At 42.2% G+C, this 130,098-nt stretch overlaps 5 protein-coding genes and 1 long non-coding RNA gene across 7 annotated transcripts; 2 read left to right on the top strand and 4 right to left on the bottom strand.

Moving 5' to 3' along the window:
* Window positions 1-12,535: 12,535 nt before the first annotated feature.
* ACOT6 (acyl-CoA thioesterase 6) lies at window positions 12,536-19,181 on the bottom strand. 2 transcript variants are annotated; one of them, XM_057542919.1, is made up of 3 exons: window positions 18,518-19,181; window positions 16,353-16,555; window positions 12,536-14,526 (listed from the first exon to the last, which is right to left on the bottom strand). In XM_057542919.1, the coding sequence occupies exons 1-3, from the start codon at window positions 18,972-18,974 to the stop codon at window positions 13,921-13,923; spliced, it is 1,266 nt and encodes a 421-aa protein (XP_057398902.1). In that variant the 5' UTR covers window positions 18,975-19,181; the 3' UTR covers window positions 12,536-13,920. The 2 variants fall into 2 exon arrangements, with proteins under 2 accessions (XP_057398902.1, XP_057398903.1); XM_057542920.1 differs by having other exon boundaries at window positions 16,353-16,437; window positions 18,518-19,074.
* LOC103005652 (uncharacterized) lies at window positions 19,103-36,404 on the top strand. The gene is made up of 4 exons (XR_451203.2): window positions 19,103-19,190; window positions 32,719-32,841; window positions 33,922-34,089; window positions 34,166-36,404. It is a non-coding gene; the product is annotated as an uncharacterized LOC103005652 (long non-coding RNA).
* ACOT4 (acyl-CoA thioesterase 4) lies at window positions 36,399-40,109 on the bottom strand. Its single transcript, XM_007184560.2, has 3 exons — window positions 39,653-40,109; window positions 38,590-38,792; window positions 36,399-37,810 (listed from the first exon to the last, which is right to left on the bottom strand). Exons 1-3 carry the CDS (start codon window positions 40,107-40,109, stop codon window positions 37,220-37,222), a joined length of 1,251 nt encoding a protein of 416 aa, XP_007184622.2. The 3' UTR covers window positions 36,399-37,219.
* Window positions 40,110-61,140: 21,031 nt separating this feature from the next.
* On the bottom strand, window positions 61,141-84,336 carry LOC103004901 (acyl-coenzyme A thioesterase 1). The gene is made up of 3 exons (XM_007184425.2): window positions 83,289-84,336; window positions 66,172-66,374; window positions 61,141-63,675 (listed from the first exon to the last, which is right to left on the bottom strand). The coding sequence occupies exons 1-3, from the start codon at window positions 83,872-83,874 to the stop codon at window positions 63,070-63,072; spliced, it is 1,395 nt and encodes a 464-aa protein (XP_007184487.2). The 5' UTR covers window positions 83,875-84,336; the 3' UTR covers window positions 61,141-63,069.
* On the top strand, window positions 79,089-129,088 carry HEATR4 (HEAT repeat containing 4). Its single transcript, XM_007184427.3, is given in 18 exon segments — window positions 79,089-80,202; window positions 94,061-94,811; window positions 94,814-95,009; window positions 95,951-96,141; window positions 97,169-97,309; window positions 98,614-98,817; window positions 100,167-100,310; window positions 104,762-104,941; window positions 105,821-105,981; window positions 106,624-106,728; window positions 109,162-109,280; window positions 109,984-110,164; window positions 110,730-110,799; window positions 111,660-111,849; window positions 112,533-112,611; window positions 113,707-113,866; window positions 115,282-115,340; window positions 128,854-129,088. Coding segments are annotated over 18 exon segments (3,240 nt in total). The 5' UTR covers window positions 79,089-80,040; the 3' UTR covers window positions 129,001-129,088.
* Window positions 114,987-117,461, bottom strand: RIOX1 (ribosomal oxygenase 1). The gene has a single exon (XM_057542918.1). The coding sequence runs from the start codon at window positions 117,400-117,402 to the stop codon at window positions 115,459-115,461; it is 1,944 nt and encodes a 647-aa protein (XP_057398901.1). The 5' UTR covers window positions 117,403-117,461; the 3' UTR covers window positions 114,987-115,458.
* Window positions 129,089-130,098: the final 1,010 nt, after the last annotated feature.

Here is a 130,098-nt window from a genome sequence, read left to right as displayed (position 1 = left end):
TTATTGTTGTGGTTGAAATAGACAAATAGACTATTTTGAAGCTGTAAATGTACAAATGGTTTTATATTTTCCCCCCATGAGAAAATCACTGGGAAATGGAAAAAATTATGAAAATTAGCACCAAAAAAATGGAAAGTGTTTTGGTTTGAAGTGTAAGTCCTGGTAAATCTAAGTAAATAGTTCTGCAGACTTTGAGTTATGAAAATATAATACCTCATTTAAAAAAAATCCAGCTTTAAAAGGCCCTTTGACTTCTCAACAAACTTAAGAAACAGAGTGACCAAAATCTGTAATTATAGAAGGTTTAAACTATTTTAAAGGTCTAACAAAGGTGTAACATAAAGTGAACAGTATGTGTGGAAAGGTAGTAAAATGTCAAACTAATAGTCCCCCTAACATTGGTATGTTATTTCTCTCTCAACACCTCTACCAGGGCTTCCCTGGTGGCGCAGTGGTTGAGAATCCGCCTACCAATGCAGGGGACACAGGTTCGAGCCCTGGTCCGGGAAGATCCCACATGCCGTGGAGCAACTAAACCCTTGAGCCACAACTACTGAGCCTGCACTCTAGAGCCCACGAGCCACAACTACTGAAGCCCGCGTGCCTAGAGCCGGTGCTCCTCAACAAGACAAGCCACCGCAATGAGAAGCCCAAGCACCGCAATGAAGAGTAGCCCCCACTCGCCACAACTAGAGAAAAGCCTGCATGCAGCAACAAAGACCCAACAAAGCCAAAAATAAATTAATTAATTAATTAAAAAAAAAACCCTACTGGAGATTATGTTACTCATTCACCACTCCAAGAGAGGAATTTCCCAGCCAATTGCTAGTATTTTTCTGATATATACCTCTGTGTTATTCCAATTAAAAGTGCTAGATAAATCTATATAAGTACAGAAGAAGAGGCAAGAACATGAGGATAGAAACCAAACTAAGAGGCCTAAAATTCCTGTGCCAGAGGCCATTTCTAAGTTCTCAAATCTAGAAACAAGTTAGGCACATCTAGCTACCAAAATGTAATCTAGGGTGTACATATTAAGGTAGTGATCTTTACAAGGTGGTTTTCTTAACATTATATATCTCAGCATATCTTGAACTGCTCTTTTTGAAATCAGATAAATCTCAAGCATTTCTAGATTCAAGATTAATTCCAGAAAGCCTAAAGCAAACCATGAAAAAGACATAATGTACAGACCCTCAAATCATTCCAGCAATAGAGTTTTCCAACCATCAGCTTCAAAATACTAACCTGCTTATCACATTAAAATAACTCAGAATTTTGTTTATTTTGTTTCAATTCATTAATTTAATCCCCAGTATGAAAATTTGCTAGGACCTTATAGGCTATTTCAAAAAAATCCTACCCACTCGCCCCCAAACCCCAGCCACGAAAATGTTAAATCTCTCATTTAAAAGATTCTTAGGGAGTTCCGCGGTGGCCTAAGTGGTTAGGATTCAGTGCTGTCACTGTCGTGGCCTGGGTTTGACCCCTCGTTGGGGAACTGAGATCCCGCAAGCTGCAAGGCACAGCCAAAATACTAAAAAAAGAAAAGAAAAAAAATAAATAAAAGATTAGTTAGTTGTTCCTGAGGATCCTGAGGATGAGAGTAGGGGATAAGCCAGACTGGGCTTTTAAAAACCCAATTATTTCACTCATTGATTCACTCATTCAGCCTGTGTTTATAAAGGTCAGAGTTAGAGCTCAAAGAGTTGACTGCACCCTGATTTTAGCATCACCTAGCTGTGTGATTTGGTTAAAACACTTTGGTCCTTGGTTTCCTCATTTATATTATAAAGAAGCTGTTCTTTGATCTATGAAATGAGCAACACAACAGTTTTCTCATCATGGTGGAGGTCTCCAAGGTATTAGAATATGTCAGATAACAACAAAAAGGTCATCTTTATCTTAACATGAAGGCAGTGTAAAAGAGTGAGCAATATATAGTGTGCCTTCAGTCACTTTGGGGCTTGGACAGATACCAATGACAGATAAGGTTTGTATCCACTACTCTCGCCATTTTTTAACAAGAATTGATAATGAGAAAAGTTAACACAAAGCTCTGCCTAGCAGAGGTAGGCAAACAACCATGTAATGCTAGAAACTGTACAGCAATTTTAGGCTTAGCAAGAGCAAACTTGCAAAGTGTATGCTCTCGAGGAATAGCTTCTGCAGCACTAGGAGTTAGGATGGGCAGCTGGCAGAAGAGAGGTATGCAAGCAGATTAAATTAAAATCCCGGCCACCGCTTAGGGGAATGAATGTCCCACCTGATGTCTAGGAGACAAAATAAAGGAATTAAGACACTCATGTGCGATTGGTTCAAGATGGCGGAGTAGAAGGACGTGCTCTCACTCCCTCTTGTGAGAGCACTGGAATCACAACTAACTGCTGAACAATCATTGACAGGAAGACACTGGAACGCACCAAAAAAGATACCCCACATCCAAATACAAAGGAGAAGCCACAATGAGATGGTAGGAGGGGCGCAATCACAATAATATCAAATCCCATAACTGCTGGGTGGGTGACTCACAAACTGGAGAACACTTATACCACAGAAGTCCACCCACTGGAGTGAAGTTTCTGAGCCCCACATCAGGCTTCCCAACCTGGGGTTCTGGCAACGGGACGGGGAATTCCTAGAGAATCCGACTTTGAAGGCTAGCGGGATTTGATTACAGGACTTTGACAGGACTGGAGGAAACAGAGACTCCACTCTTGGAGGGCACACACAAAGTAGTGTGTGCATCAGAACCCAGGAGAAGGAGCAGTGACCCCATAGGAGACTGAACCAGACCTACCTGCAAGTGTTGGAGGGTCTCCTGAAGAGGTGGGGGGTGGCTGTGTCTCACCGTGTGGACAAGCACACTGGCAGCAGAAGTTCTGGGAAGTACTCCTTGGCGTGAGCCATTAGCCCCATCAAAGAGCCTGGGTAGGCTCCAGTGTTGGGTCGCCTCAGGCCAAACAACCAACAGGGAGGGAACCCAGCCCCACCCATCAACAGTCCAGTGGATTAAAGTTTTACTGAGCTCTGCCCACCAGAGCAACAGCCAGCTCTACCCACCACCAGTCCCTCCCATCAGGAAACTTGCACAAGCCTTTTAGATAGCCTAATCCACCAGAGGGCAGACAGCAGAAGCAAGACGAACTACAGTCCTGCAGCCTGTGGAACAAAAACCACATTCACAGAAAGATAGACAAGATGAAAAGGCAGAGGGCTATGTACCAGATGAAGGAACAAGATAAAACCCCAGAAAAAGAACTAAATGAAGTGGAGATAGGCAACCTTCCAGAAAAAGAATTCAGACGAATGACAGTGAAGATGATCCAGGACCTCAGAAAAAGAATGGAGGCAAAGACTGAGAAGATGCAAGAAATGTTTAATGAAGACCTAGAAGAATTAAAGAACAAACAGAGATGAACAATCCAACAACTGAAACGAAAAATACACTAGAAGGAATCAACAGCAGAATAACTGAGGCAGAAGAACGGATAAGTGACCTGGAAGACAGAATGATGGAATTCACTGCTGTGGAACAGAATAAAGAAAAAAGAATGAAAAGAAATGAAGACAGCCTAAGAGACCTCTGGGACAACATTAAACACAACAACATTCGCATTATAGGGGTCCTAGAAGGAGAAGAGAAAGAGAAAGGACCCGTGAAAATATTTAAAGAGATTATAGTCGAAAACTTCCCTAACATGGGAAAGGAAATAGCCACCCAAGTCCAGGAAGTACAGAGAGTCCCATACAGGATAAACCCAAGGAGAAACACACCAAGACACATAGTAATCAAACCGGCAAAAAGTAAAGACAAAGAAAAATTATTGAAAGCAGCAAGGGAAAAATGACAAATAACATACAAGGGAACACGCATAAGGTTAACAGCTGATTTCTCAGCAGAAAATCTACAAGCCAGAAGGGAGTGGCAGGACATATTTAAAGTGATGAAAGGGAAGAACCTACAACCAAGATTACTCTACCCCACAAGGATCTCATTCAGACTTGATGGAGAAATCAAAAGCTTTACAGACAAGCAAAAGCTAAGAGAATTCAGCACCACCAAACCAGCTCTACAACAAATGCTAAAGGAACTTCTCTAAGTGGGAAACACAAGAGAAGAAAAGGACCTACAAAAACACACCCCAAACAATTAAGAAAATGGTCATAGGAACCTACATATGGATAATTACCTTAAACGTGAATGGATTAAATGCTCCAACCAAAAGACACAGGTGTGCTGAATGGATACAAAAACAACAACCATGTATATGCTGCCTACAAAAGACCCACTTCAGGGGCTTCCCTGGTGGCGCAGTGGTTGAGAATCTGCCTGCCAATGCAGGGGACACGGGTTCGAGCCCTGGTCTGGGAAGATCCCACATGCCGCGGAGCAACTAGGCCCGTGAGCCACAATTGCTGAGCCTGCGCGTCTGGAGCCTGTGCTCCGCAACAAGAGAGGCCGCAATGGTGAGAGGCCCGCGCAGCGCGATGAAGAATGGCCCCCACTTGCCGCAACTGGAGAAAGCCCTCACACAGAAACGAAGACCCAACACAGCCATAAATAAATAAATAAATAAATAAATAAAATATATTAAAAAAAAAAAGAAAAAAAAAAAAAAGACCCACTTCAGACCTAGGGACACATACAGACTGAAAGTGAGGGGATGGAAAAAGATATTTCATGCAAATGGAAATCAAAAGAAAGCTGGAGTAGCAATACTCATATCAGATAAAATAGACTTTAAAATAAAGAATGTTACAAGAGACAAGGAAGGATACTACATAATGATCAAGGGATCAATCCAAGAAGAAGATATAACAATTATAAATATATATGCACCCAACACAGGAGCACCTCAATACATAAGGCAACTGCTAACAGCTCTAAAAGAGGAAATCGACAGTAACACAATCATATTGGGGGACTTTAACACCTCACTCACACCAATGGACAGATCATCCAAACAGAAAATCAATAAAGAAACATAAGCTTTAAATGACACAATAGACCAGACAGATTTAATTGATATTTATAGGACATTCCATCCAAAAACAGCAGATTACACTTTCTTCTCAAGTGCACATGGAACATTCTCCAGGATAGATCACATCTTGGGTCACAAATCAAGCCCCAGTAAATTTAAGTAAGAAAATTGAAATCATATAAAGCATCTTTTCTTACCAGAACTCTATGAGATTAGAAATCAATTACAGGGAAAAAAACATAAAAAACACAAACACATGGAGGCTAAACAATATGTTACTAAATAACCAAGAGATCACTGAAGAAATCAAAGAGGAAATCAAAAAATACCTAGAGACAAATGACAATGAAAACACAATGATCAAAAACCTATGGAATGCAGCAAAAGCAGCTCTAAGAGGGAAGTTTATAGCAACCTCAAGAAACAAGAAAAATCACAAATAAACAATCTAACCTTACACCTAAAGGAACTAGAGAAAGAAGAACAAACAAAACCCAAAGTTAGCAGAAGGAAAGAAATCATCAAGATCAGAGCAGAAATAAATGAAATAGAAACAAAGAAAACAATAGCAAAGATCAATAAAACTAAAAGCTGGTTTTTTGAGAAGATAACCAAAACTGATAAACCATTAACCAGAGTCATCAAGAAAAACAGGGAGAACACTCAAATCAATAAAATTAGAAATGAAAAAGGAGAAGTTACAACAGACACCGCAGAAATACAAAGCATCCTGAGAGACTACTACAAGCAACTCTATGCCAATAAAATGGACAACCTGGAAGAAATGGACAAATTCTTAGAAAGGTATAACCTTCCAAGACTGAACCAGGAAGAAATAGAAAATATGAACAGGCCAATCACAAGTAATGAAATTGAAACTGTGATTAAAAACCTTCCAACAAACAAAAGTCCAGGACCAGATGGCTTCACAGGTAAATTCTATCAAACATTTAGAGAAGAGCTAACACCCATCCTTCTCAAACTCTTCCAAAAAATTGCAAAGGAAGGAATACTCCCAATCTCATTCTATGAGGCCACCATCACCCTGATACCAATACCAGACAAAGACACTGCAAAAAAAGAAAATTACAGACCAATATCATTGATGAATATAGATGCAAAAATCCTCAACAAAATACTAGCAAACAGAATCCAACAACACATTAAAAGGATCATACACCATGATCAAGTGGGATTTATCCCAGGGATATAAGAATTCTTCAATATACGCAAATCAACCAATGTGATACACCATATTAACAAATTGAAGGAGAAAAACCATATGATCATCTCAATAGATGCAGAAAAAGCTTTTGACAAAATTCAACACCCATTTATGATAAAAACTCTCCAGAAAGTGGGCACAGAGGGAACCTACCTCAACATAATAAAGGCCATATACAACAAACCCACAGCAAACATCATTCTCAATGGTGAAAAACTGAAAGCATTTCCTCTAAGATCAGGAACAAGACAAGGTTGTCCACTCTCACCACTATTATTCAACATAGTTTTGGAAGTCCTAGCCACAGCAATCAGAGAAGAAAGAGAAATAAAAGGAATACAAATTGGAAAAGAAGAAGCAAAACTATCACTGTTTGCAGATGACATGATACTGTACATAGAGAATCCCAAAGATGCCACCAGAAAACTACTAGAGCTAATCAATGAATTTGGTAAAGTTGCAGGTTACAAAATTAATGCACAGAAATCTCTTGCATTCCTATACACTAATGATGAAAAATCTGAAAGAGAAATTAAGGAAACACTCCCATTTACCATTGCAACAAAAAGAATAAAATACCTAGGAATAAACCTACCTAGGGAGACAGAAGACCTGTATGCAGAAAACTATAAGACACTGATGAAAGAAATTAAAGATGACACAAATAGATGGAGAGATATACCATGTTCTTGGATTGGAAGAATCAATATTGTGAAAATGACTATACTACCCAAAGCAATCTACAGATTCAATGCAATCCCTATCAAATTACCAATAGCATTTTTTAAAGAACTAGAACCAAAAAATCTTAAAATTTGTATGGAGACACAAAAGACCCCAAATAGTCAAAGCAGTCTTGAGGGGAAAAAACGGAGCTGGAGGAATCAGAGTCCCTGACTTCAGACTATACTACAAAGCTACAGTAATCAAGACAATATGGTACTGGCACAAAAACAGAAATATAGATCAATGGAACAGGATAGAAAGCCCAGAGACAAACCCACGCACATATGGTCACCTTATCTTTGATAAAGGAGGCAAGAATATACAATGGAGAAAAGACAGTCTCTTCAATAAGTGGTGCTGGGAAAACTGGACAGCTGCATGTAAAAGAATGAAATTAGAACACTCCCTAACACCAGACACAAAAATAAACTCAAAATGGATTCGAGACCTAAATGTAAGACCGGACACTATAAAACTCTTATAGGAAGACATAGGAAGAACACTCTTTGACATATATCACAGCAAGATCTTTTTTGATCCACCTCCTAGAGTAATGGAAAACAAATGGGAACTAATGAAACTTAAAACCTTTTGCAAAGCAAAGGAAACTACAAACAAGACGAAAATACAACTCTCAGAATGGGAGAAAATATTTCCAAACGAATCAATGGACAAAGGATTAATCTCCAAAATATATAAACAGCTCATGTAGCTCAATATTAAAAAAACAAACAACCTAATCCAAAAATGGGCAGAAGACCTAAATAGACATTTTCCAAAGAAGACATACAGATGGCCAAGAAGCACATGAAAAGCTGCTCAACATCACTAATTATTACAGAAATGCAAATCAAAACTACAATGAGGTATCACCTCACACCAGTTAGAATGGGCATCATCAGAAAATCTACAAACAACAAATGCTGGAGAGGGTGTGGAGAAAAGGGAACCTTCTTGCACTGTTGGTGGGAATGTAAATTGATACAGCCACTATGGAGAACAGTATGGAGGTTCCTTAAAAAACTAAAAATAGAATTACCTTATGACCCGGCAATCCCACTACTGGGCATATAGCCAGAGAAAACCACAGTTCAAAAAGACACATGCACCCCAATGTTCATTGCAGCACTATTTACAATAGCCAGATCATGGAAGCAATCTAAATGCCCATCGACAGACGAATGGCTAAAGAAGATGTGGTACATATATACAATGGAATATTACTCAGCCATAAAAAGTAATGAAATTGGGTCATTTGTAGAGACGTGGATGAATCTAGAGACTGTCATACAGAGTGAAGTAAGTCATAAAGAGAAAAACAAATATCGTATATAAATGCATATATGTGGAACCTAGAAAAATGGTATAGATGAACCGGTTTGCAGGGCAGAAACTGAGACACAGATGTAGGGAACAAACATATGGACACCAAGGGGGTAAAGAGGCATGGGGTGGGTGTGGGGGGTGGTGTGATGAATTGGGAGATTGGGATTGACATATATATAGTAATATGTATAAAATGGATAACTAATAAGAACTTGCTGTATAAAAAAATAAATAAAATAAAATTCAAAAAAAATAGTATCTTATTGAATAACATAACTGGCACTTCAGAGAAATAACTCTCATGTGATAGAAAACCATGCAAAACTTCACCAGATTATTGAAATACAAGTGCCTATGAAAAGCTAATTTTCTTTAAAATACTGTGTCTTTTTAGGGGGAAATGCTTCCAGAATAAACGATATCATGTGTTTAAAAAAAAAAAAAAAAAAGACACTCGCGTTATTCTCAGACGACAAATTAACTAGCAAAGCAAGCCAGTTTCTTAAGTCCAGTCCCTAAATCCACTGCAAGGCCCTCTGCATAAAAGGCCTCACGCACCAGGGGGCAGCAGGAAGCCGCGCAGGCGGCCAGCTCGCTGCCGAGCTCAGCGCGGAGAGAACAGTGCTGCACCTGGGCGGAGGCGGGCGCCGGGCTCAGCTGCACCGCCAGCCGACATGGCGCGTGGTGGACGGTCACCTCCACTTTGAGGGGGTTTTCATCACTCTCCTCGGCATCCTGCGGAGGAGGCATCCTCCGAGCCGGCCGGCGTTAGGCTCCACAGGAGCCCCATGGGCTCCACACCCCTGAAGTCACCGCCCAGAGCTCGGAGATCGGTCCCTGGCCGGGTCCAACACCTCCCGCCCCACTGCCGTCCGCCTCATTGTCGGCAGGCGAGAGGAAGAGGCGGCCTCGATCACTGACCTCCAAAGGGCCCCGCTCCCTGGGGCCTAAGCCTTCCACTTTAATACCCAGGAGATTATTGGTTAGTCCAGTTTTGGGCTTGACGGCCAGGGTCGCAGCCTTTTGGGAGGAAAGGGATGATGTGGACACAGACTTCCGAAGCTGGACGGGAGTCCCGGGAGTTCGGAGCACGGCCTGGGCCGCCAGTCACTGGGTGCGGGGATCTTCGCGGCTTTGAGCGCAGGCACACAGACGTGGCTTGGGTGCAAGGGGAACCGGGCTCAGTAGGCGGGGCGGGGCCGGGAGGAGCAGGGGCGGGGCCGGCCGGAGTGCAGCAGGAGGGGCGGGGCCTGGAGGGGCGGGGCCCGACGGGGAGAAAGCAGGCCGGGGCGCAAGAGGACCTGGGCTGGTTCCTGGGGAGTCACTCAGTAAAGAGCTGCAAAAAGGGGCGACTTAGGAGGGCCCGGGGTCGGTTGTGCTTTTGGAGATCCCGAAGTGGGACCGTCCGGAAGAGACAGGAGCTTATCCCTAGCCTACCCTTCGACATGTCGAGAATGAGAAATTACTGAGAAATTAATGATTTCTGACAGAAAATGCCTCCGGTTGCCTTCTCTAAAATCCCTCTCTGGCCATCAGGGGACACTGTTCCCTAAACTTAGTTGGAGGCTACATGTACTAGGCTCCCGCCAAATTCCTTTTCTTGCTTGAGGTTATTTTTGCCTGGATTAATAAAGACTGTTAAAAAAGAAAAAAAGAAAAAAAGACTGTCGAGATTAAAGTTTACGATGAGGCAGAGTACAGATGTATACACTGTGGAAATAATCTATATTGTCCTGTGGCCTGGCATAATTATTAAAAATGAATATTTTTACATGCAGGGAAAAAAACTTACATTATATGACATTTATGGTTTGTTTGTTTTTTTAAAGAAAAAGGCGTAGAACTCACAAAATAAAACCGTCCATGTATACAAAATGGTTCTGGAAGGCTACACTTCAAGTTGGTAACAGTAAATACCTCTGGGAGAAGACTGCAATTGAGTAATGAGTTAAGAGGTTTTTAAATTTTATCTGTATTACTTGAATCTTTTACAATGAAGACTGTACTTATATAAGTAATTTAAAATTTGTTTTCCAGTATAGAATTCTATCTTAAAATGTACATGTAAAATGAGGTTAATTAACCCAGGTAAAACCATTCTATTAAACTGCTGTGTCAAGTAAGATGTGTGGATATGTAATCTTGAATTCCCTTTGGAACAATCTTATTTTCAGGTATATATCTTATCGCTCTTACCCCATAAATAAGATTGTAATTATCATGTATTCTGATTTATGGATGGGAAATATTTGCCACTGAAAGCACATGGTTACTGGACCAAAAACCTTGTCTCTTTGAAAAGTACTTGTTTAAAGTCTGTCTTTGGAGAATACATGGCCGACTCCCAGTTTTAGAAAACAACTCAAGGAATTTTTTTTTTTAAATAAATTTATTTATTTATTTATGGCTGCGTTGGGTCTTCGTTGCTGCACGAGCACTTTCTCTAGTTGCGGCAAGCCGGGGCTATTCTTCGTTGCGGTGTGGGGGCTTCTCATCGCAGTGGCTTCTCTTGTTGCGGAGCATGGGCTCTAGGCACACGGGCTTCAGTAGTTGCAGCACGTGGGCTCACTAGTTGTGGCTCACGGGCTTAGTTGCTCCGTGGCATGTGGGATCTTCCTGGACCAGGGCTTGAACCCGTGTCTCCTGCACTGGCAGGCGGATTCTTAACCACTGCGCCACCAGGAAAGTCCCTAACTCAAATAATTTTGACTTCTGCCCCCCACATCCATCATTATAGTGGCCATGAATATTGGACTTTGTGCATCTCTGCATGTACCACCTGAAAAAACAGAATGCTTTCCACAAGCTTTTATCTTCCCAGTGTGCAAAGACCATTTAAAATGAATGTACACAATAGCTTAACCATGATACTCTGAAAGAATTAAGAAGTGTTTGTGGTTTTCAGTTTGCTGAAATTTGTAACAGGTTTATACAAATATTTCTTAAAGGATCAGTGGCTGACAAAAACATGTATCAATATTTGCTTTCAAAATGGTTCATTGGCCTTTCTCACCCTGATGGAAGTACTTTCAAGGGTATTAGGCGTACAAACAAAAGCAGAACAATGGGCTGAATTTGGTTATATTTTCTGATTTGTTTTTTGTTGCTGTTGTTGTTTTTAAGTGTCTCCAATTAAGTTTCTTTTAGGCTTCAACTTCTTTGAGCCACTAAGCATCAAGGAAAAATTACTGTCATTGAAAAACAAAAATCAATATGTTAAAAAATGGCTCCTTACTTCTTATTATTTTAAGTCTGAACTCTCCATCTCCCTCTCATGGGTGGGTCAAATAGTGGGCAGCGGGGGGAGCGCTGGTCACACCCCTGCGTCTGTGATGCCTGTGGCAAAAAGACTCTGCTGGAATAGGTCTCTGTGGGTGAGGAGAGCTCAATAAAATGGTGGTTTCCAAAATAAATATGTAAATCTGAACTCTCCAATTTGGCTTATGGAGCCTCCATTATGGGACCCTAACTTACCCTTGACTTTCCAGTTAAGTGATCCTCATCAGTCAGCTCTGCACTATTTGAGCTTATCTCCTCAGGTTGGAAGGCTGTAGAGCCAAATGGTCAATGAAGGCCATGGACTTCGGAGTTGGACTGGCCCAGTTCTCCCATCAACCAGATATATTTCTTAACCCTCCTGGCTCTCAATTTCCTCATCTGAAATAATAAGAGCTAATATTTGAGAGTTTAAATATGTTACGTGCTTTACTTGGATGACCTAATTTAATCACAACAGCCCAATTAAGTAGTTTCTATTATTATCACTATAATTATGCCCACTTTATAGATGAGGAGATCGAGGCTTAGAGAGGTTCATAACTTACCCAAGGTCACACAGTAAGCGATGGAGCCTGGGATTTATATCTACTGTAGAGGCAACCTTGAGGGTACTACCCTTTACATCATTTAACGTTTCTTAGTACGACAGCCTTTGGGAGAAACTGATTTCTAAGCTTTGATTTTATTTTATAAAGGCTGTAAATTTTGTGTAACTGATTAGGTTTCCTTCTCTGCATAAACCACTAGAAAACAAATGACTGAACGAGTGGCCCAATCAAGACAAGTATATAGGCCTCATAATAAGCACTATTGTATTAGCCTCATTTCTGGCTCCATTTTATGGATACCTTTTCTCTTTGTCCCTTTTAATTCACATTTACCATATTTTAGGTAGCTTTGTAACAACCTGAAATTCTTTTTGAAATCTTAGAGACAGGGGGCCATATATAATCAACTCTGAGGGGAAAGTGACCAAATGTCTTAGTCAGTATAGGGCATTCCAAGGCTACTTTATTAGTAAGGAAGAAATTAGGATGTAGGGCCATCCCTACACCTAGTGCATTAGTACACAGATATGTTTAGTCATCACCCTCATGTTTAAGCTTCTGGTGTTACCTTTCCGCCCCTTACTTCTCTCACCCTCCCAGCCATTTTCCTTATAACTTCTTCCTATGATATCCCATCCCAAAGGCATCTCTAGAGTAGCAGGACCACCTCGGAGTGAGTTAAAGCACAGGCTCTAAGGATTCAAATCACAGAAAATTATACTCATACTGAATAAATACACTCGACACGTATTTTTAACAATTGGTCAAAATTAAGTTACCTCTAAGGAACCCTTCTCCTCATTAGATTAAGATCTAATGGGCATTTGCTTGAATAGACTCAAATTGGTGAAAGACAGTATGTGCCCAGCAAGCCAAGTGATGTGTCTCAGAAAAATATTCTTGCACTCAGGGAAGACCCTCTGCTCTGGTCTCATGACTCTAGATAGTGCCCAGTATAAGGCAATGGATTGAGATAGACTGATCCCAGTCCTTCCCAGTAGGAAGATAATAGGAACAGATGGTGCCAGGAGGAAGTCTAATTTGTCAGGTATAACCTGACATCCAAAGATTAAGTCCTGAAAATCTATTGGCATCAAGGCATTCCTCTAGGTAGCCAAGTACCGAGACTGAGAATTCAGACGGTAAATACAGAGGAAGTATATCAACAGTATATATCAATAAACTGTTTTGCTTACAGCAATTTTTTTGTAAAGGATTCAATTTTACTTTGTAAAGTATCCTTTGAATTTTAAATTCAAAATTTGTAAAGGATACTTTATCAGTAAGGAAGAAATCAAAGTCTAGGGCCTCATTCATAAAATAAAAGCAAAGCTTAGGATACTAAGTATGTGAATGCCCCCAGTCTTCAGAGTGGGGTTCAGAAACAAGAATGAAGCAGAGTCCATTCCTTAAGGGACTCAAGTGCTCAGGTTCCCAAGGTTCAGACATGGTCAGTTAGGACCCAAAGAGTATATGGGACTCTTATCAGTACAAAAGCTCAGTCCTCAGAACCAGAACACAAGGCCAAATCTAGGCCAGCAATTGAGACTTGGGCAGGCACTTCTTACATTTTTCCTGCTTAAGGTTAAGATTGGTCCTACAGATAAGATCAGAGTTAAGCCTATACACTGGGAAAAGTTCAGGGGAGAAAGGGATGGACCCAGCAGTGAAGAGAGTAGTGTTGCTAAGGCTCAGAATCCAGTAGGACCTGACAAGGAAGCTGAGATGGTTGCTTTGTTACAAAAAGTTTCCTAGGTGCTCTGGAAAACCTAATACATGTTGTATGACTAGGATTTTTATTAATAGTATATGGTCTATGATTACAATGTTACAATTTGCTGGGCTTGACAGATTTTTTACCATTGAGGTGTTTATGGAAGAAAGTTTGGATTTGCTGCCAGGCATCTACCTGTGCCCTTGAGTGAGCCTTTGGCTCACCTCCATAGAATACTGGGTGGCCCAAAACTGAATGTACAGAGGCTCTACAAAGAGGAAAATAAGGCGGATCAATACAATGGCCAGTTCCTGGGTAGTAGATTATCTGGGGTCTGTCTTTCCCATGGGCTTGTAACCGTTCAGAGGCTATCTGAGCATAGAATTCACTCTTCCAGCCATAATCATCCATGCCAACGATAAACAGGAAGGGTCCCTGGGCCTCTTCCAATGGAATAAGACTTCGGTGGTTGGATTTCTCCAGTGGGTCGTTCCAAATATCCACCAAATTCAAAAGGCCTGACTCAGTGATTTTATATTTTCCTGGGTCACTGCTGAGATTAGGAATAATCATATCCTTGTAATGCAGAGGAGCTATTGTGTTGGCCACACAGGCATTAATAACTACAGTAGCTGTGATGCCCTTCAAGAAAGAGGCCATTGAGAGACACAGGTCACCTCCTTTGGAGAAGCCAAGAAGCCCAACACTAGGGCGTTTCACCTGATGAAAAGGGAGAAAGAAAGAGAGAGAGAACAAGTCTAGAATTCATAAATGGAGAACTTAAACTGTGATTTTACATTGTCTAGGCAGCTTTCTCAAATGTCATTTGCTTTCCTTTCTTAGGCAACAATCCACAAAGTTCAAATGTATCTTCTAATAAGCAAATCAATTTTTTTTTTTTTTTGGCTGCGCTGGCACGGCATGCGGGATCTTAGTTCCCTGACCAGGGATTGAACCCGTGTCCCCTCCATTGGGAACACAGAATCTTAACCAGTGGACTGACATGGAAGTCCCAAACAAATCAATTAATTTCCTGGTACACAGGCCCTCCACTAACATTTATGGCGACTAGGTCAAGAGTACACACAGAGGCCCATATACCCTATACCTAAATACATAAAAGTTATAAATATTTGAAAATTAAATAAAATATATTCTTTTCTGCTACCTTGATAAATATACCTCCATAACAACTTATAAGGTCAGGTTCAAATTTTATATCTTGGAACTTCCTGGAGTTCTGTACTGGAACATGGCATGGGGGGAGCACCAGCCCCTGGCCCTAGTCCCTGGTCCTTGGCCAACTCTCTTTCTCTTCCCATCCCTGCCTGGCTCCATCATGGACCATAAGGGCCCTCTCACACATGCGTTTGGACAACCCAGCCTGTATGTTTAAGGCCTAGGTGTATTCACATTAATGGACCCAGAGAAGAGGCATAGGGCTTGGAAGCAGGATCAGAGCTGGTTGGCAGATAATTCTGGGGTTCCAGATCCAAAGGGCATGGTGTGAGGGGCACATGGGTTCCAGGTAGACACATTCCCTTGGTCCCTCAACTCTGCACCCGTGGTCAGGGATGCAGCCAAAGGAAGGCCAGAGAGTGGTCATCTAAAACAAAAGGTCCAGAGCAGAAGCCCCTCTTGCCTAGGTCTAAGGGCAAAACTGATAGTATATATTGGTCTCTTCTTGTTCCTGGGGGCTTATATCCCATAAATAAACCAGTCATCACAGTTCATGATCATCTAGGTTTTAGCAGCTCTATTGAGACCAGTCCCTGAATTCTAACAGAATTAGACCTTGCAGTACATCTTACTCCTTAACATTAGAATGTTTGGGTTTCTTGAAGTCTAGATAGTAGCAAAGACTATGTATTCCATTGATAAGCATACCAAAATGTTTTAATTAATTTTTCCAGTCTCATATAAGAACTTTCTCTACAAAACCACAATACCATTAACACACTTAACAAAATTAATGGTTCCGTAATATCATCGAATACACAACCGCTATTCAAATGTCACCAATTGTCTCAAAAATCTCTCTACAGTCAAACTTTCTTCTCTATACATTTACAATAATCTTTTTTGGGGGGGGCGTGCTGCACAGCATGCGGGATCTTAGTTCCCCAACCAGGGATCAAACCCCCATCCCCTGCAGCGGAAGCGCTGAGTCTTAACCACTGGACTACCGGGGAAGTCCCTACCTTAATCTTACAAATGAGAAAAACTGAATTCCAGAGAGGGAAACTGCCTTATTCAGGATTATAATGCCACATGGTGGTAGACACAGAACCAGAACTTAAGGTTAGTAACTTTTTAGTCTAGCTCTTTGAATTCTGGTCAAGAACTAAAGGGAACTAAACAGTTGAGTCTTAAGGGATTGGAGAGAGATGGGCAGAAATGAAAATAATAATCCTAACAACTTTTGAAGGAGCCTTTGTGTCTCATGGCATATTTCCAGCCCTGGGTGTCCTGGTAGAGCTTTTGGATCCAGCCCTCTGTCTGCTCTACCCCCTCTCCTCTGCATTCAGGTGAGAACCAGAACCCACCTTTGGATGTTGCAGCATGAAGTCCACAGCTTCTTCAAAGTACTCCAGGCACACATTATTCAAATATTCAGGGAGGTCTTCAAATCTGAAATAAGCCAGAGCAAGCACAGCAAAACCATGTCCAGCCAGGAGGCTGGCCCTGTATTCACAAAGGCCACCACCACTTCCAAAAAGATCGAGGATTCCAGGGAATGGTCCTGTGCCTGGAGAGCACCACAAATCATAAGGAGTTTCAGACACTCAAAAGACATTCTTGGGTTTCAGATTTTGGCAGTCAGCAAAGAGAAGTTTTTAAAGCAAGGAAGGTTGTGGGTGGGAGTTTGGTGGAAAAGGACCCTTTTTACTTTGTCTTTTTTTTTTTTTAATAAACTTTGGGGAGAAGGGAGGGGGAACAAAATGCCTTATTTTCTCCATAATTTTTCACGTATTTGCAAAAACAACGATAATATAAACCAAATTAGAAATAACATAAGATGAAATGTACATTTTCCACCAAATTTTCCTCAAAAAAACCCCCAAAAAACTGAGAATGCTTTGACAGCTGTAAAGCGCTCTACATATACAGGGGATTATGAGAATATACTCCCCACCTCCTTACACCCTCTGCTCCAGCCTTAAAGAACTCCATTCCTAAATGTGCTATGCTCTCTTTGGCCCTGAAAATGGTGTACACTATTCTCCTCCCCTCTCCACCATTTCTGAACTGGTTGACTCATCAGTCTTCAAATCTAAGTTTAGATCTCCCTTCCTGGAAGACTTCCCAGATGCCCGCCAAGGCTGAGTTGAATTACATAGCCTTTTATATGTTCCCACCAGCACCCTGGGTCTGTACCTCCCCTATCATAGCACTTACCACACTTACAGATCCAAGTATAGTTGCCAGTATCCTCCATTAGGCAGTAGGTACAGTGAGGCCCATGTCTGAATTTGCTAGCTAATGTATGTAGCATAGTCCTTGATTTAACACATATTTGTTAAATAATTGAACTTTTCTGCATTATTTACAAAAAGCCTTTGAGTCAGAAAACAATAAATTTTAAATGGGCCACAGAGTACATACTAATATAGTTAACAACTGACTTGATTGAAATATCGCAACTAGGCAGTGAAAGATGTTTTTTTTTTGAAAGATTTTTTAAAAAATTAAAGTCTTTAGGAGATTCTTATTGAATCTGTCAGTATGATTTATTGAGCTCTTATTATATCCCTGTGTAAACCTCTAGGCATACAGAGATATGGAGATGTATAAGTCCCAATTCCAGACCCAGGAGTTCACAGTTGAGTGGGCAGTGCTAGTTAAGGCTGTGAATTGCTGAAGAGCTGTAAGAATAAAGCAGGGCCTCCTGTTTTGGAGAATAATCACAGAATTCAGTTTAGGGATTCTGTGAGCAGTGGCAACTCCAGCATTTCTATATAGCAGGGGTTTCAGTCAGGAATTTGGTTGGAAGGGGTGGGTCAGTTGTCTTGTTTACAGGCCACTTTTACCTACCAGCACCTTGTTTTTACTTAGACTAGGGTTTCTCAACCTTAGCACTATAGACATTTTGAGTAAGATATTTCTTTGTTGTGGGGCTGTCCCGTGGATTGTGGATGTTTAGCACCTACCCACTAGATGCCAACAGCACCCTCTCCAGTTGTGACAATCAAAAATGTCTCCAGATATTACCAAATGCCCCTGGAGTGGGGGAGAATCATCCCAGGTTGAGAACCACTGACAGACTGTTTATTATGGGGGAGGGGACCTTCAGGGAGTTTTTTGTTTGTTTTTTAGTATTATGGGGCACTGCCTGTATCTCTGGGTTTTAGTTTCCTTAGAACTTTGATGTGAAAGAAGGCAAAAATCACTCCCGCACACCAGCAGAAGTCACTGCCTAATATTAGTATCTGAGACACAGCTGCATGGCTGGCACATAGCAGCATAAATACACTCTTGAGTACTCTGAATGAACTTTTAGCATATAGCTAAGGGAATGGCAGTACCTCCAGGAAGTGCCCTGAAATTGAGAGGAGAAACTTCCACCCAGAATTCATGATAGACTTTGGAGCTTGAGGACGAATTTAGGGAAGTTCCACAACCACGGGGTTCCCTAGCCAGGCAAGGGGCCGCCCAGGGTCTCAGGACTCTACCTGGCTTTCCACAACAGCCTGGGAAGCGGGCTGCTCACCTGGCGGCAGGAAGAGCGTGGCGCGCACCCGGCCTGAGCGCACGGGCTCGCGCCGCATCCCCGGCGCCAGGAAGTCGCGCTCCTGCACCGCCCGGCCCAGGAGCCCTCCGGCCTCCGGGTCGTGGCCATCGAGCACCTCCAGCTCCACGGCGAAGGGCGTCTGCACGTCCCGCTTCACCAGCCGCAGCAAGGGCTTCTCGGACTCTAGAGCCCAGAGGAGCCCCATGGGCTCGAGCCCCGTGAAGCTGCCGCCCAGCGCGGGCGCGCGCTCCAGGTCCAGCTGGCCGTGGGCGTCGGCGCAGTAGCGCGCGTGGGCTCGGAAGAGCGCGTCGTTCTCGTCGCGCAGGGACGCGCGCAGCGTGACCGGCTGCCCCGGGGCCAGGCCGCGCACGGCGATGCGCACCGGCTCGTCCCAGCGGCAGCGGCCCGCAGGCTCCAGCGTCACCGTCGCCGCCATGCGGATCCCAGCGGAGAAGGGGCAGCCCGGCGGAGTCAAGGGCAGGGCCTGGCGTCTCTCCACCTCCCTGGGGGTCGGTCGCAGTTGGAACGTTTGCGCTACTCCCTTTGGGCGGCCGAAGGGACACTTGCTAAACCGCTTTGTGAGGTCTCCTGGAGTTTGTGCAATCCACTACTGCCTGCCTGGAAGAGTATCTGCTAAAATAAGAGTTTTATGGTAATTATTAATCCTGCGGTCCAATATGGCGAGTGTCGAAATAAAAGTACAAAGATTGCTGACAGCTAAAGGATTGGGAAAGATACCGGGCAGTTCCAAGAAGCTGGAGTATTGTTGACTTAAAAAAATGCACAGCGTGAAGAGTTGTGAGTTAAGTTTTATTTGGGGCAAAATGAGGACTGCAGCCCGGGAGACAGCATTTCAGATAACTCTGAGAAACTGCTCCAAGGAGGCGGGGTGCGGGGGGTGGGGGGGTGGGGGGAGGAGCCAGGATATATAAGAGTTTTGCAACCAAAGGAAGGTAGTCGGGAAGTCAAAAGATTATTGTTAATTAAAGAAAACCAGATATCTCAAGTTAAGGAATTTAGTGCTTTTCTATGTATGGGAAGATGCAAGAGTCTGGGCTCACTGAAATCATTCCTTTGATATGCACCTCAGCTATCTGGGGCCAGTACCCTGTATTTTCACATCCTGAGTTTCCTCAGGGCTCAGTGCAGGAAGTGGCTGCAGTCTGATGGCTGCGACATGGCAGATATTCTTTTCAGCCCTGAGTTTCCTCAGGGCTCACCGGCTCACGTTGGAGGGTTGCAATCGTTGATGACTGTGACATCCTTTGTTTATTGATATGGCAGGGAATATTCCATTTATAAATATTCCATTCGATTTATAAATATTTGATTTATCAGTATTAAAAAGCATCCCAGGTGATTGTAATTCAGGGGATCACTGGAAACATAGTCCTAATCCTACCCTTAACCCTCAATCCTTTACCGAGCCTTTTTCCTAGAGCTAAGGATACCTACAGTGGCTTCCAGAGCAGGGAGATGTTTCTGGAGGGAGAACTTCCTGGGTTCCAGTCTGATCCTGCTCCTTAATAGCGTGGTGATCCTTAGCAAGGTACATAATTAAGCCTCTGAATCCAGTTTCCTTATCTGTAAAGGATTTATTGTGATGGTTAAATGGGCAAACATATGGCCTGACACTGCACTGATACTGTAGTAGGTGCTCAGTAAGAGTTTTGTTCTTCAACTCACAAATCTGGTCACTGGCAGTGTCAGTGTTTTTTTTGTTTGTTTTGTTTTCTTCTTTTTTAAATTAATTAATTTATTTTTGGCTGCGTTGGGTCTTCGTTGCGGCGTGTGGGCTTTCTCTAGTTGCGGCGATCAGGGGCTACTCTTCGTCGCGGTGTGCGGGCTTCTCATTGCGGTGCCTTCTCTTGTTGCGGAGCACAGGCTCTAGGCACGCGGGGTCAGTAGTTGTGGCTCGCGAGCTCTAGAGCGCAGGCTCAGTAGTTGTGGCGCGCAGGCTTACCTCTTCTGCGGCATGTGGGATCTTTCCGGACCAGGGCTTGAACCCGTTTCCCCTGCATTGGCAGGCGGATTCTTAACCACTGCGCCACCAGGGAAGTCCCAGTGTCAGTGTTGAGTTGTGTTGGGGTTCTGGCAGGAAACAAGTGGCACTTTCAAACTGGACAATTGGAACAGAGTTTCATAAAGGGACTATTTGCAAAGGCATAGGCAAGGATAAAAAAACAAAACAAAACGCAGCACGGTTTGGTGCAGAACCTTGGGCCTGAAGGCTGAAGGAGAGAGGGCTGCCTGCAGGAGCTGTAGCCTTCATGGAGGGAGGCAGGCAACCTGTGGTGAGGTGGCAAGAGTGGGAGGAATAAACACCTGACCTCACTCTCCTCCGGCCCTTCAGTGTCTTGCGAGCGCCTCTCTTTGGCTGAACACAGCCATTCAGCTCAGCCTACCTGTGTACAGAGGGGAGTGGATGGACCACGTAGAAGATGTCCAGGAAATGGAAGCTCAATATATACTAATAAACTGAAGAAAAAGACATCAGACTAGGCCCCAGATCGCAGAGTTCCATGAATTTTCCCCATTCTATCTCCTGAAGTAACTACGGCAGCATATTTTAAATACCTGTGGTTTCAAGTGTTACAGACTTTCCTCAATCTAGGAACACTCAGCTTACAAAAATTGACCTGGGCTGCTACAGCCACCAGCACAATTGCCCTCAGATTTCAGAAAGGCAGGGAGAAAGATGGCTTCTTCCTTCCCCTTCCCTGATGCCCAGGTTGCTGTGAAGAGGCACAGAATGGCTCCCAGGCACATGAGGGAAAAGCAGCTAAGGAGGAGGCCTAAGCTGGGCCATTCAAAACTGCCCTACTTTGGGGAATTCCATAGGAACTCCAATGGAAGAAGTAGGTACTATGCAGGCTAACCGCCAGGGGATACCCATAATCTGCAAAAGAATCAGCTGCTATAAGAATATACTTTGCGGGCTTCCCTGGTGGCGCAGTGGTTAAGAATCCGCCTGCCAGTGCAGGTGACACAGGTTCAAGCCCTGGTCCGGGAAGACCCCACATGCCACAGAGCAGCTAAGCCCATGCGCCACAACTACTGAGCCTGTGCTCTAGAGCCCGTGAGCCACAACTACTAAGCCCACGTGCCACAACTACTGAAGCCTGCACACCTAGAGCCTGTGCTCTGCAACAAGAGCAGCCACCGCAATGAGAAGCCCACGCACCGCAGTGAAGAGTAGCCCCCACTCGCTGCAACCAAAGAAAGCCTGCACGCGGCAATGAAGACCCAATGCAGCCAAAAATAATTAATTTTTTTAAAAAAAGGAATACACTTTGCTTTCATAAGAGAGGAGTGGCTTCTTACAGATTCCAGTGCTTGTCTAGTGATTTGATGAAGTGGCTGTAGTGACGTGCTATCTTCAGTATTAAACATAAAAATTAATTTCTGTGCCTCTATTTTAGGGGTAGGGACTTCATGCACGGATGAAAGCTTTTGCTTGATCTAGGGTAGAATTTCTTTGGTTATCCCAGATAAGTACACTCCCAGAAAGGTTTCTCTCTGAGAGGGCTCCTGAATTTTTCTGTGTTTAATAGCACACTGCCTTTCAGTTATAAATTCAGTATGGAAAGGCTGAGTTTCAGAAACAATTGCTTCTGAGTCACCTCTGACCAGTATGCCAGCAATATAATGAGTAATTTTACTATCTGAATTAGGTTTAGGACACCTGTTTACATCCCACCTTCACAGATTATGACAAATGTTAGAGAATTGAAATATCTTGGAGGCAAGACTGTAAAGGTAAATCACTGGCTGCCGAGTGAGAGCAAACTGCTGTTGATATTTAAAACGTATTGGGATTGAAAACAATGCTTGTAAAATCAATAAAAGGATTTCAGTCAGGGGTAATTTAGAAAGCTCTTCCTATAGAGAAACAATGTCAGCCATAGTTAACACCAAATTCTTTGTTTTCTGTAATTCTCAGTCAACACCCAGATCCATCTGCTTTTCTGATAACCCCAAGTGAGAGTTAAAGGGGAAAGAGGCAGGAGGTGGGAACAGACTCCCAGTTATTCCGGTATCATAGGTGTGGTTTCACTGATGATCCTGGGCCTGGTACTATTTCCTATTACCATTTGGTAGGACAAGAGAGCTCCACGTTTCTGTTTTTAACAACCAGTATCTATCCATTTGAGTACATTCTTTCTCCAAGATTGCAATAACTTAATTTCAATAATCATCTCATGGTTAATAGTATTGTATCAATGTTAACTTCCTGATTTTGATGTTTGTACTATGGTTATGTAAGAAGTTAACATTAAGGGAAATCAAGATGAAGAGTATAGCTGGGCTATTTTTGCAACATTTTTGTAAGTCTAAAATTATTGCAAAATAAAAAGTTAAAATACCAGGGAGTCATAAAACCACCCTAGAGGATTCCTTTGGTCCTCTGTGTCCAACTTGTAGGGTTAATAAAACCTGCCCACCTCAGTCAGATCCTTGCTCTTCCATATCCTTGAACACTAGTCTTTCCCATTTGATTGAAGTTTCCAGGAATTTGCGTTATGTCTGATCCGGTATCCAAAATCCCTTGCCTTTGGTTTTTTTGTTTGTTTGTTTGTTTTGTTTTGTTTTGTTTTGTTTTGTTTTATTTGCCTTTGGTTTTTAAGTAAAAATAAAAGACATTTTTCATTTTCACCAAAAACTTTATTGAACAACATATTCACCCTTTTGTTCCACTACCTTCTGCCATTTTTCTGGCAACTTCATGATTCCATCTTCCCAAAACTTTTTATCTTTTTGAGCAAAGAACTGTCCCAGGTGCCTTTTACAGTCTTCCAGGGAATTGAAATTTCTTCCATTAAGAGAATTTTGTAAAGACTGAAATAAATGGAATTCCGAAGGTGCAATGTCTGGTAAATACAGCGGATAAATCAGAACTTCCCAGCCAGGTTGTAACAGTTTTTGCCTGGTCATCAAAGAAACATGTGGTCTTGCCTTATCCTAATGGAGGATTATGCATATTCTGTTGACTAATTCTGGACACTTTTCATCAAGTGCTGCTTTCAGTTGGTCTAACTGAGAGCAGTACTTGTTGGAATTAATCGTTTGGTTTTCCAGAAGGAGCCCATAATAGAGGACTCCCTTCCAATCCCACCATATACACAACATCACCTTCTTTGGATGAAGACCGGCCTTTGGTGTGGTTGGTGGTGGTTTATTTCGCTAGTCCCACCATCTCTTCCGTTCCACATTATTGTACAGTATCCACTTTTCATCACCCATCACAATTTGTTTTAAAAACGGAATGTTTTTGTTACATTTAAGTAGAGAATTGCATGTGGAAATACGGTCAAGAAGGGTTTTTTCGCTTAATTTATGTGGAACCCAACCATCAAAGCAATTCACATAACCAAACTGGAGCAAATGATTTTCAATGCTTGATTTGGATATTTTGAGTATGTTGGCTATCTCCCGCGTAATATAACGTTGATTGTTCTCAATTAATGTCTCGATGTGATTGCTATCAACTTCAACTGGTCTACCCGATCGTGCAGCATCGTGCAGCAAGAAATCTCCAGCACAAAGCTTCACAAACCACTTTTGACATGTTCAATCAGCCACAGCACCTTCTCCATACACGGCACAAATCTTTTTTGTGTGTTTCAATTGCGTTTTTACCTTTCTTGAAATAATAAAGCATAATATGCTGAAAATGTTGCTTTTTTTCTTCCATCTTCAATATTAAAATGGCTACACAAAAATTCACCAGTTTTGATAAGTTTTTTTTAATGCACGCTGATATGTCAGCTATCATAATACAATCTAACAAAATTGTTTCAAATGAAGTTAAAGACAACTAAGCACTCCTAGAGCCACCTTATGGGAAAAAACGAACAAACTTTTTGGCTAACCCAATATATAACATGCTCCTATTTTTGGTACATAAATGTTTACAAATGTTATGTCCTCTTTTTGGATTGATACTTTTATCATCATATACTGTTCTTTGTTTTGTTACACTCTTTGTTTTAAAGTCTCTTTTGTGTGATATAAGTATTGCCACCCCAGCTTTCTTTTATTTTCCATTGCATCTTTTTACATCCTTTCACTATCAGTCTGTTAAGTGTCTTTGTGTTTGAAGTGAGTCACTTGTAGGCAGCATATAGAAGGGTCTTGCTTTTTTATTCAGCCACCTTATATCTTTTGATTGGCAAATCTACATTACATTTAAAGTAATTATTTATTTATTTATTTATTTTAATTTACCATGTTAACTATTTTTTTTTAAGAATTTCACTTTTTTTAATTAATTTATTTATTCATTTTTGGCTGTGTTGGGTCTTCGTTTCTGTGCGAGGGCTTTCTCTAGTTGCCGCGAGCGGGGGCCACTCTTCATCGCGGTGCGCGGGCCTCTCACTGTCACGGCCTCTATTGTTGCGGAGCACAGGCTCCAGACGCGCAGGCTCAGTAGTTGTGGCACACGGGCTGAGTTGCTCCGTGGCATGTGGGATCTTCCCAGACCAGGGCTCGAACCCGTGTCCCTTGCATTGGCAGGCAGATTCTCAACCACTGCGCCACCAGGGAAGCCCCTAAAGTAATTATTGATAGTTATATACTTATTGCCATTTTGTTAACTGTCTTCTGGTTCTTTTTGTAGTTCCTCTCTGTTCCTTTTTTCTTTTTCTCTCTTCCCTTGTGGTTTGACTGTTTTCTTAGTGTTATGTTTAGATTCCTTTCTCATTTTCCTTTATGTATTTACTATAAGTTTTCTCTTTGTGGTTACCATGAAGTTCACATATAACACCTTATGTATATAACAGTCTTTATTTAAGTTGATAGTAACTTAATTTTTAACACATTCCAGAGCTTTATATTTTTACTCCCCCCTATGCTTTATATTTTTGATGACACATTTTACATCTTTTTAATGTATCCCTTAATTATGGTATTTTCATTAATTTTAATACTTTTGTCTTTTGCCCTTTATAAGTGATTGATCCACACTACCTTTATTATTTATTTACATATTCCAGTGAGATATTTACTTTCATATGTTTTCTTTTTATTAATTAGTGCCTCTTCTTTTTAGCTTAGGGGAGTTCCTTTAACATTTGCTTCATTTGCTGAAAGGCCAGTTTAGTGGTGATGAACTCCTTTACTTTTGCTTACCTGGAATACTCTTAATGTGTCCTTCAATTCTGAATGATAACCTTGCTGGGTAGAGAATTTTCAGTTGGCAGTTTTTTCCTTTCAGCCCTTTGAGTGTATCATGCTACTCTTTTCTGGCCTATAAAGTTTCTGCTGAAAAGTCTGTTCATAGGCCTATGGTGTTTCCTTTGTACATAATTGGTTGCTTTTCTCTTGCTGCTTTTAAGATTCTCTCTTTCTCCTTAACTTTTACCATTTTAATTTTAATGTATCTTGGTGTGATTCTCTTTGAGGTCATCTTACTTGGAATTCTCTAGGCTTCCTGGACCTGGATGTCTCTTTCCTTCCCAGATGAGGAAGTTTTCAGCCATTATTTCTTTTTTTTTTTTTTTTTTAATTTATTTTATTTATATATTTTTGGCTGCATTGGGTCTTCGTTGCTGCTTGTGGGCTTCCCCTAGTTGCAGCGAGCGGGGGCTACTCCTTGTTGCGGTGCATGGACTTCTCATTGCCGTGGCTTCTCTTGTTGCAGAGCATGGGCTCTAGGCGCGCGGGCTTCAGTAGTTGTGGCTCGCGGGCTCTAGAGTGCAGGCTCAGTAGCTGTAGCGCACAGGCTCAGTTGCTCCGCAGCATGTGGGATCTTCCCGGACCAGGGCTCGAACCTGTGTTCCCTGCATTGGCAGGCAGATTCTTAACCACTGCGCCACCAGGGAAGCCCCATTATTTCTTCAAATAATTTTTCTGGCCCTTTCTCTCTCAGTACAGGTAAAACTATCTTTCTTGGCTTTGATGTTACTCTGAGGAAAAAGAAAATCAAACCAGAAAACCAGAAAACCACAGTTATAACTCTTAGCATGCTCCACAGATTCTTAGTAATGTATCTCATTAATATTAATGCCATAGTATCTAATTTTCACCTTTAAATGAGAGTAGTGTAAAACCCCCCAACCTCAGGCAGTCTGGGTGTTGTGAGTGGTCACAATTTCAAATGCAAGTCCAACTCATCTGACTTTAGATTGGACTGACATGCAACATAGACCCTGGACCATAGTTTTTTCATATTTTCTGGATATATACCCCAGAGTGGAATTGCTGGATCATCTGATAGAACTATTTTTAATTTTTTGATGAATCTCCATACTGTTTTCCATAGTGGCTGCACCAATTTACATTCCCACCAACAGTGTACAGGGGTTCCCTTTCCTCCACATCCTCACAAACATTTCTTATTTGTAGTCTTTTTATGATGGCCATTCTGACAAGTGTGAGGTGATATCTCATTGTGGTTTTGATTTGCATTTCTCTGGTGATTAGCGATGTTAAGCATCTTTTCATATGCCTGTTAGACATCTATACATCATCTTTGGAAAAATGTCTATTCAGGTCTTCTGACCATTTTTTAATTGGGTTGTTTTGTTCTTTTTGATATTTAGTTGTATGAGTTGTTTATGTATTTTGGATATAACCCCCTTATTGGTTATATCAGTTGCAAATATATTCTCCCATTCAGTAGGTTGCCTTTTCGTTTTGTTGATGGTTTCCTTTGCTGTGCAAACCCAAGTTTAGGGTAGGTCCCATTTGCTTCTTTTTGCTCTTATTTCTTTTCCCTTAGGGAACAGATCCAAAAAAATATTGCTATGATTTATGTCAAAGAGTGTTCTGCCTGTGTTTTCTTCTAGTAGTTTTATGGTTTCAGGTCTTATATTTCAGTCTTTAATCTATTTTCAGGGGTTTTTTTTTTTTATATTGTGTGAGGAAATGTTCTAATTCCATTGTTTTACATGTAGCTGTCCAATTTTCCCAGCACCACTTATTGAAGAGAGTGTCTTTTTGTCATTGTATATTTTTGCTTCCTTTGTCATAGGTTAATTGGCCATAGGTGTGTAGGTTTATTTCTGGGCTCCCTATTCAGTTCCATTGATCTGTATATCTGTTTTTGTGCCAGTACCATGCTGTTTTGATGACTGTACCTTGATAGTATAGTATGAAGACAGGGAGCATGATACCTCCAAGTTTGTTCTTTTTTCTCAAGATTGTTTTGGCAATTCAGGACCTTTTGCTTTTCCATATAAATTTTAGGATTATTCTACTTCTGTGAAAAATGTCTTGGGTATTTTGATAGGGATTGCATTAAACCTGTAGATTGCTTTGGGGAGTATGGCCATTTTAACTATTAATTCTTCCAGTTCAAGAACACAAGATATCTTTCCATTTCTTTGTATCATCTTCAATTTTCTTCATCAATGTTTCATAGTTTTTAGTGTATAGGTCCTTCACCTTCTTGGTTAAGTTTATTCCTAGGCAATTTATTCTTTTCAATGTAATTTTAAGCAGGGTTTTTTTTTGTTTGTTTCTCTTTCTGATTGTTCATTATTAGAGTATAGAAAAGCAACATATTTCTGTATATTAATCTTGTATCCTGAAACTTTACTGAATTCATTTATTAATTCTAATAATTTCCAGTAGTTTTAAGAGTTTTCTATATATAGTATCATGGCATCTGCAAATAGTGACAGTTTTACTTCTTCCCTTCCAATTTGGATGCTTTTATTTCTCTTTCTTTTTTGATGCTGTGGCTAGGACTTCCAACATAATGTTAAATAGAAGTGGCGAGAATGGGCATCCTTGTCTTGTTCCTGAATTTAGAAGAAAGGCTTTCAGATTTTCACTGTTGTGTATGATGATAGCTGTGGGTTTGTCATAAATGGTCTTTATTATTTTCTGAAATGTTCCTTCTGTACCAACACTGATGAGAGTTTTTGTCATGAATGGATATTGAATTTTGTCAAATGATTTTTCTGCATCTATTGTGATGATCATATGATTTTTATCCTTCTTATTGTTAATGTAGTATATCACACTGATGATTTGCAAATATTTAACAATCCTGGCATCCCTAAAATAAATCCCACTTACTGGGATATATGATCCTTTTATATATTGTTGGATTCAATTTGCTAACATTTCATTGAGGATTTTTTGCATCTATATTCATCTAAGATATTGGCCTGTAATTCTCTTTTTTTTGTACTGTCATTGTCTGGTTTTGGAATCAGGGTAATGGTGGCCCTGTAGAATGATTTTGGGAGTGTTCTGTCCTCTTCAATTATTTGGAATAGTTTGAGAAGGATAGGTATAAACTGTTCTTTATATGTTTGATAGAAGTCCCCTGTGAAGCCATCTGGTCCTGGACTTCTGTTTGCTGGGAGTTTTGTTGGTTTTTTTAAATTTAAATTTATTTATTTATTTATTTATGGCTGTGTTGGGTCTTCGTTTCTGTGCGAGGGCTTTCTCTAGTTGTGGCAAGCGGGGGCCACTCTTCATCGCCGTGCGCAGGCCTCTCACTATCGCGGCCTCTCTTGTTGTGGAGCACAGGCTCCAGACGCACAGGCTCAGTAATTGTGGCTCACGGGCCCAGTTGCTCCGCAGCATGTGGGATCTTCCCAGACCAGGGCTTGAACCCGTATGTCCCCTGCATTGGCAGGCAGATTCTCAACCACTGTGCCACCAGGGAAGCCCCCCTGCTGGGAGTTTTTTTAATTACAAATTCAATTTCACTACTAGTGATTGGTCTTTTCAAGTTGTCTTTTTCTTCCTGATTCAGTCTTGGCATAGTGTACGTTTCTAGACATTTGTCCATTCCTTCTAGGTTGTTCTGTTTGTTGGCTTATAACCGTTTATGGTATTGTCTTATGGTTATTGGTTGTTATTTCTCCTCTTTCGTTTCTTATTTTGTTTATTTGGATCCTCTCTCTTTTCTTCTTGATGAGCCTGGCTAAAGGATTACTAATTTTGTTTATCTTTTCAAAAAAATAGCTCTTAGTTCATTTCATTGATCTTTTCTAATTTTTTTGTTCTCTATTTTATTTATTTTCTCTGTGATCTTCATCATTTTATTCCTTCTGCTGACTGTGGGCTGTGTTTCTTCTTTTTCTAATTCCTTTACATTAGGTTGTTTATTTTAGATTTTTCATGTTTCTCCAGGAAGGCCTGTATCACTATAAACTTCCCTCCTAGAATTGCTTTTGCTGAATCCCATAGATTTTGGAAAGTTGTGTTTACCAGATAAAAAAGTCAAAGTCAAATAAAAATTCTAACTGAATTAGGGAAAAGGATAGATGAACACAATGAGAATTTTAACAAGGAACTAGAATATATAAAAAAGACCCAGTCAGAAATGAAGAGTTCATTAACTGGAATAAAAAACACACAAGAAGGAATGAATAACAGATTAAGTGATACAAAAAACACATAAGTGATTGGGAAGATAGAATAATGGAAATCACCAAAGACGAACAGCAAATAGAAAAACAAATTTAATGGGTGTTCCCTGGTGGCCTAGTGGTTAGGATTCTGGGCTTTCACTGCCATGGCCCAGGTTCAACCCCTGGTCAGGGAACTGAGATCCCTCAAGCCATGCGGTGTGGCCAAAATAAAATAAAATCCCAGCTCTATCATTAAAAAAAAAATTTTTTTTTAATGAAAATAGTTGAAGATATCTTTGGGATAACATCAAGCATACCAAAATTTGCATTATAGGGGTTCCAGAAGGAGAAGAGAGAGAGAGAGAAGGGGATCTAGAATGTATTTGATGAAATTATTGCTGAAAAATCCCCAAACCTGAAGAAGGAAACAGATATTCGGGTACAGGAAGCACAGAGGGATGAACCTAAACAGACCCACACTAAGACATATCATAATTAAAATGGAAAAACTTAAAGAGAGAATTCTAAAGTCAGCAAGAAAAAAAACAAAGAGTCATATATAAGGGAAACTGCATAAGGCCATCAGCTGATTTTTTCTGCAGGCCAGAAGAGATTGACATGATATATTTAAAATGCCAGAAGGGAAAAATCTTCATCCTAGGATACTCTACCCAGCAAGATTATTGTTTAGAATTAGAGAAAGAAATTTTCAGAAAAGCAAAAAGAAAAAGAGTTCATCAATAATAAACCTACGCTAAAAGAAATGTTAAAGGGTCCTCTCTAAGTGGAAAAGAAGTAAGATTCCATAGGAAAGGAAAAATCCCGCTAGGAAAGGAAAATATGAAGTAAGAGCTGAAGATTAACTACTTAAAGAAGCTAGTATGAAGATTCAAAGACAATAAACTGTAAAATCAACTATAACTACAATGAACAGTTAAGGGATAAACATGAAAATGTAAAACATGACATCAAAAACACAAAATATGGGTGAGGGGAATAAAAAATGTAGATCTTTTAGAATGTGTTTGAACTTAAATGACTGCCAGTTCAAAACAAGTAGATTTAGATATAGTTCATCATATATGAAACCTGTGGTAAACACAAATCAAAAACCTACAATAGAGGAGCTTCCCTGGTAGCACAGTGGTTGGGAATCTGCCTGCCAATACAGGGGACATGGGTTTGAGCCCTGGTCTGGGAAGATCTCACATGCCACAGAGCAACTAAGCCCATGCGCCACAACTACTGAGCCTGCACTCTAGAGCCCGCGAGCCACAACTACTGAGCCCACACACCACAACTACTGAAGCCCGCGTGCCTGTAGCCTGTGCTTAGCAACTGCAACAAGAGAAGAGACTGCAACGAGAAGACTGCGCACTGCAATGAAGAGTAGGCCCTGCTCACCTCAACTAGAGAAAGCCTGCACGCAGCAATGAAGACCCAACACAGCCAAAAAAAAATGAATAAAATAAATAAATTTTAAAATATATATTAAGAGAAAGCCTACAATAGATACATGAAAACTAAAGCACACTACTAAAGAAAATCATCAAACCACAAGGAAAGAAAGAAAAAGAAGAAGAAATAAACAGAGAAGAAATACAAAAACAACTGGAAAACAAGAAACAAAATGACAATAAGTACATACCTATCAATAGTTACTTTAAATGTCAATTGACTAAATGCTCCTATCATAAGACATAGCTGATTGGATTAAAAAGAAAAACAAGACCCATCTATATGCTGTCTACAAGAGACTCACTTCAGAACTAAAGACACACACAGACTGAGGGTAAGAGAATGGAAAAAGATATTTCACGCAAATGCAAATGGAAATGACCAGAAAGTTGGGGTAGTGATACACATACCACACAAACTAGACCTTAAAATAAAGGCTGTAACAAAAGACAAAGATAAAGGGATCAATACAAGAAGAGGCTATTACACTTGTTAACGTATATGCAACCAATACAGGGGTACTTAAATATACAAAGCTATATTAACAGATATAAAGAGAGAAATTTACAATAATAATAGTTGGGGACTTTAACACCCCACTTACATCAATGGACAGATCATCCAGATAGAAAATCAATAAGGCAACAGTGGTCTTAAATGAGACAATGGGGGAATTCCCTGATGGTCCAGGACTCAGCATGTTCACTGCTGGGTGCCCGGGTTTAATCCCTGGTCGGGGAACTGGGATTTCACAAGCCACAGGGTCCAAGAGACAATGGACCTGTTGGACCTAATAGATAGGATATTACACCCCAAAACAGCACAGTACACATTCTTTTCAAGTGCACATGGAACATTCTCCAGGATAGGTCACATGCTAGGCCAGAAAACAAGTCTCAACAAATTTAAGAGGACAGAAATTATATCAAGCATTTTTTCTATGTGTATTTTAAACCCCGCAATATGTTATTTGTAAATATTTATATTTACATGCATATTTAACCTTTTTCATTATATTCCATTTCTTCCTTCATTTCCATATTTCCACCTTGAGTCATCTTCATTCTGCTTGAAGAACACCCTAGTTTTTCCTTTATTGCAGGTATGCTATTTTAATTCTCTTAATTTCTATTTTTCTGAAAATGACTATTTTGATTCTGTTAAATTTTTTTCAATCAATTTTATGAACAATATATACTTTCGTATTTAAGAATCTATTTTGCTAGAATAGGCTTCGAGGTTGTCAGATGTTTTCTTTTGACACTTTAAAGGTTTTTCAGTGGTTCCTGATTTCCATCATAGCTGTTGAGAAGTCAGTTGTTAGACTTAACTGCTGCTTCTTTGAAGGTTGACTTTTTTCTGTGGTTGCTGGTAAGATTTTTTAATCTTTGTCTTTCTTTTCTGCAGTGTTCCATTGCCTTTTGCTACGTAACAAACAATTCTGTGGACAGATTGCATTTTCTAAAGATGATCGTGACAAATAACTCCCATCTCACATGCCCTTCTAGAAACTTGCCATTCCCCTATCAGGTGATAGTCTATACACATTTTCCTTGCACCTAATGTCTCTGTGTCTGCCTCAACCAGTAGAGTACAGCTGAAGCAATGATATGTGACTTCCAAAGCTAAGTCATAAAAACGCCATGTATTTCTGCCTTCCTCTCTCGGACCATTCATTTTTAAAACCCAGATATCATGCTGTGAGGAAGCTCAAGCAGCCTGTGGAGAAATTCATGTGCACAGGTATCACAACTGGCTTTAGGACTAGGTGGAAGGTAGAAATTGGAAGGGCTCCAGGGAGACTATTAGTGAAAGCCTAAAGGAACTCATGAAGGCCATTATTGATGACCTAAAGGAAAGTAAAATAAATTTATTGGAAGCTAGAGGCAACACTGACACCTGCAGTAATGTGAAAAATGGTAAATATACCTAATGAATTCAGTGATCTAGCTAAAGTGATTTCCCAGCAGAGTACTGACAGTGCCACCTGGCTTCTCCTTGCTGCCTATGACAAAATATACAAGAGGAAGAGGTGAGCTAAGAATGAACTGCTAAATAGGAAGCAACCAGGACTTGCCAAGCTTGACAATAATACTGTTTCTCCTTTCCAGCTTCTCCAGATGGTAAATTATTCTGTAATTAAGACAGGACCTCAAAGCAAAGTCAAACCTAGGGTGGGTCTGTGGGAGAGACTTTGTAAAGACCTCAAAGATTCAAAGTAGTGCTTCATAGAACATTTCAGAATGACAAAGGTCCTCTAAAGATTTTAAGGTGTACCTAACAGATCCTGTCTATTAAATAACAGAATTTATGGGAATCTTAAGGATGTTTGCCTGCAGCATTCTCCCAAGGAGCCCCAGATAGAAAAGTTCCTATCTCAAACAGATTTGTAGTAGTGTATTGTCTAAGGAAGTGAACCCCACTGATATTTTTTAGAAAACCTACATAATTCTTAAGAGAATGGTTCTGGTGGAAGCACAATGAGTTTGAACTAAAAGAGATAGAGACAGTGCAAAATAAAAAGAGATCTTTGGATGCCTCATTTTTTTCATCCAGGAAGCAGATCCAGGAGGCTTTTTTGCTAATTTAATTTTCTTATGGGAAATATAGGTTTCAACTCAGAGGGTGGAACCAAGAGCTACAGAGAACAACTCACAGAGAGTAAACTGAGCACCAATGGAAGAATTGGCAACATGTTCTCAGCTGGATTTCAGAATGGCTAGGGGCCAGTGACTGTCGTGTGCCTCCCATATTCCCCATTTTTGAACAGGAATATCTGTAAGAATTATCTTATACCTGCCTACTATCGTATTCTGGATGTCTGTGTGTGTGGACAGCTAACTTGTCTCTTTAGTTCACAGATCTTCAGATTGAGAAGAAAGATACTCAAGGAGCTATACCCAAGGGATTATACCTAAGGAACTTCATCTGCACCTGGACCTGATATAAATGATACAATCTTAGACTTTGAGCCTGAGCATGATGCTGTAATGGAATGAGACTTTGGGCGGGGGTGGGCTTTAAAGGAGGGATGACCATATTTTACACGTGGGAGGAATGTGAACCATTGTGGCTAGAAGGCAGATTTTCCAAAGGTGGTTACAATGTTTCCCATTCCACCTGTTCTTCTAGAATCTTTCCACTCTCCTTTTGAGAGGTGGACTCCATGTTCTCCTTGAACTTGGTGGGTCTTTGTGATTGCCTTGACCAGTAGTGTACAGCAAGAGTGATGCTATGTAGCTTCCAAGACTAGGTCAAAAACATGCCATACAATTCAACTTTGCTATGTTGGGATGCTCACTCTTGGAACCCAGCCCAATTAGCCATTGTAAAGGCCCACATGGAGAGAACTGAGACCCTGTGAACCATAGCCCTGCCTGAGATCTTAGCTGACAGCCAATACCAACTTGCCTGCCACGTGAGTGAGAAAAATTAATGGTTAATGTTTTTTTTTAAATAAATTTATTTATTTTTGGCTGCATTGGGTCTTCTTTGCTGTGCGCGGGCTTTTCTCTAGTTGCAGAGAGCAGGGGCTACTCTTTGTTGTGGTGCGCAGGCTTCTCAATGTGGTGGCTTCTCTTCTTGTGGAGCACGGGCTCTAGGCGCAGGTTTCAGTAGTTGTGGCACGCGGGCTCTAGAGCGCAGGCTCAGTAGTTTTGGCGCACGGGCTTAGTTGCTCCGCAGCATGTGCGATTTTCACGGACCAGGGCTTGAACCCGTGTCCCCTGCATTGGCAGGTGGATTCTTAACCACTGTGCCACCAGGGAAGTCCGAGAATGGTTAATGTTTTAAGCCTCTGTGTTTTGGGGTGGTTTGTTACAAAGCAATAGATAACTGAAATGCCCCCCAAAACACAGTCACATAAAAAAATATTTTGTTCACAGATCCACAATTTGGACAGTGCTTGACTGGGACAACTCTTCTCTGTTTCAGGATATCTAAAGCCTTCACTGGGAAGATTCACACGGCTGGGGGCTAGAATCATCTTGAGGTTTTTTCAGTCACATCCCTGTACTTGGACTGAGGTGACTCAAAGGTTGAGCTCATTTGGGACTGTTACAGGAAGAGCTTACAGTTGGCCTCTCCGTGTATTTGGGGCTTCCTCACAGCATCACAGCCTCAAAGTTGTAAAACTTCTTAGGGTGGCTCAGGGCTCCAAGAGCAGGTGTTCCCAGCAAACAAGGTGGGATCACCTTTATGGCCTTTACGACCTACCTTCTGAAATCATAAAGCATCAATTCTGCTGTACTCTACTAACTGAGGCAGTCAGAAACCCATCCAGATTTGAGGGGAGGGGACATAGATCTCCCACCTCTTGGTGGCAGAAGTGTCAAAGAATTTATGTTATAAATTCTATGTTATAAAACTGCCACAAACAATTTTTCTGTTAATGTGTTAAATATGGTTAACTTGCTTGAGGTTTATGGTTGTTATGAACTGAATGTGTCCCCTCAAAACTCATGTTGGGCTTCCCTGGTGGCGCAGTGGTTGAGAGTCTGCCTGCCAGTGCAGGGGATACGGGTTCGGGCCCTGGTCTGGGAGGATCCCACATGCCGCGGAGCGACTGGGCCCGTGAGCCACAATTACTGAGCCTGCGCGTCTGGAGCCTGTGCTCCGCAACGAGAGAGGCCGCGATGGTGAGAGGCCCGCGCACCGCGATGAGGAGTGGCCCCCGCTTGCCACAACTGGAGAAAGCCCTCGCACGGAAACGAAGACCCAACACAGCCATAAATAAATAAATAAATAAAGAAAGAAAGAAAGGCAAGTAACTTTATTAAAAAAACAAAAAACAAAAAAACTCGTATGTTGAAATCCGAAACCCCAATGTGATGGTATTTGAAGGTAGAACCTTTGGGAGGTTGTTAGGTTTAAATGAAATCATGAGAGTGAAGCCCCCATGATGGGATTAGTATCCTTATGAAATGAGGAAGAGAAACTGGAGCTCCCTCTCTCTCCCTGCCACGTAAGGACACAGGAAGAAGGCAGCCATCTATAAGCCAGGAAGAGGCCCCACCAGGAACTGACTCTGCCAGAACCTTGATCTTGGACTTCCTAGCCTCCAGAACTGTGAGAAATAAATGTCTGTTGTTTAAGCCACCCCATCTATGGTATTTTGTTATAGAAGCCTAAGGTGACTAAGACATAGTGCTGTTGGAATATGTGGCTGATGTCTTTGTCAGCTTTAGAAAATTCTCAGCCATTATCTCTTCAGATACACTTACACAATAGTTTGTAGCCTTGATGTCAAAGAAAGTGATGATGATGCCTGTAAGAATGTCACAGTATGGTTTTTCAAAGTCTGTTCTTAGAGCCAGGAAGCAAAAAGGAAAATAGCTCATAGTCAACCACCTTTGGAACAGAGTTTTGACTTAACCATCTAGAGCCAGATGCTCCCCTTCTTACCGTAACTCCTCTCAGAGGATTCTTCTCTAATCTCCATGAGAAAAAGGTCAGTCTGGCTTTCCTTCTATCAACACCTCTCTGTATATTTTAGCCAATGAAAATTCTACCCTGCTACCAGTAGTTTAACCAGTAGCAAACACTGAATGGCCATTCTCTCCCAGTGATGGAAAAAGTAGCCCAGTATTTGTTCAGCTTTAAATTTCATCTGTGCCTCAAAGTGTTAAGTAAAAAAATCTAGATGAAAACACAAATTTTAATAGTGGTGATACTTTTTACTATTTAGTATTGTATACTTCTAATTGAATCTTCTACAATAGGCATGTGTTACATTAGAAAAATTAATGACAAAATTAATCTCAAAAAAGTTACCTAAAATATTGCATTAATACCAATGACATGAATTTAGTGTTATCCAGGGGACAAGTGATTCACATAAGATTATTAAACACTAAAATCTGACCTTGAATCTCTCCTGTCAATAACAGACCAATTACAATTTGGGGCATTACAATTTGGGACAAGCTCCAAGGTGTTTGGTGAAGAAGGTTAGAATTTGCTTCCAAGCATCTACCTGGGCCTTAGAATGAGCCCTGGGCTCCCCACCCCAGATCACAGGTTTGTCCAATAATTTGTGTAGGGAAGCTGGGCACATGGGGAAGTAAGGAGGCTCAATGTAATGCCCAGTCCCAGGGTAAGAGATGATCTGGGGTTTTTCCTTTCCATGGGCCTGTAACCGTTCAGAGGCTATCTGGGCGTATAACTCACTCCTCCAGTTATGGTCATCCTGACCAACAATGAAGAGGATGGGCCCCTGGGCCTTCTCTATTGGAATCATGCAGGGGTTCTCACATCCCCCTACAATATCATTCCTTATATCCACAATGTCCAGGAGGCCTGAAAAAGCTACCTTCATTCTCCTCAGGTCATGGCCCAGTGGTGGAATGCTATTCTCCTTGTAGTATATGGCTTTGTTTCCATTGAAGCCAGATCCATTGATGGAAACTGTGGCTGAGATGTTCTTCAAAAATGAGGCCATGGAGAGACAAATATCAGCCCCTAAAGAAATGCCCAGAAGTCCAATGCCAGGGCCCTTTACCTGGAAGAAAAGAAGGGACAAGAGTCAAAAGTCAAGAACCTACCCAACAGAAAAATGTTTTTCTAAATGCAACTAGAGATGCTGCTAGCTTTAATTTGTGAATTGGCCACAAGAGACTCAACCTCAGCTGACAGAGTTTCTTTCCATGCAGAGACTATCTTGCTGGACACATGGCAAACAAATCTTAAACTCACTGGCAGATTTGGGAATTGGTTGCAAACTTCCAGAGAGTCAGCCACTAGAGAATGCTGAGTCATTGGAGCCTGTCAATTTCAGAGCTTCATTCAGGTTGAATTAAAGCATCAATGTTCCTGGGCATCTGTGTGGAACCAAATTCTGTTCCAAGAAGTGAATATTTCATCAGACCCCATCTAAATATATATTGACAAATGATTAACTTTATAGAAACAAAGTAAAACTTCAGAGTCCAACTGAGTGGTTCTAAGCTTATGAAATGGGTGGACAAGTTTTGATCAAAATCTGAGAACATACTCTGCTATCAGAAAAATAAAGATTAAAAAGCATACAAAGCTAAAAATTTAGAAACTCCACTTGCAAAAGAAATTTTAATATTATTACATAATTCCCTAAAATAAAATATCACATGAATTTTACAGTGAATTCTGCAATATTAATCCATCTGACAGAGAAAGTGGAGTAGAAGAAATTTCTGTGAAAGAAGAATAGAGCAGCATCAATGCACCTGGCACAGGTGAGTGCAAAGTGACACTCTCTCTGGAGGTAGTTCTAGAGAGAATGATAAAGGACATTAGGAGAACCTGGGTGTGTTGAAGCATGTAGCACAGGGCTTCTTCAAAGTAGTCCAGGTGTATGGTGTCGAATTTCTTGGGAAGATCTTCAAAATCACAATAAGCTAGAGCCAACGTGGCAAAGCCATGGCCAGCCAGAAGGCTGGCCCGATATTCCAACAGGGCTCCTCCAACACCAAAGATGTCAATGATCCCTGGGAAAGGTCCTGGTCCTAGAGAAGGTAATATTATAAACAGAAGGTATTATATAATTTAAAGAAATTGCTTTCCTCTTAGAGAGCTTTCTAAAGTATTTAGTGGGTTCCCCGTGAATCAAAGGAAACGGTTTCCTGAGTCATCATTGACAAGGGATACAAGTTCCAAATTATCTCCAAGGTTCTAAGAATCTTTAGTTGTAAGGGAGGGTAACAAAGTCTAATGACTGCATCATGGAAGGAGGAATTTCACCTTTTAGACAGTGTTGAATTGCAGTGTTCTGTTACAGGATTGGACACAGAGTTAAGAAAACAAAGCTTTTATTGTGTTGCACCAACCCTTGGCGTTATTTTTGGTTCAGATGTTTACTTAGAGGAAAGAAAAAGAAATGCCTGGCGAGGCTACAGGTGAGGAAGGCAGTGAAGTCTGAAAAGTGATCTGTGGTAGAGAGGAACATGAAAAAGTGGGTAAGGGGCCCAGTGTACCCAGGACACTACAGAAGGGAGACATGGCAATAGATTCCTTTGACCGTCATCGTTTAGTGTAAAAGCGATCAGCCGATGCCTGTAGAGATCTGTAGCGTAGTTATTAATAGCAAAGTGAACCTACCGACCCCATCCAGTCCTTTTGTTTTTATCTGCATAATAACAGTATCCACCTCATTGGGATAGTATAGAGATTAAAAGAGATAATGGAAGCAAAACGCGTAGCACAGTGCGGAACATATCAAAAGCCTCCAATGTGGCTGTCAGGTCGCTGATTTAGTCAACATCCGCTTCTCTGACCGTGCTCCCAAGCCAAATTCCCTGGGAGGCGGTATCAGAAACCAAGGCAGCCCAGGGAACATGCTGTCGAGGTCCCAGCACCCCAGCCTTACCCGGCGGCAGGAAGAGCGTGGCGCGCACCCGGCCCGCGCGCACGGGCTCGCGCCGCACCCCGGGCGCCAGGAAGTCGCGCTCGTGCACCGCGCGGCCCAGGAGCCACTGGGCGTCAGGGTCGTGGCCATCGAGCACCTCCAGCTCCACGGCGAAGGGCGTCTGCACGTCCCGCTTCAGAAACCGCCAAAAAGGCTTCTCGGGCTCCAGAGCCCAGAGAAGCCCCATGGGCTCGAGCCCCGCGAAGCTGCCGCCCAGCGCGGGCGCGCGCTCCAGGTCCAGCTGGCCGTGGGCGTCGGCGCAGTAGCGCGCGTGGGCTCGGAACAGCGCGTCCTTCTCGTCGCGCAAGGACGCGCGCAGCGTGACCGGCTGCCCCGGGGCCAGGCCGCGCACGGTGATGCGCACCGGCTCGTCCCAGCGGCAGCGGCCCGCCGGCTCCAGCGTCACTGTCACCGACATCCCCGGCGCACGGCCGCGGTCCCGACCCTCAGCGTGAAAGCGCAGGCGGCTGGCGGAGTTTTGCTTCAGGCCTGTTGGATCGCGCCGTGAGGCCCGACGGGGTCAGGCGTCGCCTGGCGCCGAGAGAGGCCCGTGGCTGAGCCGCCACAGGAGGCGTCCTGGGGCTTCAGGTCAGTGGACCCCGCGTCCCCGACTCGTCTGAGGTAAAAGCGCCAGGTCGTTCTCTAGGCCCAGGGCGGGGCGTACCGGGATGTCCTGCTGTCCGGCTGTGGCGCCCAGCCCGCCCGCGTATACGCCTCTTCTCAAACCTCTCCCTCGTGGGAGTGAAACTTGTTGGGTATGGATTCGTGGTGAAACCAGAGCTGAATGACTTTAGGCAGAATACCAAGAATTCCAGCCTCCCCATGGAAAAGGACAACCTTTTTTCCCCCTAACTTTTAATGAGTTATACACACACAAAAAGTGAATAAATTCTAAGTGTGTATTTTAATGAATTTCACAACCCGAACATACTTGGGGTAACCAAGCACAAGGATCCAGAAACATCATTACTTCTCCAGAAGCCACCCTCATTTCTGCTCCAGTCACTTTCCCTTCCCCAAGGTGCTCTATCCGAGTCCAACAAAACGGGCTAGTTTTTCCCAGCTCTGCATTTTATGGTGATGAATCCTTCAGTGTGCCTTTTTTAGTGTCTGCTTTCGCTCAACATTCATTACGTTTGTGAGATTCATCGTTTTGTTGGGTGTAATTGTAGATTGTTCATTATCACTGCCAAATAGTATTTCATTTTGTGATCGTAAATGTATTTGACGATTTTATTGCCTATGGACATTTGGTAGTTCTCAGTTTAGGACTCTTAGGAATAGTGCTCTGAGCATTCAGTGAACATGTGTCCATTTTGATGGACATGTATGTGCGTTTCAGTGGAGTGAATACCTAGGAGTGGAATTGCTGTATATTATAGAGAATAAGAATGTTCGGCCTTAGAAGATACTAAATGTCAAGCTTTTGAATGTCACGTTAGAAGCAATATAGGTATAATGTTCAGGGATGTCCAGCATTTTATATATAGTATAGTAATGGCTACTCTTTAGCAATGTCCCACCTGTTATACATACAAAATTTAACAAGTTTATAAAACATTGGGAGTATTTTTCAAATATTGGAAAGGAGGAACCTGAGGCTTGGAAAATGTTAAGCTGCTGAGGATTAGCCTCTAATAACTGTCAGAACCATGACTTAACTCCAAACATGGAACTCAACAGTGAGCAGCAGCATTGCAGTGAAATATATTAGAATTCTACCTCTGAGTTCAGCACTGACTAGTTCTGAAGTCTTAAGTAAGTTTTTATCTTTTGGGGTTTAAGAGTTCTTGTGTGTAACGTGATGAAAGTCTCCTATATGGAGATAAAAGGTGATAGTGTATGTGAAAGTCTTAGAAGAATATTGGGAAGCAAAATGTCATGTTTGATTTCGTAGAGGCAGAGATTGAGCCCATGCAGTGTTTTGCTTCTCATGAGATATTTGCCATAGGTTTGCATCCTGCTTTTAAAATTCTTTTTAAAGGAAAAAACATATTTTCCAAAGCAGATGTAAGCAATACTGAAACGTTTACAGTGTGAATAATAGAGTCTTCTCTGTTCATTTGCTGCTTTCCCCTAAAGATGAGTGCATCCAACTAGATTTTGATTCTGAATGTTTAAAGTAGGTACATATAGGGGAGTGTGAACACGCTACAGTACTATTCTTTTTGTTGTTGTTTGTTTGCTTTTTTAAATAAAAAAGTTATATACTTTGTATTATTTTCCCACTTCAACCACTTGTTTAAGATAAATTTTGATTTTTAAAATATTAATAGGCATTATTTTTGAAAAAGTTTTAACTTTTCAGTAAAATTCAACAGAAAGTACAGAGAATTCCCATATCCCCACTTTCCCTTCCCACACAATTTTCCCTATTATTAATATTTTGCGTTAGTGTGGCATATTTGTTACAGTGGATGGACCAATATTGATACATTATTATTAACCGAAGTCTAAGTTAGGTTATATAGGCATACCTCCTTTTATTGCTCTTTGCAGATACTGAGTATTTTACAAATTGAAGGATTGTGGCAACCCTTCATCCAGCAAGTCTATCAACGTTATTTTCTCAACAGCATTATTTTTTAATTAAGGTGTATACATTGTTTTTTTAAGACATAATGCTATTGCACATTTAATAGACTACAGTACAGTGTAGACATAGCTTTTATATGCCCTGGGAAACATAAAAATTTGTGTGATTTGCTTTATTGTAGTGGTCTGAAACCAAACCTGCAGTATCGCGGAGGTATGCCTGTAAAAATTGACAAATGCATAATGTCATGTATCCATCACTACAGTATCATACAGAATAATTTCATTGACCTAAAAATTCTGTGTGCTTCACCTGTTCATCCCCTCCTTCCATCCCCAGGTAACCACTGATATTTTTAGGTGTAGTTTTGCCAGAACATCATATAGTTGGAGTCATACAGCATGTAGCATTTTCATATTAGCTTCTTTCACTTAGCAATATGCATCTAAGCCTCTTCCATGTTTTTCTGAAGCCTGATATGTCATTTCTTTTTATTGCTGAATAACATTCTATTGTATGGATGTATTATACAATAGAGTGATTGCTGGATCATATGCTGAAGCTATGTTTAGCTTTGTTAAAAATAGGTAACTGTCTTCCAAAGTGGCTGTACCATTTTGCATTTTCACCAGCAACAAATGAGAGTTCCTCTTGCTCCATATTCTCTCCAGCATTTAATTTTGTCAGTATTTTAGAGTTCAGTCATTTTAATAGGTATGTAGTTGTATCTCATTGTTAATTTTAATTTGCAGTTCTGTAATGACATATGATGTTGAGCATCTTTTCATATGCTTGTCATCCGTATATCTTCTTTGGTGAGGTATCCATATCTTTTGCCCATTTTTTAAACATTGAAGAATAATTGACCTACAACATTATGTTAGTGCCAGGTGCACAACATAGGCACTCAGTATTTCTGTACGTTACAAAATGTACATAGGTCTAGTTATCATCTCTCACCATACAAAGTTATTACAATATTATTGACTATATTCCCCATGCTGTACATTTCATCCCTGTGACTCAAGTATTTTGTAATGAAAGTGTGTACCTTAATGTCCCTCGCCTCTTTCACTGAACCACCTACCCCCTCCCCCTTGGCAACCACCTGTTTCTTCTCTGTATCTGTGAGTCTGTTTCTGTCTTGTTTTGTTTTGTTTTTTTAGATTCCACATATAAGTGAAATCATATGGTATTTGTCTTTCTCTGTCTGATATATTTCACTTAGTAAAATACCCTTTGGGTCCATCCATGTATTGTAAGTAGCAAGATTTCAATCATTTTTATGGCTCAGTAATATGTGTGTGTGTGTGTGTGTGTGTGTGTGTATATATACATATACATATATACATGCATATATCACGTCTTCTTTATCCATTCATCTATTCATGGGCACTTAGGTTGCTTCCATATCTTGTTTATTATAAATCCTGCTACAATGAACATCGGGGTGCATATATCTTTTTCAATTAGTGTTTTTGTTTTCTTTGGAAAAAACACCCAGAAGTGGAATTGCTGGATCATATGGGTGTTCTGTTTTTATTTTTGAGGAACCTCCATACTGTTTTCCAGAGCAGCTGCACTAACTTATATTCCCACCAATGGTACATGAGGATTCACTTTCTCTACATTCAAGCCAGCACTTGTTATTTGTTGTCTTTTTGATAATGGCCATTCTGCAAGTGTGAGGTGATATCTCACTGTGGGTTTGATTTTCATTTCCCTGATGGCTAGTGATGTTGAGCATCTTTTTTATGTGCCTGGTGGGTATCTGTATGTCTTCTTTGGAAAAATGTCTATGCAAGTCCTCTGCCCATTTTTTTTTTAATCAGGCTGTTTGTTTTTGTCATGTTGTGTTGTATGAGTTCTTTGTCTATTTTGGCTGTTAACCCCTTATCAGATATATTGTGTGCAAATATCTTCTCCCATTCAATAGGGTGCCTTTTCATTTTGTTGATAGTTTCCTTTTCTGTGCAAAAGCTTTTTAATTTGATATAGTTCCATTTGTTTATTTTTGCTCTGTTTCCCTTGTGTGAAGAGACATATAAAAAAAAATTGCTAGGACCAATGACAAAGAGCATACTGTCTATGTTTTCTTCCAGGAGTTTTATGGTTTCAGGTATTATGTTTAAGTCTTTAATCCATTTTGAGTTTATTATTGTATATGGTGTGAGAAAGTAGTCCAGTTTGATTCTTCTGCAGGTAGCTGACCAGTTTTTCCAATACCATTTATTGAATAGATTGTCTTTTCCCACTGTATATTCTTGCATCCTCTGTCATAGGTAAATTGACCACATAAGCATGAGTTTATTCCTGGGCTTTCTCTTCTGTTTCATTGATCTATGTGTGTATTTTTATGCCAGTACCATGCTGTTTTGATGACTGTAGCTTTGTAGTTTAGTTTAAAATCAGGGAGCATGATACCTCCACCTTTGTTCTACTTGTTCAACATTGCTTTGGCTATTTAGGGTCTTTTGTATTTCCATAAAAAGTTTAGGATTATTTGTTCTAGTTTTGTGAAAAATGCCATTGAGGGCTTCCCTTGTGGCGCAGTGGTTGGGAGTCTGCCTGCCAATGCAGGGGACACGGGTTCGAGCCCTGGTCTGGGAGGATCCCACATGCCGCGGAGCACCTAGGCCCGTGAGCCACAATTACTGAGCCTGCGCGTCTGGAGCCTGTGCTCCGCAACAAGAGAGGCCGCGATAGTGAGAGGCCTGCGCACCGCGATGAAGAGTGGCCCCCGCTCACCGCAACTAGAGAAAGCCCTCGCACAGAAACGAAGACCCAACACAGCCATAAATAAATAAATTAAAAAAAAAAAAGCCATTGATATTTTGATAGATTGCAGTGAATCTGTAGATTGTTTTGGGTAGTACGGACATTTTAAGGATATTAATTATTATTATTATTATTTTTTTCACACACACACTGTAATTTTATTTTATTTTATTTTATTTTATTTATTTATTTTTTTTTAAGAAGGGAGAATTTTTTTTTTTTATAGCTACTTTATTTATTTATTTCTTTATTTTTGGCTGTGTTGGGTCTTCGGTTCATGCCAGGGCTTTCTCTAGTTACGGCAAGTGGGGGCCACTCTTCATCGCGGTGCAGGGACCGCTCTTCATCGCGGTGCGCGGGCCTTTCACTATCGCGGCCCCTCCCGTTGCGGGGCACAGGCTCCAGACGCGAAGGCTCAGTAGTTGTGGCTCACGGGCCCAGCTGCTCCGTGGCATGTGGGATCTTCCCAGACCAGGGCTCAAACCCGTGTCCCCTGCATTAGCAGGCAGATTCTCAACCACTGCGCCACCAGGGAAGCCCCACTGTATTTTATTTTTACAAGAGATAAATAGACTGACACCAAGCATTGTACATGGATGACCACAACAAAAGCAACAATGATTGCAATTACCAAACATGAAACACACTCATACTATGTCATAATATTGACATTCAGTCCAGTAATCCTCCACTGTAACAGCTCCTTTACTTTGCAGTGAAAATTGATTTGTATATTCTTTGCCTCTGAGTCCTTGTTGGATTTTTTTTTTTTAATTCAGACAGAAAGTCACAAAAATTATACTCATCCTCATCAGTTCACTCAGTCCCATGTAATTAAATTTTTTTTTCATCTTGATCTTTTGTTAGCACTTTTATGAGTTCATCAGTTTTTCATTAGAGTTCTGAAAATGCTTATTCATTCAGTTCAGCAGTACAGTCAGTTACCAGAAACCTGTACTTGTCAGAGTCTTTTCCATGAATTTCTTAAAGATGAAACCCTTTTATAGGAATATATTTGCAAAAGCATCAGAGTACACCCAGAACTGTCTGTAAATGACAAAAGACTTAAAAATGACCACAGTTAAAAATTTGATGAAAGTTCATAATAATGCAGTTGACAAGAAAATTAGTTATTTCTGAGATATACATTTTAAGGTAATAATTAGGATTATGACTTATAACATTATACCAGAACATATAAGATTTTTAGAAATTTCCTGTAATGTCTGAAACATTTATATTAACATATTTCCATACAAATAACCCAATGAAAGTTTAGTATTAGTTGTTTTGTTTGTTTGTTTTTTTATACTGCAGGTTCTTATTAGGCATCAATTTTATACACATCAGTGTATACATGTCAATCCCAATCGCCCAATTCAGCACAACACCATACCCACCCCACCGCAGTTTTCCCCCCTTGGTGTCCATATGTCCGTTCTCTACATCTGTGTCTCAACCTCTGCCCTGCAAACTGGCTTATTTAATTATTTTTAAAAAGTACCTGAAACTAACATTGTAAATCAACTGTACTCCAATAAAAATTTTTAAAAATGAAGATATTAATTCTTCCAATCCATGAGCACTGTATTTATTTGTATTTATTTTTATCATTTTCAGTTTATTTCCTCAACGTCTTATGGTTTTCAGAGTATAGGTCTTTCATGTCTTTGATTAAATTTATTACCATGTATTTTATTCTTTTTGATGCAGTTGTAACTGGGATTGTTTTTACATTTCTCTTTCTAATAGTTTGTTGTTAGTGTATAGAAAAGCAACAGATTTCTTTTTTTAAAAAATTTATTTGTTATTTTTGGCTGTGTTGGGTCTTCATTGCTGCATACAGGCTTTCTGTAGTTGCGGCGAGCGGGAGCTACTCTTTGTTGCAGTGCGTGGCACGCGGGCTCAGTAGTTGTGGCTCACAGGCTGTAGAGCACAGGCTCAGTCGTTGTGGCTCATGGGCTTAGTTGCTCCGCGGCATGTGGGATCTTCCCGGACCAGGGATCGAACCTGTGTCCCCTGCATTGGCAGGTGGATTCTCAACCACTGCACCACCAGGGAAGCCCAGCAACAGATTTCTGTATATTAATTTTTAAATTTTTATTTTATGTTGGAGTATAGTTGATCAACAATCTTGTGTTAGTTTCAGGTGTACAGCAAAGTGATTCAGTTATACGTATACATATATCTATTCTTTTTCAAATTCTTTTCCCATTTAGGTTGTTAAAGAATATTGAGCAGAGTTCCCTGTGCTATACAGTAGGTCCTTGTTGGTTATCTATCTATCTATCTATTTATTTATTTTTAGCTGCGTTGGGTCTTTGTTGCTGCATGTGGGCTTTCTCTAGTTGCAGTGAGCAGGGGCTGCTCTTTGTTGTGGTGCACTGGCTTCTCCTTGCGGTGGCTTCTCTTGTTTCGGAGTACAGACAATAGGCCACGGGCTTCAGTAGTTGTGGCACGTGGGCTCAGTAGTTGTGGCTCGTGGGCTGTAGAGCTCAGGCTCAGTAGTTGTGGCTCAAGGGCTTAGTTTCTCCGTGGCATGTGGGATCTTCCCTGACCAGGGCTTGAACCCGTGTCCCCTGCATTGGCAGGTGGATTTTTAACCACTGTGCCACCACGGAAGTCCTGGTTATCTATTTTAAATATAGCAGTGTGTACATGTCAATCCCCAAATTATTTTGTATCCTGAAACTTTTTTTACTGAATTTAATTATAAGTTCTAATAGTTTTTTTGGTGGCGTCTTTACAGTTTTCTGTATATAGTATCATGTCATCTGCAAACAGTGAGTTTTAATTCTTTCTTTCCAGTTTGGATGCCTTTTATTTCTTTTTCTTGTCTGATTGCTGTAGCTAGGAATTCCAATACTGTGTTGAATAAAAGTGGAAAGAGTTGGCATCCTTGTCTTGTTTCCTGATCTTAGAAGAAAAGCTTTCAGCTTTTAAACATTGAGTATGATGTTACATTATACATGAGTATGATGTTGCATTGTACATGAGTATGATGTTGCATCATACATGAGTATGATGCAGCATTAGCTGCAGCTTGTCATATATGGTTTTTGTTATGCTGAGGTATGTTCCCTCTATACCTACATTGTTGAGAGTTTTTATCATAAATGGATGTTGAGAGAAAAGGTTTTCCTGCATATATTGAGATGATCATGTCATTTTTATTTCAATTTATTAATGTGGGATATCACATTGATTGATTTGTTGATACTGACCTGTCCTTGCATCCCTAGGATAAATCCCACTTGATTGTGGTGTATGATCTTTTTAATGTGTCATTGACTTCAGCCTGCTAATATTTTGTTTGGGATATTTAACATCTATGTTCATCAGCCATAGTGGCTTTTCTTTTTCTTTTTTTTTTGGTGGTGTCTTTGTCTGGTTTTAACAGGGTGATACTGGCCTGTAGAATGTGTTCGGAAACCTTTACTTTGAACTTTTCAATTTTTTGGACTAGTTTGAGAATGATAGGTGTTAACTTTTGTTTACTATTTGGTAAAATTTTTATTACTGACTCTATTTCATTATTGGTAATCAGTCTGTTTATATATTCTATTTCTTCCTGATTCAGCCTTGGGAGATTGTATTTCCTAGGAATATATCCAGTTCTTATAGGTTGCCCATTTTATTGGCATATTATTGTAGTTATCTTGTATGATCCTTTGTATCCTTGTTTTTTACCCATTCAGCTGCTCTATGTATTCTGATTGGAGCATTTAGTCCATTTACATTTAAAGTAATTATTGATAGGTGTGTACTTATTGCCATTTTGTTAATTGTATTCTGGTTGGTTTTTGTAGTTGTTTTTCGTTTCTTCTTTCTCTCTTCCTTTGTGATTTGATGACTATATTTAGTGTTATGTTTAGATTCCTTTCTTTTGTGCATGTGTGTATCTCTTATAGAATTTTGTTTGTGTGGGCCAGGAGGTTTATTTATAGAAATCTACATATATATGTGATTATTTTAAGTTTCTGATCTCTTAATTTCAGACACATTTTAACCACTCTGCATTTTTACTCTCCCCACCTCACCCCACTGTTTACTGTTTGTGACATCATATTTTATATCCTTTTGTTTTGTGTGTATCTTAACTACTTATTGTGGATATATTAGGTGATTTGACTACTTTGTCTTTTAACCTTGCTTTATTAGTGGTTGAACTTGTACATTTACTGTGCCTTTACAAATGACATTTTTTCTTTCATACTTTTAACATTTCTAGTTGTGGCCTATTCTTTTCTACTTAGAGAAGTTTTTTTTAACATTATTTTCTAAAGTAGTTTAGTGGTCCTGAACTTTTATAGTTTTTTCTTGTCTTTAAAACTCTTTATCTCTCCTTCAAATCTGAGTGATGGCCTTGCTGGGTATTCTTGATTGTAGGTTTTTTCCTTTCATCATTTTAAATATATCATGCTGTTCCCTTCTGGTCTGCATATTTCTGCTGAAAAGTCAGGTGACATTTTTATGGGAGTTCTCTTTTATGTTACTAGTTGCTTTTCCCTTGCTGCTTTTTAATACTGAATTTTAAAAGTTCTTTATATATTCTAGATACAAGTCACTAACATGTGATTTGGAAATATTTCTTACCATTCTGTGAGCTGTCTTTTCAATTTTTTAATGGTATCCTTTGATGCATAAAGGTTTTCAATTTTGATGTCCAATTCATTTATTATTTCTTTTGTTGCTTATACTTTGATGTCAAACCATTATCTAATCCAAGGTTACAGAGATTTACTTCTATATTTTCTTCTAAGAATTCTGTAGTTTTAGCTCTTACATTTATGTCTTTGATCCATTTTGAGTTAATTTTTGTGTTTGCTGTGAGGTAGGATTGAAATTCATTCTTTACATATGGATATCCTGTTGTGTCAACACAATTTGTTGAAAAGACCATTCTTTCTCCCTTGAATTTTCTTGTCAAAAACCAACTGACTGTAAATGTAAGGATTTATTTCTGGAATCTCATTTCTATTCCATTGATCTTTTCGTCTGTCCTTATGTATGTATCACATTGTTTTAATTACTGTTGCTTTCTAGTAAGTTTTAAAATTGGGAATTGTGAGTCTTCCAGTTTTATTCTTTTTTGTCAAGATTATGGGTTTCTTGAGTTTCCATAGGAATTTTAAGATCAACTTATCAGTTTATGCAAAGAAGCCAGCTGGAATTTTGATGGAGATTGCATTGAATCTGTAGATCAATTTGCAGAGCATGTTAGTTTGCCAGATCTGCCAGCCACAGATAGGGTGGCTATAACAACAGAAATTTATTTTCTCACAATTTTGGAGGCTAGAAATCAAGATCAAGGTGTCAGCAGTTTCTTTTTTCCTGGGGGTCATGAGGGAAGAGTCTGTTCCAGGACTCTCTCCTTGGCTTGTGGATGACCATCTTCTCCTTGTATCTGCACATGGTGTTTTCTCATACATATTTGTATCCTAATCTCTTATTATAAGGACACCAGTCATATTGGACTATGGGCCACACATATGACCTCATTTGCCTTAATTACCTCTTTAAAGGCCTTATTTTCAAATACAGTCACATTCTGTTGTACTAGGGATTTGAACTTGAACATATGAATTTTGGGGAGCCACAGTTCAGCCCATAATAGGGAGTACTGCCCTCTTAACATAGACTAAGTTAACTCAGACTTGATATTAAGTCTTTTGATCCATGAAATGGGATGTCTTTCCATTTCTTAGGTCTTCATTATTTTTATTCAGCAATGTTTTGTAGTTTTAGGATCTGCTTTTGAGAAAACCCAAACATAAATGCTCTCAGATTTAGAAGATAAATTTCCTGTATTTTCTTCAAATACTTTTATCCTTTATATTTTGAAGTGATCTTATTAAGTGCAACAAGTTTAGAGTTGCTATATCTTTTTGGTGAATTGAACTTTTAAAAAATCATCATGGTCTCCTTTACCTATAATAATACTTGTTTGCTTTGAGCTCATTTGGACTGATGTTAATACAGCAACACAAGTTTTATTTTTTGTTAGTATTTGCCTGATGTGCCTTTTCTGTTTTCCCTTTTTAATTTTTTTTTAATGTCTTCGTTTTTTTTTTTTTAAAGGAATGCCTTTATTTTTTTAAATTATTTATTTATTTATTTATTTTTAGCTGTGTTGGGTCTTCGTTTCTGTGCAAGGGCTTTCTCTAGTTGCGGCAAGCGGGGGCCACTCTTCATCGCGGTGCGCGGGCCTCTCACTATCGCAGCCTCTGTTGTTGCGGAGCACAGGCTCCAGACGCGCAGGCTCAGTAGTTGTGGCTCATGGGCCCAGTTGCTCCGCGGTATGTGGGATCTTCCCAGACCAGGGCTCGAACCCGCATCCCCTGCATTGGCAAGCAGACTCTCAACCACCGCGCCCCCAGGGAAGCCCCCTTTTTAATTTTTTAAAAAATATTTTTAAGTAGTTGGTATATCTCCAAGTAATGGCCACAGCTAATTTTTTAAAAAATCCAGTCTCACAATCCACTTATGTTAACAGGGAAGTTTGATCCATAGATAATTATTGTGATTACTGATATATTCAGATATTTCTACCATTTTATTGTGTACTTTCTCTATGCTTCTTTTGTATTTCTTTCTTGCCGTCTTTTGGATTTGATGAGGTTTTCCTTTTTTTATTGGGTTCTCTTCTATTCATTTGTAATTAAACATTCTTTTCTCTTAGTAGTTACTTTTGAATTTTTGAAAAGGTAACTTATTTTAATGACTACTCTTGAAATGTTAACAGAGTGGACAGTTAGTATCTTTCTCTTTCTCTCAAATATGACAAAGACCATAGAATACACTTGTCCCTCAGTATCCAGTTGGTTTCAGGACCCCCAAGGATACCCAAATCTGCAGATGCTCAAGCCCTTATATAAAATGGAATAGTATTTGCATATAACCTATGAATATTCTCCCATATAGTTTAAATCATCTCTAGATTATTTATAATACTTAATATAATACAAATAGTTGTAAATACAATGTGAAAGCTATGTAAATAGTTACCTGCACATGGCAAATTCAAGTTTAGCTTTTGGGAACTTTCTGGAATTTTTTTTTCCTGAATAGTTTTGATCTGCAGTTGGTTGAATCCACAGATGCAGAACTCATGTATTTGGAGGGCTGATTGTACTTTAACTCTGATCACCCTTTTCATTTTTCATATTATTGTTGCTTCCTGTTTCTATGTCTTTAGTGTCTGCTTTTATTTTTTTATCAGTGCCTTCTTTCTTTCATTGATAAGGTTACATTTTTAAAAATTTATTGAGTTGAATGATTAGTTCTTCTGTTTTGTTTTTGTTTTATACTAATAAGTTTATTTAGGGCTATACTTTTCCTCTGAACACCAATATGGCTACATGTGTGATGGTTTTATATGCAGTACTGTTGACCCTTGAACACCTCAGGGTTTAGGGGTACCAACCCCCCATGCAGTCAAAAATCTGAGTATAACTTTATAGCTTTCCATCTTTGTCTGTGGTTCTGCATCCACAGATTCAACCAAGAGTGGGTTTATTGAAAAATGCCATGTATAAATGGACCCATGCAGTTCAAACTCTTGATATTCAAGGGTTAACTGTATTTTCATTATTGTTTCATCATAACTTAAAGATAGTTTTTAGCTTCCTTTAGCTCCTTTTTAATCCAAGTTATTTAGAAGCAGCTTTTGTATAAATTGAAATTTTTAATTTTTTCTGAAGTAATTTCCACATTGTAATAAGTATAAGCATAGGAAAGAACTTAAAATGCAAATCAGAAGTCTTCTTTTCCTCCCCTCCTCTGTCACAAAGTCTCATGTTCATTGAGCAACCTCTTTTAACTATCTCTATTTTCTGTTTTCACTTCTTTTTATGGTTACCTCCATTATATTAGACACTATGCCTCTTTCTCTATTTCATTTATTTATTTATTTATTTATTTATGGTTGCATTGGGTCTTTGTTGCTGTGCATGGGCTTTCTCTGGTTGTGGAGAGCGGGGGCTACTCTTCGTTGCGGTGCACAAGCTTCTCATTGGGTGGCTTCTCTTGTTGTGGAGCATGGGCTCTAGGTGCACGGATTTCAGTAGTTGTGGCACGCGGGCTCAGTAGTTGTGGCTCGCAGGCTCTAGAGCGCAGGCCCAGTAGTTGTGGCGCACAGGCTTAGTTGCTCTGCGGCATGTGGGATCTTCCCGGACCAGGGCTCAACCCCGTGTTCCTTGCATTGGCAGGCGGGTTCTTAACCACTGTGCCACCAGGGAAGCCCTCTTTCTCTATTTCTTAATTTTTTCATTTTAGAATTGTTCATTGTCTCATGAACATTCTACTTACTCTTTCTTCTTCCTCCCAGTTTTTGATAAATGTATTAGTATTTTTGGCTCTTCTTTTGGTTTCATTTATAATTTTAAATAATATATTTAAGTCTTTATTTCTTGTTTCATCACCTTTCAATTAAATCTATGACTTTAGAAGATAGAGGTATTAGCAACCCCTGTGTTTTCCCAAGTGTTTAAACTTCCACTTTTCATCTCTCCCAGAAAGGTGTTAATGCTCCAAGTGGATTGTAACTTTTTGTTTATTTCTGATTTCCTTGTGTAGTATTTAGAGAATAAAGTCTGCATCATTTCTACTATTGAGACTTTGTTGAATTTTTTAATGTTTTGTACATTGTCAACTTCTATAAATATTCCAATAGTATTTGAAAAGAATATGTATTATCTATCTGTTGGGAGCAAAGTTCCCTACTCTCTTTCTTGCTCTATCTTATCTAATCAAATTTATTATTTATGTAGTTCATATTATATACAGAGATTTACTTATTGCTTACCTTACATCTGTCAGTTTCTGAGAGTTTAAATACGTATATGATTATTGTAGAACTTTAAGTTTCTTATCGTATATCTAAAATGTTTGCTTTATGTATTTAAAACTATATTGTTAGGTATATAAATGTCTGTGACTATTCTGACGTCTTGCTGGATTGCATATTTTATGAGTACGTGACTACCAGGAATAAAGACTATATTTCCCTACCTCCCTTGCAGCTTGATGTGGTCATGTAACAAAGTTCTGACCAATAGCAGAGAGGCAGATAGAATGTGAAAGTTTGGGAAAGTATTCTCAAGGGAGATAGTGTGCCCTTCCCCTGCCCCTTTCTTCTTCCTGTTGGCTGGAATCGTACATGATAGCTGGAGCTGGAGCAGCTAGCTTTCCGTATACCATGATGTGGAAGCTACTTAGTAAGGACAGCAGAGCTTGGGTGCCTGACACTGTAGAAAATAATCCTTGCCCTGTGCCCCCTACCTGCAATTTTTGTGAAGGAGAAATTAATTCTATCTTGTTTAACCCACTTTTGGGGGGATTTTCTGTCACTACCAACCATCTCTAACCTTAATGCTGTTTCTGAATTCTGTTGTGATAGTTGGGCTCTGTATCCCAGCAAGTCTCATAAGACTAAGGAAACTGGACTAACTTAGAAAGGGGGTTCAGATGCTAGGCAGCCAAAGAAAAGATAAATTATCCACTTCATTATGATTGGTGCAAGGAGTTTGGGATGAACTACAAAGTTAGAGGGAACAGTTTTTTAAAAAGATCACCCTCACTTTTGACACCAATAGTAAGTTTGGGTGAGGCAAGGGTTCCCAAAACTACCCACAGTTTCAATAATTTTCCTAGAAGGACTCACAGAACACAATGAAAGCTACCATATCCCTGGTTATGACTTACTACAAGAAAAGATACATATGAAAATCAGCCAAGGGAAGATGTGTACAGGGCAGAGTCCAGGCATGTTCCTAACATGGAGCTTATGTTGTTTTCTCTTGTGAAGTCAAGACGTGTTACTCTCCTGGCCTTGATGTGCAGTAATTTGCACAACCAGGAGGTTCACCTGAACCCCACTGTTCAGTTGTATTGGGGCTCCATTACGTAGGCATGATTGATTGATTGTCCACATGGTTGATCTCAGTCTTCAGTCTGCAGGTGGACTGACACCCAAAGCCCCCGCTCTAAATCACACTATTGGTCTTTCTGGTGTGGCCAGTCCCTACCCTAAGGTGTGGGCAGCCCCCACCCTAAATCATCCAGTGTGACCCAAGGCCCCCGAGCAAAGATACTGCTTTCAGGCATAACATTCCAGAAGCCTAGAGATCACCTTCTAGTAGCCAAGGGTAATGACCAGCCCTCTTGTTTGGTAGTGTTAATTCTTCAATACACAATTGGACATTTTTAACGGCTTTCTCTTCATTTCTGTATAGAGCCTTTTAATCTGAAGCCAGAAGTTGTCTACATATACTCAGCCTCATCTTGTGTGACCACATGCATCCTGAGTGCATAATGACGTTATACTGTGGCTGTGTCTTCTCTTATTCTGAATTCTTAAATCTAAGTAAACTTGATGCTGGGTGAAGCCTATTCTGTTTTGTAAATTTGTTAATCCAAAACCAAGACTATTGCTGCTAGTAGAGCAGAGTGTGTGTTACAATCTTCTATGCCTTAATTTTTTTCTCACACATTTCCCACCTCTGACTTCAGCAAATTGTGAGAGATTTTAAGTCTTCCTTCCGAATCCCTAATTTGGCTATTAGTCGTGTCCATTTTGTTTTTCAGCTCATCTACTGAATTGTGTATCTCAGCAATCATATTTGTAATTTCCAATAAATTCTTTTTCTCTGATTTTTAAAACTTGCAACTTTTTCTTCTTTTCTGATAAAATATTCTCAAATATCATATCTGAGGATGTCAGTGAGAGTTTTTTCTAAGTTGTATATGGTTCCCTGGATAATCTGTGTTTATTCTTGGGTCAGTGGTCCTATTTGCTCAATGTGGTCCTTATGGTTCATGCTGTTGGTTTTTCCTCATGGTCCATTTATATTCACAAATGAAGGGTTAGACTCACTGATTTACGTAGCTTGCATGTTTCTTCTGCAGTTGAAGAAGTTTTTTGCCCCAGCAGCCTTCTCCTGAATGGGAAGTGACTGTAGGTTCTATATAAATGTGTGGGGTGTGTGAATGTCACTATCAGGCTTAATTTCAGGTCACTGAACATGCTGACTCACTGGGGACAACCTCCCTGTCCTATTAAAAAAGGAGGACTTTATTCCTTTCTCCTTAAACTGGAGATATTTATTTAGTATAGTCTCCTCCCTGGTCAGAGCTGCCTTTTCTCCTGTCCACCTGCCCCTCCCCGCCGCCCCCCCCCACCGCCACCCCGCCCCATCCCCTGTCTATTGTGGAGATTTTAAGCCTATATACTTACCAGTAGAAAGCTTCCCTAACCAGATTCTTCACATTTTATTGAGTGTGGTCTCAAATATTGCCTGGGGCTAAGTGTCCCAGGGGCCTGTAGCTCTGTTAAGATGTGTTTGCGGAAGAGTCTGACTGGTTCCGAATGCCACAACCATCCTGAATACACTTTTAAATTAATTAACACTACCAGTTTATTTCTCTTTCCTGGAAAACAGGATAATATTTCCCAGCCTCCTCTGTAGTTCTGTAGGTTTAGATGACTAAGTTCTACCAGTGGGGTGAGGGCAAAAATGATACCCCCTGGGCTGGTCATAAAACATGATTCCCTATATTCTTTCCTTTCCATGCTAATTTTGGAAGCCACTGCAGATGTTCCAGTTGGCAAAGCTACATCATAGAAAAAAGCCTGGATCCGTAAGTCAAGGCCTAAATAAGAGCTAGTGAAGACTGGTGCCTAACTTGCTTCAAAATGTGAGGAGAGTGACAAAACTTGGGTGCAACCAAGATGTCCTTCAGTAGGTGAATGGATAAACAAGCTTTGGTACTTCCAGACAGTGGAATATTATTCAGCAATAAAAAGAAAATGAGCTATCAAGCTATGAAAAGACATGGAGGAGCCTTAAATGCATATTACTAAGTGAAAGACACCAATCTAAAAAGGCTGCATTCTGTATGATTCCAACACTGTGACATTCTGGAAAAGGTAAAACATGGAGACAGTAAAAAGATCAGTGGTTGCCAGAGGTTGGAGGGAGGGAGGGTTGAATAGGTGAAGCACAGAGGATTTTTAGGGCAGTGAAACTATTTTGTATGGTACAATAAGGGTAGATTCATGTTATGATACATTTGTCCAAACCCATAGAATGTACACCACCAAGAGGTAACCCTAATGTAAACTAGGGACTTTGGGTAATAATAATGGGTCAATGTAGCATCATCAATTGTAATAAATGTAGCATTCTGGTGTGGGATGTTGATGGTGAGGGAGGTTGTGCATATGTGGGGGAAGGGGGTGTATGGGAAATTTCTGTCCTTCTCAATTTAGTGTGAACCTAAACATGCTCAAAAAAATAAAGCCTTTAAAAATATAAGAAAATTTATTTGATAGAAAGTCAGGAATAGATCTGGCTTCATATTTGATTGATCCGATAGCTCAATGATGACACCAAGAACGATTTCCTTCTGTCTGCTCTGACAATCACAGTGTCACATGGTGACTGCTGGAATAACTGGGGCTTCCTGCATCTTCGTTCATGTTTAATGGGAGGGAAAAAATCCAGAATTCCAAGTATGTCACCTAAATTACATACTTTCCCCTGGATGGAATGTTGAGATTGACTTAAACCCAACAGGGATGACCATCATTGCCCTTGCCATCAGGGTAGAGTTAGCTTTCCCTGATGCCCATAGCTGCAGAGGATGGCCAATTCCTGAATGAAAATCAGGAAGTCTTATACCAGGAGGAGGGGTAATGTTTGCTGGGTAAGCACTTGACAACATCCCTGAGAGCAGTGGAGGAGACCCATTACGGTATTGGTGGCTTTCTAGAAGTTAGAACAAGAAAGGAATTTTTTAGAATTTACAGAAGGAAAATATGGGACTAATAAAGAATTATGACTATTAGTGAGACCAATTAAGGAATTTAGAGGTTAACTTTTAGAAGACTCTTGTGTTTTAGATTTGAACTCAGAATTTGCCATTAGAAAAGAACATGTTAGGAAACAAGAAGAAATTAAGCACACGGTATTTCACAGCAAGATGAAAATTGTCCCTCAGTTTATCTTCAGTTCTCAAAGTCAAGTGGGGATGATTGATAGACACTGTGGAAACAATTCAGGTGAAGGGTTCAGCGGATGCCACCCCAAAATATGTCACTTTGGCATACTGACTAGAGCTAGAGGCACTTGAAAAACAGCAGGCGCCAGAAGGGCACTTATCCCCCATTTTTTCCTTGAAAGCAGAAGAGGAGACTCCCATGTGAGCAGTGCCTTCCCTATACAGGAGGAAAGTTCAGTCTTATCACCAGAAATAGGAGTCAAGGCTGAGAGAGTTCTGCACATGACTGTCACAATCATTTCTCTTCCTTTAGTTTCCCCGTATATTTTACTTTTCCACAGTTTGCACTTTCTTCAAACTACTGTATAAATACTTCGGTTTTTCCACTTCTTCGGGTCTTCATTTCCTTGTTGAGACCTTGATGTACATGTAAAAAAAAAAAACTTAGTATTCTTTTCTCTTGTTAATCTGTCTTATGTTAATTTTATTCTCAAGCCTAGTCAGAAACTCCAAAAGAGTATAGGTAAAATTTTTCCTCCCCTACACAGGTGAGATAGAGTAAAACCACATGCATTCCTAGTAGAAATTTTGTTGATATTCGAATAGTAACAAGTATTGAAATAGAGCACAAACAAAGGGGTACTGTTGAGGAAACAGATGATGTCAAGGGGCTCTGATTAGCTAGATGTGGTCCAGTCAATGGCCACTAAAGGGATGAAGAAGCCTGAAGAGCACTGTCCTCTCCTAAAATGAGGTTTGATTAGTTCCTACCCCTGGGGCTTCTCCAGATCCAAACTGATGCCCATGCAGAACTGGTGTCCACTTACTGTTCAGAATGAAACCTCTTTTAGGAAAAGGAACAGTCCTCTTCCCTCCCTGCAGCTTCTAGGTTTAACTAGAAAGTATCAAGAAATTTTGAGATCCTATAAAGTGTGTAAGATAGAAAGGGTCACTCTTCCCATAAGCCATTGCAATAGAATCCTTCACTCTTGCAGTAGTGTCCGTGTGGGTACTTCACACCATATTCTTTTTCTCTTTCTTACCAATCTTTAAGGTCTCCCTTTGCCTGTACAATTAAACACATTTAAGACTGTCTATCACATAGCATTCTCCTCCTTTTGTAGTGTTTACACACTGCTATTTTATGTGTACCCTATACTCTAACATGGACAACTATACTTGAACACACTTGAGTTTTCCACCACTGAGCCTGTTATTTTGACTTCCTAAAATGTCTTCTGTATATAAGGAAAAACCTACAGTTCTCCTCCTGTGTCTTTCTTTTCTGTGTGTCTCCTTTACTACTCACGCAGAACACTGCACTTCTGACACCGCTGGTTACCACATGTGTGGAGGTTTTTTTCTCCACACCAGGCAAATCTCTGAGACAACCATCTGGATGTCCTACAATTTAATTCAGTCCTAACACTATCTACCTGGAGATGGTGTCAGTTGCCTGAGGTTAAAGGCTCAGTCCCACAAAACTGCTCTCACCCCTCCTCAGCTGCCAGTTGCAAGTAGTAGGTCCCCAGGGTACCCACAACTTCTGTGTGATTTGGCAATAAATCCGAGGTTTCCACAACCCCCTCCTCAGGTTCAACTAATTTGCTAGAGCAGCTCGCAGAACTCAGGGAAACCCTTACATCAACTACCTTATTAAAGGAAATCACAAAGGATATAGAGGAACAACCAGATGAAGAGATGCATGGGGGGGCTTCCCTGGTGGCACAGTGGTTGAGAGTCTGCCTGCCAGTGCAGGGGACACGGGTTCGAGCCCTGGTCTGGGAAGATCCCACGTGCTGCGGAGCGGCTGGGCCCGTGAGCCACAACTGCTGAGCCTGCGCGTCTGGAGCCTGTGCTCCGCCACAGGAGAGGCCGTGATAGTGAGAGGCCCGCGCACCGCGATGAAGAGTGGCCCCCACTTGCCGCAACTAGAGAAAAGCCCTCGCACAGAAATGAAGACCCAGCACAGCCATAAATAAATAAATGAAAATAATTTAAAAAAAAAAATCAAAAGCTTTAAAAAAAAAAAAAAAAAAAAGAGATGCATGGGGCGAAGTCTGAGAGGGTCCCGACTACAGGAACTTCTGTCCCTGTGGAGTTGGGGTGCATCACCCTGCCTGTGTGGTAGTGTTTGCCAACCTGGAAGCTCTCCAAACCCCATACTATTGGGATTTTCTGGCGGCTTCCTCACATAGGCATGATCAATTATTAACTCAGTTTCTGGCCCCGCTCTCCTCTGGAGAATGGGACAAGACGGCTGAAAATTCCAAGCTTCTAATCATGGATTGGTCTTTCTGGTTACCAGTCTCCATCCAGGAGCCATCCAGGATCCCACCCAGAGTCGCCTCGCTAGAACAAAAGATGCTACTAGTGCTTTTATCACTTAGGAATTTACAAGGGTTTAGGAGCTCTGTGCTGGAAGTTGGGAGAAAGGTACAGGCAGAGACCAGTACACATGTTTCTTATCATTTCCAGCTTCCGTCATCAAGTCCATCTTGCAAAACCTGACACATATATATTCACTCACATATACATAGTTTAAATGGCAAATAACAAGGTAATATAATGTTGCCAACATATATTAGAATTATCTAATATATCTACTTCTGAAATACATAATGAAATGCTGCTCTAGGTCATGAAGAAACAGGTGAACATTCTAAAGGAATGGGAAATGTAGATTAAAAGGAATACGAATATTTTCCCAATAAGAGAGGGAAATATTCAACCTAACAACAAAAACAAAAACAAAAGAGCACAATATGAGATTCTCTTTTCAACCTATAAAATTTATAAAATTATAAAAATTAGACACACGCACACCTATACACACACATTACACCAGTATTGACAACATGGCTGTCTCATACAGTGTCTTTGATGGTGTAGTTGATTGTTTCTGGTATGCATAGTAAAGGATCATAATACTGTTCAGAAGTTTGACCCAGTAATTTCCCAAAGAATCTCTCTTAAAGAAATAATCAGTGACACACAAAGACTTATACATGTATATGTCCCTTCACCATAGGAACGGACTTTATAAAGAAAAACTATCAACAATGTCAAGGGCTAACAACAGGGGACTGATTAAATGAAGGGTAGTAGCACCAATCAATGGAATACACATCACTGTTTTTAAAAAGTCATGTATTTGAAGAATATAATAACATGGTAAGAAAAACATCATACAATACTGAGGTAAAATGGATGTACACTTACTTGAGTAAAAACTCAATACACACAACAACAAGCCTAGAGGAAAATGGAAATATTCTAAAATGTTAAGTGTGCTAGTTTCTAGTGAATGGATTATATGCAACTCCTTTTCTAGTGAATAATTTTCTCTATTTTCCAAGTTTTCTATGAACTTTTATTACTCTAGATTCAGAGAAAAAGAGATCCTATCAGTTAAGACCCATATCAAAAGCCACTATCACTCTGAATTCTTTTCTAATCTTCACATCATAGTATGTAGTTTCACTCTCCCCTCCAGAACACGTGCCTATGGTGTCTCTATTTCCCCTTTTCTTAGATCCTCCTACTCAAGAGAATTTAAAGAGGAAATCATCTTTGTGTCTTTTGAAATACATGGTCTACAATTTAACTTCATCATTAAGTGGCCCCCAAATTTCTGCTGCTTCTGCCTTTTATCACTCATTATCAGCCTCTAGAGAAGCCTGACACTCCAGCTTGATAGATGGCGAGATTCCTTCAAGTGTCACGGAAGACACTGTTTACAGAAAGTAGCGGAAAGAGAGATACAAAGAGAGGAAAGAGGAAGAGGAGGGCAAATCGCATACACATTGGTAACAATCAAGGGAAGGAGTGTAGGCATTTTGAGTTGCTTGTCAACTCCCGCAAAACCATACTACTATGTCAAGGGTTTAAACACGGTTCCAGATCTACTCTTTCAACATCAATGCCCTGAAATACCCCTACCCTCACACTGCAAGTCCAGGAACTCCCCTGAGAACTTAGGCAGGAGAAAGACGAGCCACTTCCTTTGCCTATGGCTGGGGCTGCTGCCCTGCACAGGGCATGGACGGGCTCGAGAGAGAAGAAACTTGATGTGGGGAGCCGGGGCCCCAGCTCTAGAGGTACCATGCAGGTACTGAGTCTCAGTTTCCTCATCTGTAAAATGAAGATGACACCTGCCTCACAATGGTATAGAAGAAAAAAAACAGATGGCAAAACAAAAAGAGTTCTGTACTGTTTTTGAATTTCAGGAAAAAACACCTGTCAGGAATTGCTTTACTGAAAAAGAAAGTTGAGGAACTGGAACACCGTATCACAAATTAACGTGTTTTTTATTTTAAACACATTAAGCTTTAGAAAAGTTTAGTAAGTTTAATATGGAACTATTTATATCAAGTGGTGCAAAACTGAATCATTTATTTGCACGCTAATGATTATTAAAGTCACTTATGAAATTCATCTAAATAATGTTTTACCAGCTTTCAAAATAACTAGATCACAAAGGTCCATATGTGAAGATACAAAAATAACTTAAAATACACTTGCATGAGGAGAATCCTTACTCATTCAAGGAGAAGATATCAAAGAACTAAAAACATACTTGCTTTGAAAATTTTTAGTAATTTTTTTTCATCTAAGTAGTTCTGTAACTAGTATAGTAATTTACAGCTAAGATGTTCACTTCCATTCTTAAATTAGAAACTCAGATCTGGTAAGATTTTTGATATTTTATATGCTTTTCTTCCACAGTAGGTAATCATTTATTTATAAATTAATTATTAAACAAAATCAATAATAAATTATTCAAATAATTACTGAGCACCAGTTGTGTACCAGGTATTACTCTTTTCCTTTCAGAGCTAAAGCCTTGTCAGTTATGTGTTGTTAGATACTAAAGGGCATGCTTTCTCCATCTGTTGTGTTTTCTGTAGAATCACTCTCCTCCCAAACAACTGAAAAAGTATGTAATTTATAAATATCTTGAAAATTTCTTGGTACGTTCACTTTAACACTGAAGTAATTATTAACAAGAAAAAAACTACACATATACACTAATTGTGGCAGCTGTTCCCAGGATAAATGATTACAGCATTCCTGGGATTGTCCCCTTTTCCCCACCCAAGTGTTTGTGGAAGAAAGTCTGGAGCTGCTGCCAAGCATCCACCTGGGCCCTGGCATGAGCCCTGGGCTCCCCTCCCCAGATGACAGGACTGCCCACCAAGGTGTGCAGGGAAGCCCGGCACATGGGGAAGTAAGGAGGCTCAATGTAGTGTCCCGCCCCTGGGTAGCAGATGATCTGGGGCTTCGCCTTACTATGGGCCTGCAAGCGTTTAGAGGCCTCATTAGCATAGAATTCACTCTTCCAGTTGTGGTCATCCTGACCCACAAGGAACAGGAAGGGGCACTCAGCCCTTTCCACAGGAATGAAGCTCTTCTGGTCAGGTCCTTCCAAAGGGCTGTTCAGGACATCCAAAATGTCTGCTAGGCCATCTTTGGTCACCTTGAATCGACTTCGGCTGACACCCACAGGCGGCAGTGTCTCACCCTTGTAGTGTAGGGTTCCGCCGACACTGGCCACAGAGCCATTGATTATGACAGCCGCGGTGATGCCCTTCAGGAATGAGGCCATGGAGAGGCAGAGTTCGCCTCCTTTGGAAATCCCAAGCAGCCCGACCCCTGGGCCCTTTACCTGAGAAAAGGCCAAAGGGAAAAGGAGAATGAGTCCATGAACAGTGCAGTGTGGCGAGTAGCGCCTGGACTTGAGAGTCGGTTAGAACTGAGCGTGGACCTGGGCTCTCCCACTTATCAGGGTTTGCAGCCTTGGGATACTGACTTATCCTTCCTCTTTACCTTGCTTTCCACAATTTCTCCATCACCATTCCTGGTGTCTTTTTTTTTTTTTTTATTCCTGGTGTCTTCAACCATGTGGATGACAACTAAATACTTTGGCCTCTCAGTTCCTTGACCTCCAAACCTCCCATGATCTTTTTTTCTCCCCAACCTCAGACACACACTTCCATTGTCATAACCTAAACCGAGTCATCAATAAGTACATCATCTCCAAAATCTCAGCTTCAAGCATTCTACTCTCTAATCACCATCTTATTTATCTCCAGTTTAGCCATTTTAGTACTGCCCACTCCCACCTCTTTGAGACCCTGACTACCATTTTTTCCCTATCAGTACCTCTCTCATTTTCTCACTTCCCACCTCATCCAGCTTAGATTTCAAGCTTCATCATTATTATCGCTCCCCTGCAAACACTCCTAACTCCCTTAATACCTCTCTCCCTTTGGTCCTACTTGCCTAGAAAAGTGCTAACCTCAGTTAAAAACACCTGTTATTCACTTCCTCCAGGCCTGCATTTGTGCAAATGAACACTGCTGGAGAAAAAAAATACATGCTTGTCGGGCTTCCCTGGTGGTGCAGTGGTTAAGAATCCGCCTGCCAATGCAGGAGACATGGGTTCGAGCCCTGGTCCAGGAAGATCCCACATGCCGCGGAGCAACTAAGCCCATGCGCCACAACTAGTGAACCTGTGCTCTAGAGCCCGCGAGCCACAACTACTGAGCCCGTGTGCCTAGAGCCCATGCACCTCAACAAGAGAAGCCACCGCGATGAGAAGCCTGCACACCACAACGGAGTAGCCCCCACTTGCCACAACTAGAGAAAGCCTGCACACAGCAACGAAGCCCCAACGCAGCCAAAAATAAATTAATTAATTAAAAAAAAATACATGCTTGTGCGGACAGATCTTACTTTCATGTCATGACCACAAATTTCAAATAAGCATCCATATTGCCCCTCAATCCTGCTTCCCTGATGTTTGCTTTCCACTTCTCCAAAAGGCCATTCCACCTTGTCTCCTACCTCTGTAAGCCCCTTTTAACCCCTATTCGCCTTCACTAAAAATAGAAGCTATCAGGTAGGAACCTGTTCTCAATTTTCCCTTCCAAGTCTACTTAGTTCTACATGAATCAAGCTCTCCTCCTTCCCTCCTGTTTCCAAAGTATCTCTAATTCAAGGCCACCCTCTGCTTGTGCTTGGGACCCCATCTATTCTCATCCTCAGGGACTTTGCTCCTGCAATTACTCCTTCTCTCTCTCCTTCATAACTTTCTTCTTTACTGGCTCATCCCCATCAGTGTACCCCAAGCTCTAGTAACTCTTACATTTTAATAACAATCCTTTGAGCTTAAATCCACTCTGCCCCAGTTTTCTACTCCCTTTCACAGCAAAACTTGTGGGAAACTTTGTAGTTATTTTCTTTCTTCATTTTCTACTCAATCCCCTCCAGGGTAATTTGGGTTTGCCCTATTCCATAAGGACTCTTCTTGTCAATTACCAAACTCTTCTGTTACAAATGCCTTTTTATTGACCTCTCAACAGCACTTTTTTTTGTTTTTTGTCATGGTTTCTACAAGAGCACCCTTAACTGTTTTCAGCCACTTATTTCTCATAAAGATACTCGGAATGGGATATTACTGTCATCCCAACTTTTGAGAGGAAGAAACAGAGGCCCCAAGGTCATGAAGCTAGTTAAGTGGCAAAATCAAACCTCAAATTTAACTTTTCTCTATCAAACATATTGTGCTGGTTCCACTACACCCCATCACATTTTCTAAGAGCTCCAGCACTTCCATCCACCTTGAGCTCTGATTGACTTATAAAATAAGCAAGGTTTATCTCCTAATCCTCTGATACCCTGAGCAAGGTCTATCTTCTAATCCTCTGATATCCTGAGCCCTCCAAACACTCCGTACTACCTAGGTTCTTTGTCACCAGGTTCTTCTTTAAAACTGAATCCTCTGCTCTCAGAGGGGCACATGGAGGAGAGGTTTATTAAACACAAACATTTAAACTAGAGACACTGATCTCCTTCCCCTTTTCCTCTACTTCCTGTGTCAAACCCAGGGTTCTCAATGTGTTTGGGCTTGTAATGAAATAGTATAAAATACTGGAATTTAAAATTCCATAATTCCAACTAGGACATCTTTACTAGCAGGAAATCTATTACAGTAACATCTAATTGCATGGAAACTGTCTGGGAAAAGCGACTATGAAAGGTAGTGTGTGTTGGGGGCAGGGAAGGGCTGTCATGAATTTGTCAAGTTCTGTGAAAACCAAGAGCATTTAAGAGAAGGAGAACTGATATGTAGAACATAAAAATTAGAGGAAGTTCCAACCTGAGGGTGATTAAGCAGGTAGTTCATAGCTTCTTCAAAGTACTCCAGGTGGAGGTTCTCTATGCTCTTGGGGAGGTCTTCATAGTTATAATAAGCCAGAGCCATCACAGCAAAACCCTTCCCAGCCAGCAGACTAGCTCGATATTCCGGAAGGCCACGTCCAGTTCCAGAAATGTCCACAATCCCAGGAAAGGGTGCAGGTCCTTGGGAAGAAACAAAACACAAGACTAAACTATACTTGAAACTCTTTGCAGTGGCGTCAAAAGCCATTTTTACCTATTTGGTGATGTCAAAGTTTTCTGTTGACAATCAGAAATGGTGAACGGCTCTGGTCTTCAAAGATCCAGACTGTGGCATAGGCTAAACCCACATTCCCCGCTATACCTGGGGCCTCAAGGCCCCACAGATTTTTACAAAAAGCATGTACTACTTTTTTTTTTAAATAAATTTATTTATTTATTTTTGGCTGTGTTGGATCTTTGTTTCTGTGCGAGGGCTTTCTCCAGTTGCAGCGAGCGGGGGCCACTCTTCATCGCGGTGCGCGGGCCTCTCACTGTTGCGGCCTCTCCCGTTGCGGAGCACAGGCTCCAGATGCACAGGCTCAGTAGTTGTGGCTCACGGGCCTAGCCGCTCCGCGGCATGTGGGATCCTCCCGGACCGGGGCACGAACCCGTGTCCCTTGCGTTGGCAGGCGGATTCTTAACCACTGTGCCACCAGGGAAGCCCCATGTACTATTTTTGTGATTAAAAATAATTTAAAGGGACTTCCCTGGTGGCGCAGTGGTTGAGAATCTGCCTGCCAATGCAGGCGACATGGGTTTGAGCCCTGGTCCTGGAAGATCCCACATGCCACGGAGCAACTAAGCCCATGCACCACAACTATTGAGCCTGCGCTCTACAGCCCATGAGCCACAACTCCTGAGCCCACGTGCCACAACTTCTGAAGCCCGTGCGCCTAGAGCCCAAGCTCTGCAACAAGAGAAGCCACTGCAATGAGAAGCCTGTGCACAGCAACGAAGAGTAGCCCCCGCTCGCCGCAACTAGAGAAAGCCTGCACACAGCAACTAAGACCCAACATCGAAGACCCAATGCAGCCAAAAAAAAAAAATTTATTTTTAAAAATAGTAATAATTTACGGATAATGAAAACAGCAAATCATTGCCCTCTCCCGTCCCCCCCCGCCCCCAAATCAACAATGCCAAATGCTAGCGAGGATGTGGAACAGCTGGATCCCTCATACACTGCTGGTGATGTGAAATTAATAAAGGGAAACCTCACAATGAATCCAGAGGACAGAAGGGGAGCTCTCAGCAGTACCACTCCACATCATTTTTAGGACGAATTGTCAAATACAGATCCCAACAGAAGAATCATCAACAGGAAAGAATCATCAATCACAGGCCCCCAAAAGAAAAGATGTACATTGCATCCCTTCCAAGAAATCAACTACCCCAGCAACTCAGCTAATGAGAAATCACCATCACCCTAAACTGTCACTTTTCTCCAATGGACTTTTGTTAAAAACAACTCCTACCAAATTCCTTTTTCTGTATAAAACAACATTCCTCTCCTTGTTTTGTTGAACTTGCCTATGGTTTTTGCTATGGCTTGCTTGTCCGGAATTGCAATTCTCTGGTATTGTAGAATTAACCCATTTTTGCTGGTAAAACCACTGTTTTATTTTTAAGGTCAACATGACTTGGTGTTCAGAAGTGGGATCCAAAAAGGACCCCACAAAACTCCCAGGCTGGTGAGGACACAGGTGCCAGTACCCACAGAGCCCACTGAGCTTGCTGCCTTCTAGCAGACCCTGGAGTTTGAGGGTAAGTCTCTCCTGGATTTCAAGCTCCACTCTCTGCATTTTGAGCTCTCCAAGCTTTATTCAGGATCTATTTAAAGGCTTTGGGACACTGGGGGGGAGTGAGGGGGAGGAGAAGTGGAGCCCCGACAGGACCAGTGCCCCTGAGGGGTGGCTGGGAGAGGGGAGGGGTTCCCACACCTGGAGGGACCCTTGGGGGTTCGGATGGGGGGAGCGAGCCTTGTGTTTCCCCTGCCCAATCAGCCCTGGGAAGCCTGCTGGGCTCCCAGGCCGTGTCCTCCACCCTCCGAGGCCCTCTCCAGGCTGTGTGGGTCCTAGGGGCACAGGAGGTGGGGGGGGGGGTTGGAGAGAGAAGAGGAGAGGCAGACAGGGAAGGGCCCTCCAGGATCAGAGGATCAGGGGAGGCACGGAGGGCATTTCCCCCGCCCACTCAGGCCCTGGAAAACCTGCTGGACTCCCAAGCCTGGTGCTCCTTCTCTGGGGCCCCCTCTGGCCAGGTGGGTCCTAGGGGTGTGGGAGGGAGGGAGGAGAGGGGAAGAAGAGGAGAGACTGATGGTGGGGAGGGGCCATCCAGGATCAGAGGATCAGGGGAAACACTGGAGGCGTTTCCTCCACCCACTCAGCCCCGGGAAGCCTGTTGGGCTTCTGGATCTGGTCCCCTGCCTTCCGGGGCTCCCTCTGGTTGTGTGGGTCCTAGGGGCATAAGAGGGAGGGAGGGGGGAAGAAGAAGAGAGGCCAATGGGGGACGGACCCTCTGGGATTGGAGGATGGGGGCAACGCACCTAACTCCCCCCCACCAACTCAGGTCCAGGGAGCCTGCGGGGTCCTGGACGTGGTCCTCCACCCTCCAAGGCCAGAGGCACTGCTGGGCCCCTCTTGCCTAAGCCCTACCCCCCACCCCCGCAGGGCCTTTTCCAGCCCTTTGGGACCTAAGCATAGGCCCCATCCACCACCTAAACCCCACTCCTGCTTAAGCCCCGCCCCCCTCCCCCAGCCAAGGCTTTTTTCTCTCTTTTTTGCTATTGTGGTTCTGTTTTACCTTCTGGTTGTTGTTTCATCTATATTTTTATTTTTTTCTAACATATCTTTTAGTTTTCTAATTTTATTATTTACTCTTTGTTATTGTTCTGCTCCTTTTTTTCTTTTTCTGCCACCCCACACAGCTTGCAGGATTTTGGTTCATGAGCCGGGGGTCCGGCCTGAGCTCCTGCGGTGGGAGCTCCAAGTCCGAACCACTGGCCTAACAGAGAACTTCAGACCCCAGGGAATATTCACCAGAGTGAGGTCTCCCGGAGGTCCTCATCTTGGCACAAAGACCCAGCTCTACACAACAGCCTATAAACTCCAGTGCTGAAAGCCTCAGGCCAAACAACCAGTAAGACAGGAACACAATCCCACCCATCAAAAAAACCCCCAAAAAAACCAAAATGAGACAACAAAAAAATATGTCACAGGTGAAGGAGCAAGGTAAAAACCTACAAAACCAAATAAATGAAGAAGAAATAGGCAACCTACCTGAAAAAGAATGCAGAGTAGTGATAGTAAAGATGATCCAGAGTCTTGGAAATAGAATGGAGGTACAGATTGAGAAAATACAAGAAATGCTTAACAAAGATCTAGAAGAACTAAACAAACAAACATAGATGAACAACACAATAACTAAAATGAAAAATACACTAGAAGGAATCAATAACAGAATAACTGAGGCAGAAGAATGAATAAGTGAGCTGTAAGACAGAATGGTGGAAATAACTGCCTAGGAGCAGAATGAAGAAAAAAGATTGAAAAGAATTGAAGACAATCTCGAAGACCTCTGGAACAACACTAAACGCACCAACATTCGAATTATAGGGGTCCCAGAAGAAGAAGGGAAAAAGAAAGGGTCTGAGATAATATTCGAAGACATTATAATGGAAAATTTCTCTAATATAGGAAAGGAAATAGTCACCCAAGTCCAGGAAGCGCAGAGAGTCCCATACAGGATAAACCCTAGGAGAAACACACCAAGACACATATTAATCAAACTAACAAAAATTAAATTCAAAGAAAAAATATTAAAAGCAGCAAGGGAAAAGCAACAAATAACATACAAAGGAATCCCCATAAGATTATCAGCTGATTTTTCAGCAGAAACTCTGCAGGCCAGAAGGGAGTGGCAGGATATACTTAAAGTGATGAAAGAGAAAAACCTACAACCAAGATTACCCAGCAAGGATCTCATTCAGATTCAACAGAGAAATCAAAAGCTTTACAGACAAGCAAAAGCTAAAAGAATTCAGCACCACCAAACCAGCTTTACAACAAATGCTAAAGGAACTTCTCTAGGTGGGAAACACAAAAGAAGAAAAAGACCCACAAAAACAAACCCAAAACAATTAAGAAAATGGTAACAGGAGCATACATATGGATAATAACCTTGAATGTAAATGGATTAAATGCTCCAACCAGACTCAACACAGACTGGTTCAATGGATACAGAAACAAGACCCAAATACATGATGGCTACAAGAGACCCACTTCAGACCTAGGGACACATATAGACTGAAAGTGAAGGGATGGAAAAAGATATTCCATGCACATGGAAATCAAAAGAAAGCTGGAATAGCAATACTCGCTTCAGATAAAATAGACTTTAAAATAAAGACTGTTACAAGAGATAAGGAAGGACACTACATAATGATCAAGGGATCAATCCAAAAAGAAGACATAACAATTATAAATATTTAGGCACCCAACATAGGAGCCCCTCAATACATAAGGCAAATGCTAACAACCATAAAATGGGAAATCGACAGTAACACAATAAGAGTAGGGGACTTTAACACCCCTCTTATACCAATGGACAGATCATCCAAACAGAAAACAAATAAGTAAACACAAGTTTTAAATGACACAATAGACAAAATAGATTTTAAAAAATTAATTAATTAATTTAGTTAGTTATTTTTGGCTGCGTTGGGTCTTCGTTGCTGCGTGAGGGCTTTCTCTAGTTGTGGCGAGCGGGGGCTACTCTTTATTGCAGTGCGCGGGTTTCTCATTGCAGTGGCTTCTCTTGTTGCGGAGCACGGGCTCTTGGCACTCGGTGTTCAGTAGTTGTGGCACGTGGGCTCAATAGTTGTGGCTCTCAGGCTCTACAGCGCAGGCTCAGTAGTTGTGGTGCAGGGGCTTAGTTGCTCCGTGGCATGTGGGACCTTCCCAGACGAGGGATCGAACCCATGTCCCCTGCATTGGCAGGCAGATTCTTAACCACTGTGCCACCAAGGAAGTCCCTAGACCAGATAGATTTAATTGATATTTATAGGACATTCCACCTGAAAGTGGAAGAATACACTTTCTTCTCAAGAGCACATGGAACATTCTCCAGGATAGATCACATCTTGGGTAACAAATCAAGCCTTGGAAAATTTAAGAAAACTGAAATCATATCAAGCATCTTTTCTGACCACAACACTATGAGATTAGAAATCAATTACAGGAAAAAAACTGTAAAAAACACAAATACATGGAGGCTAAACAGTGTGCTACTAAATAACCAAGAGATCACTGAAGAAATCAAAGAAGAAATTAAAAAATACATAGAAACAAATGACAATGAAGACACGACGACCCAAAACCTATGGGATGCAGCAAAAGCAGTTCTAAAGGGAAGTTTATAGCAATTCAATCTCACCTGAAGAAACAAGAAAAATCTCAAACAATCTAACCTTACAACTAAAGCAACTAAAGAAAGAAGAACAAAGAAAACCCGAAGTCAGTAGAAGGAAAGAAATCATAAAGATCAGATCAGAAATAAATGAAAAAGAAATGAAGGAAACAATAGCAAAGATCAATAAAACTAAAAGCTGGTTCTTTGAGAAGATAAACAAAATTGATAAGCCATTAGCCAGACTCATCAAGAAAAAAAGGGAGAGGAAGCAAATCAATACAATTAGAAATGAAAAAGGAGAAATCACAACTGCCACCTCAGAAATACAAAGGATTATAAGAGACTACTACAAACAACTATATGCCAATAAAATGGACAACATGGAAGAAATGGACAAATTCTTGGAAAGGTACAATTTGAGCCAGGAAGAACTAGAAAATATAAACAGACCTATCATAAATAATGAAATTGCAACTGTAATTAAAAATCTTCCAACAAACAAAAGCCCAGGACCAGATGTCTTCACAGGCAAATTCTTTTTTTTTTTTTTTTTTTTAAAGGATTTTCTTATTTTTATTTATTTATTTATTTATTTTTGGCTGTGTTGGGTCTTCGGTTCGTGCGAGGGCTTTCTCCAGTTGCGGCAAGCGGGGGCCACTCTTCATCGCGGTGCGGGGACCGCTCTTCATCGCGGTGCGCGGGCCTTTCTCTATCGCGGCCCCTCCCGTCGCGGGGCACAGGCTCCAGACGCGCAGGCTCAGCAATTGTGGCTCACGGGCCCAGCTGCTCCGTGGCATGTGGGATCTTCCCAGACCAGGGCTCGAACCCGTGTCCCCTGCATTAGCAGGCAGATTCTCAACCACTGCGCCACCAGGGAAGCCCCTCAGGCAAATTCTATCAAACATTTAGAGAAGAGCTAACACCTATCGTTCTCAAACTCTTCCAAAAAACTGCAGAGGGAGGAACACTCCCAAATTCATTCTATAAGGCCACCATCACCCTGATACCAAAACCAGATAAAGATATCACAAAAAAAGAAAATTACAGACCAATATCACTAATGAACATAGATGCAAAAATCCTGAACATAATACTAGAAAACAGAATTCAACAGCACATTAAAAGGATCATACACCATGATCAAGTGGGATTTATCCCAGGGATGCAAGGATTCTTCAATATACACAAATCAGTCAATGTGATACACCATAGTAACAAATTAAGGAATAAAAACCATATGGTCATCTCAATAGATGCAGAAAAAGCTTTTGACAAAATTCAACAATCATTTATGATAAAAACTCTCCAGAAAATGGGCAGAGAGGGAAGATACCTCAACATAATAAAGGCCATATATGACAAACCCACAGCAAACATCATTCTCAATGGTGAAAAACTGAAAGCATTTCCACTAAGGTCAGGAACAAGACAAGGATGTCCACTCTCGCCACTCTTACTCAACATAGTTTTGGAAGTCCTAGCCATGGCAATAAGAGAAGAAAAAGAAATAAAAGGAAAACAAATTGGAAAAGAAGAAGTAAAACTGTCACTGTTTGCAGATGACATGAACTATATATAGAAAATCCTACAGATGCCACCAGAAAACTACTAGAACTAATCAATGAATTTGGTAAGGTTGCAGTATCCAAAAGTAATGCACAGAAATCTCTTGCATTCCTATACACTAACAATGAAAAATCAGAAAGAGAAATTAAGGAAACAATCCCATTTACCACCACAACAAAAAGAATAAAATACCTAGGAATAAACATACCTAAGGAGCAAAAGACTTATACTCAGAAAACTATAAAATATTGACGAAAGAAATCTAAGATGAAATAAACAGATGGAGAAATATACCATGTTCTTGGATTGGAAGAATCAATATTGTGAAAATGACTATACTACCCAAAGCAATCTACAGATTCAATGCAATCCCTATCAAACTACCAATGGCATTCTTCACAGAAATAGAACAAAAAAATTTTGCAATTTGTATGGAAACACTAAAGACCCCAAATAGACAAAGCAATCTTGAGAAAGAAAAATGTAGCTGGAGGAATCAGGCTCCCTGACTTCAAACTATACTACAAAGCTACAGTAATCAAGACAGTATGGTACTGGCACAAAAACAGAAATATCAATCAATGGTACAGGATCAAAAGCCCAGAGATAAACCCATACACTCGTGGTCACCTAATTTATGACAAAGGAGGCAAGAATACACAATAGAGAAAAGACAGCCTCTTCAATAAGTGGTGCTGAGAAAACTGGACAGCTACATGTAAAAGAATGAAATTAGAACACTCCCTAACACCATACACAAAAATAAACTCAAAAGGAATTAAAGACCTAAATGTAACACCAGACACTATAAAACTCTTAGACAAAAATATAGGAAAAACACTCTTTGACATAAACCACAGCAAGATCTTTTCTGACCCACCTCCTAGCGTAATGAAAATAAAAACAAAAATAAACAAATGGGACCTAATGAAACTTAAAAGCTTTTGCACAGCAAAGGAAACCATAAACAAGATGAAAAGACAACCCTCAGAATGGGAGAAAATATTTGAAAATAAAGCAATGGGCAAAAGATTAATCTCCAAAATGTACAAACAGCTCATGAAGCTCAATATCAAAAAAACAAACAACCGAATTTAAAAAATGGGTGGAAGACCTAAACAGACATTTCACCAAAGAAGACATAGAGATGGTCAAGAGGCACATGAAAAGAAGCTCAACATCACTAATTATTAGAGAAACACAAATCAAAACTACAGTGAGGTATCACCTCACACAGGTCAGAATAGCCATCATCAAAAAATCTACAAACAATAAATGCTGGAGAGGGTGTGGAGAAAAGGGAACCCTTTTGCACTGTTGGTGCGAATGTAAATTGATACAGCCACTATGAAGAACAGTATGGAGGTTCCTTAAGAAACTAAAAATAGAACTACCATATGATCCAGCAATCCCACTACTGGGCATATACCCTGAGAAAACCATAATTCAAAAGGACACATGTACCCCAATGTTCATTGCAGCACTATTTACAATAGCCAGGACATGGAAACATGGAAACAATCTAAATGTCCAATGACAGATGAATGGATAAAGAAGATGTGGTACATATATACAATGGAATATTACTCAGCCATAAAAAGGAATGAAACTGGGTCATTTGTAGAGATGTGGATAGACCTAGAGTCTGTCATACAGAGTGAAGTAATCCAGAGAGAAAAACAAATATTGTATATTAACACATATATGTGGAATCTTGAAAAATGGTACAGATGAACCTATTTGCAGGGCAGGAATAGAAATGTAGACGTAGAGAACGGACATGTGGACATGGGGGGGGAAGGGGAGGGTGGGATGAATTGGGAGATTAGGTTTGACATAAATACACTACCATTTGTAAAATAGCTAGCTAGTGGGAACCTGCTGTATAGCACAGGGAGCTCAGCTCGGTGCTCTGTGACAACCTAGATGGGTGGGATGGGGGGGGTGGGAGGGAAGTCCAAGATGGAGGGGATATAGGTATACATATAGCTGATTCACTTCATTGTACAGCAGAAACTAACACAACATTTTAAAGCAATTATACTCCAATTAAAAAAAAAGGCTTTGTCCTTTATTCCTTTAGCCTTGGGTCTGATTTCTTTAGGAACTGGGCTGTTCCTATTGGAACTGTGCTGTTTAGGAATTTTTCTTTTTGCTCTAGAGAAAAACCTTTAAGAAATGGGATCCCAGTCATCAAAATGCTTTGACAATGCCCCCGCTTCTGGGACTCCAGCCAGTTTTATGTTTAAAAACTTTGGTCCCTCCTCATGTGCATTTCTAACTAAATGGACAGCCCTAAGAAACATAATTTAGAACACCAATCGACATGATGGGGAACTTTTGAGCTCCCCAAACTTACTTTTCTTTCCTTTTTTTAAAATAAATTTATTTATTTATTTTTGGCTGTGTTGGGTCTTCATTGCTGTACGCGGGCTTTCTTCAGTTGTGGTGAGCAGGGGCTACTCTTCGTTGTGGTGCGCAGGCTTCTCACTGCGGTGGCTTCTCTTGTTGCGGAGCACGGGCTCTAGGTGCCGGGGCTTCAGTAGTTGTGGTGCATGGGCTCAGTAGCTGTGGCTCACAGGCTCTAGAACACAGGCTCAGTAGTTGAGGTGCATGGGCTTAGTTGCTCCGCAGTATGTGGGATCTTCCCGGACCAGGGCTCAAACCTGTGTCCCCTGCATTGGCAGGCGGACTCTTAACCACTGCGCCACCAGGGAAGTCCTACTTACTTTTCTTAAAACTGAATTGGACACCCATTTTAATTGGCATTTTGAGGCTTCCAAACAATATCGGGAATCTAAAATTACCTCTCTGCAAATTACAATTTCTAAGGTAACTGAGGCAAACAAACAACTAAAGAAGTCAAAAGGCTTCTAAGCCTCTCTTTCCCTCTCCCCTTCTTTGACTCCATACACATGGCAGCCACCTTACTGTGTTCAGGCCCCACCTCTAATGCCACCCCCCTCCTTCCCTGCTGCACTGCCTCCACCTCCTCTATGCCTCAGTTTCCCCATTCTAATGCTCTGAGTTTCCCTTTTTCCCTGAACTTCTCTCTACTCCCTCATCCTCTGAACCTATCAGAATCTGCCCCTCTAAAATTATGTCTTCTGAGGACCCAAATAAACCCCAAATTTCTTATGTTCCCTGGACTAAAGCCAAACTGGGAGCCATAGTTGAAGAGTTTTTAAAGTAACTGAGGACCCTCATAGGTTTGCTGAAGAGTTTAAACACAGTTATTCAAACTTACCAAGCTGGTTGCTTAGATTTCTATCAGTTAGTCCACCTGCTTGTTGGTGAGGTCAACCCAAACGTTGGATGAAGCGTCCCTGATGAGAACATCCTGAACAGGATTTAGAAAAACAAACCCCTAACTTTTGGCAAAGTGCTAGAATACTTGCTGAAAACCTCTACTGAGCAATTACAGTAGCTTTTCCTAAAACTACTGATTGGAACAAAATTCAGGCTTGCACACAAAAATCTGATGAACCTGTTCATGACTAGTAGAATTGATTTCAGATTGTTTTCAAAGCAAATTCTGGTCTTCCTTCATATGGTGAATCCACTCAGGTAGCCTTTGACTCTATGTGTATTTATGTGCTGAGCCAGGATCTTCCTCTTTTAGTTAAAACAAGCAGGGTGGAATGGGAAACTATGTCCACTCCAGATTTAGTTAATCTGGCAAATCAGCTCACTCGCACCCTAGATGAGTCACCTAAAAGAAAGACCACTAGACTTCTTAATTTTCAACTCTGGCAAATGAAGTCCCCTAAACAGAGCCAAAATCCCTCCTAGTTTTTCCTATTATTGCAAAGAGCCCGGACATTGAAAAAGATTTTTACAAATTTTAGTGCTCCAGGTGCCTTCAGGCCTCTAGCCAGCCTTTCCAATGTCCTCCTAATTTCCAATGACGGGGCTCTGAGGAACTACAGGGGCCCTTCCCAATCCTCCTTCTTAATCCACTTGGAGAAACATTTCTCCAGATTGGGGATGAAGCTCTCTCTGTCCTTAATGACACACCAGAGCTACACTCTCCATGCTCAACCCCACTGCTATAAAGCAGCCCCTGCTTTGGAGTTCTAAAATAGTTCAAATAGTGGGGCTCTCTAATGAATCTCAAGAAGTTCCCGTCTCTGAACCTATTCCCTTCTGTTTAGGCCCTTGACAGATATACACCCTTTTCTCCTGAGTTCCTCTGTCCCTATTCATTTATTAGGCTGAGACTCAGAAAAGGATTATACTGGAATTTCTCTCTCCCACAACAGGGAAATAATTTTGGAATTTGACAGTAGCAATTAAAATAGCCAACCAAGTGAATTAAATGACTCTTTGATATCCTTTATTGGCTCCATTACTGATGGCACTGTAGCTGAATCTGGGAGACACTGATCTATTGTCCTGACTGGATCAGCTACCATCATCCTCTTTACAGGCAAAATTTCAAGTGATATTGGAGGAATCCACAGTGCAACTCCTATCAACATTCAAACAGATCTCTCAAAACCTCTCCCAAAATTAATCAGTACCCTAGAAATAAAGAATCCCTGCAAGGTATCAAACCCATAATAGAGGATTACAATCCTCAGGGCTTCATTATCCCCTGTACTAGTGTCTGGAACACCCCTATTTTAGCTGTGAGAAAACCCAATGGCTGGGCCAGGAGGTTTGTCCAGGACTTACAAGCAATAAACACTGTCATCCCTTGACACCCTGCTGTTCCTAACCCACACACACTACTGACATCTAGTCCCAGCAACTTTTTCACTGTAACTGATTTATACAGTGCATTCTTTAGTATTTTAATTGATGAGCCTAGCCAATACATGTTTGCTTTCACTTGGGAAGAAAGGCAATACACCTGGACAGTAATGCCCCAGGCTTCCACAGAGAGTCCCTCCTACTTTTCACAAGTCTTGAAAGCTGATTGGGGTGATATGAACGTTTCTGCAGGCTCTACTTTGTCACAATACACAGATGATTTGCTTCTCTGCTCGCCTCAAAACTCTTCATGGGAAGACAACATCCACCTGTTAAAACTTTTGGCCTTCAAGGGACACAAAGTCTCCAAAGAAAAATTGCAGTTTGCTCTAATGCAAGTTGGATATTTAGGACACCTGATTATGGAAGAAGGACTACATTTGGTTCCAAGTAGATGGGACATCCTGTACTTCCCGAAACCTAAAATTAAGTGCCAATTATGACGTTTTCTCAGGCTAGCTGTCAACTGTCAAAATTGGGTTCCAAATTTTTTCATATGACCCAGCCCCTATATACTTTACTATAAAACAACAATCTGGTCTTACCAGAAATTCTAAAATTCCCACTACTTACCACTGTACATGCATTAAGCCATTAGTCTGCTGACAAAATGATAGCATTCACGAACAAATAGTGGTGGGGAAATATTAATAAAGTCACAAAAAGTGCCTACACCTCACTTGCCCCACCTGCTCAAGCTAGAATCCAGGAAAACCTGTTCACACTGCTCCTGGACACTTACTGTCTAACGGGCCATTCAAGTTTTGGCAAATAGATTTCATACAGTTTCCTCTTTCTCATGGATCTAAATATGTTTTGGTCACGGTTTGTATGTTTTCTCACTGGACTGAAGCTTTCCCCTGTAGACAGGTCACTGCTTCTGCTATAGCTAAAATTCTGTTAGAAAAAATTATCCCTACCTGGGGAACCCCTCCTGAACTGCATAGCGATCAGGGAACCCATTTTACCGGTCAGGTACTTCAATAAGTCTGTGCTGTTTGGCTGGTTTTACAACACTTTCACTGTGCTTACTTACCATAGTCGATCTTCAGGGTAAGTCAAACAAACTAAGGGCACTATTAAGACTCAACTGGGGACTTCCCTGGTGGCGCAGTGGTTAAGAATCTACCTGCCAATACAGGGGACACGGGTTCAAGCCCTGGTCCAGGAAGATCCCACATGCCGCAGAGCAACTAAACCCGTGCACCACAACTACTGAGCCTGTGCTCTAGAGCCCGCAACGAACACCCAATGCAGCCAAAAAAACAACAACAACAACAAAGACTCAATTGGCGGGACTTCCCTGGTGGCCCAGTGGGTAAGACTCTGCGTTCCCAATGCAGGGGGCCGGGATTCAATCCCTGGTTGGGGAACTAGATCCCGAATGCATGCCGCAACTAACAGTCCACATGCTGCAACTAAGAAGTCCGCATGCAGCAACTAAGAAGTCTGAATGCCGCAACAAAGATCCCAAGTGCCGCAACTAAGACCCGGTGCAGCCAATAAATAAATATTAAAAAAATTTTTTAAAAAAAGACTCATTTGGCAAAATTCGTACAAACCCTCCAAACACCTTGGCCAAAAGCATTGCTGTTGGTCCTTCTAAATCTCAGATCCACCCCCTTTGGAACTCATAAACTCTAACCCTTTGAGATAGTCACAAGACATCCAATGCACCTGGCCCCTGCCTCTTTTGATTCACAGCTGATAAAAGGAGGTATATTCCATACTGTAAAGACCTAGTTGCTTCCATTAAAAATAATCATGCTTTGGTAGAGCAATCTTGTCACAGAGCAATCCCAGGAGATGAAGACCTTAAGCATCATACCTTGTATTCTGGAGATTTCCTCCATTGAAAAAAACACCTCCAGAAAGACTCTTTTAACCCCACTGGGAAGGCCCCTTTCAAGTACTGCTAACCAACCCTTGTGCTGCCAAACTCCAGGGAATAGACTCTTCATTTCACATGACACATCTAAAAAAAGCACCAAACCCTCACTGGACCTCACATCATAGGATGACCTGAAAGTAAAGATTTCCCAGAATTGAAGCACACGACATCTAACCAGACAGCTTTGCTAAGATGTCAGGGCCAGTACTGTTAGAAAGTTCAGGATTCACATTAGTCTTTTCATCTGGACTATTAACTGACTCTGGATTCTTATCCAAATTCAGGGTAACGGAACTTGCAACCTCACATGCTATGCCACTAATAACACATTTGGTTACAAACGTTTCTTTTAAGGTAAGAATACTGTTTTAAAATGTCTTTGAAGTTTTGCTATCTTCATGAAGAGTTCATTAGCTGTTGCCTCATGTTTATGCCTGCACTGTACCTTCCTGAATGCACTTGGTTAATTGTTTTAGATCAAGTGTGCTCTTGTTGTATTCGCTAGTCTATTTTGCTTTCCTGGCTGCTTTAAACAGGGATTTCCAGGAGGCATCCATGGCTCTGGGTTCGCCTCAGTAGGGAGAACTTTTCTCCCCGAAATCAGAATAAGTGCCAATAAATATTTATTCAGTTGGCTATCTTCAGGCCTAGGATCCCGGTTTAGAATCATCATACAATTTGGAATTGTCATGTTACTTTTGATTCTATACTTGTTTCCTGTTAAACCTCTGTAAAAATGATATACGCCAAAAGAGATGATCTCTAGTTCTTAGGGTCTTGAGAAATATGGACTATAGATGGAAAGTGCCTGAAAGTTCTCCCTCCTACCCCTCCTTGTTACTCAAATGTGACCTCAGTAGGTTTCCACTCTGTGCAGTTTCCCTCTAACAAGGGACATGACAGCCAGGAAAGGTCCTTCCTGACACAGAAGGACAAAAAGCCACTCCACTGACTCTTGATCATCAATGTTTTTGGAGAAAGATCGGGATTAAAAGGGAGAAATGTGAAAACTAATAAAGGGAAACCTCACTACAATGGAGTCAGGAGGACAGAATTGGGGAGCTCTCCTGCAGTACCACTCCATGTCAATTATAGGAAGAATTGTCAATTACAGATCACAACAGAAAGATCATCAACAGGAAAGAATCATCAACTACAGGCCCCAACAGCAAAAGATGTAAATGGCCTCCCCTCCAAGAAACTGACTACCCCAGCAACTCAGCAATGAAAAATCACCATTATCCCAAACTCTCTTTTATCTGATGGACTTTTGTTCAAAACAACCCCTCCCAGCTTCCTCCTTTTTCTCTATAAAATAGCGTTCTTCTCCTTGCTTTGTTGCACTTGCCTATGGTTTTTGCCGTGGCTTGCTTGTTCCAATTTGCAATTCTCTGCTATTCCCAAATTAACCCATTTTTGTTAGTCAAATAACTAACTTTTATTTTTAAGGGCAACAGTGGGGATGCAAAATGATACAATCCCTTTGGAAAACAGCTTACAATTTCTTATAAAGTTAAACATACACTTAGGTTATGACCCAGCAATCTCACTCCCTGGTATTTACCCAAGAAAAATGAAAACTTGTGTTCACACAAAAACTTGGATGCAAGCGTTTCCAGTGACTTTATTCTTAATCCCCAAAGACTTGAAACCCAAATGTCCTCCAACTGGCGAAAGAATAAACAAACTGTGCCACATTCATCTAATGGGAAACTTCTAAGACACAAGAAGAAGGAACTACCAATATATGGAGCAACAGGAATGAATCTCAAATACATTATGCTAGACTCAAAAAGCTACCTACTCTGTATAAGTCTAGTTATGTCACATTTTCACTATTTACATTAAAAGTTTGTATTTAATGTGCGAATTTTAAGGACTATTTATAAGGCAAATACTTTACAAGCAGAACTTTAATAATTCAGTACTAACCGTCAAAGCCCTGTCAGTACCTGTTCCCCTTCCCTCACTTTCCACTATTCTGAATTTTATTAATCTCTTGATTTTCTTTACAGTCTTACTACTTGTAAGTATACCTTAAATGGCATTTTGTTTATTTTGCCTATTTTTTGAATTTTATCTGAATGTAATGATACTGAATGTGTTCTTTGGGGACTTAATGTTTCCGTCAACACTGTTTTTGAGATTCATCCATTTTGATTCTTGGTTTTTAAAAAATATTTATTTATTTTTGGCTGCATGGGGTCTTAGTTGCTGTGGCACGCGGGCTTAGTTGCCCTGCGGCATGTGGGATCTTAGTTCCCTCACCAGGGATCGAACCCGCGTCCCCTGCATTGGAAGGCGGATTCTTAACCACTGGACCACCAGGGAAGTCCCTTGATTCTTGTGACTACAGTTCAGTCACTTTTGTGCTATAAATATACCTCAATTTATTCATCAGTTTTATTGCTGATGGACATTTAGGCTGTTTCCAGTTGTTTTTGCTCTTACAAACATAAATACCTATTGGTGCACCAGGAGTAGAATGCCAGTCAACTTTCTAAGTAAAAGCAATTTTTTCCAGGTAGATGAATAATTGTGTTCCTTTTTAAAAAAAATTTTATTTATTTTATTTATTTATTTTTGGCTGCGTTGGGTCTTTGTTGCTGCTGGCGGGCTTTCTCTAGTTGCGGTGAGCAGGGGTTACTCTTTGCAGTGCATGGGCTTCTCAATGTGGTGGCTTCTCTTGTTGTGGAGCACGGACTTCAGTAGTTGTGGCTCACGGGCTCTAGAGCGCAGGCTCAGTAGTTGTGGTGCACAGGCTTAGTTGCTCGGCGTCATGTGGGATCTTCCCGGACCAGGGCTTGAACCCGTGTCCTCTGCATTGGCAGACGGATTCTTAACCACTGCGCCACCAGGGAAGCCCCAACTGTGTTCCTTTTAGCAGTGTATGGGAGTTCCTTTTCCTCCACATACTGGTCAAAAACTGGTAATGTTAGACTTCTAAATTTTGAGGGTGTTTAATGTAGTGTGTAGTTTTATTTTGCATTTCCCTGATCCTAATCAGGATAAGCATCTTTTAACTTTTTCATTGGCCTGTTGCTTTTTATGTAATGGTAAAATTAACCAATAATTCAGAAGATTTCCAGTGGATAGCAAGAGGCCTTCTTCCTTCATGGTAATTTTCTTAAATCTTAATATACTCTGGGAGTTAGAAGCAAAGTTGTAAAACTGAGAAACTTTAGACAGAAAACTTTAAAAACTGGAAACTCCTTATACTTTTTTTTTTTTTTTAATTACAACTATCTTTACCCTTTCCTTGCGATGTCTTCGTTCTGACCTCTGTCTTGGAGCAGCAGAGCCACCTCCCCAGCCAGCCTTACGTTCCATTCTTGTCTCCTCGAAATTTTCAGGCCCCACAGAGCTTCGGAATGTTGGGAGCTACCTACTTACTGCTTTCTCTCTCACAGCCAAGATAAACAGGGAAGCAGGGGGCTTACCCGGCGGCAAGAAGAGCGTGGCGCGCACACGGCCTGAGCGCACGGGCTCGCGCCGCACCCCCGGCGCCAGGAAGTCGCGCTCCTGCACCGCCCGGCTCAGGAGTCCTCCAGCCTCCGGGTCGTGGCCATCGAGCACCTCCAGCTCCACGGCGAAGGGCGTCTGCACGTCCCGCTTCACCAGCCGCAGCAAGGGCTTCTCGGGCTCCAGAGCCCAGAGGAGCCCCATGGGCTCGAGCCCCGTGAAGCTGCCGCCCAGCGCGGGCGCGCGCTCCAGGTCCAGCTGGCCGTGGGCGTCGGCGCAGTAGCGCGCGTGGGCTCGGAAGAGCGCGCCCTTTTCGTCGCGCAGGGACGCGCGCAGCGTGACCGGCTGCCCCGGGGCCAGGCCGCGCACGCCGATGCGCACCGACTCGTCCCAGCGGCAGCGGACCGCGGGCTCCAGCGTCACTGTCGCCGCCATCCTGGTAGGGGCCCAAGAGTTTGGGTCACCGGTCCTCAGCTTTGTAGGCCCTGCCAACCGCGCCCAGGGTGTCGGGTCCCATCGACAGAGTCGGAAGGGTCGCAGGAGAGCCGGAAATGAGACCACCATTTTGCGCTTTTCAGATCTCGGGTCAACTGAAGAGGGCTGTGAAGAAAGTTAGAAACTAGAGTCCCTCTAGCGACAGGCTGCCTATCTGCAGTCTAAGGCCTAATGGGGCCGAGCAGCCTGCTATAACTCTTTGGAGGGCCGCGAAGTCCTGCCAATCAGTCGCCGACCTTTAAAAGCAAGAGCGAAAGCAGACACACAGGAACTTTATGTTGGGAAAATTTTCCTAGTTTTGCCTCTCAGAAGCTCTTTGGCTCGTGCAGCGTGGGCTGGACCGGGCTGCCCCTGAAGGAACCTGGCACTTAAAAAAGGGTCCAGTCTCCAAAATTAATGTAATAGGGCAGGGCGCGCCGGCCGGACCCCGGGGCCTCCATGATGTAGGAGCGTGAGGCCACCGCCGCCTCCTGCAGCCAGCCGCCCGATTGGCTCCGACGCGGGCCCGGGGCCGACCGGGGCGACCCCGGCCTCTGCCCCCGCCCCCAGCCCAGCTGCTAAAGCAGACGGCAGCTGAGGCAGCGCCGGCCCCTCGGCGGGACCGAGCCCCTGAGCCTGCCCGGGATCCTCTGGTGGAGCGGGGCAGCGAGCAGCCCTTGGCGCGCAGCCGTTGCTGTACGCAGTTACCCTGGGCGACCGGTTACCGTGAGAACCCCAAAGCGGGAAGGTTAGAGAGGCGATTAGCGGTCTTGCTCCGCCAACTGTTTGCCCGGCGGTGGTCCTCCAGCGGAGAGTGAGGTAAGAGGTGAATCAGATCACGGCCTTCTCCCTGGGGCCCTCCAGGCCCTCCGCAGCCTCCTGCCAGCAGGTGCCCTGGGGAGCCCCAGGACAGGCTGGGGGCTGTGTCCTGTAGGGCTTCAGAGCCCTTGCCAAGGCTGCCCACTGGCGGGGCCCAGGCCTTGACGCAGTGGTGAACCTCTCCCCCATGCCCGCCTCTGCGACCTAATGGCAGCGGTAGTCTGCCTGGGTCGCAGTCTGTGGGACCTGACCCCCGCCTTTTGGGCGGCCTGAGGAGCCTGAGGGACCCCTGAGGGCCAGTTGGGTCCTAGACACCTTGCTCCCTCAGTGATGACGGCTGGGCAGGGTCTAGGGACCCGGCCCTGAGGGTGAAAGTTGTGCCTTGGGACCTTGCCCTTTCAGGCCGGAACAGAGAATAACATTTGTTTGGTGGAGATTTATGAGAACATCGTTACCTGACCTTGACCTGACCTGACCTCAAGGACAAAGGACCTGGAACATCCCTGGTGGTCCAGTGGGTAAGACTCCCCGCTCCCAATGCAGGGGCCCGGGGTTCGATCCCTGGTCGGGGAACTAGATCCCGCAAGCATGCCGCAACTAAGACCCGGCGCAGACTAAATAAATACATACTTTTTTTTTTTAAATTAATTTATTTATTTATTTATGGCTGTGCTGGATCTCAGTTTCTGTGCGAGGGCCCTCTCCAGTTGCGGCGAGCGGGGGCCACTCCTCATCGCTGTGCGCGGGCCTCTCACTGTTGCGGCCTCTCCCGTTGCGGAGCACAGGCTCCAGACGCGCAGGCTCAGCAGTTGTGGCTCACGGGCCCAATTGCTCCGCGGCATGTGGGATCCTCCCGGACCAGGGCTCGAACCCACGTCCCCTGCATCGGCAGGCAGACTCTCAACCACTGCTCCACCAGGGAAGCCCACATTTTTTTTTTTTTTTTAAAAAGGATCTAACATCAAGAAGTTTGCAACAACTCACCACGCCCCCTCCACCTTTCCTATAAAAGCGCTTTGCTGAATGCTTTAGGGGAGTTTGGGGTTTTTAAGGCATGAGCCACCAATCTCCTTGCATGGCCCTGCAATAAACCTTTCTCTGTTCCAAACTCCAACGTTTTGGTATTGTTTGGCCTCATTGTGCGTCAGGCACATGGACTTATGTTCGGTAATATTCATAGCCAGAGGAGTGGACTGGAATTGAGTTTTGTCACTTTGAGTAATTCACATCGGCTAATAATCATAGGTCTTTTCATTTTAAATGTGCACCATAAAAAAAAAAAAAAAAAAGGACCTCCCTGGTGGTCCAGTGGTTAAGACACTGCTCTTCCAATACAGGGGGCATGAGTTCGATCCCTGTTAGGGGAAGTTCTCCATGCTGTGCGGCACGGCCAAAAAAAAAATTGAAAATAAAAATAAAATGTGCACCATGGTGTTTTGCTTGTATGTTATTTGTCTATTATGATTATTTTTCCACACCATTCCACAACTAAGGGGCCTGGCGTCTTACTAGCTGTGTGACCTCACTTTCATTCCTTATGGGTGTAAAAACAGCCAAATGAGGTAATAGTTGTTATTTTGTTATCCGAACTCATATTGCTCCATTTAGGCAAACGTTATCTCCCTCTCGCCCTGGACTGCTCACCTTTTCCCACTATTTCATAGCTATGGGTTCCATCCAGTGGTGAATTTTTCATCAAACTTAACTGCAGGCCCTTTCCAAGGCCTTGTACTTGATTTTACATTCATGAATTCATATCCTTTCTATTAGAGAAACCTGCAAATTGTCTAAGCTTCAAGCCCACAAAACCTGTGTTTGCCTCTGCTCCTAATAAGGCCACCCCCATGAACTTCCCAGACAAGGCTTTTTACCTAGTTTCAAATGTTCTCCTGTCCTGCTGGTCATTAATCATGCAACTCCCTTTAGCTCTAATTACTTTTGTACTGGTTCTGTGGGATACTTCACAGTGTATTTTGTGCACAAGAGACTCAAACTAAAGATGGTAAATAATAATAGCTAACTCTTAATCCTTACAAGAACCTTATGAGAAAATTAAGGCCCAGAGAGGTGAATTTATTTGCTGAAGATCACACAGCTAGAAAGTGGAAATGCTGGGATTTATACCTTTGCAATCCAATTCCAGAGCCTGTGCTCTGAACCATTATGCTTTCTCTCACATGATGATGTCCTAGTTGAGAAGATTTGGGAAACAGACATTCATATACTGTTGGTGGATGTATACACTGGTATGACCTTTTCAGAGCAACCTGGTTAAAAATATTTAAAAGATGCATTCTCTTTGACTCACAATTCCACTTCTAGAAACTTTGCCTAAATAAACATTCATAAATGTGCGTAGATATTTGGCTATAACAATGTTTACCATATCGTTGTTTTGTTTTTGTTTTTTCAAAATTTTATTTATTTATGGCTGTGTTGGGTCTTCGTTTCTGTGCGAGGGCTTTCTCTAGTTGCGGCAAGCGGGGGCCACTTCTCATCGCGGTGCGCGGGCCTCTCACTATCGCGGCCTCTCTTGTTGCGGAGCACAGGCTCCAGACGCGCAGGCTCAGTAGTTGTGGCTCACGGGCCTAGTTGCTCCGCGGCATGTGGGATCTTCCCAGACCAGGGCTCAAACCCGTGTCCCCTGCATTGGCAGGCAGATTCTCAACCACTGCGCCACCAGGGAAGCCCCCATATCGTTGTTTTAATAGAGGAAAAAGAAACTAGCAATATAAATTTGGTTTAGTCAATTTAATTGTGATGCATTAATGCAACAGAAGAGATGTAGCCATTAAAAATAATATAGCAGAAGAATATGATGAGGAAATTTTCATGACATTGAAAGCAGGTAGAGAACAGTTTGTATAACTTAAGTATATATATATATATATATATATATATATATATATATATATATATACATATATATATATATACATTAAAAAAAAAAAAGACTAGTAGAAAGCTACCCTAAACTGTTGTCTCTTAGGCTTTGGGGTATCATGAGTAGTTTTTAATAAATTTTTAAATTTAATTTTATTTATTTTTGGTTATGTTGGGTCTTTGTTGCTGCATGCAGGCTTTCTCTAGTTGTGGCGAGTGGGGGCTACACTTCGTTGCGGTGCGCGGGCTTCTCATTGTGGTGGCTTGTTGTGGAGCACGGGCTCTAAGCGCACGGGCTTCAGTAGTTGTGGCACGCGGGCTCAGTAGTTGTGGCTCACGGGCTCTAGAGCACAGGTTCAGTAGTTGTGGCGCACAGGCTTAGCTGCTCTGCGGCATGTGGGATCCTCCCGGACCAGGGCTCGAACCAGTGTCCCCTGCATTGGCAGGCGGATTCTCAACCACTGCGCCACCAGGGAAATCCCATGAGGAGTTTTAATTTTCTTCTTTGTGCAGAATTTCTATCACCAAAAAACACATGGCTTTTATAATTAAACAGGGTTGGTTTTTTTAAACTGTGGTAATACACAAAGATAAAATTTACCATTTTAAAATGCATAGTTACCTAAGTACATTCACATTGTTGTGCAACCTTTAACCCTATCTCCTTTTTCATCACCCAAACTGAAATTCTGTACCTATTAAACAACTCCTCATTCCTCCCTCTCCACCACAGCCCCTTGGACATCATTATTCCACTTTCTGTAGCTATTATTTGACTATTCTAAGTACCTTAGATAAGTGGAATCATACAGTATTTGTCCTTTTGTGTCTGGCTTATTTCACTTTGCATGTCTTCCAGGTTCACCCATATATGCAGAATGTATTGGCATTTTATTCCTTTTTAAAGCTGAATAATATTCTATTGTATGTATATACCACATTTTGTTTATCCATTCATCCATCGATGGACATTTAGGTTGCTTTCACCTTTTGGCTGTTGTGAATATGCTATGAGCATGGGCGTACAAACATCTGTATGAGCCTCTGCTTTCAATTCTTTGGGTATATACCCAGAAATGGAATTGCTGGATCACATGGTAATTTTAATTTCTTGAGGAACCTTAACCAGTGTTTTAAGATTCAATTTTTTAATTCTTTCATTCATTTCATCTCAGAGAACATATCCTTTCACTCTTTTGTGAGGGACCCAGGGTCTGAGCACAAATTGAGCCCTAGCACTAAAGTTAGTGCTCAGGTTGGTCAGCAAGAGACGGTGACCACCTGAATAGCACAGCCCCAGATCAACGAGACAGACAGAACTTTATGGCCAGAAATCTTCTTTACTGTCAGGACAAATTAGTTCTTTTCATAAGGGGAAGCCTGAAAACCAGTATTCTGTAGGCCTGGAATTTTATTATTAAAAATATAGGACTTGAAGAGTCCCCTTGTAAAAAAAATAGTGTTATTGGCTGACAACCTAGCCAGAATTTGGGAAGCAGGGGAGATGGAACTGAACTGTGTGAAGGAAGGAGATTAAGCAGGGGCAGAGATGAAAGGGGAATGGGAAAGGTCCCAAAGACACTCATTCTGCTTTACTGTTTGTTCTATCAGCCTGGTGGTCTGAAGCATGCCAGAGCTGGGTGTTCATGTGTTCCCTTGCTTTGTCTCTTTCTCAGTAGGACTTATGAATGAATGGGGGCGGGGGGAGGGGACACTGAGCTGCATAGACCTAGAGGTTTATTTTTCAAAGGATGACCAAGAAATCCATTTTGCCACCAATCAGTAAATACATGCAACTTCCCAAAGCTCAATTTACAAAGAAGGAAATTTAATAAATAGCTGAAGATACCCCTGATTGAACCCACAGGTTCTGTGAGTAGACTCATGGAATTTTAAGAGGTGGTTGCCTAGTAACCAATATAAGCAGCTTTGGAACGTAAAACTAAGGAAGGTTTAAGATGGAAGAAGCTTGCTTCCCTTTGAAGACTGTGTGTGGGAAGCCACTTTGAAGGTAGTTTCAAAACACTGCTGCTTCATCAGTATGTGAAAGGAGCTTATTAGCATCAGATGAATGATGAGAGGCAGACAGAAGTAGTTGAAAATATTTTGGATTAAGTGTCAAAGTGTCAGTGTGTTGCTTCAGGTACTAAGCAGTACTGTGATCTTAGTCACATGTCTGCTCTCCAGACCTTGGTTTTGAAACCTAATATAAAAGAGTTGTAACAGATTATCTTTATGGCAGCATTTCCAGAGTAATCTCATGAGACAGTAGTATATCTGTATGAGTGCATGGCAAAGAATGGGAATTAGAAAGTAGAGGGGAGGGAATTCCCTGGCAGTCCAGTGGTTAGGACTTTCACTGCTGTGGCCCAGGTTCAGTCCCTGGTAGGGGAACTAAAATCCCCCAAGCCACTTGGCATGCCAAAAAAAAAAGGAAAGAAAGAAAAAAGAAAAAGAAAGTAGAGGGGAAAAAAAATGAAGGGAACTTTCTGTTAAGAAAGAGGCAGCAGGGACCCCCCTGGTGGCACAGTGGTTAAGAATCCACCTGCCAATGCAGGGCACACGGGTTCGAGCCCTGGTCTGAGAGGATCCCACATGCCGCAGAGCAACTAAGCCCCCGCGCCACAACTACTGAGCCTGCGCTCTAGAGCCCGTGAGCCGCAACTACTGAGCCTGTGCGCCACAACTACTGAAGCCCACGTGCCACAACTACTGAAGACTGCACACCTAGAGCTTGTGCTCCGCAACAAGAGAAGCCACCGCAATGAGAAGCCCGCGCACTGCAACGAAGAGTAGCCCCCGCTCGCCGCAACTAGAGAAAGCCCACGTGCAGCAACGAAGACCCAACACAGCCAAAAAATAAATAAATTAATTAATTTTTAAAATACTTTACTTAAAAAAAAAAAAAAAAAGAGGCAGCAGAGAGAGAGTATTTGAAATAAGCCAGGTTAAGAGGCTGTGTTCCCTGATCCCACTCTCCCCACTAACCAAACTTCCTTCACAAATCCCACAGATACGTTTTGGAGCTATGGTTTCTCTAAATTTAATGTGTATAAAAACCTCTGAGAGTTTGTTAAAATGCAGATCTCTAGGCTTCACTTGCAGCCTACTGAATCAATATTCTGGAGTGTGGGACACAGGAATCTGCATTTTAACAAAATCCTCAGGTGATCTTGATGCAGAAGGTCCTTTAACTGTATCTAACAAGCACTGTCACAGAAGCTGACTGTCCCCTCTTGGGCCCTTCCTCAGAACTTCAGAATCTGTGGGTGTAGATCAGAGTGTATTACTTGTCTAAAACTCTCAGAAGATGGGACTTCCCTGGTGGTCCAGTGGATAAGACTCCACACTCCCAATGCAGGGGGCCCGGGTTCCATCCCTGGTCAGGGAACTAGATCCCGCATGCCGCAACTAATAAGTCCACGTGCCGCAACTAAAATCCCGAGTGCTGCAACTAAGAAGATCCCACATGCTGTGACGAAGACCCTGCGTGACACAACTAAGACCTGGTGCAGCCAAAATAAATTAAATAAATAAATAAATAAATTTTTTTTTTAAAAAAAAACCTCTCAGAAGATACTGTGCTAAGGTTTATAGCCTTTTCTTCTGTGGCAGTTTCCACTGCTTTAGTAACAGAAGGAAAAAAGCAAGATATTACTCCTTTCAGCATGCATTATTTAGCCCACTTCAACTATTTCTGCAGAATAAAGGCAACAGACCAGGGGGTGAGGGTAGGGGACTGGGAAGGTGAACAGAAGAGTGGAACTAAATTTGGAACCTCTGAGATAGCACCCATTTTGAGTCTGGATTTTTATATCAGGTTTAACTGGACACATGTGGCATAAACCTTCCAGCCCCACTCCTGCCTGTCTAGCCAAGTTCCTAGAAGTGCAAGAGATAATCTGGTGGTTGCTACTTACCAGATTACAGGGCCTGATCTGCAGTTATGCCAGGTTTGAATAACTGTAGGATGTAATTTATTCAATTTCTCATGCTGTCAGTGCACAAAAGCACCTGGAACCTGCCACTCTGCTTTTGGTTCTTAAGGGCTATTTGTTGGGAGGGGACCCTGCCTCAATGTTAGTCCAAGTAACATTTAGGTTTGGATAATATGGAGCTTCCAAACTCTGTTTGTAGGTCTTTTCTTCCCTCTCTTAATTGCCTAGGGCCCCAGTATTCCTAAACTTTTCCCTAAGTGCCCAGTGCATCTACCTGTGGGGCCCCAGAGAGTTGCCTTCTAAGGACAATACTCCAGGCTCTAAATCAATAACAATTCCTCACAGTTATGTAATACTTTGCAGCTTGCAGAGAACTTTCATACATGTTCCCTAATTTTGAGCTTCATATCAACACTAAATTAGAACAGGTATCAGACTCTATTTTCAGATTGGCAAACTAAGGCAAACAAGGGATATTAAATCATTTAAACATGGCTGGGAAGTGCAGAACCTGGCCTGACACTTGTCTTCTGACTCTAAGTCCATCCAGGACAGACCTCTTTTGACCAAACCTTAGAACATTTTGTCCTGTCCCAATTCCTTTACAAAAACATATCTATCATGTGTTTCATCCTTTTTCAACAAGCCAGTATCTTAGATGATGATTATTCCTTGAGAATTTATAATAACTGATAATGATAACATGGTATTCTTTCTGTGATGATAGCATTGTAACCAAAGATTCTGTATGTCACAGGCTAAAGGGCATATATCTGGGGACATCCCAAATCATTCCATATAGGTAGTCATCTTAGGGTGAAACCAGTCCTCATTCTGTTTTTCAAGTGTTTAGGCTCAAAATGCCCCCTGACTTAGGAGCAAGATACTGACACACTGATATGTTAAGAATAAGATGTTCTATTAGGCAATACACAAGGCAGGAGAACACTAATATTGTGTTCATTTCGCAGTTCATTTTCAACCAGTGAAAGTAGACACTGTTTAAAGAAAAACAGCACCTTGTGACCAACCTCTAGCCTTGCCCTAATTTTTTTAGTCTGACTTTTACTGGTAGCCATGTTGCCTTCGTGATTGTGAAGAGATGGAACAACTAAATTTAATCTTATGTGCAAAAATTCCTGGAGGGACATCACATTAATCATGTGTGACTTAATGTGAGTTAGGTCATTAATTCTGGCCTAGTGACATCTAGGTAAAAGCTGACCCTTACCAAAAAGACACACCAAGAGGACAGATTTAATACACAGCAGACAATGGAATAAATCAAGCCCTAAAAAGAGAAGGTACAGTGCTGGGTGTTGTGAAAGAGAGAAGAGTCAGATCCAGGCTAAGGGGTACCCTGTGCACAGGGCAGGAAAGGCAGGAGTTGGCACTAAGCACAACAGAATAATGGTCTCACCTTCATGCTTGGGGCAGAGGTGGGGGGGCAGTGTCACCTGCCCCTGGGAATGGCAAGGCCAACAAAATGAGTGGTAGGGAGCCAAAGCCAGTGTGGCACAGAAGTTAAGTGCTCTGGGGTGGAATCTAGCAGCTGACTTTGAAGCCTGACTCTGCTACTTATGGCCTATGTGATCTGAAGTAATTTACCTACCTCTCTGAGCCTCAGCTTCTTCCCACAGGCAATAAAGACCATAATATCATCCCAGTGTAAAGCCCTTAGCAAAGTACTCATAATTGTCAATTATCATTATTAGGCCAAGGAAGTGCTTCAGAAGGAAAAATTTTTTAAAAGCACTAACTCTAGGCATTTGTTCTCTACAGTGTTTTCCATGCTCGCTAAAACCTGGAAACAACTTGCCTGATAATTAAGAGCTAAGGTGATTTACCTATTTGATAAAATATTCTGTAGCTGTAAAACATTTTAACAATGAAGACTGTGTAACAATATAGAAAAGTACTGGGTGACTCTGAAGGACAACAGACTGGAGACGTGGTCCTTACGGTGCAGTTAAGGAGCCAAATATTTAACGATGTGAGGTGTCACAGGGTTAAAAGTTAAAATAAAACTGGAATGGACTAGGAGTGATTTGTAAATCTGTGTATGACACGGAGGCCTGGATAGGTCAAGAAAGAGTTACGGAGTAGGGAGGAATTGAGCTGGGCCTGGAAGAATGGACAGAATTTGTGTCAAGTATGGAAGAAAGGCTTCACATGGCACAGAAGGAAGATCTACTTGTGGAGGGAAGAACACTCAGAGAAGAGCTAGGAGAGTCGAGAGGAGAGGTTACATGTCAGGACAAGGTCATAAACTGGGGCCGTACTCAGGGAGAACCCTGAATGCCAGGCTGAGTTGTCTGAACTTTACGCTGTAAGTTCTTTGAACAGGGAGAAAGCAACTTGTGGGGAAAAACTGGAAACCTGGGATACTGCTGAAAAGCAGTAATCCCTCATAAGGAGATGAGGGTCTGAACTTTGGGACAAATGTGAGAACTGGAAGCAAAGGTCTGAACAAGGACCATTTCAAATGTTGCAGCATTTCTTTCTTTTGTCTTTCTAATGCCCATGGCTTCCCCCCTCCCCTACCTGTTCTCCAAGTTCTTTTCTTACTGACTGCTACGGGCTACCAATTTCTACTGACCTAGAGCTCTCACCAGTTCTTCCCATCCCCTTAACAGGTGCCTGGTCATGCCTCCAGGTCCTCCACTGGACCAGACAGTGTGGAAGGAAGCATTTGCTGGGAAATAATGACTAAGACCGAGAAGGGAAAGACCTTTCCCTCCCAGCATTTCCGTCAGTCACTCTCCCCACGGCTGGGATGGGGCACGATTTTCTCCTACTTAAAACCAAGAAACAAGGAGGAGTGCGCCTCCGTTTCCAGTGTGCCTCCAGTCTTCCACTCCAGCCCGCAGCACTGTGCAAACCTCAAGAACCTATATTTGAAACAGGCAGCTGCAAACCTCACCTTTTCTCAGGAGGTGGTGCAGCAGCGAGGGCTGGCCAGCATTCCTTACAGCCAATACAGCTTTGACCATCTCTACGATGCAGACAGCATCATCCAGCCTCCCCAAGTCAGGAAGCCCCGACCTGAGAAGCCCATCAGCTTCAAGTTCTTGGATTTTTCAGGTCCCTCAACAAGGGTCACCTCCCAGGCTATGAAGACGGAAAGCTCTGCCAATCTTAAGAAGCTGAAGAAATCAAAGCCAGCAAGCGCAGTCCAGGAAGCATCTGGTCCTCTCAATCTTCATCCAAGCAGGGAGCTGGACGTGCTGGATCTGTCACTTTCTCCAGATGTGAACCTGGAGGAGAGGGAAACCTGGCTTCCACCTCCTGAGAAGGAGGCCAGAGCATGGCAGGCTGTCGTGCTGGAAAAGCTTAACAAGCGCGCTGCCCGACGGATCCAGAACAAGCGTCCTCTGAGGCCTGGGGTGCCCCCCGTAAGTGGCAGAGCTTCTTGCACCAGCAGTACGACTGGAGCCACATCCGGGATGAGCTCACTTCCTCCAGCGACCTGGAGCTCTTAAAACAGCTGGAGGAAGAAGAGACAGCAGAATTTGAGGATCGAAGGGTCGTGCTGCCCACCCAGGAGGAAAAGAAGCCAGAGCTGCTGCTTCCTGTCTATTATAGGTAGACTGGCTGGGGCCTCGGGCGCGCCTTTGAGAATCCCTGGCTCCCCTTCGAGGACTCCTGGGTGGCCTCACACTCCTTACTTCAGAACACACTGTCACATTAACCTCTTGTGTTTTCCACCACCAACCTAAGATTTCCACAAAGTAAGGTTTCGCAAACTCAGCACTCCTGACGTGCTGGGCTGGATAATTCTTTGTTGTGGGGCTGGTCCTGTGCACTGTAGGCTGTTTAGCAGCAGTCTACTGCATGCCAGTAGCACTCTCCAGGTGTGACAACCAAAGATGTCTCCAGACATTGACACATGTCCCTTTGAGGGACAAAGCTGCTCCCAGCTGAGAACCACTGCCTTTAAAGGAATGGGTTCTCAGCCTTTCCCAGCAGACTGAACCATTCTGCTGTTCCAGGTACTATCCAGGTGCTCCTAGAAACGAATCCACGGTGGGAGTGAGGAAGGCAGAGACCTCATGAGGTTTGGTCCTGCCTCAGTCTGAATAAGGAGCCAGTGTGTCAACTGACTCGAAAACTGACTGGCAGCAGGATGGAGAAATAAGCTTAGAGAAGAGGATTACTGCACGTATCTCACATTGCTTCCTTTTCATTTATAACTGGAAGGAAGACGAGCTATAACATCCCTGATTCCTAAAAGAGAACTAAAGATAAGTGGAAACATTTATTTATTCATTTGTTGGACAAATATAAATTGCATTGCCACCACTTTCCGGGCACTCTGCAAAGTGCTGGAAATACAATGTAAATGAACCGACATGGACCTATCCTTTAAAGAGCTTACAGTCTATCCACTAAATAACCACACACATAATAGGTAAAGTGAGGTAATGTAGGAGGTGGGTTCCCTTCCCCAAGTCCATGCACCCTCTAAGGGCACCAGTATTAAAGCTACCTGTCCCCCCTTTTCTCCCCATGTCACTCATTCCAAGATTGCCCAATTACTTGCTGCAAGTGCAGACAGTTGAAAGCATGCCTGGCATCAATAAGACTGCTGAGGACATCGATGGAAACGGGAGCGTCTACCAGCCCCCAAGGCAGAGCCACTTCCGACAGGTGAATCCCCGAGCTGGAAAGTTTGCTTACTCCACAGACAACGCCTTTGAACAGGAGATTTACTTCGGTAATGGAGCTGGGGTCCTGTAGTGGGGGCCAAGGGGGACATGGAGCAGGGAGGTGGAAGGTAGCTGGGGGATAAAACAGTCATGGGTGTGGATAAGAGGCCCTGGATGAACCAAGTGTTCATGTTGACACCTCCTGGTTACTAGCACAGGAGGTTTTTTTTTGGGGTTTGTGGGGTGGAGGCCGGGGACAGGGGGTAGGTATCTGATAGGAAGGAAACTCTTCTTCCTCTTTCCCCTCTCTCTATCCCTTTATGTTTACTAAAGAGGTAGTGGAGGTAGGATTGCAAAGTAAGCAAGATTCAGCTTTGGGAACAACCTACCTCTTCTCTGTTCTCCCTTCTCTCACTGAGATAATTCCCCCAATGAGGTGCTATGTTGGAAAAAACAATCACAGGCTCTGGAGATCTGAGCTTAAAGCCTGGCTTAGCCCCTTCCTACTAACCTTCAGCAAATTATATAAGCCGTCTGAGCCTTACATACCTTATTTGTAAAACAATATTAACAAAAATGCACTTTAAGTAGACAAGAAATATTGTGCTTCTTGCCCGATACCCATGAATGTCCACTACCTTCCCCTTCCATCCTGCTATCCTTTAGATGCCTGGGCTTCCAGGATACACAATCTAGGACTGCACATTCCAAGCTGTTTATTCTTCCCTACCCCCATCTTGTTCCGAAACTGCTTTCAACTGAAAGTCTTCTTAAAATGTTTAACAAAATTATTCAGACAAAGGTATTTATGACTGATAAGAGATGAATTAGGTAACCCTTCATTAGTATCTAGCTTTTCATAGGGGACAATGCCTGTAAGTTAGGTTCTGACTTGGCTTCCAGGCTTTTATGAGGCCACCAGGTCATACTTCCAAGCAACAGTCACCTTCAAGGGATGCCCCCAGAGCATGGCAGTCATGAGTCCTAGAGGCTTAGAGTAGGGCAAAAGGAAATTGGGTCTGATCCTGGTGACCAAAAACCCAGGAAGAGAGGAAGGAGGCGGGTTCTAGGGACTCATTATTTATCTGTTCACAGATAAAGTCCAGATCATCCACCAGATTGGTGCAAAGAGAGACCAAATTTTCCTGGAAAACTTCAATCGATACAACAAGCAGCTATCTAAGGTCTTCCCTGAAACCCCAGAAAGGTGGACTTCCCAGCCAGTTCCTGAACCATGTAAGCAGGAAGCTGATAATGGGGGTAAAGGTGGAAGTAGGGTTAGTTCTCTAAGGCCCCTGTTTCATAGGCTGGGGCACCACCAGCATCTAGGGGAGTCCCTTCCTACTAACTAAAAATCATCTCATAAAATTATAAAATACTATTTGTAACGGGAAAAGCCTTTGTGGCCCATACAGCTGAAATGAGACGGAACTTAGTTGTAACCAAGTGGTTTAGGGCCAGTAATTACTAATAAGACAGATCCCACCTTAATGCTTCCAAAGGAAGTACATCAAACCCCTGATCTAGCACTCTGCCCTTTTTCCTTGGGCTGGCTCTACCCTCCCACTCCATTCTCAGGCCCATACCTGCTTCAGGCCCTAGAATCAACCTGTGTTTCAAATTTCTGTTTCATGAGTACATCATTCTTCATTCTGTAAGTTAGGTAAGGTAGAGGGAAAGGAGTTAACCAAGAAATAAACTTAGGAAACAAAAAGTGCCCATCCTCCAGAGACTATGTCTCCATTCCCCATGACTCTTTTGCAATGTCACCTTTCAGATGGGCCCCCTGGTGTGCAGAAACTAGCAGCATTAGTGAACCATTCTTTTTTCCACCAGCCCCAAACCTCTGTCTCCAGTGCTGCCTGGCTCTAGAGGCAATAGCCACTAGAGCAGAGGAAGTGCTAATGACGGCAGGTGTGGGCAGCTTCCACCAAACTCACACAGCCTCCTCCTTTGCTGAGGGCTAGCATTATAAAGCAGTGAAGAAAGCATGTAGCAAAGCCTTGGGTTGGGTCTTGGCAAGTCACCTTCCAGGGCTTCAGCTGCCTCATTAAAACTGAGACACTAATCATTCCTACAGCAAGGCACTTGTAAACACTTAGCAGCTTATAGCACCATTCCTCCTCCCAAATTGAAAACATTAAAAAGAAAACTTAATAAATTAGGAATTAATGGCCAATTACATTCTACTTTAAATGGCAATATATCAAATACTGAATTTTATGAGCAAGCGTTGTTACATATAAACATATTTATATTCCTAAAGATTTATTAAACTTATAAAAAGGCTTAAATATATCTCAACTTTTCTTCCCCAAATTTCTCTGCCCCATCATCATCATGGCTTTATCATGTTTGTAGTCAGGACTTGTCATAACTCCCTATGGGACTTGTACTCAGTTTCCTACATAATCACAGGAAAGTTGGCTCTTGACAGTTTCGTTTTGCCTTAGTGCTAGCCAGGAATAGGAATATGATGCTGGCTGGGAACGCACGTTTAGGGCAGTGGGCAGAATGCCTCATACTGCTGCCCCGCACAGCTTGCAGGCCTGTGAAAGGAGCCATGCGCTGGACAGCTTTGCCCATACCAGCCAAGGATCTGCTGCTGCAGGTGGGTGAGGAGGACATGCCCATGAAGACCAGGAGACTGAAGAAGCAGGCAGAGTCACTGAAGGAGAATGTGACTTGGGAACTGGTGGTCCTGCGGAGGATGCTGCAGGAATGGAAGATGGGCTGGGCTCTAAGTGAGTGAAGGGGGTGGGGCGGGCGGGGGTCCTGACATATCAGCATGTTATTTGTGAAGGAGGAGGTTCTCACCTGGGACTAGTGTTTCTCAATCTTTGAAAATCCATCCCTCTCTTGTGAAACATAAAAATCTGGTTGCCTCATCAAGGTTAGACTAGATAAGAGCTTTTTACACAATGACAGTTGCATTTATCTGGATACTTTTTGCATGGGCAGATTTTACATCAGTAATTTGTGGAAACTCACTATGCTGAGAACTCTTCACAGGCAGAGACCCTATCTCACTGACCTCTGAAACTTTACACTCAATAAATGATGCATGAAAGAAAGGGTGAAATGTGCTGCTCAAGCAATGGAAATGCAGTGATCAAAAGAAACTTCAGTTGGCTGTGGCATATACAACCCTTTTCCAAAATTCATTTGTAAATTTGGGATTAGCATATATTTACTTTGCCTTCAGCGATATGGGAATAGAAGGCTGAGTGCCTGGGACAGAGGAAGGGTCCAGCAAGGAGTGTTGAAAGTTGCAAGATTTGAAGACTCAAGGGCTGCTGGCTTTCAGAACACGAAAAACTAGTTTAGTTAGTGCAGGAAAAAGAGAGGTGATCCATCACATAAACTGGTTCAGGTAAACAAAAACAGGGTTGGAAAAGAGATTCTGAGTAAAAGCTACCAGTAGGGAGCACCTACAGGTGGTGGGAGCACTGAAATAAAAGCTCCAAAGCTATAAAGAGAGCAGTTAGCAATAAAAGAAGCCCTTGAAAGCCAGATGGAAGAGCCCTCGAAGTCAAGGAAACCTAATGATAACCACAATCATTAACATGTGAGCCCTTATTATCTTGCAGGCATTTTGCTAAACACTTTGTCCAGTTAACTCATTTAACACTCAACATAACTCAATACAGTGGGTTCCAGCATTATTCTCATCTTACAAATGAGAAATCTCAAGCCCAGTGAGGTTAAGTAACTTATCCAAGGCCACATAGCTAGTAATTGTGATTCCAAACCAGGTATGTCTGACGACAAAGTACCCTTAACCACTGTTTTATTGCACCTAACTATTTACCAGGTGATAACAATAAAGAGTTATTTAAGCCAAAAAAAAAAAAAAAAGAAAAGAATATAGGATGGGATTAGGAGTTTTGTTTGGGAACTACCTAAGAGGGTACATGGATCATCAGAGAAATAACTTCCCTCAGGACAGGACTCCATCTCTGGAGCCCTTTATTCTTCTGAGCTGTTTTGCTTGAATTGTCCTAGGGAAAGGGAACTTCTTGTCACCTGCCTGCAGCACAATATCTAGCCCTAACCAGGTGGTTCTCTTCTAATTTTCCTCCTCATGGTATAGTCATCGAGTGGCACCATAAAACAATAGAGGGCCTGCTGCGGAGCTTGGTGGACATCCATGATGACATCCGGATCCAAGCCATCATCACTTGTGCCACAGCTGCTTTAGAACGGCCCCGTATTGCCATCAGCCAGGGAGACTCAGGTGAGAGCCAGAACTGGACTGCTTGAGAATATAAGCAATTCACAGAGCCATAGAAATTTTGAACTGGCGGGGACCCTGAAGCTTATCTGAGATCATTTCACAAAATGGAAACCAAGACCCAGAGACTGGCTTGAATATACACAACTTATCAGTAATAGAGATGAATTTAAAATTCCTGACTTCTTGTCTAGTGCTTTTTGCACGAATTTCATCACCCTTTGATGCTCAGTAGCTTACAAGTAAGTTCACATTGTTCTACCTTGAGAGATCCCATTCATAATAGCCAAAAAGTATATGTGTATGTGTGTGTGAATGCACACACTTTTCTCCCGACTCCATTTTAGCTCTTCTTTTGACAGCACATCTCAAACTCAACATGTCCCATACTGAACTCATCACCCTTAGACCCCTCCCCACATTCCACATCGCAATCAGCATCCCCACAATCCACGCAGTTTCTGAGCTAGGACGCTGGGAGTCATCCTGGACAAAATCCTTTCTCTTCCCACAACCAATCGACCAATAAATTCTACAGATTCTGCTTCCTAAACATTTTATTACAAAAGAAATATAAAGTGTCATTATCAGTCAACACAGAGGAGTATAAAAAGAGGTGGGACTTCCCTGGTGGCTCAGTGAATCTTAAGAATCTGCCTGCCAGTGCAGGGGACATGGGTTCGATCCCTGGTCCAGGAAGATCCCACATGCCGCAGAGGAACTAAGCCCCTGCACCACAAATACTGAGCCTGCACTCTAGAGTCCGCAAGCCACAATTACTGAGCCCACGCAACTACTGAAGCCCGTGTACCTAGAGCCCCTGCTCCACAACAAGAGAAGCCACCGCAATGAGAAGTCCGCGCACCGCAACGAAGAGTAGCCCCCGCTCGCCACAACTAGAGAAAGCCCGCACGCAGCAATGAAGACCCAATGCAGCCAAAAAAATTAAAAAAAAAAAAAGAGGTGATTACCTTCCCCCAACTCACTTCCCAGTTCCAATCCCACCCCCATGCCATTCCCCAGGGTAACCAATGTTTAGTTTGGCATTCCAGCACTTTCCCTATGCTTTTACAAACATATGCCAACATACATGTGAGCTTTTCTATTTATTACAAAAATGACTGTTGAATTTTACCAGCCATTTTCTAGTTTCTTCTCCTTTAATTTGTGCATATAATGAATTCTGTTGTTAAACTCTTAGAATAAATCCTAATGGATCTTTCTTTTACTACTCCACTGGGTTTGATTTAATATTTTAGAATGTTTTACTACATTTGTAAGTGAAATCGGTAGTTTTGTATTTATTTATACTATCTTTATCAAGTTTTAGTTTTTACTAGCCTTGTAAAATGAATTAAGGACTTGGCCATTTTTCCCAATGGTCTGTAATCTTTTGAAAAAGAAATGTCGGGCTTCCCTGGTGGCGCAGTGGTTGAGAATCTGCCTGCCAATGCAGGGGACACGGGTTCGAGCCCTGGTCTGGGAAGATCCCACATGCTGCGGAGCGACTAGGCCCGTGAGCCACAATTGCTGAGCCTGCGCGTCTGGAGCCTGTGCTCCGCAACAAGAGAGGCCAATAGTGAAAGGCCCGCGCACCACGATGAAGAGTGGCCCCCACTTGCCACAATTAGAGAAAGCGCTCACACAGAAACGAAGACCCAACACAGCCATAAATAAATAAATAAATAAAAATTTAAAAAAAAAAGTCATAGTTTTTTCTTTGCTAGCAATAAGCAGTTAAAAAGGAAAATTTCCCATCTACAAGAGCCAGAACTGTAATCTACCAAGGAGCTGGCTTAACAAGACACAGGACCCAGATGACAGAAACTATAAAATGCTGCTGAAAGGACATAAAACCAACTGACTCTTACTAACCCCCAAGTGCCCTCTCAGAAACCACCTTTTGTGAGAAGCCTGGGCTGATACTTCTTCCTTCTCTGCTGATGGTAGCATCCTTTTAAAAAATTTTTTATTTATTTTTATTTTTTATTTTTGGCTGCGCTGGGTCTTCGTTGCTGTGTGAGGTCTTTCTCTAGATGCAGCAAGCGGGGGCTACTCTTTGCTACGGTGAGCAGGCTTCTCATTGCGGTGGCTTCTCTTGTGGAGCATGGGCTCTAGGCGCATGGGCTTCAGTAGTTGCAGCACGCAGGCTTCAGTAGTTGCAGCGCATGGGCTCAGTAGTTGTGGCACAGGGGCTTAGTTGCTCCACGGCATGTGGAAGCTTCCCGGACAAGGGATTGAACCTGTGTCCCCTGCACTGGTAGGCAGATTCTTAACCACTGCGCCACCAGGGAAGTCTGGTAGCATCCTGATATTATTCTGCCCTAGCATTTATCATTCTGTCATAATTGTCTGTTTACTTTTCTGCCATCTCTACCAAACAAGGAACTTCTTAGAGGTGGGGACTAATTTTATCTCTACAAAGTTTTCAGGTTTTTAAAGTTTCATTTCACTTATTTCCTGTCTTCTGAGTTCCAGATATGGGCATTTTAACTCCAGGTTTTCAAATTTGCTGCTCCCTCTGCTGGGAAACTCTACCTCTCCCTCTTTACCTGATTAACTTCTACACATACCCTTCAATTTTCAGCTAAGGTATCACTCCCTCTGAGGAGTTTTCCCTGCCCCACCACCCAGACTTGGTTTGATGTCCCTGCTATATGCTTCCACATGTACACATTTTTTATTTTAAACGCTTATTTCCTTGGGTATTAAATGCGATGATGTGTGTTAGTGCCTGGCACATAGAGAAAACCTTAAATAGGTGGCAAGAGATTATCTTGCCAAATCTTCAACATACATTAGCGAATACCTTTGTCATTCCCTTTCATGTGATCCCTTTCCTGGGTGTCTAGATTTTGATTTGTCTTATTTCCTCCCCAAACCTTCCCAAAGAAAATTATCTTACTCATTATTTCTTGAAATAATTGACTTCTATCTGTTCCCCTGAAATACACATATTTCCACCTAGCCCATTCTTAACAGATGGCACAGTGGCCCACAGTAGTAGCAAAAAGGACAGATTAGAAATTCTAAAACCTTAGCTATAGAACTAGCTCTGCCACATCTTGGGAAGTCAGTTAACCTCTCTGAACTTCAAATTCCTTATCTATAAAATGAAACTAGTTGTGGACAAAAGGTTAACAAAACACTTTCCCCTCCTACTTGAGAAATGAGCTTTAGTTAAATGCCTACCTGTTGTCCCAATAACCTGATAAGGATAGGAACTATCTTTGTAGGCAACATTGCTTATGCTAAAAATGAACCCTGGGCTTCCCTGGTGGCGCAGTGGTTGAGAATCTGCCTGCCAATGCAGGGGGACACGGGTTCGAGCCCTGGTCTGGGAAGATCCCGCGTGCCGTGGAGCAGCTGGGCCCGTGAGCCACAGCTACTGAGCCTGCGCGTCTGGAGCCTGTGCTCCGCAACAAGGGAGGCCGCGATAGTGAGAGGCCCGCGCACCGCGATGAAGAGTGGCCCCCGCTTGCCGCAACTAGAGAAAGCCCTCGCACAGAAACGAAGACCCAACACAGCCAAAAATAAATAAATGAATAAATAAATAAATAATTAAAAAAAAAATGAACCCTGACTGATAAATTACATCTGGACTGGGAAGAACTGTAAGTGAAATATACACGCCTGAAGGAGGCACCATCCTTTGGGCTCCCATGAATGCTGTAACTTATCAAAGCATGCCCTTTGAGGACTTTGGAATTATATCTATGGAGTTGTTATATAAAAGAGATAATAACTCTGGTGGAACATAAGACACATACTTGGGGATCGATTCCATGCTCCTGAGCTGTCCCCAGAAGGCTCCATGGAATGCTAGACAAACCACCTCAAGAACTCTTGCCAAAAGGAACGCCTGATGCTGTCCTGTTGGCAAACTATGCTTCCATCCTATTTCATTCCAAAGATTAGTGCCATGTGTGCCTATGATAGTCTTGTGAGACTATTTACTTAAACCTAAAAGGACTCCTGCAATACACATATTTCAGGTGAGCTCTGCAGTCATACCTGCCTTGCCTACTTCAATGAGGGTTAGAAGACTGAATGAGATAATGAATGTGAAACACTATATAAGCAGCAAAGCACTACCTAAATATATTTGCTATTATTATTAAAAATACAAAAATATATAAATAGGTTGATTTTCATCACTAAAACTAATGGTGCTGGTCACCACAGCCTAGCTGGAAACATTCTCCTTTGGCTCGAATACAGCTCTGTAGAGGCCAGATGATAAAGGATTGGGAACAGGAATACCCAGCACAAAAGTCAGCCTTAAAATCCTGCCCATTGTAGGGGCTCAGCTAAACTCTAATTATATTAAGAAGCAGTAAACATCTGCAACTGAGACTGAGGCTGGCCACCATGTGACTACGGAAAAAGCTGTGTTTCAGAGAAAAGCAAAGGGGCTAGCTAACACCCTCTTACTGGCTTTCTTTTGATCACAGACAAGGAAACCGTCAAAGCTCCATCTATCCAGGACTTGCCAGAGGTTCTACAGCCCCTCCTAAAGGCTGCTCTTTGTGACAAGAATGCTAATGTGCGGATGGCAGCGGCAGTATGCCAATATGCCATACAGTCCCATAATCTTCTTGCCCGGGAAGTCATGCAGGCTGCCCTTTTGAAGGGTGAGTAACTCCTTGTTACTTCTGACCTGGAAATATGGGGTAAAGAGAGGACATCTCACCATCAGCTTTTCCTAATCCTTTCCTCTCCACCATCATGCTCTATGATGTCTACTGTATTGGGTCTGGGCTTCCATTAGATACTCAGATTTGTTCTTCCCAGGTACTTTACAAAATAGGTACACTGCCACCTAGTGGTACCTGGGCTAAACGTTTCATAGGTGCATTTGAACAGAAACCATGTCCCCTTTCATACAACCAGATTTTCAATTGAAAAGATAATGTAATAATATTAAAGAATACGTTCTAAACATTTTTTAAATCACCACTTGAACACATCTTGCTTCCATTTTTGCACATTAACTTACAGGCACTGTCCACAAGCATTGTTGGAGTAATACAAGCAAAAAGGTTCTGTCAGATGATAGGCCCAAGGTGCCGAAATGCTCTGTCTGAAAGATGTACCTGCTCCTTGCATGGCAGCAGGGGTGGAGGACAACTGGCTGACCAGTTTGGCCTTCGGCATGGAGATACTCAACAATTTAATTCATCTGTCTTAAGAAAGCCTCCACTCCAGACTTCCCCATCTCTAGTGAGAGGGACAACTGTATCTCTCACCCAGGCCAGAAGTGCCTTCCTGCTGTTACCTAACAAAAACGTATTAGGATTTGACTTTTCAGGTTAAGATTTTCAGTCTATATTTAGAACCTTGATACAATCCATTTAAATGTGATTTAAATAAGGGATTGAATTTCGAGACAGGGGGCAGAGGGAAGTGAGATATCAGGCAGGTAGCAGCCTTGTGTACCAACCCAAAGGCTGCTCTCTCTGTGGGGAGAAGAGATCGCCATTCTGGACTCCTTTTTCACCCCACTGTGGCAGGTAATAGCGTGGACAGCTGGGCTGCAGCTCAGTGCCTGGCTCTGGAAGGTGCTGCCACTTACCCCGTGATTAAGAGGATCCTCCATCAGCTGTTTAACAAGAACAATGAGGACACTGAGCAACAGTCCTGCATGCTCCTGAGCCATCTAAGTGGGAAGACAGTACATGTCCATTACAGGGTCAGAGAAAGAAACCACGTTTCGGGGGAAAAATTGGGTCTTTGAGGTCGGTGCATGTAAGGAACTGAAAATGCAGGTGGTTGGGTAGGGATAATCTCAAGCACAGGTAAAACCGGACTAAGTGTGGGTGAACCAGGGTGTATACAAGGAAAAGTGACAACAGCTAGCTGAGAAAGGTGAGAAAAGTAGGCTGCAGATGGTTTCTAACTGTGTAGGCAAGAAAAGTTGTGATATGCAGAATTTGCTTCTGCTAGAAGTTTACCATTGAAAACCACACAGACCTACAATTCTGTTTACTTCCAGTAGAAATATGAAACTCACAGATTGAGGCATATACAAATCATTTTAGGGGGAAAGATAGTTAAATTAAGAAGAGAAGGTCCCAGGAATTTTCTGTTCAGATTACTAAATCTGTATTTTGTTCCCTGATTTGTTCCCCAGAAATCAGTTGGCTTGGATGTAAGAGTGCCCCATTGTAAACCCACTTTCCTTTGCTAGCAACGGGCATCTCATGTGTTTGTGACATTAACTATGCTGGATGCCAGGTTAGGATATAACTTCTCCAAGGTTCCAGCATCTCTAAAAGTGATCATGGATATCCATACACGTCTTCCATTTCCTCAGACCCTGATACATACCATGCTTGCCGTGGAGCTGAATAGCCATCAATGGAAAGACCGGATTGTAGCCTGCCGAGCTCTCTCCCAGATTGGTGGAAATGTCAGTGTGGTAAGCCTTCTCTTCCTGTGTTTCCAGGACAGAAAGTCTAAGCAAAACTGAGCTAGGGAGCTCTTCCACTTTTTGCTGCTATCTAGTGTCCCATTCTTGCCAAACAGATCTCTGTTCCCATATTGCTACCTCTTACTCCTAACCCAGAATTATCTTCAAATGCCAGCATATCGTTCTATTACTTAAGCCACTGCTTCTCAGCCTGGTGGCAGTCCACAAACTGTTTGTAACCTACCTACAATGAAGTAAGCAAGAAAAAAAACAGAAAAGTTTAGAAACTTTTATAGTAATTTGACATTGCCTCCACATCAAGGTACTTTATAAGTATCAGTCAATACTGTCCCTACTTTCAAAAACCTGACATTAGAGTTAAGAGTAGCAAGACTAACATACACAAATGATTCAAGAACAAGTGATAAATGTAATGTACTCAAAACTTTTCAGAGAGAGATTAGTGTGAGCTGAACCTATCAGTTAAAAGTTCTGTGAAGGAAGGAGTGTGGGTCAGCTGAGCAAGACTTGGGACAGAACTGAAAAAAAGACTTCCAGGCATGGGAAACCCTGACCATCATTTAGGCTTTCACCTGACCTCCTTCTTGCCATTATTTTAAAATCAACTTCAGCTATCCAAATGGGATTTTTCCCTTCTTCCTATGTGCCACTATCTTTTCCTTATAACACTGAGTAACTCCAAAATGGCCCAGAACACTGCTATTCCCATGAGAAGTGAGCACCCTCCATCTTGACCCTCACATTTTGATGTGGGAAGCACAAAACCTGGCCATTCAGTGTAATCAGTGTAATTCTAGTCTGGGTTAATTCTGCCTCGACTGCCATAGTAGTACTCTGCCGCTAAAGTCCTGGACCAGCAGCATAGGTATCACCTGGGAGTTTGCTGCAAGTGAAAAATCTCACCTCGGGTCAATTCAATCAGAACCTGCATTTAACAATACCATTTTAACAACATCTGATTAATTTGCACATTTGCCTCCTCAGCACTTGTTACTCAGGATGGCCAACTGAAAGTAAAAAGCCATGCAGAGCAAGCAGGGGGCGGGGTAAAGATGAGAACTTCACATCAGACTGCTGGGGTTAAGCAATATGTCCATCAGTCCTTTCACTCATTCAGTAAGCAAGCACTTTCTGACCACATCCTACATGCTGGGCAGCATGCTACCATTGGGGATGCAAAGATAACACGTCTTGGTAAATGTTACATGTAAATAGCTATAACAGAAGTAGCTGTAAAGTATTATGGGGATTTCCTATTGCTTACAGAAGGCAGAGGAGAGTTCACTGAGGAGATGCTTTTTGAGCTCAATCCTGAAAGAATAGGAAAACATCAGGTATCAGATAGGGGTGGAAAAGGGAGATATTTCAGGCAGGGAGAATAGCTTTGGGCACATTACATAATCACCAACTAGTAATCTTCGTCCCTTCCCTTTTGAGAGACGTACTAACACATAGGGTGGCCAACTGTCCTAGCTTGTCCAGTACATAGGAATTTAAGTACTAAACCCAGGAAAAGTCCCAGGCAAATTGGGATGAGTTGGTCACCCTACTAATGTATCACTTTCAAATTTTAAGAGTCTCAAGCACAGATTATGCTGGCCCCGATATAATATAGTAGTTTAAAGCATGAGCTTTGGGCTTCCCTGGTGGTGCAGTGGGTAAGAATCCACCTGCCAATGCAGGGGACACGGGTTCGAGTCCTGGTCTGGGAATATCCCATATGCTGTGGGGCAACTAAGCCTGTGCGCCACAACTACTGAGCCTGCACTCTAGAGCCCACGAGCCACAACTACTGAAGCCCGCGTGCAGCTACGAAGACCCAGAGCTGCCATAAATAAACAAATAAATAAATAAAAATAAATTTATGAATAAATAAAGCATAAGCTTCAAAAACAGGTCTGGGGGGGCTTCCCTGGTGGTGCAGTGGTTGAGAATCTGCCTGCCGATGCAGGGGACATGGGTTCGAGCCCTGGTCTGGGAAGATCCCATATGCCGCGGAGCAACTAGGCCTGTGAGCCACAACTACTGAGCCTGCGCGTCTGGAGCCTGTGCTCCGCAACAAGAGAGGCCACGACAGTGAGAGGCTCGTGCACCGTGATGAAGAGTGGCCCCCGCTTGCCGCAACTGGAGAAAGCCCTCACACAGAAACGAAGACCCAACACAGCCAAAATAAATAAATAAATTAATAATAATAATTTTTTTAAAAAAACAGGCCTGGGTCTGAGTCCTGGCTCCAGCACTCAACAGGTTAACCTCGGGCAAGAAATCTAAGCCTCCTTTCTGTCACCTATAAATGGTAATGTCTGCCTTATGGGATTGTTTGGGAGGATTATGTGATGGGTAAAAATACTTATTAGCACAGTGCCAAGTACAAAATTGACTTGGTAATAAATGGTAGCTAATTATTACACCTATGTGTAGGATATGAAACATAAGTTGATCCAGCTGATGTTGAGTGACTGGAATAAGAAAGTGAGACAAGCAGCTGCCCAAGCTCTGGGGCAAATGAGCCTTGGGAAAGAGGTGCATGACACAATCAGGTAAGACCTTGTCAATATGGAGAAAGCTTTTTTATTCTTAAAGGGTTCAGGGAGCCTGGGCTCCAGCCAGCCAGCATCCGTTGAGCTGCTCTGTCTGCTCAGCATTGTATAGATCCCATTGCAGGACTTTTTTTTTTAATAAAATAAAACATTAACAGCCCCTACAGACACTAACAATGTGGCTAAGGGAAGAATCATTAATTGAATGCCCACTAGGTGTTAGGCACTGTTTTAGATGTTTGAGAGTTCAAATGTATGACATGATTCTGATTATACAGGCAAGATACACAAATGCCTAGCAAAGTCAAGTTTCATGAAGGATGGGTAAGACTACGTAGGCAGAGAGAAGGTAAGACCTTCCACACTGGGAGCCAAATACAGAAATGAACATGGCACATGTGAGGACAGTGGGGAAGAGAACTTGACTGTAGCAAGAGATCCATGTTTAAAGTTTCCTTTACTCAGTCATTCAACATAGTTCAGCGCTTAGCATACTCTAGATAATAGGGATTCAAGTAAATAAAACAGTTGAGGTCTCTCTACCTGGTGAAACTTAACGTGCATAAGGCTAAGTAGGAAAGGGTGGGAATGGATAATGGAGAGCCTACAGAAGTTGGATTTTATCCTGAGGGCACTGGGGGTGGGCGTAGGGAGAGGGATCAAAAGTTTAAGGAGGGAAAATAAAAGCACCTGTGCCTTACAGAGTCAAGCTGGGCCAAGGAAACTTCCAGGAGCGTGTGGAAGCCCTCTCCCTAATTCGTGGGCTCAAGCTCATGACCGCCAAACTTCTCCCAAGCTTTCTGAATTCCTTCTCTGATGACTTCATGGCAGTTCGGCAGGCAGCTTGTTTGGCTGCTGGTGCCCTGCAGATCCATGATAATATGGTGAGTCAAGGAAACATGTACCATCTTACCTGATTAACCCAAGAGGGCATTACCCAGTGCTTCATTCGTACATAGTATACTCACCATTCTGTGCGGACACAGAATGAGAGATCAGAACCAGGAAGGTGAGGAGATATATAGGCCACACCAACAGTTAGGCCCACACTTAGGCTCCAGGCCAGCCTAGACTTCACTTTAGAGCACACCCCTGAATCCTGTTCTCACCTCAGTTAACTAGCTTCTCATTACATGGTTACTGATAGGCTTAGGGTACAACTCCAGTGAATCGAGTTATAATCCCTAGTTAATAGTGGAAAACCTGATGGAGGTATTCAAAAGAAGCCTATATGGCCATAGGTCTGTGAGCTGGGAAAATCAATCTGCAGATAGGAGATAAGAACACTATGCGCCTAAGCCAGTACTTCTGGCTCCAGCTCATTTTTTCACTAGGTTTGATAGAAGGCCACTTTTCCAGTTAAAGCACATTTAGACAAGAGGGGTCCCTGTCTCTGGTTCATTCTTGCTCTGATTCTCTCTACTCAGCACTGCCTTTTATCCATCCCAGGTCCTTGAATGCCTTCTGAATCTCACACAGAGAGATCCCTGCTGGAAAATCAAGGCCTTTGCCATTCGAGGTATTACAGGAGTGGCCCCAGCTCCTCAACCTCTAATACCTTCCCATATTTTAGTATAGATGATCCCCAGAATCTCTTTAGGAAGAGAGTAGAGTGTAAGGGAGGGGATAATCACAGCTTCTCAGAAGTTCCTTGCCTGAGAAATTAAAGATTATTTTCTTGTTCTTTTTAATTTTTAGTTAAGGAGTCTAGGTCTATGTCAAACGCGTTAAGGCAAAGGGCTGACAAGACAATCCCTGCCAACAGAATTAGGTATGAGTTCCAAGCAGGTATCCACTGTTGGATATACTTGCTTTCTCTGGAGGTTTCAACCATAGGACTCTTTAAAAGTCAGACCAGATTCAAGACTGCTACAAACCTAAAATCCTGCCCTCAAATTTCCTAGAGTTTCTTTTTAGGGATTTTTGGCATTGTTTCTCTCTGACAGTCTGGCAGGTCCCTTTAAGAATCAGCCCTGGGTTAAGCTGCGAAGTAATTGTGCCTTCTTTCCCCATTACCCTGCCTTGACTAGGTTGGTCTTCTGAGTTATCTATCCCATATCTCATTCCTAGATAAATAGGTAAATTAGTATATTCTCACATCCTAATGGACAAGGATGGCATGGAATACCCCCCTTCTGGGAATTCTCTGGGGATAATGTCCTCTTCTAACCCATTCCTAAAATTCTAATGGTGATTGTCATCTAAAAGGGAAGGTAAAGACAAAATACTTAGTTTAGCATTTGCAATATTTAATTTAGCAAGTGGTTGCCTATACCTTATTATTATTATTATTTATTAATAAGGCCATTTCTGGATGCTAGGATATAGCAAACTCAATCTTAAGTGACAGTGGAACACGCTGCCCTCTAATCTCTGCAGCTTTGGGACAAATTGGCCACGTGAGTCCCCAACTGACAGACCTCCTGCTCTGGGCTATCCACTACGAAGAATCACCAGGTGTACGACTAGAGGCTTGCCGTAGCATCCTAGCCCTCAAACTTCAAGGAGACCGAGTCAGGGACACCTTCCTAGACGTGCTGCTCCTAGAGAACCATGATGCTGTTCTAAAGTAAGCACTAACCCTCTGGTTCCTGCCATGACCTCTTGTACTGCCAACTCTCCCAACCTTGTTAACAGAGTATGTGCCTGCCTTTCCAGGCTGCTTAATGGCTGTAAAAAGCACAGGCTCACCTGGGCCATTCATCTACTTAGCAAGTGGGTAACAGAAAAATTGGCCTGAATTAGATTAAAAGTCAAGCTCATGTAGTTTACGTACTTGTTCATCATCCCAGGTGGGTTTTTTTATTCAACTAACATTTATCAAGTGCCTACTTAGTGACGATAGGCTTTAGCGTCAGAAAGACCAGGATTTGAACCCCAGCTCAGACATGTGCTAGCTCTGTGAGTCTGGGTAAGTTACTTAAATTCTCTGAGCCCATTTTTTCATGTATCAAATGCAGACGGCAGTCTGCCTTATGGGTCTGTGGTGATGATTAATGAGATAACATGTTAGTACCTGTCATAAAGGTGTTCAATAAATAATATCTACTAGTACCTTCAAGTATATCATCTCAAAAACTACAGAACATCCCTACAAGCTAAGCATCATACCATTTTTGCAAATAAAGCTCAGCAAAACTGCACAGTTAGGATTGGAACTTAGGATTCTTGTCTGATTCCAAGTCCTGTATTTTCCACCTCCATGCTTTAAGGATAGGAAGAACAACCTAAGAAGTTCTTCTTACCTTTCAGAGAAATTCACCATGCAATGAAGATACTCAACTTAGAAAATGAAGGAAACCAAGAAATGCTTCAGGAGATCAAGAACAGGGTAGATAAGTACAAGCTATGTTTTCAAGAAAAAATTCAGGGCTCTCAAGAGTTCCTCAGGCCTCTTTTGCCCCCTAAGCATGTACGTACCCTCTTCCCCAACACAAATATACTTTCTACAGCCCCAGATACAATATCTCACTTGAAGATACAAAATACATCTGTGCGAGATAGGATTATAAAATCCTACTAGTAAAAAGTAAAACAAAGCAAAAATCCCCTTAGTCCTCAAAATCAGTTGTTTCTGAAATATTGTTTCCTTTCCTTCCCTTTTTTTCCCCACCATCCTCTAAACCCAAGTTCTTTCTTTTTTGCAGATAGGCATAAAGAAGGAATGAGGGACTGGAATTGGCCCCCTAGATTTTTTTTTTTTAATTAATTAATTTGTTTTGGCTGCGTTAGGTCTTCGTTGCTGCGCAAGGCTTTCTCTAGTTGCTGCAAGTGGGGGCTACTCTTCTTTGCGGCGCACGGGCTTCTCATTGCAGTGGCTTCTCTTGTTGAGGAGCATGGGCTCTAGGCACACGGGCTTCAGTAGTTGTGGCTCGCCGGCTCTAGAGCACAACCTCAGTAGTTGTGGCGCACGGGCTTAGTTGCTCTGCGGCGTGTGGGATATTCCCAGACCAGGGCTCGAACCCATGTCCCCTGCATTGGCAGGCGGATTCTTAACCACTGCACCACCAGGGAAGTCCCTAGATTTTCTTTTTCCTTCTAAACTTTCCTTAATTCCTAATCTGGGCTCTTTCACCAAAGGAACTCTAGCTGAACAGGTGGTTCTAATTTTTCAAAGCTGTTAGAGGAGATGAATAGAGGGAAAAGGACTTTAAAAAGGCAAAAGATTCTTCATATAATTCACAAAACCAATTTCACATCAAGCAAGCATTTCTTAGCAGATTCCTTTCATCATGCCCAAAAAGCTAAAGTAAATTTTTCAGTAACAGATGTGAAAAATGTCCAACCAATATCACCAGGGAACAATGTTCTCGGGCATTTACGTACCACCTAATACTAATAAGCATGATGCAATGCACTTTATTAACGCTTTTTGATGATTTACAGCCTAGTATAGTTGTTTTTTTCAACATTTGTTCTGATTCAGATTCAAACACTAAGCCAAAAGCAACTGTTGATACAGAAAATATTCAAGATTGAGACAGTCATAGGAAAAGTGAAGGAGGAAGCAAAACGTGTTTACATGCAACCCAAACAGGGGCAAAAACCATTGAAATTCCATACTTTTCTCCAAGGAACTTTTCAGGGTAAGTTTTCTAGGGATGAATCCTATGCCTTGACTCCTTTAACAAGCCTTTTTCAGGACTGGATGTTTGGGGAGTTAGTTGTGAGCCCTGCAGGATGAGAGCCAGGAAAGGACACTTTCTTTTCTTCTTGGCCACCATCCTCTCAGTCCTTCTGTTATCTTTTCCTTGTCCCCCTCCCCCAGGCTCTGATTTGCTATCTGCCCCTTAAAAAAAGAATGATGTAATTCGATCTGAACCAATTTGAAAGTTAGGTCAAAAAAAGGACGCCTTAGAAAAACAAAACAAAAAACTGCCGTGTGTATGTCTGGTTAAGCACTCAGAAAAAGCCTTGAAGCTTAACCTTGAATAGTAATATTACCTCTGGAAAGTGAGATTATATGTACATCTACGCTTTAGCAACTTAAAAAAAAAAAAACGATTTCATAAAGTTCTCAGCTTTATGTAACTCAACCTTTCAGTTACGGTGAAAGGATCTTAAAAGTTCCAGATACAACCTAAATGATGAGGTGTAGACATCAAGCTGTACCAAAACATACTTACAAAATCAGTGTGCCCAGGCGTAGCAGCAGCCTCAGGTCATTCAGCCAACTGCCCACCAGCCACCACCCCAAACCCAGGTCTTCTGGTTCCAAGTCCAGTGCTCTCTCTGGTACACCAGGCTCTTTTCCACCAACCATGAGAATATTCACTTGCCAGATTTGGGGAAGTTTCTTCCAACTGCCAGAAAAAAATGAGAGTGGAAAGTAACTTGAACACCAGCCTTCCCTCCTGGCCAGCTTGCTACAAGTTGGCTGACTGAGGCCTATGACAGCACAACTAGGTGATATTCTGTCTCTCTGGGAGCAGTGCCAGCCACTGATGCAAGCAAACACTGAGCAAAACCATAATACACTTTTAAAAACATAATATACTCATAACTTTTCTAATAGGATTGTGCTGTTTGGGGTTCAAGTAACATGATTAAAATGAATAAATTACCCCCAAAGTTGCAGAATTGGCCCCAATCCTACAACCGCCCCAAGTTACCTTTCACCTCAGCTGTTGATTTTCTCTATCGACCTCTCTCCTCCCACATTTCTTCAAACCATGCCACATAATAATCTAGCCCTAGAAAAAGGAAAACATTCTCTGGCACTTTAATAACTTTTCTAACATTCACACAAACTCACAGTAACAAACAGGATACTGACCCCAACCCTCCCCCCAAACTGATGAAAGAGAACTCAAATGAAGGATGCAAATTCCAAATAAAAACTTCTAATGTCTCAAGCAGAGTAACACAGCAAATGCCACACAGTACACGGAAGCCTGAGGGTGATGATGAAGTTGGTACTCTCAAACGATCAGGAATCAAGGTTACTTCAGAAAAAGCTCCTTCTTCCACCTCCAACTTCTGCTTTTACTTTTGTGCCTAGATGAGGTGGTGTTTCCTAGAAGACCGTCTGAGTTCTGTGACATTGAAGCAGTCATAAAGGTAAATGTAAGCACAGTGATGGTTATTAAGGTAAGAACGAATTTTTCCCCCCAAAAAAGTGGTGGTGGTAGGAGAGAATCACTACTGTCTTGTTTCTGGCAATCAAGGAGTAACTAGTTCAGGTTAGAGGCATCTTGGTGAGCAGCAGCCCCTTGTCATATAACATGGTCGCCAAGGAAAGCTGGTCCTCCACACTGTCGCAGGGCAAGTCCGCTACCCTCACAAACTCTGGGTAGGAGCGGAGCAGGAGTTCCATGGCATCAGCTTGCTGGGGGTATATCTCCAAGCACTTGGGCTCTTCCAGATGATAAACTCGGGAGTTTTCCACTGTATAATAGAGAAACAAATGGCCTCCCTCACCCACCAGCCGAGCTATACCATCCTGAAGCATGTGCACTTCTGTTTCTGTTGTCAACTGGGCCCCCACGTTTACAGGTTCCCCAGTCTCCCAGCGAATTGGGAGCCCATAAACGCTTAGTGCCCTCTCCCTATCAGTCAGCACAGGGGGCAGAGAATCGTGGATGAAGTCTTTGGCTCTCTGGTCAGCCACAGCATCGACAGGGGCAAAGTGTCCCAAGCGGGCAACCAAGACCCGCACTTTCTCCATGAAAGCAGTTCTTCGCGGATCCTTAGACTCCGAATGCTGGGCCCCCATGTAATCCATAAAGTCTCGGGGCAGTCCCCTACGAAACTCCACATTTTCCTCCATTGCAGCCTGCACTGCCAGAGGCAGTACAGCCTCCAGGAAGTCACCCCAGGTATTGCGCTGGTATGTGGACAAGGTCAGGTGCAGAGAGTGCACTCCATCCTGGCATTCGGCTTGGTGAATGAAGCCTCGGGGAAAGTAGAGCAAATCTCCAGGTTCCAGCACCGTCTGTAGCACCGGCTCTCCTAGGTCTTCCTGACTGAAGTTGGGGCTGGATGTCAGGGCTAGTTCCTCGGTCGGAACCCGCGGTCGGTAGACCCGCCAGAGTTTCCTACCTTCCAGCTGCAGCACAAAAGCCTCGATATCGTCGTAGTGGGGGGCAAAGCCCTGCGAGTTAGGGGGCGTGAGGTAAACGTTGGAGCCTGCCATGCTTCCAAACTGCTCCTGGAGCACAGCCAAAAACTGCCACACGGTGGTGGAGAAAGCCTGCGGACAGAGGAGGCGCAGGGAGCAGCCGGCCCTGTACAGGGACCACGCGGCGGCGGGCAGGGCGCGGCCGGGTGGGTTCAGGGTTTCGCGCCGCCCACTGATGTAGCGCGCGGCGTCCAGGTGCTGCCCGAACTGCACCTCCTCGTTGCGCAGCATTGAGTCCAGGTCGGCGGTAGAGAAAAGACCCTGGTAGTAGGTGTGGTCCTGCCGCCGCACCAGCACAGCCTCGCGCTCCCATAGGCGCCGGTAGAAATGGTCGGGCGGCATGGGCGCGATGAGCCACTCGAAGAGGCGCGCCGCCCGCCGCCGGCTGCTGGGGACGCGGTTCAGCTCAGCCAAGACGCGCTGCAGCGGGGAGTCCCAGGGCAGCTCCCCGCCCGCGCTTTCCCCCTGCGGCCCCGACAGCGTCGCTGGAGCCACGGACGGCGGGACGGCCGCCAAGTGCTGGGCAGAGCACAGCACGGCCGAGGCCTCCACCAAGCGCGGCGGGGGGCCCGAGGCCTGCACCAGGCGTGCCGGCAGGGCGGATGCCTCCACCAGGCGCGCCGGCGGGGTCTGCGCCTCCACCAGGGCGCGGGGAGTCTGCAGGGAGCGGGACGCGGGCGAGGCCTCTAACAGCTCCGCGGGCCCGAGGTGGCCGTACGGCTCCCGCCGGGTCACATCCGAGAGGGCCGCCGCCCCTCCAGCCAGCGGGTCCCTGGGATCGTCGACCATCGACTCCACCCTCGAGTCCTCCGAGTCCTCGCTCGGCAGCGCCTGGGCCCTCAGCGCGGCCATCCGGGACGCGACACTTCTCCTCAGCTGCCTTCGGATCTTCCTGGGCCTCAGGGGCAGGGCCAGGACCGACCCGCTATGTGGCTGTGGCTGGCGCCGGCGCCTCAACCGCCCGCGCCTCAGCAGCCCAGCGCTAGCCCGGAGCCCGTCCATAGTCCTACCCTCTCTCCAGCCCGGCGGGAGACGGCAAGAAGCCGGCTCAGGCCGGCGGCTTCCGCAGTGTACTCTGGGAAGTGGGTGGGCCTCCAGCCGCCTCTGGGTTGTCCCCGCCCACCATTCTTCCGCCGGCGCCTCCGGCTGGCCCCGTATGAAAATATTAATTCAGGGCTTCCCTGGTGGCGCAGTGGTTGAGAATCCGCCTGCCAATGCAGGGAACACGGGTTCGAGCCCTGATCTGGGAAGATCCCACATGCCGTGGAGCGACTGGGCCCGTGAGACACAACTACTGAGCCTGCGCGTCTGGAGCCTGTGCTCCGCAACAAGAGAGGCTGCGATGGTGAGAGGCCCGCGCACCGCGATGAAGAGTGGCCCCCACTTGCCACAACTAGAGAAAGCCCTCGCCCAGAAGCGAAGACCCAACACAGCCAAAAACAAATAAATTAATTAATTAATTTAAAAAAATATGTACTTAAAAAAAAAAAAAGAAAATGTTAATTCAATGCATGGCTTCCCCCTAGAGCGGCGGAGTCCCTGCCAAATTAACACGGATTCCATATTTAGGGGGCAGTTTACAAATCAAGTTGCCAGGGACTCCAGGAGAAAGAAAGTTAGCTACTGAACTTTTTCCTTCTAGTGTCTGCAAATTGCAGTGTTCCTCGGGAGGTCCCCGTTTCTGAAAAACACGTTCCCCAGCAGCTTTGCATGAGGAAGCACACAATTCTTGGTTTCAAGGAATGCCTTCAGGCAAAGTTCTAGGTTCAAACTTCAGTCCACCTGGGTCTCTTTACAGACTGATTGAAGCCCTAAATTCCTCCGCCTAACTTCCCTTCCTCCTCTCCCCATTACAAATTTTGTCATTGCTTTCTCTCTGAAAATGAAGCTACAGACTTTTCTACGTGTATTCTTTTTTTATTTTATTTTTTTAATTTAACAAATGTTTACTGACTACTAAGTGACAGACATTGCGATGGCATCGGGGTAACAATCATAAACAAGACAACGAAACAGACTATCACCTGCCTTCATGAGACTTAACGTTTCAGAGGACACGATCAACCTGCAAGGAAATGCACACTTTCCTTTTTCTTCCCTTCATCTTTGCTAGTTCAATCCAGCTCAAACTTCAAGTTCATCTCCAAGGCTACTTCTTAATTAAACTGGAAAGGAATATTTTCTGACTTAATAATTCCATATTCAATGAACATATGCTGACTCTACCTGCCCAGCATCCATCCCGGCCATCCCCTCCCCGCCCCCCCCCCCACCCCACGAAAGACACTGAATTTCCTTTGGAGAACCATCCTGTGCTGGGGCTCCACTTGGTCTCCAGAAGTGCTGCGGAGCACAGTGAATGCTCCCAGACTGTGGAAGGCCTGGAGCATCAGTGGAATCCCATATCCTTAGGCCACAATGATTGGCTTGTGCTTAACCAAGTGACCCAAGTTTCTCCAGTCAAAGTGACTCGAAGGAGCTTCACTATACAGACAGGCTGCCTAAGATTCTTTTTAGAGTCCATGTCTAGTGTTATCCTACTTCAGAAGGTCTTGAGAGGTGACCATATGCCAGGCGCTCTTGTAGACACCGGGGATGCAGAGGTGAGCGATATCCTCACTGTTTTTGGTGGCAGTTGAGCATCCATCCAAGAAATTTCCTGTGCCCCGAGCTGCTGCGGGAGACCAACTCTGAGTCCCATGTGTTCTCTCCGAGCTGCCCATGCTGTTTAGGAAGAGCTGCATGCAGCGTCTTGGTCCAGGGGAACTTTGGTCCCTCGTCAAGCCAGTTCACTCTGGCGGCAGGGGTGGGGAGGGGGCCGACCTGCGCCTCTTCAGGGGAATCGGGGCCATTCTTGTATTCTTGATAACTGCCCTTCCCACCCCCTCTGGGATTTTGTTTTATTAGCTACAACTTCCCTCTCCAGAATCTTCAAACTCGCCTCCTCTGAACCTTAAATCGACTTCTTAAATCTGGGCCTCTCATTAACAGGCACTGTGGTAGGCATGAGGGTGCAATTGTCGAGAACATGGTCACTGTCCCCATGTAACTATTGTTGCTTTATACATAAAGATTACTTGTCTTCATTTGAATCATTTATGATAGATTACCAGGAATGGAATTGCTGGGTCAAGATAATTTTTGTGATTATTATAGGGCAAGATAATTTTTGTGATTATTATAGGTTTTACCAAACTCCCTCCCAAAGAGTTTACAACCTTGCAAGCAATTATAAGCAGGTTAGACTACATGGCCTCTAGGGCCTTTTCTGTGGTTCTGTTTGATCTCTCAATCCTCTTCCTCACATTCCTATCCAAACCCTTGAGAAAGCATTTAGATTTTACCCCTACCCAGGTGTCGCATCTACCCTTTTAATTTCTCACATGGTCTATTACAGTGGTCCTCAAGTGGGGGCAATTTTGCCTCCCCAGGGAACACTCTGAAATATCGTATGTTAACACATATATGTGGAATCTGAAAAAATTGGTATAGATGATCTGATTTACAAAGCAGACATAGAGACACAGACATAGAGAACAAACCTATGGATACCAAGGGGGAAATGGGGGGGGGGGGTTGGGATGAACTGGGAGATTGGGATTGACATATATACACTACTGATACTATGTATAAAATAGATAACTAATGAGAACCTACTGTATAGCACAGGGAACTCTACTCAACGCTCTGTGGTGACCTAAAGGGGAAGGAAATCCAAAAAAGAGGGGATATATGTATACATATAGGTGATTCACTTTGCTGTACAGTAAAAACTAACACAATACTGTAAAGCAACTATACTCCAATAATGATTAAGAGAAAAAAAAAAATTGCAAACTCTCCAGGCAGCTCAACATGTGGGCTTATACTGGGCCTTGATGGGAAACAATGTTGCTGGTTTCCCCTGCAGTATTCTCTGGAACTCAAAACAAGAGACCTGATCAAGAATAGGAGAGAAACTTCAGTTCAAGAAAGAAGCCTTTTGACCTAATCAAACGTATAAGCTTTTGCACAGCAAAGGAGACCATAAACAAAATGAAAAGACAACCTACGGAATGGGAGAAAATATTTGCAAATGATGTGACCAACAAGGGCTTAATTTCCAAAATATACAAACAGCTCATACAGCTAAATATTAAAAAAACAAAAAACCCAATAAAAAAATGGGCAGAGGGACTTCCCTAGTCGTCCAGTGGGTAAGACTCAGCACTCCCAATGCAGGGGGCCTGGGTTCGATCCCTGGTCAGGGAACTAGATCCTGCATGCATGCCACAACTAAGAAGTCCACATGCCGCAACTAAAAGATCCCACATGCTGCAACAAAGATCCCGTGTGCTGAAACTAAGACCCAGCGCAGCCAAAATAAATAAATAAAAATAAATAAATCTTAAAAAAAAAATGGGCAGAACACCTAAATAGATATTTCTCCAAAGATGACATACAGATGGCCAAAAAGCACATGAACAGGTGTTCAACATCACTAATTATTAGAGAAATGCAAATCAAAACTACAATGAGGTATCACCTCACACCAGTCAGAATGGCCATCATCAAAAAGTCTACGAATAATAAATGCTGGAGAGGGTGTGGAGAAAAGGGAACCCTCCTACACTGTACGAAGGACTATAAGTTGGTGCAGCCACTATGGAGAACAGTATGGAGGGTCCTTAAAAACCTAAAAATAGAGCTACCATATGATCCAGGAATCCCACTCCTGGGCATATATCCAGAAAAGACAAAAACTCTATTTCGAAAAGATACATTCACCCCAATGTTCATAGCAGCACTATTTGCAATAGCCAAGACATGGAAGCAAACTAAGTGTCCAAAAACAAATGAATAGATAAAGAATATGTGGTGTGTGTATATATATATATATATATATATATATATATATATGCCATAAAAAAGAATGAAATTATGCCATTTGGAGCAACATGGATGGACCTAGAGATTATCATACTAAGTGAAGTAAGTCAGACAAAGACAAATATCATATATCACTTATATGTGGAATCTAAAAAAATGATACAAAGGAACTTATTTACAAAACAGAAATAGACTCACAGACATAGAAAACAAACATATGGTTACCAAAGGGGAAAGGGGGGAAGAGGGATAAATTGGGATCTTGAGATTAAGATTAATATACACATTACTGTATATAAAATAGACAAACACCAAAGTCCTACTGTTTAGCACAGGGAATTAGGGAATTATATTCAATACCTGTAATAACCTATAATGGAAAAGAATCTGAAAAAGAATATGTATATATCAGAATCACTTTGCTGTACACCAGAAACTAGCACAACCTTGTAAATCAACTATATTTAAAAAAAAAAAAAAAGGAAAGAAAGAAGCCTTTTAATTCTACCTAGTGGGCCTTCTACATTGCCTCCCAAATGTTTTGCAAACTGCTGTGGGGAAAGTAATAAATGTTTGTGATTAAAAAAAAAAAAAATGGTCCACATCAAAAAAATCTTAAATAAAAAAATACCCTTATTAAAGCCCATTTCACATTCCATCTCCTCCCCAAAGGCTCTCCCATCTCCCTAGTCACAGGAGAACTTTGGCCCTTTCACATCACTTTAGCACATTGTGCATGTATTGGTGTATTATATATTTGTCAGATTCCTTCTTAAACTTCCTAAACTGTAAACTCCTTCAAGCAAAGGACTTCCTTATGCCTCTTTCTCTTGCTTTTAGCACACTGCTCTTCACAGAGAAGATGCACAGGAAATGTTTGTGGGAAGCAGACCAACCAGAATTGAGTCCCTGCTACTCATTATCTGTGGCATTAGCTCAGTCAAGTTACTCTCTCAGGTCTCGGTAATCTCATCTGTAAAGTAGGAATAGTCATTGAACATACTTCTTTATAGATGTATGGAGAAAATAATGTTTTGTTGTGAGCATAAAATAATGCATGCAAGGCACTTAGCACAGGATCTGGTACAGATCTAAACACTTAAAAAATTGTAGCTATAATTTATTATTATGGAGCAAGGACCTGTATGATGGCTTTTGTGCCTCTGGCCTAGTTCAGAGAAACTAGGAGTGGGGGAGTCAGAGAAGTTCTTAAATTGGCCAGGATGACAGCATGGGATGGGAATATTAAGATTATTTTTGCCTGTGCCCTGTGGAAGTTTAAATGGGTCAGTGGGATCGTTTCAGACAAGGCCATCGTGTGAGGTATCGCTCTGCACAAAGTTACCTGGCCAAGGGCCAGAGTAGGGTCTGAAACCAACCGATGTTATCCTCGAAAGTACTGTGCCCTACTCTAGGGCTGCAGTGTCTGAAGGAAGGGCCAGCAGAGGGGGAGCCCTCTTCCTAATTGACATACATGCTGTGTGTGCTGGCCAGACCCTGATATCAGATTCCCCAGGGAAATATTGCAAAGGGCAGGTCAAGGATGTCACTGGGAGGTTTCGCTTTTTCAAAGGGAGCGGTTTTCAATAGACAGTGGACACATCCTGTAGTGAACTGGGGGGATGAGCTATGCTTCTCTGCTGGCAAAGCTGGGAAACACTGGGCTTAGCTAGACAAGAGCTGTAAATTTGTCTTTTCCACATCCTGTACAAGTATCTCCTCCTCTTAGTCTTTCCTGTGACCTCATCCTTTTCTTTTTTCAACATTTTGTGATTTCCTCAAGTAAAGAATGTTGTTGCTATCTGTCTTCTAGTTTCCCTTGTGACTGGGAGACACCTTTTGGAGACTGACTTACTTTTAATTTCATCATTTTCCTGTGGCTCTACTTAGTTCAACAAAAGCAGCTATTAATAACCATTTTCAGAAATATATTTACTGGGACTTCCCTGGTGGCGCAGTGGTTAAGAACCCACCTGCCAATGCAGGGGACACAGGTTCGATCCCTTATCCAGGAAGATCCCACATGTCACAGGGCAACTAAGCCCAAGCGCCACAACTACTGAGCCTGCGCTCTAGAGCCCGCAAGCCACAACTACTGAGCCTGTGCACCTAGAGCCCGTGCTCCGCAACAAGAGAAGCCACTGCAATGAGAAGCCTGCGCACCGCATCGAAGAGTAGCCCCCGCTCCTCGCTGCAACTAGAGAAAGCCCGCGCACAGCAACGAAGACCCAACACAGCCAAAAAAAATAAAGAAAAAGAAATATATTTACTGACATGGAATAATGTTCTCAATATATCATCTAATAAGAAAAAAAAGCAGACAAAATAAGTATTACGGTAGGATCCCATTTGGGAGATATATATGTGTGTGTCGATATGTATGTGTATTTCTATCTATACATCCATCCATATATACGTACTACTGAAAAAGGTTTAGGAGTCTTTATGCCACAATATTTAACAGTGATCGTCTTTGGATGGTGGGATTCCAGGTGATTTTTATTTTCTTCTTCTTTGCATATTTGCATGGTCTGGGTTTTCTACATTGTACATATCATTTGTGCAATTAAAAATATAGTGTTTTTTTTGACTGCTAGGGAGCAGTCCAGTGGTTAGGACTCCGTGCTTCCACTGCAGGGGCATGGGTTCTATCCCTGGTTGGGGAACTAAGATCCTGCAAGCTGCGGGGCACGGCCAAGAAAAAAAGAAAAACATATATAGTGTTTTTTTAAACAACAAACTTCACTCTCCCTAATTCATTTCATTTCTTCTGATCTCTAATCATTGCTTGCCTTGCTCTTATTTTTTTGAGTTGATATTATCTTTGTTTAATGAAAGAAATTTGACATTGAGATTATAGAAGTTACTAATTGTTCATCAGAGAAGCTGCTGTAGAAAAGAGGTTGAATAGAGCCAATCCCATGTTTAAATCTACATAGAATGATCTGAATCCTCTCAGAAAAGTTATCTCCCCCACCAAATCCCATTGTTAGATAGTTATACCTTTGCCTTTTTCATTCATTCTTTATTTAAAATTCAAATACACTGGGAAGGTGTATTAATTTGCCAGGGCTGCCATAACAAAGTACCACAGACTGGCTGACTTGAACAACAGAAGTTTATTTTCAGACAACAATTTCTGGAGGCTAGAAGTCCGAGATCAAGGTGTTGGCAGGGCTGTTTTCTGGGGCCTCTCTTACTTGGCTTGTGGATGACTGCCTTCTCCCAATCTTTATATAGTCTTCCCTCTGTACAATTCTGTGTTAAAATTTCTCCTTTTTATAAGAACATCAGTCATATTAGATTAGGGTTCATTCTTACAATCTCATTTTAACTGAATAACCTCTTTAAAGACCCTATCTTCAAATACAGTCACATTCTGAGGTACTGGGGGTTAGAACTTCAACACATGAATTTTGGGAGACACAATTTATCCCATAACAGAGGGGTGATATATACTAAGTCACAAATTCCTTTAAGCACTTTTCCTTTTTGAAGGAAGGATAACATGATAAGTTGTTGAAAGGGGGATAGGGAGAAAAAGAAATTAAAGAAAAAAGAAAAACAAGTGTCCAGGGTAGTGGTTCTCAGCCCAAGATGATTTTGCCCCCCCTCCCTTCCAGGGGACATTTGGCAATATCAAGAGACAGTTTTGGTTGTCACAACAGGGGAGATGTTACTGGCATCTAATGCGTAGAGGCCAGAGATGCTGCTAAACATCCTACAGTGTGCAGTACAGCCCCACAACAAAGAATTATCCGGCCCTAAATGTACCAAGGTTGAGAAACCCTAGGATAAACTTTTGGATGACTTCATCAACATAAAAATGTGAATATCTTTGATCCACTAATACTGCTTCTAGGAATCTATCCTACAAAAATATTCACCCATGTGTACAAACATATATAGAGATAGAGAGAGAGATAGAGACAGAGATATATACAGATGCTCATTGCTTATCATTTCAAAATTGGAAATGACTCAAATGTCGACTAAGTTTCAAGAATTCTTGTTAAAAATAATAACTAGGAAAGATGTTGAAAATATATTGTAAACTGAAAAATCAAATTGCAGAACAATATATATGTTGTCCCTTTTTTAAAAAATCCATATACATTTATATATAGTTTCTTTAAAACCACATATGTTGTATTTGTGTGTGTGACTGCACAGTTGAATATCTGAAGTCAGAGGTTGCCTCTGGGGAATGGCATTATTGGCAATAGAAGAACTTTCATGTTTAACTTTATACATTTCTGAATAATTTTGCTTAAGACCTCAAGGATATAGGACTTTGCTTTGGTAAATGTGAGACAGATTACAGTCTAACTTTGAGACTACTGACTCACTAATTTGTAAAACTATTTTACCAAATTACTGTAAATTAGAGATCAACAAATTATAACTCTCAGGCCAAATCTGGCCTGACTCCTGTTTTTACACACCCTGTGGACTAAGAATGATTTTCATATTTTTAAATGGTTGAAAAAAATCAAAAGAAGAATAACATTTTCTGAAATAAAATTTGTACAAAACTCAAATTTCAGTGCCCACAGATAAATTTTATTGGAATACAACCACACTCATTCATTACAAACTGTCTGTGGCTACTCTCATACTACAATAGCAGAGCTGAGCAGTTTTGACACAGGCCATCAGGCCCACAAAGCCTAAAATATATACTATTAATATTTGGCCCTTCACAGAATTCTGCCAAGTCCTGCAATACATCATGTAAGATGCTGTCTAGGATGTTGAACTTCCAACTCTTTTGCTCATGGACCCTCTAAAAGAATTGTGAAAAGCTATGTCACCTCTTCACCTTTTTTCATTGACATCAAACATTTTTTTAAGTTTAAATAGACACAAAGCGTCTAATTTCTAACATCTACATAGTCCAGCATTTATATATATTGATATTTTGAATTAAAACTGTTACATCACTTTAAAATGCATCCAACAAAATCTATAACAGTTTGATACCTACCATCATCCATTTAAAAAAATTATGAAATAAACAAGCTCTTCTTTGAAGTTGAAAATTTAATATCTTTTTTTAAGCTTACATTTCCATTTTGAAATAACTTCCAGACAGAATTTTATTCTAATATACTATATGTTTATGCTTGAAAATATTTTTCATCATCATAACACTGTCTCTAACAAAAATATGTATTTAAATTGAGGTTACAGTTATTTTCTCTTGTCATAGTCTGGGTTTTTCCTGGGATTCCCTGACCTCGTAAATGATTTTTTTTTTATTTGTATTCATTAAGTTTCATTCTTGTGCTGTATAGTTCTACGGGTTTTCACAAATGCATAATGCCATGTATCCACCATTTCAGTATCATGCAGAATAGTTTAACCACGCTAAAAATCTTCTGTGCTTCCTCTTTTCCATCCTCTCTTCCTCCCCACAAACAACTGACAATCAATGATCTTATTATCTCTGTAGTTCTGCCTTTTCCAGAATGTCATATAATTAAAATCATACATATGTAGCCTTTTCAGGCTAACTTGTTTCACTTAGCAATACATATTCAAGGAGGTTCACCCAAGTCTTTTGTGGCTTGAGAGCTTATTTCTTGTCTATGAACAATATTTCATTGTATGGATGTACCACAGTTTGTTTTTCATTTCACCTACTGAAGGTTGATTCTAGTTTTTAATGATTATGAATAAAGTTGCTACAAACATTCATGTGCAGGTGAGACTTACTTTTTATTATGACTTCATTTTTCATTTCAAGTATAATATTCAAAGAATATAATACAAGTAATTGACAGAGAAATACATCTTGAAAGTCAAAATTAAAAGTTAAAATTAAAATGATATGGCCCATCACAATTGATTTATTCAATTTTTTAAGTAATGAAAAACAAGATAATAAATAATGTGTTGGTTCTTATTACTTAAATAGCAAAAGTACAATATAATATGTAGCTGAAATTGTAAGTTATTTGTGAAATAAGAAATATTATACAAGGCATGGTGTTCTTTCTGCATATATGTAAGTGGGCATATATCAAACTTTGGGGTTAGGCTTTTGAGATTAATTAAAGAATAGTCAAGTATGGGTTGGCCAAAAAGTTCGTTCGGGTTTTTGTAGCATCTTATGGGAAAAACCCGAATGAACTTTTTGGCCGACCCAATATAAAAAATCAGAAATAATCCCATTAAATTCATTAGACATCATAATAAAATTTTTCCTATTTATTTAATGACGGAGGAAGATATATACATACACAAGGGACTTCCCTGGCGGTCCAGTGGTTAAGACTCCATGCTTCCACTGCAGGAGGCACAGGTTTCATCCCTTGTCAGGGAACTAAGATCCTGCATGCTACACAGCATGGCCCAAAAATAAATTAATTAAATTAAATTTTTAAAAAATTCACCATTTGTAGTACCACTACAGGTTTGCTCCCTGCAAATACACAATTCTGATGTATTCTATTTTGCTTGATTCCTATCACAAAAGAAAAACATGGTGCATTTATTTATAATGCAGTTTTCCTGCACCACCACATTCTGGTAAGGAGCTCCAAAGACTGCAAAAATTCCAAATTCAAACCTGGTCTTTTTGTCAATGTAGGTGATAGTATGTATTTTAGTTAACAGTTTGGGGACTTCCCTGATGGTCCAGTGGTTAAGACTCTGTGCCCCCAATGCAGGAATCCCCGGTTAGATCCCTGGTCAGGGAAATAGATCCCGCATGCCACAACTAAGACCCGGTGGGGCCAAGTCAATAAATATATATATTTTTTAAAAAACAGTTTGTTAGCTTGATTTTTAAAAAATATTTATTTATTTATTTGGCCGCGCCCAGTCTTAGAAGATCCTGCGGCACGCGGGATCTTTTAGTTGCGGCATGCGGGATCTAGTTCCCTGGCCAGGGATCAAACTGGGTCCCCTGCATTGGGAGTCTTAGCCACTGGACCACCAGGGAAATCCCCACTAGCTTGATTTGTAACATTTAAATATTTAGATGTTTAGTAAATGGGATTCCATTTGTACTTTGGCCCTAAGCTAAGAATACATTTGGAAATGAGATAGATAACTCTCTTACTATTCCATAGAGTAACACAGAAACCTAGATTAACATTAGAACAGCCTAGATTCCTGGGAACACTTTAACCTAGGTACAAACTCAACCATGGCCATCACTACTTTGGTTTATAAGGTGAAAATAGAGCAGCGCTGTGTCCCCAGGGGCTGTTCACCCTGAGTGAATCCACCTTAGCACACATGAAGAATAAAGCTCTTTAGTCATTGCTACTGCAGTTCCTATAGCTGCTGCTACTACTACATATTAATAAAGACATAGAAAACACAGGCTAACCCCAAAGATCACCATGTGGAGGTCCAAGCCTTGGGTGGGAAATTCAGGCATATTCTCCACATTAGGCTGCTGACTGCAATCAAAAGAGGCAGGTCTTGGACTCATAGATTCTATTCTCTTATTTATTATGGTAGTTCACAGAGCTATTCTGATAAAACCATGGCTGAAGAGGCTTTCTCTTTGGATCTGTCACATGAGACCACATTTTGCACATGCGCTCACATGTTAATATCTCTCTGCAGCCTGTGAGGCCCCGCACACCAAATCCCTGGTCACAGAGTCCAGTCCCGGGCCTAAACACAGAAGCATCACTTGTCAAAGATCTACGCACTGCCTGGGAAAAAAGGATTGCGATGGGACCATTTGGATCTGACAACCAAGATCTCTAGCTAAGTAAAAACTCAAGTTTTTTCCAGGGTCATGTCCTCTTCCCCTAGAAGGAAAGGTAATTATTTCTAGGATGAGCCCTTCTCTTGCTCCAAGACACAGGCAGCCGTGGACCTAGTCACATTCTTCTCTTTAACTGATGTTGTGTAATCTCTTTGTCATTATATTTATAAAGAAAAATCTGTTTAACAGTAAACCTGGCTCTTTAATGTGCACCATTTACACAGAGGGTTAAAGAAAATTGACATCACATTAGGTGACAGTCCATATTTTTCCATAACCCAGAAAAGTCATATACTAAATATAGGTCAGAACTCCAAAGTTTACTAGAATAGAAATATTCAAAGACCCAGAATCTTTTGTAAGCTGTACAAAGAGCCCTTTGAAACCCAAACTAGAATCCCATTAGTCTAGGAAAGAAAATCTTAAGTGATGTTTTCTATCTACAAGTCTAGTCTTGTTCTAGAGCAAGTTCTTTAACTGCAGCCCAGAAGGCAATAAGGAAGCCATGTCACTGGACTATTACAAGAAAACAGAGCTAGTACAATATTTTCCACCTTGTACTGCGTGGGTGGGTGTGAATACTTTTAGATTCCTAGGAAGCATTGCTGCAGTTTCACAAGGCTGATTAGCAATTCTCATGAGCCTCCTTAATGTTAATGTTACTTAATGCTTAAAAGATTATGGCATCATGGGAGAGTTACCAACTGTATCTGTATCCTAAGCTGGGATCCTGTAAGAGCACACAATACCCAAAAAATTGCCATGGAAGAGGAAAGATCCAGAACTCATAGTAGTGTGCATCCAGCTTTCTTTCCTAAATATTAATTGCTGTTTACACCCTAAATAGCTTTGGGACATTCAGTGATTAAAATAAAGCCAATATGAATCTCTCTCTCCATTTTTCTCCCCCTAATCAGATCCTCTCTTCTGGTTGCACTGTTATGATCAGAAATATAAAAAGCAATAATTTCCACTATGAACACCTAGCAGCTATTGAACATGGGGGAAAAAAGAACTTTGGGGGATATCAGTTAAGTATGTAAAAGAAAATCTTCCCTTTTCCTGACTCATGTAACCCATGTTTTTATTTATTAATT

Source organism: Balaenoptera acutorostrata, chromosome 3 (assembly GCF_949987535.1).
Source record: "Balaenoptera acutorostrata chromosome 3, mBalAcu1.1, whole genome shotgun sequence".
In the NCBI taxonomy this organism is placed as follows: Eukaryota; Metazoa; Chordata; class Mammalia; order Artiodactyla; family Balaenopteridae; genus Balaenoptera; species Balaenoptera acutorostrata.
This window is presented reverse-complemented; position numbering and strand designations above follow the sequence as displayed.

Coding starts and splice junctions, on each gene's coding strand:
- ACOT6 (XM_057542919.1), bottom strand. CDS start 18,974: ATGGCGGCGACGGTGACGCTGGAGCCTGCGGGCCGCTGCCGCTGGGAC. Junction 16,556..18,517: donor CACGCTCTTCCTGCCGCCAG/GTGAGCAGCCCG, acceptor GGTGCTCTCCAG/GCACAGGACCATTCCCTGGA. Junction 14,527..16,352: donor TCATGCTGCAACATCCAAAG/GTGGGTTCTGGT, acceptor CCTTTTCATCAG/GTGAAACGCCCTAGTGTTGG.
- ACOT4 (XM_007184560.2), bottom strand. CDS start 40,109: ATGTCGGTGACAGTGACGCTGGAGCCGGCGGGCCGCTGCCGCTGGGAC. Junction 38,793..39,652: donor CACGCTCTTCCTGCCGCCGG/GTAAGGCTGGGG, acceptor TACCTTCTCTAG/GACCAGGACCTTTCCCAGGG. Junction 37,811..38,589: donor ACATGCTTCAACACACCCAG/GTTCTCCTAATG, acceptor CTTTTCTTCCAG/GTAAAGGGCCCTGGCATTGG.
- LOC103004901 (XM_007184425.2), bottom strand. CDS start 83,874: ATGGTGGTCTCATTTCCGGCTCTCCTGCGACCCTTCCGACTCTGTCGA. Junction 66,375..83,288: donor CACGCTCTTCTTGCCGCCGG/GTAAGCCCCCTG, acceptor TTTCTTCCCAAG/GACCTGCACCCTTTCCTGGG. Junction 63,676..66,171: donor ACCTGCTTAATCACCCTCAG/GTTGGAACTTCC, acceptor GCCTTTTCTCAG/GTAAAGGGCCCAGGGGTCGG.
- RIOX1 (XM_057542918.1), bottom strand. CDS start 117,402: ATGGACGGGCTCCGGGCTAGCGCTGGGCTGCTGAGGCGCGGGCGGTTG.